Source organism: Apteryx mantelli, unplaced genomic scaffold (assembly GCF_036417845.1).
Source record: "Apteryx mantelli isolate bAptMan1 unplaced genomic scaffold, bAptMan1.hap1 HAP1_SCAFFOLD_105, whole genome shotgun sequence".
Classification (NCBI taxonomy): domain Eukaryota; kingdom Metazoa; phylum Chordata; class Aves; order Apterygiformes; family Apterygidae; genus Apteryx; species Apteryx mantelli.
The window spans coordinates 1-139,201 of NW_027118463.1; the positions used below are offsets into that span (position 1 = coordinate 1).

The 139,201-nt window shown below is 51.6% G+C and overlaps 2 protein-coding genes and 23 non-coding genes across 25 annotated transcripts; 19 read left to right on the forward strand and 6 right to left on the reverse strand.

Annotated features, from left to right (window-relative positions):
• The first annotated feature begins 1,593 nt into the window (after positions 1-1,593).
• Positions 1,594-1,665, forward strand: TRNAG-UCC (transfer RNA glycine (anticodon UCC)). Its single transcript has one exon. It is a non-coding gene; the product is annotated as a tRNA-Gly (tRNA).
• Positions 1,666-7,147: 5,482 nt separating this feature from the next.
• TRNAG-UCC (transfer RNA glycine (anticodon UCC)) lies at positions 7,148-7,219 on the forward strand. Its single transcript has one exon. It is a non-coding gene; the product is annotated as a tRNA-Gly (tRNA).
• A 5,471-nt stretch (positions 7,220-12,690) lies between these two features.
• TRNAG-UCC (transfer RNA glycine (anticodon UCC)) lies at positions 12,691-12,762 on the forward strand. Its single transcript has one exon. It is a non-coding gene; the product is annotated as a tRNA-Gly (tRNA).
• Positions 12,763-18,242: 5,480 nt separating this feature from the next.
• TRNAG-UCC (transfer RNA glycine (anticodon UCC)) lies at positions 18,243-18,314 on the forward strand. The gene has a single exon. It is a non-coding gene; the product is annotated as a tRNA-Gly (tRNA).
• Positions 18,315-23,828: 5,514 nt separating this feature from the next.
• On the forward strand, positions 23,829-23,900 carry TRNAG-UCC (transfer RNA glycine (anticodon UCC)). The gene has a single exon. It is a non-coding gene; the product is annotated as a tRNA-Gly (tRNA).
• Positions 23,901-29,386: 5,486 nt separating this feature from the next.
• TRNAG-UCC (transfer RNA glycine (anticodon UCC)) lies at positions 29,387-29,458 on the forward strand. Its single transcript has one exon. It is a non-coding gene; the product is annotated as a tRNA-Gly (tRNA).
• A 12,881-nt stretch (positions 29,459-42,339) lies between these two features.
• TRNAC-GCA (transfer RNA cysteine (anticodon GCA)) lies at positions 42,340-42,411 on the forward strand. Its single transcript has one exon. It is a non-coding gene; the product is annotated as a tRNA-Cys (tRNA).
• A 608-nt stretch (positions 42,412-43,019) lies between these two features.
• Positions 43,020-43,101, reverse strand: TRNAS-AGA (transfer RNA serine (anticodon AGA)). The gene has a single exon. It is a non-coding gene; the product is annotated as a tRNA-Ser (tRNA).
• Positions 43,102-44,855: 1,754 nt separating this feature from the next.
• On the forward strand, positions 44,856-44,927 carry TRNAQ-CUG (transfer RNA glutamine (anticodon CUG)). Its single transcript has one exon. It is a non-coding gene; the product is annotated as a tRNA-Gln (tRNA).
• A 6,070-nt stretch (positions 44,928-50,997) lies between these two features.
• TRNAC-GCA (transfer RNA cysteine (anticodon GCA)) lies at positions 50,998-51,069 on the forward strand. Its single transcript has one exon. It is a non-coding gene; the product is annotated as a tRNA-Cys (tRNA).
• Positions 51,070-51,677: 608 nt separating this feature from the next.
• TRNAS-AGA (transfer RNA serine (anticodon AGA)) lies at positions 51,678-51,759 on the reverse strand. Its single transcript has one exon. It is a non-coding gene; the product is annotated as a tRNA-Ser (tRNA).
• A 1,752-nt stretch (positions 51,760-53,511) lies between these two features.
• TRNAQ-CUG (transfer RNA glutamine (anticodon CUG)) lies at positions 53,512-53,583 on the forward strand. The gene has a single exon. It is a non-coding gene; the product is annotated as a tRNA-Gln (tRNA).
• A 6,070-nt stretch (positions 53,584-59,653) lies between these two features.
• Positions 59,654-59,725, forward strand: TRNAC-GCA (transfer RNA cysteine (anticodon GCA)). Its single transcript has one exon. It is a non-coding gene; the product is annotated as a tRNA-Cys (tRNA).
• Positions 59,726-60,333: 608 nt separating this feature from the next.
• TRNAS-AGA (transfer RNA serine (anticodon AGA)) lies at positions 60,334-60,415 on the reverse strand. The gene has a single exon. It is a non-coding gene; the product is annotated as a tRNA-Ser (tRNA).
• Positions 60,416-62,169: 1,754 nt separating this feature from the next.
• Positions 62,170-62,241, forward strand: TRNAQ-CUG (transfer RNA glutamine (anticodon CUG)). The gene has a single exon. It is a non-coding gene; the product is annotated as a tRNA-Gln (tRNA).
• Positions 62,242-68,311: 6,070 nt separating this feature from the next.
• TRNAC-GCA (transfer RNA cysteine (anticodon GCA)) lies at positions 68,312-68,383 on the forward strand. Its single transcript has one exon. It is a non-coding gene; the product is annotated as a tRNA-Cys (tRNA).
• Positions 68,384-68,990: 607 nt separating this feature from the next.
• TRNAS-AGA (transfer RNA serine (anticodon AGA)) lies at positions 68,991-69,072 on the reverse strand. Its single transcript has one exon. It is a non-coding gene; the product is annotated as a tRNA-Ser (tRNA).
• Positions 69,073-70,828: 1,756 nt separating this feature from the next.
• TRNAQ-CUG (transfer RNA glutamine (anticodon CUG)) lies at positions 70,829-70,900 on the forward strand. Its single transcript has one exon. It is a non-coding gene; the product is annotated as a tRNA-Gln (tRNA).
• Positions 70,901-76,979: 6,079 nt separating this feature from the next.
• TRNAC-GCA (transfer RNA cysteine (anticodon GCA)) lies at positions 76,980-77,051 on the forward strand. Its single transcript has one exon. It is a non-coding gene; the product is annotated as a tRNA-Cys (tRNA).
• A 608-nt stretch (positions 77,052-77,659) lies between these two features.
• On the reverse strand, positions 77,660-77,741 carry TRNAS-AGA (transfer RNA serine (anticodon AGA)). The gene has a single exon. It is a non-coding gene; the product is annotated as a tRNA-Ser (tRNA).
• A 1,749-nt stretch (positions 77,742-79,490) lies between these two features.
• TRNAQ-CUG (transfer RNA glutamine (anticodon CUG)) lies at positions 79,491-79,562 on the forward strand. The gene has a single exon. It is a non-coding gene; the product is annotated as a tRNA-Gln (tRNA).
• Positions 79,563-85,633: 6,071 nt separating this feature from the next.
• On the forward strand, positions 85,634-85,705 carry TRNAC-GCA (transfer RNA cysteine (anticodon GCA)). The gene has a single exon. It is a non-coding gene; the product is annotated as a tRNA-Cys (tRNA).
• A 608-nt stretch (positions 85,706-86,313) lies between these two features.
• On the reverse strand, positions 86,314-86,395 carry TRNAS-AGA (transfer RNA serine (anticodon AGA)). Its single transcript has one exon. It is a non-coding gene; the product is annotated as a tRNA-Ser (tRNA).
• Positions 86,396-89,650: 3,255 nt separating this feature from the next.
• LOC106487763 (olfactory receptor 10C1-like) lies at positions 89,651-90,610 on the forward strand. The gene has a single exon (XM_013946562.2). It carries the CDS (start codon positions 89,651-89,653, stop codon positions 90,608-90,610), a length of 960 nt encoding a protein of 319 aa, XP_013802016.2.
• A 21,273-nt stretch (positions 90,611-111,883) lies between these two features.
• Positions 111,884-112,822, forward strand: LOC106487764 (olfactory receptor 11L1-like). Its single transcript, XM_013946563.2, has one exon. It carries the CDS (start codon positions 111,884-111,886, stop codon positions 112,820-112,822), a length of 939 nt encoding a protein of 312 aa, XP_013802017.2.
• Positions 112,823-139,201: the final 26,379 nt, after the last annotated feature.

A 139,201-nucleotide genomic window follows, 5' to 3' on the forward strand; every position in this document is an offset into this window, starting at 1 on the left:
TGTCCCAAAATGCAGGGGTGGTTTGGGCTGTATTGAGAGAAGCCCCACGGGGCAAGAGGACAGAGGCTGAAGTGATACTCCAGGGACAACTCCAGGCCTGGCACTGGCTATCTTTGTTCCCCAGTGTGCCCCTCCACCTGGCCTGCACTGGAAATAGTGCCCGTGGGAGGGGGGGTATCCCCACAGAGGGTTTTCCTTTGGCTGTCACTCTGCAGAAGGAGTCTGGCACACTGTGACGCCCACACCAGGGCTGGGGTGGGATAGGAGGGAAGGCGGAGGAGGCACCTTGACCCACTCCACGACTCCAACCCGGGGTGGAGCAGAGCACGAAGGCAGTGCCTGAGATCAGGGTCTTGCCTCTACGCAAACAGTCCCCGGGAAGATGGGAATCCACCAGCACCTCCAGCAGAGCTGAGCATGTCATGCTGCAACCATGGAGCCTCTTGGCCTCATCTCTGTGCCCACTGGTTCCCTCAGGGCCTATCTGACCCTCTCTGAGTGTTCGGGACTGTCCTGGGAGTCTGAAAGGGGAGGAAGATGCAGCAGAGGGGAAAATAAGAGTAAGTGGTATTTGGAAAAGGGCCTCCCCTCTCCTCCCCTCCCCCCTCCCCTCCCCTCCCCCTCCCTCCCCTCCCCCTCCCCTCCCTCTCCTCTCCTCTCCTCTCCTCTCCTCTCCTCTCTCCCTCCCCTCCCCTCCCCTCCCCCTCCCCTCCCCCTCCCCTCCCCTCCCCCTCCCCTCCCCTCCTCCATCCCTTCTGCTGCTGCTGCAATAACTTGCAGATTTTTTCCGCATACGGGCCTCCCTTCTCATCACAGACATGTGCATATCTCAGCCTGTGGCTCTGTTGGAAAACATGCCTCCCAGGGAAATTCATCCTCCCTGTAGGTGTTCATCTCTCTCTTGGGAAAGCAAGCCTGTATGTGTGGGAAGGGAGAAAGGGGGTTGGAAAGGAAGAAAGGGCGTTCCCAAGAACTCCAGTGATCTAGGCGGACTAGATAGGAGGCACTGCCTGAGGTCCAGCCCTGAGGAGGAAGCGAAGCTGGGGAAGTCCTGGAGCTCCAGCTGCCTCCCCAGGGTGAGGAGCCATTTCTCCCTACTTTCCTCCAAGGGGGCTGGGGGCTCTAAGCACTGAGGCTGGGACCTTGCACTGTGAAGGAGAAGCGCCCGCATGCAGGGTTTGAGAGGCCCTGAGAGGCATAACCCCAGAGTTTTGGCTGCAGCTCCCCAGCACCTGCTCGTCAGGGTGGCATCTGGGATATGCTGACACCAGAGGATGGTTTGATCTCTCCCTCTGGTATCTCCATGGCTGGAGGGGAGGAAGGGAAGGGAGCTGTGTGGAGGCATCCGGTGATGGCAGAGCGCACATGTGTCAGGTCCTGAAGGAGAAAGAGAAAGCAGAGAACCCAAGAGCAGGAGCTGAAGGAGAAAGATCGCAAGGAACCCACGGCTCCCCCTGGTGTTGAGGGTTTTTGAGAGGGTGAGGAAGAGCCTGGAGAGACTGCAAGAGGGGAGAGTGTGTGTGCAGGGGCCGGAAGGTAGAAGCAGAGCCAGCCTGAGAACTGGGGGGAGCAGGAGGAAGGGTTGGGTGGCCTGCGTTGGTGGTATAGTGGTGAGCATAGCTGCCTTCCAAGCAGTTGACCCGGGTTCGATTCCCGGCCAACGCACGCACGCGTGCTTTTCTTCTTCCAGGCGCCTGCAGAGGCACTTCCATCTCTTCTATATGAAGTTTCCACTAAAAAGCAGCCCAGCTTTCACCAACAAGTTCATGTTCCATGCAGAAGCCACTCCCCTTGCTGCTGCCTCGCAGCATGCACGGGCAGGATGGGGCACCCACAGAGCCCAGGAGAGGAGAGACAGGCCCGGCTTCAGCAACCCCTGCCTTGGGGAAAGCAAGCACAGACCAGCCTGCTTGGCAGGCAGCTGTGCTCCTCACTGTGAAAGAAATGCTCTCAGACACCATGCCTCAGCCCTGCTCTTCCCAGCACACACACACATCCCTGCGCGCAACCTCTGGCAACCCTTGACACCTCCCACCCCAAATATCTCTGCCTGCTCTGGACTCCAACAGTGCAAAGACCCCAGCCCTGCTGGGGGGTCCTGCATGCACAAACCCACTCTCGGACTCTTCATCCTTGGGATCCATGGTTCACAGAATCACAGCATGGTTGAGGCTGGAAGGGACCTCTGGAGAGCATCTAGTCCAATCCCCCCTGATCAAGCACAATCACCTCGAGCACGTGCCAGGACTCATTCCAGACAGCTTTTAACTACCTCCAAGGAAGGAGACGCCACAACCTCTCTGGGCAACCTGTTCCAGTGCTCTGTCACCCTCACAGGAAAAAACTTTTTTCCTTAGCTTCGGATGGAACTTCCTGTGTTTCAGTTTGTGCCCATTGCCCCTCCCTTCAGATATTTATACGCATTGATAAGATGCCCCCTCAGCCTTCCGAGAGCCCTCCGCTGGACTCGCTCCAGGAGCTCCTCCCGGTTTTGTATCCCCAGCAAACTTGCTGAGGGTGCACTCTTGGTCACTGACATCCAGGTCACTGACAGACAAGTTGAACAAATACTGGACGCAGTACTGACCCCTGGGGAACACCACTACCTACACCTACAGGCCTCCAAATAGACTTTGCACGCTGAGCACAACCCTCTGAGCTCGGCCATTCAGCTTGTTCCCAGTCCACCTCACGGGCTGCTCATGTCTCCACGCTTCCTGAGCTTGCTATGAGGACGTTATGGGAGACAGCGTCAAAAGCCTTGCTGAAGTCAAGGTAGACAACATCCACTGCTCTCCCCTCATCTACCCAGCTAGTCATCCCATCACAGAAGGCTATCAGATTGGTTAAGCTTGATTTCCCCTTGGCGAAGCCATGCTGAACACTCCCGATCACCTTCTTTTCCTCCTCATGCTTGGAGATGGCCTCCAGGATGAGCTGCTCCATCACCTTTCCGGGGATGGAGGTGAGGCTGGCTGGCCTGTAGTTTCCTGGGTCCTCCTTCTTGCCCTTTTTGAAGACTGGGGGTGACATTGGCTTTCTTCCAGCCTTCAGGCACCTCTCCTGTTCTCCACGACCTTTCAAAGATGATGGAGAGTGGCCTAGCAATAACATCCGCCAGCTTCCTCCTCAGCACTCGTGGGTGCATCCCATCGGGGCCCATGGATCTGTGGGTGTCAGGTTTGCTTAAATGATCTCTAACCCGATCCTCCTCGACCAAGGGAAAGCCTTCCTTTCTCCAGACTTTCTCTCTTGCCTCCAGGGTCTGGGGTTCCTGAGGGCTGGCCTGAGCAGTAAAGACTGAAGCAAAGAAGGCATTCAGTAACTCTGCCTTCTCTGCATCCTTCGTCACCAGGGCACCCACCCCATTCAGCAAAAGGGCCCACATTTTCCCTAGTCTTCCTCTTGCTACTGAGGTATTTGAAGAAGCCCTTCTTGTTGTCCTTGACATCTCTTGCCAGATTTAATTCCAAACGGGCCTCAGCCTTCCTCGTCGCATCCCTGCATACTCTGACAACATTCCTATAAGTCCTCCCAAGTGGCCTGTCCCCCTTTCCACTTTCTGTATATTTCCTTCTTCTGGTTGAGTTTTGCCAGGAGCTCCTTGCTCATCCATGCAGCTCTCCTACCTCCTTTGCTTGACTTCCTACTCACAGGGATGCACCGATCTTGAGCTTGGAGGAAGTGATGTTTGAATACTAACCAGCTCTCTTGAACGCCCCTTCCTTCTGGGGCCCTATCCCATGGGATTCCTCCAAGTAGGTCCCTGAAGAGGCCAAAGTTTGCTCTCCTCAAGTCCAGGGTTGCGATCCTACTTATTGCCCTGCCTCCTCCTCGCAGGATCCTCAACTCCACCGTCTCACGGTCACTGCAGCCAAGGCTGCCCCCAACCTTCACATCTTCAACCAGTCCTTCTTTGTTTGTTAGTACGAGGTCCAGCAGCACACCTCTCCTCGTTGGCTCCTCCACCACCCGTGTCAAGAAGTTGTCACCAATGCTCTGCAGGAACCTCCTGGACTGTTTGAGCCTAGCTGTGTTGTCTTTCCAGCAGATATCAGGGTGGTTGAAGTCCCCCATGAGAACCAGGGCCTGTGGTCGTGAGGCTACTTCCAGTTGTCTGTAGAAGGCCTCATTGACTTCCTCTTCCTGATCAGCTGGCCTGTAGTAAACACCCACAACAGTGTCACCCGTGCTAGCCTGCCCTTTAATCCTTACCCATAAGCTCTCCACTCGCTCTTCATCCACCCCTAGGCAGAGCTCGATACGTTCCAGTTGCTCTCTCACATAAAGAGCAACTCCACCACCCCGCTTTCCTGGCCCTGTCTTTCCTAAAAAGCATGTAGCCGTCCATCGCTCTATGGACTTGCGCACACCAGTGCAGCTGGCATGGGTGTTTTCCCAGAGCCTCTGGCTGGCTGTCAAATGCGTGTTGTCGTTGCTGGAAGAAGGCCATAGGGAAGAGGCTCCCTGTTACCCAAGGAAGATTCACCTTTCTCTGTCTTTACTGTTTGTTTGGGTTTTGTTTTGTTTTGTTTTGTTTTGTTTTGTTTTGCTAGCACTAGCTGCAGCGTAGCGACATAGGTAAAGTCTAAGAGCAAAAGCAAAGAGCGAGCTGGGTGTAGCTTAACCACAGGCCTTGTTTGCTTCCCTGAATTCTCTCACTTGTTTCAACTTTTACAAACTCTTTGTACAAACATTTCCCTCCCACAGGGGTTAGGGAGCAGCTGCTCTGATGGCTGGGAAGCGCAGGTGAGCCTGTCCCCCAGCTGACTTAAAGGGGGCTTCCTGCATGGTGTGGTCCCTGCTGGGCTGGGCATCCCATTTCCTCACGCTTTCCTGCTCCAAAGGCTCTCCCTTGTCCCAGCAGGGGAATAGAGGGGGTTCCTGTGCCACAACAGGCGAAAGAGCTCCTGGAGAGTCACGCTGCATGGGGAGACCCCGATGTGCTGCTCCCCCTGCCGCATGCCACGGCCCCGTAGGTGGGTGCAGGAACCCCTCTCAGCCAGCTGGACCATTCCAGAAGGCTCACTCAGCCCCAGAGGGATGCATTTCATGCCAACGCCATGGAATCCAGCATTTGATGGACTGCTGGTTCCTCATGAACCCCACTGAGGTCCTCCACAGACCACATGAGCCAGGGACTCTGCAGAGGGCAAAGGCTGGCCCCAGAGGGCCCCTGCCCAGGCCACAGGAGAGCCAGGGTGCTTGGAGGAATCTTCTTGGAAAGAACACTCTTCTGAGCCTAATCACTGGTGTCACATCCCATCCTCCTCCTTGTCTTGGATTCCAGCACCTTCTCCTCGTATTACACTGCAGCCAATCAGTTCTTGGCCTTTCCTCACCCTAGGCATCAGGGCAGGCTGCTGGTCAGGATGTGGACAGTCCGGCAAGGTCTTCCTCTCGATTGCAGTCCCAAAAGGATGACACCCCTCAGTGTGCTCTAGCCATCCACCTTTCAGTTCATAGCCAAATGTGTCCTCCTTTGGGATGGCACAGAGGCCTGCCCAGCCGCTCTGGGGATCTGTGCCAGCATCCTAGTTCTTGAACATCTGAGGAAATGGAAATGTCCCTGATCCCACTGCCTGTCCCAAAATGCAGGGGTGGTTTGGGCTGTATTGAGAGAAGCCCCACGGGGCAAGAGGACAGAGGCTGAAGTGATACTCCAGGGACAACTCCAGGCCTGGCACTGGCTATCTTTGTTCCCCAGTGTGCCCCTCCACCTGGCCTGCACTGGAAATAGTGCCCGTGGGAGGGGGGGTATCCCCACAGAGGGTTTTTCCTTTGGCTGTCACTCTGCAGAAGGAGTCTGGCACACTGTGACGCCCACACCAGGGCTGGGGTGGGATAGGAGGGAAGGCGGAGGAGGCACCTTGACCCACTCCACGACTCCAACCCGGGGTGGAGCAGAGCACGAAGGCAGTGCCTGAGATCAGGGTCTTGCCTCTACGCAAACAGTCCCCGGGAAGATGGGAATCCACCAGCACCTCCAGCAGAGCTGAGCATGTCATGCTGCAACCATGGAGCCTCTTGGCCTCATCTCTGTGCCCACTGGTTCCCTCAGGGCCTATCTGACCCTCTCTGAGTGTTCGGGACTGTCCTGGGAGTCTGAAAGGGGAGGAAGATGCAGCAGAGGGGAAAATAAGAGTAAGTGGTATTTGGAAAAGGGCCTCCCCTCTCCTCCCCTCCCCTCCCCTCCCCTCCCCTCCCCTCCCCTCCCCTCCTCTCCTCTCCTCTCCTCTCCTCTCCTCTCCTCTCCTCTCCCCTCCCCTCCCCTCCCCTCCCCTCCCCTCCCCTCCCCTCCCCTCCTCCATCCCTTCTGCTGCTGCTGCAATAACTTGCAGATTTTTTCCGCATACGGGCCTCCCTTCTCATCACAGACATGTGCATATCTCAGCCTGTGGCTCTGTTGGAAAACATGCCTCCCAGGGAAATTCATCCCTCCCTGTAGGTGTTCATCTCTCTCTTGGGAAAGCAAGCCTGTATGTGTGGGAAGGGAGAAAGGGGGTTGGAAAGGAGAAAGGGCGTTCCCAAGAACTCCAGTGATCTAGGCGGACTAGATAGGAGGCACTGCCTGAGGTCCAGCCCTGAGGAGGAAGCGAAGCTGGGGAAGTCCTGGAGCTCCAGCTGCCTCCCCAGGGTGAGGAGCCATTTCTCCCTACTTTCCTCCAAGGGCTGGGGGCTCTAAGCACTGAGGCTGGGACCTGCACTGTGAAGGAGAAGCGCCCGCATGCAGGGTTTGAGAGGCCCTGAGAGGCATAACCCCAGAGTTTTGGCTGCAGCTCCCAGCACCTGCTCGTCAGGGTGGCATCTGGGATATGCTGACACCAGAGGATGGTTTGACTCTCCCTCTGGTATCTCCATGGCTGGAGGGGAGGAAGGGAAGGGAGCTGTGTGGAGGCATCCGGTGATGGCAGAGCGCACATGTGTCAGGTCCTGAAGGAGAAAGAGAAAGCAGAGAACCCAAGAGCAGGAGCTGAAGGAGAAAGATCGCAAGGAACCCACGGCTCCCCTGGTGTTGAGGGTTTTGAGAGGGTGAGGAAGAGCCTGGAGAGACTGCAAGAGGGGAGAGTGTGTGTGCAGGGGCCGGAAGGTAGAAGCAGAGCCAGCCTGAGAACTGGGGGGAGCAGGAGGAAGGGTTGGGTGGCCTGCGTTGGTGGTATAGTGGTGAGCATAGCTGCCTTCCAAGCAGTTGACCCGGGTTCGATTCCCGGCCAACGCACGCACGCGTGCTTTTCTTCTTCCAGGCGCCTGCAGAGGCACTTCCATCTCTTCTATATGAAGTTTCCACTAAAAAGCAGCCCAGCTTTCACCAACAAGTTCATGTTCCATGCACAAGCCACTCCCCTTGCTGCTGCCTCGCAGCATGCACGGGCAGGATGGGGCACCCCACAGAGCCCAGGAGAGGAGAGACAGGCCCGGCTTCAGCAACCCCTGCCTTGGGGAAAGCAAGCACAGACCAGCCTGCTTGGCAGGCAGCTGTGCTCCTCACTGTGAAAGAAATGCTCTCAGACACCATGCCTCAGCCCTGCTCTTCCCAGCACACACACACATCCCTGCGCGCAACCTCTGGCAACCCTTGACACCTCCCACCCCAAATATCTCTGCCTGCTCTGGACTCCAACAGTGCAAAGACCCCAGCCCTGCTGGGGGGTCCTGCATGCACAAACCCACTCTCGGACTCTTCATCCTTGGGATCCATGGTTCACAGAATCACAGCATGGTTGAGGCTGGAAGGGACCTCTGGAGAGCATCTAGTCCAATCCCCCTGATCAAGCACAATCACCTCGAGCACGTGCCCAGGACTCATTCCAGACAGCTTTTAACTACCTCCAAGGAAGGAGACGCCACAACCTCTCTGGGCAACCTGTTCCAGTGCTCTGTCACCCTCACAGGAAAAAACTTTTTTCCTTAGCTTCGGATGGAACTTCCTGTGTTTCAGTTTGTGCCCATTGCCCCTCCCTTCAGATATTTATACGCATTGATAAGATGCCCCCTCAGCCTTCCGAGAGCCCTCCGCTGGACTCGCTCCAGGAGCTCCTCCCGGTTTTGTATCCCCAGCAAACTTGCTGAGGGTGCACTCTTGGTCACTGACATCCAGGTCACTGACAGACAAGTTGAACAAATACTGGACGCAGTACTGACCCCTGGGGAACACCACTACCTACACCTACAGGCCTCCAAATAGACTTTGCAACCGCTGAGCACAACCCTCTGAGCTCGGCCATTCAGCTTGTTCCCAGTCCACCTCACGGGCTGCTCATGTCTCCCACGCTTCCTGAGCTTGCCTATGAGGACGTTATGGGAGACAGCGTCAAAAGCCTTGCTGAAGTCAAGGTAGACAACATCCACTGCTCTCCCCTCATCTACCCAGCTAGTCATCCCATCACAGAAGGCTATCAGATTGGTTAAGCTTGATTTCCCCTTGGCGAAGCCATGCTGAACACTCCCGATCACCTTCTTTTCCTCCTCATGCTTGGAGATGGCCTCCAGGATGAGCTGCTCCATCACCTTTCCGGGGATGGAGGTGAGGCTGGCTGGCCTGTAGTTTCCTGGGTCCTCCTTCTTGCCCTTTTTGAAGACTGGGGTGACATTGGCTTTCTTCCAGCCTTCAGGCACCTCTCCTGTTCTCCACGACCTTTCAAAGATGATGGAGAGTGGCCTAGCAATAACATCCGCCAGCTTCCTCAGCACTCGTGGGTGCATCCCATCGGGGCCCATGGATCTGTGGGTGTCAGGTTTGCTTAAATGATCTCTAACCCGATCCTCCTCGACCAAGGGAAAGCCTTCCTTTCTCCAGACTTTCTCTCTTGCCTCCAGGGTCTGGGGTTCCTGAGGGCTGGCCTGAGCAGTAAAGACTGAAGCAAAGAAGGCATTCAGTAACTCTGCCTTCTCTGCATCCTTCGTCACCAGGGCACCCACCCCATTCAGCAAAGGGCCCACATTTTCCCTAGTCTTCCTCTTGCTACTGAGGTATTTGAAGAAGCCCTTCTTGTTGTCCTTGACATCTCTTGCCAGATTTAATTCCAAACGGGCCTCAGCCTTCCTCGTCGCATCCCTGCATACTCTGACAACATTCCTATAAGTCCTCCCAAGTGGCCTGTCCCCCTTTCCACTTTCTGTATATTTCCTTCTTCTGGTTGAGTTTTGCCAGGAGCTCCTTGCTCATCCATGCAGCTCTCCTACCTCCTTTGCTTGACTTCCTACTCACAGGGATGCACCGATCTTGAGCTTGGAGGAAGTGATGTTTGAATACTAACCAGCTCTCTTGAACGCCCCTTCCTTCTGGGGCCCTATCCCATGGGATTCCTCCAAGTAGGTCCCTGAAGAGGCCAAAGTTTGCTCTCCTCAAGTCCAGGGTTGCGATCCTACTTATTGCCCTGCCTCCTCCTCGCAGGATCCTCAACTCCACCGTCTCACGGTCACTGCAGCCAAGGCTGCCCCCAACCTTCACATCTTCAACCAGTCCTTCTTTGTTTGTTAGTACGAGGTCCAGCAGCACACCTCTCCTCGTTGGCTCCTCCACCACCCGTGTCAAGAAGTTGTCACCAATGCTCTGCAGGAACCTCCTGGACTGTTTGAGCCTAGCTGTGTTGTCTTTCCAGCAGATATCAGGGTGGTTGAAGTCCCCCATGAGAACCAGGGCCTGTGGTCGTGAGGCTACTTCCAGTTGTCTGTAGAAGGCCTCATTGACTTCCTCTTCCTGATCAGCTGGCCTGTAGTAAACACCCACAACAGTGTCACCCGTGCTAGCCTGCCCTTTAATCCTTACCCATAAGCTCTCCACTCGCTCTTCATCCACCCCTAGGCAGAGCTCGATACGTTCCAGTTGCTCTCTCACATAAAGAGCAACTCCACCACCCCGCTTTCCTGGCCCTGTCTTTCCTAAAAAGCATGTAGCCGTCCATCGCTCTATGGACTTGCGCACACCAGTGCAGCTGGCATGGGTGTTTTCCCAGAGCCTCTGGCTGGCTGTCAAATGCGTGTTGTCGTTGCTGGAAGAAGGCCATAGGGAAGAGGCTCCCTGTTACCCAAGGAAGATTCACCTTTCTCTGTCTTTACTGTTTGTTTGGGTTTTGTTTTGTTTTGTTTTGTTTTGTTTTGTTTTGCTAGCACTAGCTGCAGCGTAGCGACATAGGTAAAGTCTAAGAGCAAAAGCAAAGAGCGAGCTGGGTGTAGCTTAACCACAGGCCTTGTTTGCTTCCCTGAATTCTCTCACTTGTTTCAACTTTTACAAACTCTTTGTACAAACATTTCCCTCCCACAGGGGTTAGGGAGCAGCTGCTCTGATGGCTGGGAAGCGCAGGTGAGCCTGTCCCCCAGCTGACTTAAAGGGGGCTTCCTGCATGGTGTGGTCCCTGCTGGGCTGGGCATCCCATTTCCTCACGCTTTCCTGCTCCAAAGGCTCTCCCTTGTCCCAGCAGGGGAATAGAGGGGGTTCCTGTGCCACAACAGGCGAAAGAGCTCCTGGAGAGTCACGCTGCATGGGGAGACCCCGATGTGCTGCTCCCCCTGCCGCATGCCACGGCCCCGTAGGTGGGTGCAGGAACCCCTCTCAGCCAGCTGGACCATTCCAGAAGGCTCACTCAGCCCCAGAGGGATGCATTTCATGCCAACGCCATGGAATCCAGCATTTGATGGACTGCTGGTTCCTCATGAACCCCACTGAGGTCCTCCACAGACCACATGAGCCAGGGACTCTGCAGAGGGCAAAGGCTGGCCCCAGAGGGCCCCTGCCCAGGCCACAGGAGAGCCAGGGTGCTTGGAGGAATCTTCTTGGAAAGAACACTCTTCTGAGCCTAATCACTGGTGTCACATCCCATCCTCCTCCTTGTCTTGGATTCCAGCACCTTCTCCTCGTATTACACTGCAGCCAATCAGTTCTTGGCCTTTCCTCACCCTAGGCATCAGGGCAGGCTGCTGGTCAGGATGTGGACAGTCCGGCAAGGTCTTCCTCTCGATTGCAGTCCCAAAAGGATGACACCCCTCAGTGTGCTCTAGCCATCCACCTTTCAGTTCATAGCCAAATGTGTCCTCCTTTGGGATGGCACAGAGGCCTGCCCAGCCGCTCTGGGGATCTGTGCCAGCATCCTAGTTCTTGAACATCTGAGGAAATGGAAATGTCCCTGATCCCACTGCCTGTCCCAAAATGCAGGGGTGGTTTGGGCTGTATTGAGAGAAGCCCCACGGGGCAAGAGGACAGAGGCTGAAGTGATACTCCAGGGACAACTCCAGGCCTGGCACTGGCTATCTTTGTTCCCCAGTGTGCCCCTCCACCTGGCCTGCACTGGAAATAGTGCCCGTGGGAGGGGGGGTATCCCCACAGAGGGTTTTCCTTTGGCTGTCACTCTGCAGAAGGAGTCTGGCACACTGTGACGCCCACACCAGGGCTGGGGTGGGATAGGAGGGAAGGCGGAGGAGGCACCTTGACCCACTCCACGACTCCAACCCGGGGTGGAGCAGAGCACGAAGGCAGTGCCTGAGATCAGGGTCTTGCCTCTACGCAAACAGTCCCCGGGAAGATGGGAACCCACCAGCACCTCCAGCAGAGCTGAGCATGTCATGCTGCAACCATGGAGCCTCTTGGCCTCATCTCTGTGCCCACTGGTTCCCTCAGGGCCTATCTGACCCTCTCTGAGTGTTCGGGACTGTCCTGGGAGTCTGAAAGGGGAGGAAGATGCAGCAGAGGGGAAAATAAGAGTAAGTGGTATTTGGAAAAGGGCCTCCCCTCCCCTCCCCTCCCCTCCCCTCCCCTCCCCTCCCCTCCTCTCCTCTCCTCTCCTCTCCTCTCCTCTCCTCTCCTCTCCTCTCCTCTCCCCTCCCCTCCCCTCCCCTCCCCTCCCCTCCCCTCCTCCATCCCTTCTGCTGCTGCTGCAATAACTTGCAGATTTTTTCCGCATACGGGCCTCCCTTCTCATCACAGACATGTGCATATCTCAGCCTGTGGCTCTGTTGGAAAACATGCCTCCCAGGGAAATTCATCCCTCCCTGTAGGTGTTCATCTCTCTCTTGGGAAAGCAAGCCTGTATGTGTGGGAAGGGAGAAAGGGGGTTGGAAAGGAGAAAGGGCGTTCCCAAGAACTCCAGTGATCTAGGCGGACTAGATAGGAGGCACTGCCTGAGGTCCAGCCCTGAGGAGGAAGCGAAGCTGGGGAAGTCCTGGAGCTCCAGCTGCCTCCCCAGGGTGAGGAGCCATTTCTCCCTACTTTCCTCCAAGGGCTGGGGGCTCTAAGCACTGAGGCTGGGACCTGCACTGTGAAGGAGAAGCGCCCGCATGCAGGGTTTGAGAGGCCCTGAGAGGCATAACCCCAGAGTTTTGGCTGCAGCTCCCAGCACCTGCTCGTCAGGGTGGCATCTGGGATATGCTGACACCAGAGGATGGTTTGACTCTCCCTCTGGTATCTCCATGGCTGGAGGGGAGGAAGGGAAGGGAGCTGTGTGGAGGCATCCGGTGATGGCAGAGCGCACATGTGTCAGGTCCTGAAGGAGAAAGAGAAAGCAGAGAACCCAAGAGCAGGAGCTGAAGGAGAAAGATCGCAAGGAACCCACGGCTCCCCTGGTGTTGAGGGTTTTGAGAGGGTGAGGAAGAGCCTGGAGAGACTGCAAGAGGGGAGAGTGTGTGTGCAGGGGCCGGAAGGTAGAAGCAGAGCCAGCCTGAGAACTGGGGGGAGCAGGAGGAAGGGTTGGGTGGCCTGCGTTGGTGGTATAGTGGTGAGCATAGCTGCCTTCCAAGCAGTTGACCCGGGTTCGATTCCCGGCCAACGCACGCACGCGTGCTTTTCTTCTTCCAGGCGCCTGCAGAGGCACTTCCATCTCTTCTATATGAAGTTTCCACTAAAAAGCAGCCCAGCTTTCACCAACAAGTTCATGTTCCATGCAGAAGCCACTCCCCTTGCTGCTGCCTCGCAGCATGCACGGGCAGGATGGGGCACCCCACAGAGCCCAGGAGAGGAGAGACAGGCCCGGCTTCAGCAACCCCTGCCTTGGGGAAAGCAAGCACAGACCAGCCTGCTTGGCAGGCAGCTGTGCTCCTCACTGTGAAAGAAATGCTCTCAGACACCATGCCTCAGCCCTGCTCTTCCCAGCACACACACACATCCCTGCGCGCAACCTCTGGCAACCCTTGACACCTCCCACCCCAAATATCTCTGCCTGCTCTGGACTCCAACAGTGCAAAGACCCCAGCCCTGCTGGGGGGTCCTGCATGCACAAACCCACTCTCGGACTCTTCATCCTTGGGATCCATGGTTCACAGAATCACAGCATGGTTGAGGCTGGAAGGGACCTCTGGAGAGCATCTAGTCCAATCCCCCTGATCAAGCACAATCACCTCGAGCACGTGCCCAGGACTCATTCCAGACAGCTTTTAACTACCTCCAAGGAAGGAGACGCCACAACCTCTCTGGGCAACCTGTTCCAGTGCTCTGTCACCCTCACAGGAAAAAACTTTTTTCCTTAGCTTCGGATGGAACTTCCTGTGTTTCAGTTTGTGCCCATTGCCCCTCCCTTCAGATATTTATACGCATTGATAAGATGCCCCCTCAGCCTTCCGAGAGCCCTCCGCTGGACTCGCTCCAGGAGCTCCTCCCGGTTTTGTATCCCCAGCAAACTTGCTGAGGGTGCACTCTTGGTCACTGACATCCAGGTCACTGACAGACAAGTTGAACAAATACTGGACGCAGTACTGACCCCTGGGGAACACCACTACCTACACCTACAGGCCTCCAAATAGACTTTGCACCGCTGAGCACAACCCTCTGAGCTCGGCCATTCAGCTTGTTCCCAGTCCACCTCACGGGCTGCTCATGTCTCCCACGCTTCCTGAGCTTGCCTATGAGGACGTTATGGGAGACAGCGTCAAAAGCCTTGCTGAAGTCAAGGTAGACAACATCCACTGCTCTCCCCTCATCTACCCAGCTAGTCATCCCATCACAGAAGGCTATCAGATTGGTTAAGCTTGATTTCCCCTTGGCGAAGCCATGCTGAACACTCCCGATCACCTTCTTTTCCTCCTCATGCTTGGAGATGGCCTCCAGGATGAGCTGCTCCATCACCTTTCCGGGGATGGAGGTGAGGCTGGCTGGCCTGTAGTTTCCTGGGTCCTCCTTCTTGCCCTTTTTGAAGACTGGGGTGACATTGGCTTTCTTCCAGCCTTCAGGCACCTCTCCTGTTCTCCACGACCTTTCAAAGATGATGGAGAGTGGCCTAGCAATAACATCCGCCAGCTTCCTCAGCACTCGTGGGTGCATCCCATCGGGGCCCATGGATCTGTGGGTGTCAGGTTTGCTTAAATGATCTCTAACCCGATCCTCCTCGACCAAGGGAAAGCCTTCCTTTCTCCAGACTTTCTCTCTTGCCTCCAGGGTCTGGGGTTCCTGAGGGCTGGCCTGAGCAGTAAAGACTGAAGCAAAGAAGGCATTCAGTAACTCTGCCTTCTCTGCATCCTTCGTCACCAGGGCACCCACCCCATTCAGCAAAGGGCCCACATTTTCCCTAGTCTTCCTCTTGCTACTGAGGTATTTGAAGAAGCCCTTCTTGTTGTCCTTGACATCTCTTGCCAGATTTAATTCCAAACGGGCCTCAGCCTTCCTCGTCGCATCCCTGCATACTCTGACAACATTCCTATAAGTCCTCCCAAGTGGCCTGTCCCCCTTTCCACTTTCTGTATATTTCCTTCTTCTGGTTGAGTTTTGCCAGGAGCTCCTTGCTCATCCATGCAGCTCTCCTACCTCCTTTGCTTGACTTCCTACTCACAGGGATGCACCGATCTTGAGCTTGGAGGAAGTGATGTTTGAATACTAACCAGCTCTCTTGAACGCCCCTTCCTTCTGGGGCCCTATCCCATGGGATTCCTCCAAGTAGGTCCCTGAAGAGGCCAAAGTTTGCTCTCCTCAAGTCCAGGGTTGCGATCCTACTTATTGCCCTGCCTCCTCCTCGCAGGATCCTCAACTCCACCGTCTCACGGTCACTGCAGCCAAGGCTGCCCCCAACCTTCACATCTTCAACCAGTCCTTCTTTGTTTGTTAGTACGAGGTCCAGCAGCACACCTCTCCTCGTTGGCTCCTCCACCACCCGTGTCAAGAAGTTGTCACCAATGCTCTGCAGGAACCTCCTGGACTGTTTGAGCCTAGCTGTGTTGTCTTTCCAGCAGATATCAGGGTGGTTGAAGTCCCCCATGAGAACCAGGGCCTGTGGTCGTGAGGCTACTTCCAGTTGTCTGTAGAAGGCCTCATTGACTTCCTCTTCCTGATCAGCTGGCCTGTAGTAAACACCCACAACAGTGTCACCCGTGCTAGCCTGCCCTTTAATCCTTACCCATAAGCTCTCCACTCGCTCTTCATCCACCCCTAGGCAGAGCTCGATACGTTCCAGTTGCTCTCTCACATAAAGAGCAACTCCACCACCCCGCTTTCCTGGCCCTGTCTTTCCTAAAAAGCATGTAGCCGTCCATCGCTCTATGGACTTGCGCACACCAGTGCAGCTGGCATGGGTGTTTTCCCAGAGCCTCTGGCTGGCTGTCAAATGCGTGTTGTCGTTGCTGGAAGAAGGCCATAGGGAAGAGGCTCCCTGTTACCCAAGGAAGATTCACCTTTCTCTGTCTTTACTGTTTGTTTGGGTTTTGTTTTGTTTTGTTTTGTTTTGTTTTGTTTTGCTAGCACTAGCTGCAGCGTAGCGACATAGGTAAAGTCTAAGAGCAAAAGCAAAGAGCGAGCTGGGTGTAGCTTAACCACAGGCCTTGTTTGCTTCCCTGAATTCTCTCACTTGTTTCAACTTTTACAAACTCTTTGTACAAACATTTCCCTCCCACAGGGGTTAGGGAGCAGCTGCTCTGATGGCTGGGAAGCGCAGGTGAGCCTGTCCCCCAGCTGACTTAAAGGGGGCTTCCTGCATGGTGTGGTCCCTGCTGGGCTGGGCATCCCATTTCCTCACGCTTTCCTGCTCCAAAGGCTCTCCCTTGTCCCAGCAGGGGAATAGAGGGGGTTCCTGTGCCACAACAGGCGAAAGAGCTCCTGGAGAGTCACGCTGCATGGGGAGACCCCGATGTGCTGCTCCCCCTGCCGCATGCCACGGCCCCGTAGGTGGGTGCAGGAACCCCTCTCAGCCAGCTGGACCATTCCAGAAGGCTCACTCAGCCCCAGAGGGATGCATTTCATGCCAACGCCATGGAATCCAGCATTTGATGGACTGCTGGTTCCTCATGAACCCCACTGAGGTCCTCCACAGACCACATGAGCCAGGGACTCTGCAGAGGGCAAAGGCTGGCCCCAGAGGGCCCCTGCCCAGGCCACAGGAGAGCCAGGGTGCTTGGAGGAATCTTCTTGGAAAGAACACTCTTCTGAGCCTAATCACTGGTGTCACATCCCATCCTCCTCCTTGTCTTGGATTCCAGCACCTTCTCCTCGTATTACACTGCAGCCAATCAGTTCTTGGCCTTTCCTCACCCTAGGCATCAGGGCAGGCTGCTGGTCAGGATGTGGACAGTCCGGCAAGGTCTTCCTCTCGATTGCAGTCCCAAAAGGATGACACCCCTCAGTGTGCTCTAGCCATCCACCTTTCAGTTCATAGCCAAATGTGTCCTCCTTTGGGATGGCACAGAGGCCTGCCCAGCCGCTCTGGGGATCTGTGCCAGCATCCTAGTTCTTGAACATCTGAGGAAATGGAAATGTCCCTGATCCCACTGCCTGTCCCAAAATGCAGGGGTGGTTTGGGCTGTATTGAGAGAAGCCCCACGGGGCAAGAGGACAGAGGCTGAAGTGATACTCCAGGGACAACTCCAGGCCTGGCACTGGCTATCTTTGTTCCCCAGTGTGCCCCTCCACCTGGCCTGCACTGGAAATAGTGCCCGTGGGAGGGGGGGTATCCCCACAGAGGGTTTTCCTTTGGCTGTCACTCTGCAGAAGGAGTCTGGCACACTGTGACGCCCACACCAGGGCTGGGGTGGGATAGGAGGGAAGGCGGAGGAGGCACCTTGACCCACTCCACGACTCCAACCCGGGGTGGAGCAGAGCACGAAGGCAGTGCCTGAGATCAGGGTCTTGCCTCTACGCAAACAGTCCCCGGGAAGATGGGAATCCACCAGCACCTCCAGCAGAGCTGAGCATGTCATGCTGCAACCATGGAGCCTCTTGGCCTCATCTCTGTGCCCACTGGTTCCCTCAGGGCCTATCTGACCCTCTCTGAGTGTTCGGGACTGTCCTGGGAGTCTGAAAGGGGAGGAAGATGCAGCAGAGGGGAAAATAAGAGTAAGTGGTATTTGGAAAAGGGCCTCCCCTCTCCTCCCCTCCCCTCCCCTCCCCTCCCCTCCCCTCCCCTCCTCTCCTCTCCTCTCCTCTCCTCTCCTCTCCTCTCCTCTCCCCTCCCCTCCCCTCCCCTCCCCTCCCCTCCCCTCCCCTCCCCTCCCCTCCTCCATCCCTTCTGCTGCTGCTGCAATAACTTGCAGATTTTTTCCGCATACGGGCCTCCCTTCTCATCACAGACATGTGCATATCTCAGCCTGTGGCTCTGTTGGAAAACATGCCTCCCAGGGAAATTCATCCCTCCCTGTAGGTGTTCATCTCTCTCTTGGGAAAGCAAGCCTGTATGTGTGGGAAGGGAGAAAGGGGGTTGGAAAGGAGAAAGGGCGTTCCCAAGAACTCCAGTGATCTAGGCGGACTAGATAGGAGGCACTGCCTGAGGTCCAGCCCTGAGGAGGAAGCGAAGCTGGGGAAGTCCTGGAGCTCCAGCTGCCTCCCCAGGGTGAGGAGCCATTTCTCCCTACTTTCCTCCAAGGGCTGGGGGCTCTAAGCACTGAGGCTGGGACCTGCACTGTGAAGGAGAAGCGCCCGCATGCAGGGTTTGAGAGGCCCTGAGAGGCATAACCCCAGAGTTTTGGCTGCAGCTCCCAGCACCTGCTCGTCAGGGTGGCATCTGGGATATGCTGACACCAGAGGATGGTTTGACTCTCCCTCTGGTATCTCCATGGCTGGAGGGGAGGAAGGGAAGGGAGCTGTGTGGAGGCATCCGGTGATGGCAGAGCGCACATGTGTCAGGTCCTGAAGGAGAAAGAGAAAGCAGAGAACCCAAGAGCAGGAGCTGAAGGAGAAAGATCGCAAGGAACCCACGGCTCCCCTGGTGTTGAGGGTTTTGAGAGGGTGAGGAAGAGCCTGGAGAGACTGCAAGAGGGGAGAGTGTGTGTGCAGGGGCCGGAAGGTAGAAGCAGAGCCAGCCTGAGAACTGGGGGGAGCAGGAGGAAGGGTTGGGTGGCCTGCGTTGGTGGTATAGTGGTGAGCATAGCTGCCTTCCAAGCAGTTGACCCGGGTTCGATTCCCGGCCAACGCACGCACGCGTGCTTTTCTTCTTCCAGGCGCCTGCAGAGGCACTTCCATCTCTTCTATATGAAGTTTCCACTAAAAAGCAGCCCAGCTTTCACCAACAAGTTCATGTTCCATGCAGAAGCCACTCCCCTTGCTGCTGCCTCGCAGCATGCACGGGCAGGATGGGGCACCCCACAGAGCCCAGGAGAGGAGAGACAGGCCCGGCTTCAGCAACCCCTGCCTTGGGGAAAGCAAGCACAGACCAGCCTGCTTGGCAGGCAGCTGTGCTCCTCACTGTGAAAGAAATGCTCTCAGACACCATGCCTCAGCCCTGCTCTTCCCAGCACACACACACATCCCTGCGCGCAACCTCTGGCAACCCTTGACACCTCCCACCCCAAATATCTCTGCCTGCTCTGGACTCCAACAGTGCAAAGACCCCAGCCCTGCTGGGGGGTCCTGCATGCACAAACCCACTCTCGGACTCTTCATCCTTGGGATCCATGGTTCACAGAATCACAGCATGGTTGAGGCTGGAAGGGACCTCTGGAGAGCATCTAGTCCAATCCCCCTGATCAAGCACAATCACCTCGAGCACGTGCCCAGGACTCATTCCAGACAGCTTTTAACTACCTCCAAGGAAGGAGACGCCACAACCTCTCTGGGCAACCTGTTCCAGTGCTCTGTCACCCTCACAGGAAAAAACTTTTTTCCTTAGCTTCGGATGGAACTTCCTGTGTTTCAGTTTGTGCCCATTGCCCCTCCCTTCAGATATTTATACGCATTGATAAGATGCCCCCTCAGCCTTCCGAGAGCCCTCCGCTGGACTCGCTCCAGGAGCTCCTCCCGGTTTTGTATCCCCAGCAAACTTGCTGAGGGTGCACTCTTGGTCACTGACATCCAGGTCACTGACAGACAAGTTGAACAAATACTGGACGCAGTACTGACCCCTGGGGAACACCACTACCTACACCTACAGGCCTCCAAATAGACTTTGCACCGCTGAGCACAACCCTCTGAGCTCGGCCATTCAGCTTGTTCCCAGTCCACCTCACGGGCTGCTCATGTCTCCCACGCTTCCTGAGCTTGCCTATGAGGACGTTATGGGAGACAGCGTCAAAAGCCTTGCTGAAGTCAAGGTAGACAACATCCACTGCTCTCCCCTCATCTACCCAGCTAGTCATCCCATCACAGAAGGCTATCAGATTGGTTAAGCTTGATTTCCCCTTGGCGAAGCCATGCTGAACACTCCCGATCACCTTCTTTTCCTCCTCATGCTTGGAGATGGCCTCCAGGATGAGCTGCTCCATCACCTTTCCGGGGATGGAGGTGAGGCTGGCTGGCCTGTAGTTTCCTGGGTCCTCCTTCTTGCCCTTTTTGAAGACTGGGGTGACATTGGCTTTCTTCCAGCCTTCAGGCACCTCTCCTGTTCTCCACGACCTTTCAAAGATGATGGAGAGTGGCCTAGCAATAACATCCGCCAGCTTCCTCAGCACTCGTGGGTGCATCCCATCGGGGCCCATGGATCTGTGGGTGTCAGGTTTGCTTAAATGATCTCTAACCCGATCCTCCTCGACCAAGGGAAAGCCTTCCTTTCTCCAGACTTTCTCTCTTGCCTCCAGGGTCTGGGGTTCCTGAGGGCTGGCCTGAGCAGTAAAGACTGAAGCAAAGAAGGCATTCAGTAACTCTGCCTTCTCTGCATCCTTCGTCACCAGGGCACCCACCCCATTCAGCAAAGGGCCCACATTTTCCCTAGTCTTCCTCTTGCTACTGAGGTATTTGAAGAAGCCCTTCTTGTTGTCCTTGACATCTCTTGCCAGATTTAATTCCAAACGGGCCTCAGCCTTCCTCGTCGCATCCCTGCATACTCTGACAACATTCCTATAAGTCCTCCCAAGTGGCCTGTCCCCCTTTCCACTTTCTGTATATTTCCTTCTTCTGGTTGAGTTTTGCCAGGAGCTCCTTGCTCATCCATGCAGCTCTCCTACCTCCTTTGCTTGACTTCCTACTCACAGGGATGCACCGATCTTGAGCTTGGAGGAAGTGATGTTTGAATACTAACCAGCTCTCTTGAACGCCCCTTCCTTCTGGGGCCCTATCCCATGGGATTCCTCCAAGTAGGTCCCTGAAGAGGCCAAAGTTTGCTCTCCTCAAGTCCAGGGTTGCGATCCTACTTATTGCCCTGCCTCCTCCTCGCAGGATCCTCAACTCCACCGTCTCACGGTCACTGCAGCCAAGGCTGCCCCCAACCTTCACATCTTCAACCAGTCCTTCTTTGTTTGTTAGTACGAGGTCCAGCAGCACACCTCTCCTCGTTGGCTCCTCCACCACCCGTGTCAAGAAGTTGTCACCAATGCTCTGCAGGAACCTCCTGGACTGTTTGAGCCTAGCTGTGTTGTCTTTCCAGCAGATATCAGGGTGGTTGAAGTCCCCCATGAGAACCAGGGCCTGTGGTCGTGAGGCTACTTCCAGTTGTCTGTAGAAGGCCTCATTGACTTCCTCTTCCTGATCAGCTGGCCTGTAGTAAACACCCACAACAGTGTCACCCGTGCTAGCCTGCCCTTTAATCCTTACCCATAAGCTCTCCACTCGCTCTTCATCCACCCCTAGGCAGAGCTCGATACGTTCCAGTTGCTCTCTCACATAAAGAGCAACTCCACCACCCCGCTTTCCTGGCCCTGTCTTTCCTAAAAAGCATGTAGCCGTCCATCGCTCTATGGACTTGCGCACACCAGTGCAGCTGGCATGGGTGTTTTCCCAGAGCCTCTGGCTGGCTGTCAAATGCGTGTTGTCGTTGCTGGAAGAAGGCCATAGGGAAGAGGCTCCCTGTTACCCAAGGAAGATTCACCTTTCTCTGTCTTTACTGTTTGTTTGGGTTTTGTTTTGTTTTGTTTTGTTTTGTTTTGTTTTGCTAGCACTAGCTGCAGCGTAGCGACATAGGTAAAGTCTAAGAGCAAAAGCAAAGAGCGAGCTGGGTGTAGCTTAACCACAGGCCTTGTTTGCTTCCCTGAATTCTCTCACTTGTTTCAACTTTTACAAACTCTTTGTACAAACATTTCCCTCCCACAGGGGTTAGGGAGCAGCTGCTCTGATGGCTGGGAAGCGCAGGTGAGCCTGTCCCCCAGCTGACTTAAAGGGGGCTTCCTGCATGGTGTGGTCCCTGCTGGGCTGGGCATCCCATTTCCTCACGCTTTCCTGCTCCAAAGGCTCTCCCTTGTCCCAGCAGGGGAATAGAGGGGGTTCCTGTGCCACAACAGGCGAAAGAGCTCCTGGAGAGTCACGCTGCATGGGGAGACCCCGATGTGCTGCTCCCCCTGCCGCATGCCACGGCCCCGTAGGTGGGTGCAGGAACCCCTCTCAGCCAGCTGGACCATTCCAGAAGGCTCACTCAGCCCCAGAGGGATGCATTTCATGCCAACGCCATGGAATCCAGCATTTGATGGACTGCTGGTTCCTCATGAACCCCACTGAGGTCCTCCACAGACCACATGAGCCAGGGACTCTGCAGAGGGCAAAGGCTGGCCCCAGAGGGCCCCTGCCCAGGCCACAGGAGAGCCAGGGTGCTTGGAGGAATCTTCTTGGAAAGAACACTCTTCTGAGCCTAATCACTGGTGTCACATCCCATCCTCCTCCTTGTCTTGGATTCCAGCACCTTCTCCTCGTATTACACTGCAGCCAATCAGTTCTTGGCCTTTCCTCACCCTAGGCATCAGGGCAGGCTGCTGGTCAGGATGTGGACAGTCCGGCAAGGTCTTCCTCTCGATTGCAGTCCCAAAAGGATGACACCCCTCAGTGTGCTCTAGCCATCCACCTTTCAGTTCATAGCCAAATGTGTCCTCCTTTGGGATGGCACAGAGGCCTGCCCAGCCGCTCTGGGGATCTGTGCCAGCATCCTAGTTCTTGAACATCTGAGGAAATGGAAATGTCCCTGATCCCACTGCCTGTCCCAAAATGCAGGGGTGGTTTGGGCTGTATTGAGAGAAGCCCCACGGGGCAAGAGGACAGAGGCTGAAGTGATACTCCAGGGACAACTCCAGGCCTGGCACTGGCTATCTTTGTTCCCCAGTGTGCCCCTCCACCTGGCCTGCACTGGAAATAGTGCCCGTGGGAGGGGGGGTATCCCCACAGAGGGTTTTCCTTTGGCTGTCACTCTGCAGAAGGAGTCTGGCACACTGTGACGCCCACACCAGGGCTGGGGTGGGATAGGAGGGAAGGCGGAGGAGGCACCTTGACCCACTCCACGACTCCAACCCGGGGTGGAGCAGAGCACGAAGGCAGTGCCTGAGATCAGGGTCTTGCCTCTACGCAAACAGTCCCCGGGAAGATGGGAATCCACCAGCACCTCCAGCAGAGCTGAGCATGTCATGCTGCAACCATGGAGCCTCTTGGCCTCATCTCTGTGCCCACTGGTTCCCTCAGGGCCTATCTGACCCTCTCTGAGTGTTCGGGACTGTCCTGGGAGTCTGAAAGGGGAGGAAGATGCAGCAGAGGGGAAAATAAGAGTAAGTGGTATTTGGAAAAGGGCCTCCCCTCTCCTCCCCTCCCCTCCCCTCTCCTCCCTCCCCTCCCCTCCCCTCCCCTCCCCTCCCCTCCCCTCCCCTCCTCTCCTCTCCTCTCCTCTCCTCTCCTCTCCTCTCCCCTCCCCTCCCCTCCCCTCCCCTCCCCTCCCCTCCCCTCCCCTCCCCTCCCCTCCCCTCCTCCATCCCTTCTGCTGCTGCTGCAATAACTTGCAGATTTTTTCCGCATACGGGCCTCCCTTCTCATCACAGACATGTGCATATCTCAGCCTGTGGCTCTGTTGGAAAACATGCCTCCCAGGGAAATTCATCCCTCCCTGTAGGTGTTCATCTCTCTCTTGGGAAAGCAAGCCTGTATGTGTGGGAAGGGAGAAAGGGGGTTGGAAAGGAGAAAGGGCGTTCCCAAGAACTCCAGTGATCTAGGCGGACTAGATAGGAGGCACTGCCTGAGGTCCAGCCCTGAGGAGGAAGCGAAGCTGGGGAAGTCCTGGAGCTCCAGCTGCCTCCCCAGGGTGAGGAGCCATTTCTCCCTACTTTCCTCCAAGGGCTGGGGGCTCTAAGCACTGAGGCTGGGACCTGCACTGTGAAGGAGAAGCGCCCGCATGCAGGGTTTGAGAGGCCCTGAGAGGCATAACCCCAGAGTTTTGGCTGCAGCTCCCAGCACCTGCTCGTCAGGGTGGCATCTGGGATATGCTGACACCAGAGGATGGTTTGACTCTCCCTCTGGTATCTCCATGGCTGGAGGGGAGGAAGGGAAGGGAGCTGTGTGGAGGCATCCGGTGATGGCAGAGCGCACATGTGTCAGGTCCTGAAGGAGAAAGAGAAAGCAGAGAACCCAAGAGCAGGAGCTGAAGGAGAAAGATCGCAAGGAACCCACGGCTCCCCTGGTGTTGAGGGTTTTGAGAGGGTGAGGAAGAGCCTGGAGAGACTGCAAGAGGGGAGAGTGTGTGTGCAGGGGCCGGAAGGTAGAAGCAGAGCCAGCCTGAGAACTGGGGGGAGCAGGAGGAAGGGTTGGGTGGCCTGCGTTGGTGGTATAGTGGTGAGCATAGCTGCCTTCCAAGCAGTTGACCCGGGTTCGATTCCCGGCCAACGCACGCACGCGTGCTTTTCTTCTTCCAGGCGCCTGCAGAGGCACTTCCATCTCTTCTATATGAAGTTTCCACTAAAAAGCAGCCCAGCTTTCACCAACAAGTTCATGTTCCATGCAGAAGCCACTCCCCTTGCTGCTGCCTCGCAGCATGCACGGGCAGGATGGGGCACCCCACAGAGCCCAGGAGAGGAGAGACAGGCCCGGCTTCAGCAACCCCTGCCTTGGGGAAAGCAAGCACAGACCAGCCTGCTTGGCAGGCAGCTGTGCTCCTCACTGTGAAAGAAATGCTCTCAGACACCATGCCTCAGCCCTGCTCTTCCCAGCACACACACACATCCCTGCGCGCAACCTCTGGCAACCCTTGACACCTCCCACCCCAAATATCTCTGCCTGCTCTGGACTCCAACAGTGGAAAGACCCCAGCCCTGCTGGGGGGTCCTGCATGCACAAACCCACTCTCGGACTCTTCATCCTTGGGATCCATGGTTCACAGAATCACAGCATGGTTGAGGCTGGAAGGGACCTCTGGAGAGCATCTAGTCCAATCCCCCTGATCAAGCACAATCACCTCGAGCACGTGCCCAGGACTCATTCCAGACAGCTTTTAACTACCTCCAAGGAAGGAGACGCCACAACCTCTCTGGGCAACCTGTTCCAGTGCTCTGTCACCCTCACAGGAAAAAACTTTTTTCCTTAGCTTCGGATGGAACTTCCTGTGTTTCAGTTTGTGCCCATTGCCCCTCCCTTCAGATATTTATACGCATTGATAAGATGCCCCCTCAGCCTTCCGAGAGCCCTCCGCTGGACTCGCTCCAGGAGCTCCTCCCGGTTTTGTATCCCCAGCAAACTTGCTGAGGGTGCACTCTTGGTCACTGACATCCAGGTCACTGACAGACAAGTTGAACAAATACTGGACGCAGTACTGACCCCTGGGGAACACCACTACCTACACCTACAGGCCTCCAAATAGACTTTGCACCGCTGAGCACAACCCTCTGAGCTCGGCCATTCAGCTTGTTCCCAGTCCACCTCACGGGCTGCTCATGTCTCCCACGCTTCCTGAGCTTGCCTATGAGGACGTTATGGGAGACAGCGTCAAAAGCCTTGCTGAAGTCAAGGTAGACAACATCCACTGCTCTCCCCTCATCTACCCAGCTAGTCATCCCATCACAGAAGGCTATCAGATTGGTTAAGCTTGATTTCCCCTTGGCGAAGCCATGCTGAACACTCCCGATCACCTTCTTTTCCTCCTCATGCTTGGAGATGGCCTCCAGGATGAGCTGCTCCATCACCTTTCCGGGGATGGAGGTGAGGCTGGCTGGCCTGTAGTTTCCTGGGTCCTCCTTCTTGCCCTTTTTGAAGACTGGGGTGACATTGGCTTTCTTCCAGCCTTCAGGCACCTCTCCTGTTCTCCACGACCTTTCAAAGATGATGGAGAGTGGCCTAGCAATAACATCCGCCAGCTTCCTCAGCACTCGTGGGTGCATCCCATCGGGGCCCATGGATCTGTGGGTGTCAGGTTTGCTTAAATGATCTCTAACCCGATCCTCCTCGACCAAGGGAAAGCCTTCCTTTCTCCAGACTTTCTCTCTTGCCTCCAGGGTCTGGGGTTCCTGAGGGCTGGCCTGAGCAGTAAAGACTGAAGCAAAGAAGGCATTCAGTAACTCTGCCTTCTCTGCATCCTTCGTCACCAGGGCACCCACCCCATTCAGCAAAGGGCCCACATTTTCCCTAGTCTTCCTCTTGCTACTGAGGTATTTGAAGAAGCCCTTCTTGTTGTCCTTGACATCTCTTGCCAGATTTAATTCCAAACGGGCCTCAGCCTTCCTCGTCGCATCCCTGCATACTCTGACAACATTCCTATAAGTCCTCCCAAGTGGCCTGTCCCCCTTTCCACTTTCTGTATATTTCCTTCTTCTGGTTGAGTTTTGCCAGGAGCTCCTTGCTCATCCATGCAGCTCTCCTACCTCCTTTGCTTGACTTCCTACTCACAGGGATGCACCGATCTTGAGCTTGGAGGAAGTGATGTTTGAATACTAACCAGCTCTCTTGAACGCCCCTTCCTTCTGGGGCCCTATCCCATGGGATTCCTCCAAGTAGGTCCCTGAAGAGGCCAAAGTTTGCTCTCCTCAAGTCCAGGGTTGCGATCCTACTTATTGCCCTGCCTCCTCCTCGCAGGATCCTCAACTCCACCGTCTCACGGTCACTGCAGCCAAGGCTGCCCCCAACCTTCACATCTTCAACCAGTCCTTCTTTGTTTGTTAGTACGAGGTCCAGCAGCACACCTCTCCTCGTTGGCTCCTCCACCACCCGTGTCAAGAAGTTGTCACCAATGCTCTGCAGGAACCTCCTGGACTGTTTGAGCCTAGCTGTGTTGTCTTTCCAGCAGATATCAGGGTGGTTGAAGTCCCCCATGAGAACCAGGGCCTGTGGTCGTGAGGCTACTTCCAGTTGTCTGTAGAAGGCCTCATTGACTTCCTCTTCCTGATCAGCTGGCCTGTAGTAAACACCCACAACAGTGTCACCCGTGCTAGCCTGCCCTTTAATCCTTACCCATAAGCTCTCCACTCGCTCTTCATCCACCCCTAGGCAGAGCTCGATACGTTCCAGTTGCTCTCTCACATAAAGAGCAACTCCACCACCCCGCTTTCCTGGCCCTGTCTTTCCTAAAAAGCATGTAGCCGTCCATCGCTCTATGGACTTGCGCACACCAGTGCAGCTGGCATGGGTGTTTTCCCAGAGCCTCTGGCTGGCTGTCAAATGCGTGTTGTCGTTGCTGGAAGAAGGCCATAGGGAAGAGGCTCCCTGTTACCCAAGGAAGATTCACCTTTCTCTGTCTTTACTGTTTGTTTGGGTTTTGTTTTGTTTTGTTTTGCTAGCACTAGCTGCAGCGTAGCGACATAGGTAAAGTCTAAGAGCAAAAGCAAAGAGCGAGCTGGGTGTAGCTTAACCACAGGCCTTGTTTGCTTCCCTGAATTCTCTCACTTGTTTCAACTTTTACAAACTCTTTGTACAAACATTTCCCTCCCACAGGGGTTAGGGAGCAGCTGCTCTGATGGCTGGGAAGCGCAGGTGAGCCTGTCCCCCAGCTGACTTAAAGGGGGCTTCCTGCATGGTGTGGTCCCTGCTGGGCTGGGCATCCCATTTCCTCACGCTTTCCTGCTCCAAAGGCTCTCCCTTGTCCCAGCAGGGGAATAGAGGGGGTTCCTGTGCCACAACAGGCGAAAGAGCTCCTGGAGAGTCACGCTGCATGGGGAGACCCCGATGTGCTGCTCCCCCTGCCGCATGCCACGGCCCCGTAGGTGGGTGCAGGAACCCCTCTCAGCCAGCTGGACCATTCCAGAAGGCTCACTCAGCCCCAGAGGGATGCATTTCATGCCAACGCCATGGAATCCAGCATTTGATGGACTGCTGGTTCCTCATGAACCCCACTGAGGTCCTCCACAGACCACATGAGCCAGGGACTCTGCAGAGGGCAAAGGCTGGCCCCAGAGGGCCCCTGCCCAGGCCACAGGAGAGCCAGGGTGCTTGGAGGAATCTTCTTGGAAAGAACACTCTTCTGAGCCTAATCACTGGTGTCACATCCCATCCTCCTCCTTGTCTTGGATTCCAGCACCTTCTCCTCGTATTACACTGCAGCCAATCAGTTCTTGGCCTTTCCTCACCCTAGGCATCAGGGCAGGCTGCTGGTCAGGATGTGGACAGTCCGGCAAGGTCTTCCTCTCGATTGCAGTCCCAAAAGGATGACACCCCTCAGTGTGCTCTAGCCATCCACCTTTCAGTTCATAGCCAAATGTGTCCTCCTTTGGGATGGCACAGAGGCCTGCCCAGCCGCTCTGGGGATCTGTGCCAGCATCCTAGTTCTTGAACATCTGAGGAAATGGAAATGTCCCTGATCCCACTGCCTGTCCCAAAATGCAGGGGTGGTTTGGGCTGTATTGAGAGAAGCCCCACGGGGCAAGAGGACAGAGGCTGAAGTGATACTCCAGGGACAACTCCAGGCCTGGCACTGGCTATCTTTGTTCCCCAGTGTGCCCCTCCACCTGGCCTGCACTGGAAATAGTGCCCGTGGGAGGGGGGGTATCCCCACAGAGGGTTTTCCTTTGGCTGTCACTCTGCAGAAGGAGTCTGGCACACTGTGACGCCCACACCAGGGCTGGGGTGGGATAGGAGGGAAGGCGGAGGAGGCACCTTGACCCACTCCACGACTCCAACCCGGGGTGGAGCAGAGCACGAAGGCAGTGCCTGAGATCAGGGTCTTGCCTCTACGCAAACAGTCCCCGGGAAGATGGGAATCCACCAGCACCTCCAGCAGAGCTGAGCATGTCATGCTGCAACCATGGAGCCTCTTGGCCTCATCTCTGTGCCCACTGGTTCCCTCAGGGCCTATCTGACCCTCTCTGAGTGTTCGGGACTGTCCTGGGAGTCTGAAAGGGGAGGAAGATGCAGCAGAGGGGAAAATAAGAGTAAGTGGTATTTGGAAAAGGGCCTCCCCTCTCCTCCCCTCCCCTCCCCCTCCCCTCCCCTCCCCTCCCCTCCTCTCCTCTCCTCTCCTCTCCTCTCCTCTCCTCTCCTCTCCTCTCCCCTCCCCTCCCCTCCCCTCCCCTCCCCTCCCCTCCCCTCCCCTCCCCTCCCCTCCCCTCCCCTCCTCCATCCCTTCTGCTGCTGCTGCAATAACTTGCAGATTTTTTCCGCATACGGGCCTCCCTTCTCATCACAGACATGTGCATATCTCAGCCTGTGGCTCTGTTGGAAAACATGCCTCCCAGGGAAATTCATCCCTCCCTGTAGGTGTTCATCTCTCTCTTGGGAAAGCAAGCCTGTATGTGTGGGAAGGGAGAAAGGGGGTTGGAAAGGAGAAAGGGCGTTCCCAAGAACTCCAGTGATCTAGGCGGACTAGATAGGAGGCACTGCCTGAGGTCCAGCCCTGAGGAGGAAGCGAAGCTGGGGAAGTCCTGGAGCTCCAGCTGCCTCCCCAGGGTGAGGAGCCATTTCTCCCTACTTTCCTCCAAGGGCTGGGGGCTCTAAGCACTGAGGCTGGGACCTGCACTGTGAAGGAGAAGCGCCCGCATGCAGGGTTTGAGAGGCCCTGAGAGGCATAACCCCAGAGTTTTGGCTGCAGCTCCCAGCACCTGCTCGTCAGGGTGGCATCTGGGATATGCTGACACCAGAGGATGGTTTGACTCTCCCTCTGGTATCTCCATGGCTGGAGGGGAGGAAGGGAAGGGAGCTGTGTGGAGGCATCCGGTGATGGCAGAGCGCACATGTGTCAGGTCCTGAAGGAGAAAGAGAAAGCAGAGAACCCAAGAGCAGGAGCTGAAGGAGAAAGATCGCAAGGAACCCACGGCTCCCCTGGTGTTGAGGGTTTTGAGAGGGTGAGGAAGAGCCTGGAGAGACTGCAAGAGGGGAGAGTGTGTGTGCAGGGGCCGGAAGGTAGAAGCAGAGCCAGCCTGAGAACTGGGGGGAGCAGGAGGAAGGGTTGGGTGGCCTGCGTTGGTGGTATAGTGGTGAGCATAGCTGCCTTCCAAGCAGTTGACCCGGGTTCGATTCCCGGCCAACGCACGCACGCGTGCTTTTCTTCTTCCAGGCGCCTGCAGAGGCACTTCCATCTCTTCTATATGAAGTTTCCACTAAAAAGCAGCCCAGCTTTCACCAACAAGTTCATGTTCCATGCAGAAGCCACTCCCCTTGCTGCTGCCTCGCAGCATGCACGGGCAGGATGGGGCACCCCACAGAGCCCAGGAGAGGAGAGACAGGCCCGGCTTCAGCAACCCCTGCCTTGGGGAAAGCAAGCACAGACCAGCCTGCTTGGCAGGCAGCTGTGCTCCTCACTGTGAAAGAAATGCTCTCAGACACCATGCCTCAGCCCTGCTCTTCCCAGCACACACACACATCCCTGCGCGCAACCTCTGGCAACCCTTGACACCTCCCACCCCAAATATCTCTGCCTGCTCTGGACTCCAACAGTGCAAAGACCCCAGCCCTGCTGGGGGGTCCTGCATGCACAAACCCACTCTCGGACTCTTCATCCTTGGGATCCATGGTTCACAGAATCACAGCATGGTTGAGGCTGGAAGGGACCTCTGGAGAGCATCTAGTCCAATCCCCCTGATCAAGCACAATCACCTCGAGCACGTGCCCAGGACTCATTCCAGACAGCTTTTAACTACCTCCGAGGAAGGAGACGCCACAACCTCTCTGGGCAACCTGTTCCAGTGCTCTGTCACCCTCACAGGAAAAAACTTTTTTCCTTAGCTTCGGATGGAACTTCCTGTGTTTCAGTTTGTGCCCATTGCCCCTCCCTTCAGATATTTATACGCATTGATAAGATGCCCCCTCAGCCTTCCGAGAGCCCTCCGCTGGACTCGCTCCAGGAGCTCCTCCCGGTTTTGTATCCCCAGCAAACTTGCTGAGGGTGCACTCTTGGTCACTGACATCCAGGTCACTGACAGACAAGTTGAACAAATACTGGACGCAGTACTGACCCCTGGGGAACACCACTACCTACACCTACAGGCCTCCAAATAGACTTTGCACCGCTGAGCACAACCCTCTGAGCTCGGCCATTCAGCTTGTTCCCAGTCCACCTCACGGGCTGCTCATGTCTCCCACGCTTCCTGAGCTTGCCTATGAGGACGTTATGGGAGACAGCGTCAAAAGCCTTGCTGAAGTCAAGGTAGACAACATCCACTGCTCTCCCCTCATCTACCCAGCTAGTCATCCCATCACAGAAGGCTATCAGATTGGTTAAGCTTGATTTCCCCTTGGCGAAGCCATGCTGAACACTCCCGATCACCTTCTTTTCCTCCTCATGCTTGGAGATGGCCTCCAGGATGAGCTGCTCCATCACCTTTCCGGGGATGGAGGTGAGGCTGGCTGGCCTGTAGTTTCCTGGGTCCTCCTTCTTGCCCTTTTTGAAGACTGGGGTGACATTGGCTTTCTTCCAGCCTTCAGGCACCTCTCCTGTTCTCCACGACCTTTCAAAGATGATGGAGAGTGGCCTAGCAATAACATCCGCCAGCTTCCTCAGCACTCGTGGGTGCATCCCATCGGGGCCCATGGATCTGTGGGTGTCAGGTTTGCTTAAATGATCTCTAACCCGATCCTCCTCGACCAAGGGAAAGCCTTCCTTTCTCCAGACTTTCTCTCTTGCCTCCAGGGTCTGGGGTTCCTGAGGGCTGGCCTGAGCAGTAAAGACTGAAGCAAAGAAGGCATTCAGTAACTCTGCCTTCTCTGCATCCTTCGTCACCAGGGCACCCACCCCATTCAGCAAAGGGCCCACATTTTCCCTAGTCTTCCTCTTGCTACTGAGGTATTTGAAGAAGCCCTTCTTGTTGTCCTTGACATCTCTTGCCAGATTTAATTCCAAACGGGCCTCAGCCTTCCTCGTCGCATCCCTGCATACTCTGACAACATTCCTATAAGTCCTCCCAAGTGGCCTGTCCCCCTTTCCACTTTCTGTATATTTCCTTCTTCTGGTTGAGTTTTGCCAGGAGCTCCTTGCTCATCCACGTAGATCTCCTTCCCCCTTTTCCACTTTCTACTGCAAAGGGGCCTCCTGGACTGGCCCATTTGGAGATAGGCATGGTAAATCCTCACACTTAGTGAACTAAATGCCTGGAGAGGGTAGTGTGCTGTGCCCTGGCAGGGCTGGGGCCAAGACAATCTGAAGCTTTTTCCTGTGCACTTGTATCTGTGGGAGGTGGAATTAGGTGTCCCACAGGTCAGGAATGCCAGAGGACCCTGGGGCTGGGAAGTTCCTCAGGAAGATCCACAAAGAGTCCAGACTGCCTGGCCCTTCAGGGATAGAAATCTTCACTCAGGACCTGTGGGGTCCCTTCCCACAGCTCCCCAGGAGCAGAGTGGTGCCTCTCATCTTTGGAGAAGAAGGTCTGCACAAGGGCAGCTCTGAGTTCCTAAGAGGAGCTGGTCCTTTCTTGCCCTGCAGGTCTCCTGGGTGGTGGTGGTGAGGTTGATCAGCTGCCACTTCACAAGGCACCTTGGCCAGGGGTCACCACACAAATCCCATCACCACATCTGCCTCAAGGCTTACCAGTGCCCCCATCATGGTAGAGTGCCAGCTAGAAGAGAAAAATGCACACACACAGGTATTTGCCCTTTGAGATGTCTTCCAAAGGGTTACAAACAAATCTCATGATTTCCAAACCTCTCTGGTCTCTCATGACAATATCAGCGCTGATACCCTGCTCATAGCAAGGCTGAGCTACCCAGGCTGCTGGCTGCTACCACAGGAGTTATCCATGAAGAGCTCAGAAAATGGAGCTGTGACCGCAAGGTGGGCAAGAGAGGGTCGGATACCAGCAGACAGAGACACTCAAAGTTCATGAAGGGGTTAAAGAGAATAGATTTAAGAAAGGACTTACACTCCAAGCTGCACAGGGAGCCCTGGGAACTGCACAGAGGGGGTTGCCAATGGGAAGCTGCTGGAGGTACAGGTCGGACGCATGGGTCAGACACCCAGGGACTCGTCTTCTTGTATCCTGAGGGTCCCTTAAATCTACTAGAAGTATTTCCTTATCTCAGCTGTGCTAACCTTGAGAAACTACTGTCCAGGAAGCAGTTAGACATTGTTGACAAAATGGAATATGTATGCCTGGCCTTGATGGGAATTTGGTCCGTGTGTAGTTTCACATGCTGGGCCTACCACCACATACTCTGTCAATCACATACTCCTCACCAGATCTTCCGCAGGTGTTCTCACTACAGGATCTAACTATCTCTGATCTGGCAGGAAGCCAAAGCAAGTGTCCACAGTATCTTTGGAGCACTCAGCACTCTGCAGCATGCATAAGCAGCATGCTCAGCCAAGTGCCGACAGTACCAAGTTGAAGGACATTGCCAGAACGGCTGCTCTCCAGAGGAAAAGCCAGAAACATGGTACATGGAGAGATTTAGTGCAGCTAACTGATAAGTATGTGAGGCTGGAGCAGAAGTGGCCAGAGAGAGCAACCTGGCACACCTTTGCTTCGGAAACTGCCCGTGTCATGTGTGAGAGAGACAGAGTATGGAAAATACCCATCTGTGGTCTCTGACAACCTTCCTGAGAAGAACACACATCACACACCAGCAAGGGAACACCTCCTCAGCGACCAAGCACTGCTCACAAGCTGAATGAGACTGTGCATGGCAGCACCCTCTTGCAAGTCCTGGGCACCAGGGCACTGCAGTACAGGAACTGCAGCCAGCACCCAGGCTGACCCACAGGTCTCCCTGTGAGAGCTGTCTTTGCAGTGTCTTCATAAGAGATGCCACTCCTTTAGGTCTCTAAACCTACATACAGCCTCCAGTCACCAGTCCTGAGACCTGCCTCCCTGGATTGTCTTGCCAGGGAGGTTTGAGGTTAGTACTTTCACATTACACCACCGCTCAAAGTAAACTTAGGGTTCATAATCAGACACGGAAAATGTTGCCTGTCACTTAGACTTGTACCAGCCACCTCACTAGCACCATATGCCTGGCCAGATTTTGACCTGATTTCTATGAATGTAAACTCAGATGATTTCAGAAAAGGGGGAAGGAAGTGGCTGGTGCACTGCATAACCTGCTATGACCTGGCATTCAGGTAAGTCCTTGGAATCCTAGCTGGAGTCCTCTAGGGTCTGGGGATTTCCACCTCCTCTGAGGGGAGAGCCCGACACATTTTTCCAGTGGAGATGTGGCCCCTGTCCAGTGGACCAAAGTTGAGGGACAGTCGACTAGCTTGCTTAGCTGCCTTGGAAGCAGAAGCGGCCTCCCAACCAGAGATGGAAAACCACCATGGGGTGGTATGGGGGAGAGAAGTGGAAGGGGAGAGGATGAGAGTGGGGCAGCAGGAAAAGTCACTCACCAAAGGACTGCAGTCTACAAAGGGCACTCCATTCAGTAGGCTTGTGTGGAAGTAAAATGGTTAGCACCTGTGGAAGTAAAACAGTTAATGCCTCATAGGCCTTTGCAGGCCTATCCAGCAAAAGAGCATCTGCAATAACCTTGCTGAAGTCTGTGTTCCCAGCTATCGAAGGACTGCATTGTCTGTAAAAAATTGTACTGTTTTGTTGGAGCCTCCTCTCCTGAAGTGATTCACTCCTTTTCTCTGTTTATCCACACACTTGTAGTCCTGTGAAGGACAAGTCATACAATCCAAAGGTATATTAACTCTGTAAGGGACTCATTAGGGTGGAGTTCATATCAGCAGAGGCTGTCACTTTGCTGCTCTGTGCCCCCTCCCCCCCCCCGCCCACAGCTATAGTAATAAACTGCTTCTGCTCTGACCTGAACCTAAACTGTATTCTGGTTGTTCCGCAACATTTGTGAAAGGGCATATCTCACTGTGAAGAAGCAAAGCACAGTGTGTTTTTCAGGAGGAGAATGGAAAGGCTTGAAAACCCAGGGGTTTAGCAGGGATGTCACTGAGGTCAAGATTTAAAACAGCCATTCAAGGCCATCTCCTAGACCAGCCTAGAGATGCTGCTGAGCAAAGGCAAGAGGTGAAGCCACACAGATTTTTATGCCAGGTGTATCTTTCACAAGGACTGTGACATCTCAAGCAGGAAAACGTTGCTGCAACAAGCTGGAGTCTCAAGGAACATGTCCCAGGGACATCGTGAAGTCAATGTGACCCTCCAAGCCTACTGCAAATGAGAAAATGCCCTCCAACCTCAAAGAGCTATGGGACATTTCCTAGAATGAGGCTTCCTCTTTCCAGCCATTGGTACTACTTACAGCTGCCTTCACAAGGGCTGACCTTGGCAGGTAACAAAGACATTTCTTCTGATTTCTTTCCAAACCAGGGGCTGGTTCATGCAGTCTCTTTCAGTCACACGGCAGATAGGGTTTTCCCCAAACACACCTTGAAGTCCTAAATGTGGAACCTGACTTGAAAACCAGGGGAAGCCAGAGGAATGAGTACAGCTGAAGCTGAGTGTTTCCTCCAGTGGTCACCAGTGACCTTTACATCAGAGACTGTAATGTCATAACTGGGCAGCCAGGCACAAACATCGGGCTGGGCAACACAGGCAGGCCCCCTTGCAGACCAACAGGCAACAGGCTCACCTTTGCTCTAGTAGATGGGGTGACCTGAGGAACTGGTCTAGAGCAGTTTCCTAAAAGAGCACAGACATCTGCTTTGCTGTCTCACCCAAGGCTGGAGTTTGTCATTTCTGCTGAATTTCATGAACTCTGTGCACCTGCAGCCCAGCCATCAGCTCTCCAGGGTGTTCCTTTGCTTTTGTCTAGTCAGGTTCTTTCAGCATCAAAGCTTTTAATTACTGCTAAGGGACATATGCCTCCAGTCACACTCTTGCAGTGCCCACATCCCAACCTCCATGCGTGTACTGCCCCCCAGGCCCCTCCCCTCTCGTGTGCCCCATGCCTCCCCACAATGCCCTTCAATGTCCCCTGACTATGGCTGGCTGGCCAGCCATTCTTTGCCTCAAGATCAAGCCAAATCACTTTGGGGCTGCAACTGCAGGGCCACATGCTGCATGAGCCTGTGGTAGGGCCTCCAGCTCTCTCTCAAAGGAGGTGGAAATTGTCCCAGCAGTTTCAGTGCTATCAGAAGGAGGCTGCTAGGGAGGCACTGAGAGAGTGAACAGAGTCTTTGCTCCCTCTGGAAACCAGACTTACTAGAGAGATGAGGAAGTTTCAGTTTTAAAATTGCTACAGAAGCCACTGACCTTCCCTTCTGAGTGAGACTGTGCATGGCAGCACCCTCTGCTTTCATAAACTTGTGAGGCTGGGGAAGAAAAGAAAAGGTTAACTCCCTTTCTTTTCCAAACCAGATTTTACCTTCAAACGCCTTGTCTTCTATGGCATACCCAAATTTAAATGTGCTTTCATGAAAGGAAAAGACTGATGGAGTCCCAGTGGGCTACCGTTTCCATCCCAAGTGAACTAACTCCCTTCAGTTGAGGAAACAGAGACAACAACATAATTTTTAACATTAGCATGCCAACAGACACCTTACTGGAAGCATTTGTTGACAGAAAATGCCCTCAGGAAACATCTGAACCTGCTGCTGAATATCGTGAAGTTCAGGGAGGCAGGTTCCAGCTCCAAACCAGCAAAGAACCTGAGGCTGGAGATGGCTATGCTGGCCTCCGCCACTTAGAGAAGGAAGGATTGCTTTTTGTGGCCATTCTGCTGGTGGAGGCAGCCCATGCTTATGCCATGTCGCAGTTCACACAGCTCTCCCCTGGCAATGCTGGCCAAAGTTCTCCTTGCAGTGTCTGGACTGGAGAGGAGGGACTGGCCTGAAAAAGTCCCCTGGCCTTCCAACTCCAGGTTGAATTGCTAAGAGACTTTCCTCTGGACATTTTGTGAGGGGTAGGCTGCAGGGACTGTTTCGGCAGCCGGCTGGGGTGTGTAGGTTGCGATGGGGACTTAGCCCCCAGGAACAACTCTCAGGATTAAAGAGGAAAGCCACTGGTCATAGTGGTAAATGCAAGCTGAAGTAAGAAGGCTGAGAGGCCAAACTTTGCCTACGGCTTTTGTGTAGTGCTCATCACCAAGGCAGAGGCTAAAGAGCACTGACCATACTAGAAGGCAGCAGCAAAAGCCAGCATTTTCACTGCCAAAGACAGGAGGTACTTCTTTTCATTTGTTACCCTATTTCCCAGTTGTGCTGACCTAATTCCTGTTACCATATGAGATGCCATCAGGCGAGAAGCAATAGCAGGGGGAGTATGCACTTGTGTGTGTGTGTGGAGTAGGGGAGGCCAGCTCTCAAAAGAGAAAGCAAGCAGGCGTTCCATGGGCCAGCTTTTGGATGTGAAGGGCAGCTGGCATCTGCTCCAGATCCAGCACAAGCCTCCCCTATGTCCCTCTTTCTCAGCCCCCTAAGGGAGAACACAGTCAGGGCAGAACTCTCCCATTGACACCAGTGCTACTACCCAACTCAGTTTCAGTTTTCATCTCCAAAGTATCAAAAGACTTTAAAAATGATCTGCCAAATCTTAGCCCCCACCTCTACCCTCTGCAAATGCTCTCAGTCTCATGGAAGCATCCTTTCTGCTGCAGACTGTTGGGTTACATGAGAAAAGGCTCTTCACAAACACAAAGGAGCCCAAAGGAGCAAGGGCAGGTGGGAGGACCCGAGTAATACCCTGACACAGCTCCTCCCAGGCCCATTACAGGGGAGCAATCAGTTCATGAAGCATGTCACTCACTGTGTGATCACAAGTGAATATCAAGCAGGACTAGCTGATGAGCAGATGAAGTGACTTGGGTGCCAGGTATATGTGTGTCTCTAAGGGTAAAGCACCTGGAGGAGCTGGTACCAGAGGGACCTGGGGGTCCCAGCAAATTGCTGAAGAAACTATAAGGTCTTGAGGTCAACTGAGAGACCCGCTGTTACCAAAAGGCCCAGACAAGAAAGAGTCTCAAAAGGGGGGGGGGGGGAATGAGGGAACTGTTACCAGCTCGGACAAGAAGGAGTCTCAACAGGAGCCTCAGACAAACATACCCAAGGACACAGGTGAAGCTGGGACTGATACATCCTGAGAAAGTACAGATAAACCAGCAGAAGCCAGTTGGAGCCAAGATTAGGACCAAGACAGCTTTTCTCAAACAAGGAAGCAGGCCAAGTTGAGACCATGTATGGAAAAGCAGAGCAAAGTTCATGGCAAGACGCTGAGTGACACCTCTTCTGACACCACTAGGGACCACCAGAGACCCCCACAGAAGACCCCCCAGAGACTCAGACCGCATGAGTAATGATTATGTAAATGTAGTAATTAGTTCTAGGAAATAGAATGAATATGTATAATTCCTGGAAATTTAATGCATATGCATATGATAGAGCAATATAAACTTTAGATGATACGACACACGATGTGCACATTGGGTGGAGCTATCCCCCATGTACCCGGTGCTGTAATAAAGAGAATGCCTGCTTCTTAATGCTACATTGGTGTTAAGGATTTTTTCTCACAATTTCGGTGACACCGCTGATGTGTTTGTGTGTGTATTTGTGTGTCTCTGTGCAGGAGAATACTGGGGACAAGAGGATGCACGGGTCAGCGCTAGGGAGACTTGTGTGTCTAAGCTCAGCTACTGTGGGATCCACAGCATGTGGCTGTGGGTGTTCATGGTGGTGTGTGTTTGGGCAGGGAGAGGGGTGTGTGTGTGTGTGTGTGGGGGTGGGTGGGTGGGTGGGTGGGTGGGCGTGTGCACCAGCAACAAGAGTGGTGCCTTGGCTCCAGTCTCCAGGTGCCAGCAACTGGTAAGAGTGAGGATGCAAGACCAGCTACTGGGGAGACAGAGTGTCTAAGCTCAGCTGCTGGTGGGATCCACATTGCAAATATGTATATATTTCCCATGAACAGACCTTCATCCTGACCAGCCAGATAGGGGAACACTGTGAGGTCATCTCTGCTGTTTGTGTCTGTGTACATGCCTGAGTGTGCAGGTCTGTGCTGGTCTGTGGCCCAGCCATGTGCCCATGCATCCACACACTGCCTATAGGAGGGATCCTCTCTCACACGGAGAAGCAAGCACGCATTGTACAAACACCCACTAGGAAAGGCCATTGGTAATGGTAGCCCCTGCTGTGCATACAGATGTGGTGCAAAGGAGACAACCTTGCCTAAGAAAAAAAAAAGGCTTATTGTACTTCATCACCTTCTCCAGATCCTTTTCCCCTGGACAGCAGAGCTGACAGCAGCGTCACTGTCCAAATTCTCCTCTATGCTGATAGCTCCCACAAGGAAAGAGGAAAACACTGAACTGCCTATATTGCCCCGAGAGTCCATATTCAGCAAAGCCCTTCCCTGACACCTGACACACTCCTGAGCCCAGAGTCAACCCATCCTCAAGGGATACCCCACATCCAGGCCTTTTGGAGTCGCTAGCTGAGTGGGTGTTTTTGAGGGAAGAAGGGGCTGAGGTATGGGTATGATGAAGAGGTGGGGAAGGATACTTTCAGCTAAGACTGGAACCCTGGACAGCCTAGGGGTGTTTTCCCTGGGCTTCACGCATCCCAGCAATTGGCACATGGCCATTTTCAATAAAAAGCCACAAGCCAGAAGTCTTTACCTTACCCAAAGAAGACTTACCTTTTCTTGTCTGTACTTTCCTTTGTTTGTTTGTTTTTTGTTTTTGCTACCTTCAAAAGAGTAACATGGGTGAAATCTAATAGCAAAAGCAAAGAGCCAGGTCATTGAAATTTAACCACAGGACCTGTTTCCTTCCCTGAATTTTCTGTCTTGTTTCAACATTTACAACCTCTTTGCAATAAATAGTGTGATCTGCTGTTTAGCCACACATTGTGCTTAGCTGAAACAAATATGACTAATGTCCAGGCAATGACCATGAGTACACACACCAAAGGTGCAGCACAAGAAGAACTGGGGACCATGTCTGTGGGCCATGGGATGGCACCAAGCTGTCAAGGGCCCTGCCCATTCCTGTGCTGCAGTACTCTGCAGCTCCTGACTCCTCCTCCCTCATAGGAAGCCCTGCCCTTTCTGCTCCCTGACAGAATGGAGGCTGACACCACACAGGGCCCCGTGAGTGACAGATGTGCCTCTTATCCATCCCCAGAGCAGAGCCTGTCATCACTAACTCTACTGGAGGTGGAGGCTGTGGTTGCCTGTCTCTCCAGGGAATGGTGGTGGGGGGGAGGAGGCTGCTTCTGCTGAAGGAGGTCTTCGTGTCCACATCTGGCAAAGAAACTAGAGGAGGCTGGAAATGGAAATGGCTTGTGCCTGTTTCAAGCACCAGTGGACAGACTGGTCGCACCAGATTGCCAAAACAAACATTGCTGCGCTCAAGATGGCAGAGGATGCACTTGGCCATTTGGTTAGAGACGATCCGCTGGAGGCGCAGATTCTTCTGCACAGGCACGCCTGCAACTGAGCACAGAGCTCCCCCTTCTGCTTGAAAGAACCCTCGTCTTCCCAACTGCCCACAACCACACCCTTCAAAAGGGAAAGAGGTAAAGTCCTTAAACATTTCCATTCACGTGCCAAGCTGAGGCAGCCCGCGTATCAAAGCTGAGTAGCCACCATGACAGCAATCCAGCCCATAGGAAGAGGGGGAGCGGACAGTGGCTTAGCTCATTCCCCAAGGAAAGTTGGGGAACATTCCCAATATTTGCAGCTGAAGACACTGCTGGCGCTAGTCAGGCCACACCAGAGCCTGTTTCTGCTGCCCTAGGGCCCCGGCGATGACTGCGGGTTCAGGACGAGGAAGAGCAGGGCAGAGAGCAAGGCAGGTCCCTCCAAGGGAGAAAGGGCAGGCGGTCACTCCTGAGTGTCTCCATGGGCACGTCCTTAGAGGACGTGACGGGGGCTTCATGCTTCGTCAGACCGGGGGTCTGGCCTCTGCCTGGGAAGTGCAGAACCGAGGCGTGGGAGGGCGACCAAAGAGATTCCTGCGCCCTTCCCTGAAAGGGACCCCCACCCAAATCGACCTGTTCTCCTCGGCAAGTTCATCTCGGGGGCCAAAAGCCTGGATGGCCCGCTTTTTAGGAGTGGCTCGGAGCAGCGAGCCAAAAGCTCACAGATGGTCTTCCTGGGCCATGGATGGAGTGGCCCATTCAAGGCATTTTAATTACAAAGGGGCTTTGGATCAGCCTCGCGGAGCACCTGGGAGCCCTCGTAATGTGGAAGCGTGGGGAAAACCCTCGAACTCCAAGGAAATGTGAGTCGGCCTGCCGTTGACTTCAGTGGAGATGGTGTCCTGGCCTCAGGCGTGCCAGCGATACCAGAGCTTTTGGCCTCGCTCCTCCACAGCTGCCGCTTTCCGGAGGGACATTTCCTGAAACAGCTGGTGCCACTATGCAATCTCATGCTCCTGCCTTTAAAGCCATTGCCTTTCAGCTGCTCGTCCAGGGCCCGTGTGACTCAGCGCAGCCCAAACTATTTCAGGTTGGAAGGGATCTCTGGAGATTCTCTGGGCCAATGTCCCGTTCCAACCAGGCCAAACTTCTCAGCGACATCGGCAGGCTCAGGGCCTTGTCCGGCCAGCTTCTGAACACCGCAATGAAGGGAGATGCCACTCTCCTGTGCTCAGCCTCTTCCAGGGCTGCGCCGAGCTCCCCGCGACTTGTTTTTCCCAAGAGACAGCTGGCATCTCCCTTGTTGCACCTTGCAACTGTGCCCCTTGCTGTTTTCCTGTGCAGCTCTGAGGAGAGCTTGGCTCTGCCTTTTCCATAACCCGCTGTAGCTGGTGGGAGACAGCAGTTTGATCCCCTCCTCCCCACCATGCCTTCACCCCTCCGGGCTCCACAAACGCAATGCCAGTCCCAACACAGGTCAAGCTTTGCCTTTCCTACCACCATTGTGGTACGCCTGGGCAATGAGGCTCTACCTGTGCTTTCTCGCCTGTCGCTGTTTTCACCTCCCGTGCCCTTCCTGTCCGCTGTGGAGCTCCCTCCGGAGTTCCCTGTTAAGTCAAGCCCGACACGTGGAATGTCTGCTCATTTCCCTGAGTAGCGGGATGGACTGTGCTCCTGCTTGGGGGAGGTGGTCCTTAAAGACCTGCCAGCTCTCTCCGGCTCCTTGGCCTGTCAGAGCTGCTTCCCATGAGATCCCGCCTACCAGCTCCCTGAACGCACTGACGTCTGCTCGCCTGAAGCCCAAGCTCCATACTCTCTTACTTGCCTTCCTCTCTCCCCTCAGGCTCTTGAATTTCACAATTGCATGGTCACGCCAGCCAAAACTGCCACTGTCGCTGGGCAAGCCTTCCTTGTTCATGAGGACCAGGTGCAGCCTCAGCTCTCTTTGGCCCGTGCAGGGGGTGTGCTAAGAAGTTATCCCTGGCTGCCTCGGCAAGCCCCCAGGTTTACCTGAGTCCCAACGTGTCGCCCTCGTGGCAGAGGCTGGGGACCTGGAAGCCCCCATGAGGAAAGGGAGTCTGTGAGCTGGAAACCACCTTGGGCTGCTAGAGAACAAGCTGTCCGCTTCTCATCATGAGTGGGTTGTCTGTACCAAAGTCCCACCACAGGGTGCCTTCCCTCTGCACTGAGGGGCAGGGGGACATGGGCTCGCAGGGCAGAAACGCAGGAGGGTCAGAGGCCTCGAGCCAGCGATGGCTGGAAGATCAGGGCCCAGCCCGCATCAGCCACAGGGGCCCCCGTGCCGGGCAGGAATATGGCAAAACTGCAGCAAAGCCAGGAACCGTGGAGCCTGTTTGGGGATTGTGGGACGGGGCCTGGCTGCGAAGGGCCCTGCCCCTGCCTGGGCTGCGCTCGCCAGTGGCTCCCGGCAGGGAAGCCGTGGCTTCCGTGCAGGCTGAGGTAGGTGGTAGAGCCTGTTGCTGAGGGCAGGAAAAAGAGGGCCAGTGTGCGGGCTGGCTGTTTGTGTCTGTGGCTGCTGGCTTCATGTCCCATGCACACACCAGGGTGGGGAGCAGCCAGGAAGAGGAGGCAAAAAGCAAAAGCAAGAGGGAGAAGGCTGGGCATGCAGCTGTGACCATGGGGAGTCCAGTGGCAGCATGCATGCTGTGGGGGTGTAGCTCAGTGGGAGAGCATTTGACTGCAGATCAAGAGGTCCCTGGTTCAACTCCAGGTGCCCCCTCCACTGCTGCTTTTCTTCTTGGAGCTTCTCCTTTGCCTTGGACTGCTTCCCCATCCCTCAGTGGGAGGGCTGCAGGGGCCAGCCCAGCATGGGCCTGTCGCAGCTTCTCTGTCTCCGGGCTCTCTTCTCTCCTCATGACACCCTTGGGGGTTCCCCTTTCCTTAAGATGCGCACCTCCCAGCGAGGCCAAGAGCAGCCCTTCCTCCTTCCCAGGGGCTGTGCTACCACTGCTCTGCTGGGAGCTGGAGGGCACCAGCTGAGAGAAACCCACCGGGAAACCTCCCCGCCCTTGTCTAGCACACAGGTCAGGGTCTGTGACACTGTGTCCTGCTTCCACCTCTTCCCATAAAGAGGAGCAGACCGGCTAAATCCGCCCTTCGTCTTCTCATCCTTAAGCACCTGGCAAAGAAGTGCCGTGCCTGAAAGGACTGTGGGAAGTTGCGGGGGGGAAGCCAGCAGAGCCCTAGAGGGAGGGTGGGTGTTTTGCTGTGTGACGGGACTTGACGTGCAGCTGTGCAGCTGTGCAGCGTGCAGCATGCAGCTGTGCGTACGTGCAGGGCTGGGCTGGAGCCTGGTCTTTCCAGGCAGCCCAAAAGGGGATGGTGCCCCGTAGTTGGCAGGATTCGAACCTGCGCGGGGAAACCCCAATGGATTTCTAGTCCATCGCCTTCACCACTCGGCCACAACTACCTGCCACAAAGGCCTCTGCAGCAGTGAGCACGTGCCCCGTGCTGCGACGTCTGGCTCCCTGGGAGTTTCAGGGCCAGGCTGCGCTGGCGGATGTCCTTTCCGCTCTTTGGACACGGCGCAGCTGGGCACCAGAGGCACCTGCAGCCAGGGTCTGAGAGGCCTTGAGGGGCATACTGCCAGGGCTATGGCTGCAGCTCCTGGTGCCTGGTCCTCAGGCTGGCCTCTGGCATATGCCGATGCTGGAGGATGGCTTCACTCTCCCTCTGGCGTCTCCATGGCGCGAGGGGAGAAAAGGAAAGGAGCAGTGTGAGGCATCCAGTGATGCTGGAGTGGAAATGTGTCAGGTCTACAAGAGGAATGAGAAAGCAGAGACGCCAAGGTTGCCTCTTTCTGGGAGGCCAGGAGCTTGGCTAGGACTGCAACCGAGTGTAAGGGTCTGGGGCCAGACACCAGAGAGCCCCACGAAGGGGTGTTTGCGGAGCACCGCGTCTTAGAAACAGGACTGGGCTATTTGGGCAGTGCCTGTGAAGGCACTGTTCTCCTGTCTCTGTTGCTCTGTGTGTGGCCAGCCGTGTTTGTGCCCTGTGTGTGTGTGTGTGTGTGTGTGTGTGTGTGTGCGCGCGTGTGTGAGGCTGCTGAAGGTCTCGCTCAGCCTCGCCACTGGCTGGACTTGGGGCCAGGGGAAAACAGCAGCCTGGCACCTCGCAGCCCAGGAGGGGAGGACTCGCCTGGGTCCTACCGTCCTCTGGCTCCGGCATGCCGTAACTTCTCTCATCGCAAAAAGAGTCCGGTGGGCTGTGAGTGCGTGCAGGATGGTGGATGCAGAAGGCCTGTCTGCGGAGGGGTGCTCCTCCATGGAAGCTGCCCTGATGACTCATGGCTCAGAGGAGGCAGGTGACAACCACTCAGCGAACAGCGCTAACAAGAGCATCTTGGAGAAACAGCAGTTGATTCAGGTGTATCGGATGGACAAGGCTGTTGCACTGTGTTAAGAGCGGGGGGTGGGGTGGGGGGAGTACTGGCTTTTATCACAGCATTTTCTCAGGGGTCCTGAGAGGAATGTAACTGAGGGATACAACATGGCTTGGACACCCCCTCTGCCGCCCCCCCCCCCTCCCCCAGATGCCCTGGATCCGGCACTTGGGGCCAGCAGCGTTGCAAAAGCTGGGGCCTGTGCAGGATTTACGTGCCAAGGCTACAGCTGGGAGACCAGTGCTTAATGCCTGGTGAGGAGAGGCTCCACACTGGGCTCCTCACTGCTACTGGGATGCTTCTGGGGAGAGCAGAGGACTCACTTACTGTAAGGTCAGGAGGAAGGAGAAGAGAGGGAAAACAGCTGTGGTCTAAGCACTGGGGAGGAGGTGGACTTCTAGCAGGAAAAGTCTCTTCAGTGGCCTCTGTGTGGAGATGCAGAGAAGCCTGATGCTCCCTGGGGATGCATCAGAAGCAGGTCTGAGCCCAAGCGCAGCGTTTGTCTCAGCACCAGACCTCCCGTCTGCTTCCACTGCCCCCCGAGGCATAGCCCTGCAGAAGGAAGCCCCCCGGAATGCTACCTCCTTTGCAAGAAGCATGACGAGCTCCTGCAGAGGGCTCAGCTGCTCTCCTGAAGAGCCCTCTGACTGCATGGTGCCCCGTGGCCCTGGAGAAGGGCCGCACTTGGGCATTGCTGGGGAGATGGAGAAAGCCTCCGTCTCAGCCAGGACCACATGGCTCCATCCTGCTAGTGACTGGGCAGCAAGAAAAGGTGCCCAGGAGGTCCCATGGTGTAATGGTGAGCACTCTGGACTCTGAATCCAGCGATCTGAGTTCAAGTCTCAGTGGGACCTGAGGCTTCTGCCTCACTGAGGGCTTTCCTCTGCTGTTTTGCACATTTTACACCCTTGCATTGCCCTTGGGTAGATTGCTTTATGCACTCCAGCCCTCCTTCCTTCCCTGCCCTCCCGGCTCTGTTCTTTCACCATTTCCTGATCACAGGAGCCCACTCCGTCCTGGCACTGGCACTGCCAGCGGTGTCCCTTCTCCCGCCTTTTCCCCATCACCCCTCTGTAGCTGTTATGGGCACTGGCTCCTGGCACCGTCTCTCCTCTCTTGTCCCTGACAGCTGGGTCTGGCAGAGGGAGCTGGCGGGGGGGGGGGGGGGGGTCACGGGATCACAGAATAGCTGAGGTGGGAAGGAACCTCTGGAGATCATCTAGTCCAACCCCCTGCTCAAAGCAGGGTCAAGAAGAGGAGTCTGTTCAGGGCCTTGTGCAGTCGAGTTTTGAAAATCTCCACGGATGGAGGCTCCACAGCCTCTCTGGGCAAGCTGTTCCCATGTTTGACACCTTCCCCCCGCCCCCGCACAGTCGGTAAAACAGTTTTGGTTTTTGTTTTTTCTCTGTGTGTTTAAGTGGAATGGCACGTACTTCAACTTGTGCCCATTGCCTCTTGCCCTGTCACTGGGCACCACCGAGAAGCGTCTGGCTCTCTCTTCTTTACTCCCTCTTCCCCCACTTCCTCCACCGCCTCAGGTATTTATACACATTGATAAGATTCCCCCCTTAGCCTTCTCTTCCCCAGGCTAAACAATCCCAGCTCTGTTAGCCTCTCCCGGTATGACAGACGGTGCAAGCCCTCAACCTCCTCTGTGGCCTTTTGCTGTGCTCACTCCACTATGGCCGTGTCTCTCTTGTACCGGGAAGCCCAGAACGGGACACAGCACTCCAAGTGCGGTCTCACCAGTGCTGAGTAGAGGGGAAGGCTCACACCTCCCTCAGCCTGCTGGCAACGCTCTTCCTAATGCAGCCCAGGATGCTGCCGGCCTTCTCTGCTGCAAGGGCGCGTTGCTGCCTCAGGTACGCACCGAAGGCCTTCCGGGACACAACATCTCTCCTCTGAAATAAATGCCCATGAGCTACCAAGCTCCTGGGGAGCTGACAGAGCCCCTAACTGCTGGAACCGGAAACACGATGCCTCACGATGGCACCAGTGGAGTCCTTGCAAGGGCACCTGACGTGCAGACGCGCAGGGCTCCTGCAGAGGAAGGAAGGGCATTTTGAAGGGCACTTTTCACTTGCTGCCGGGTGCAGCCTGGACCAAGAGAGAAGGCAGAGACAACAGCGCTGAGTCAGCAGAAGAGCTGCACCTGCTGCAAAGATGGTGCAACTCGAGCAGCAGTCTCTGCTGGGAGATCTTGGTGGTACAGCTTTGAGGAGAGTAATGCATGAACTGGGGGACTAAGCGGTGACACCGAATGTGGCTTGGTGTTTGTCCGCATGCTTGTACGCACGAGGCCTTGGTTTACGCCTGAGCAGCCCCGGTGCTTTTTGCCTCCAGGGCCTGTAAGCAACCACCTGTGTTAGCAAAAAGAAACAAGGCCCGGAGTATCTGATTCCCAAAGGAATGCCAGGGCTCCAGCTGAGGTTCGGGCTCAGACGGGCAACTGGTCCCTGCCTGTTACTGAAGGCGCCCTCCACAGCTCGGCTGAGCACGCATGCCCGCTTTTTGCTGCCATGTCATTAATGCTCACCACTAATGACACATTTTTGCCTGCCTGCTCTTCTTGGCACAAACCTCACTCTCAGGAGATGCCAGGTTGGACAGGATACTGAAGTTCAGAAGGAGCACAAGGACTCATCAAATCTGTCTTCCCCACCTCATTCCCTGTTGCATCTGCCGACTGCTGGAAATGCCTATTGCCACCCTCCCTGGCACACTCCCTCGTGCCCTCTGCCCCTCCACTCCCCACACCTCCCAATCCTGCCCCTCCTCAGCAGTACAGCAACCAGTGGGAAGAAGGTTCACGGGCAAATGGCCACAGGGTTCCAACTTCCTGTCCTTCTCTGGGACAGCAGGCAGCCTGGTGGGACATCTGATGCACAATTCCTAACAACACTGCTTCTGTCTCCCACCAGGGGATAATTAGGGCAGGCAGTGAGAAGCCGCTGCTTCCTGAACATGCATCCAAGAGCTGCTGAGTACCTGGGCACAAGAAATGAAGACCCCTGAAGTCAGCTCTTGCGAGCGTCCAGAGGAGGGACTCAAGGCTGACCCTGAGAGGCATCAGGGTGCCACGACCACCCGCTTACAGAGTGACGCTCCTTTTCTCTGAAGCCCACCAAGGCAGAAACCTCACCTTTGCTTGTGGCCTTGACCGTCCTGGTTTTCTGTCTTGCTGTGCCCGTCGGCGTAGTTTTGGTGCTCTGGTATCCGTTTGGGGAGCTCCACCCAAATCTGGCAGTGCCCCAGGCTTACAGGTGGACTTGCTGCGGTGGGAGAAAGGAGGGTTTTTTTTCCCTCCTCAGCTCCCGGCACAGAGAGGTAAGCTCAGGACAGAAGGGAATGCTTTTCCGTGCAGAGCGGGTGGCTAACGGAGGCTGGGGGTGGGGGTGGGGAAGAAACAGCACCACAAGTCTCCAGCTGTGCTGCACAACGTCTTGAATGAGAAGGAAGGAAAAAAGGCAGTGAAACAGCACAGAGACGAGGACACAGGGTTTCCAGGGTTCAGTCGAGACACAGAGAATTGCCCATTTCCCCAGGACAAGCACCATGCAAAGTGCTTGCCTTTTCCCGTTCCCCCTCTACCTTGTGGCAATCACATCCCCACAACAGCAATTCCTAACCCAAGACCGTCCTCCCGTCAGCAGGAGACTCAGCAAAGCGGACCAGCACGAGCTCTTCCTTGAGGAGCTCAGAGTAAAGCAGAGCCAGAGGCAGCACGGCGAGGCCTGGCTCCGTGAGGTGGAGCTGGGAACTCAGTGCGCTCTGGGCTCCAACTCTTTGAAGACCCACAAGATCAGCCTTTCTTTTCTTTCCTCATCTTTCTCCGTGGCAGGTTTTGCTGCCCTCCACATCCGTTTCTGGCTGCATGTCCACAAGGGGCCTGCGGCTGGTTTTCTTAAAATGCACACACAGCAAGCACTGCGTCTCACCTTAAGGCTGGATTTGAGGGACTGGTAGCAAAGATTTGCTTAACCCACCGCTTATTGCCCCCGGTCCTGGTGCAGTTCCGGGTGAAGCAGCAGGGGTGAAAACTGATTAAATTATCACAGCAGAAAAAGAATCACCTCTTAAAAGCACACTGTGCGTGTACAAGCTCCCATGCCCCCCGCCGCGCCCTCTGAGCAACACAGCACAGGAATGCCGACCCGCTTTTGGAATACGACCCATTTTGGTGGGTTTCAAGCACCAGTGGACAGACTGGTCGCACCAGATTGCCAAAACAAACATTGCTGCGCTCAAGATGGCAGAGGATGCACTTGGCCATTTGGTTAGAGACGATCCGCTGGAGGCGCAGATTCTTCTGCACAGGCACGCCTGCAACTGAGCACAGAGCTCCCCCTTCTGCTTGAAAGAACCCTCGTCTTCCCAACTGCCCACAACCACACCCTTCAAAAGGGAAAGAGGTAAAGTCCTTAAACATTTCCATTCACGTGCCAAGCTGAGGCAGCCCGCGTATCAAAGCTGAGTAGCCACCATGACAGCAATCCAGCCCATAGGAAGAGGGGGAGCGGACAGTGGCTTAGCTCATTCCCCAAGGAAAGTTGGGGAACATTCCCAATATTTGCAGCTGAAGACACTGCTGGCGCTAGTCAGGCCACACCAGAGCCTGTTTCTGCTGCCCTAGGGCCCCGGCGATGACTGCGGGTTCAGGACGAGGAAGAGCAGGGCAGAGAGCAAGGCAGGTCCCTCCAAGGGAGAAAGGGCAGGCGGTCACTCCTGAGTGTCTCCATGGGCACGTCCTTAGAGGACGTGACGGGGGCTTCATGCTTCGTCAGACCGGGGGTCTGGCCTCTGCCTGGGAAGTGCAGAACCGAGGCGTGGGAGGGCGACCAAAGAGATTCCTGCGCCCTTCCCTGAAAGGGACCCCCACCCAAATCGACCTGTTCTCCTCGGCAAGTTCATCTCGGGGGCCAAAAGCCTGGATGGCCCGCTTTTTAGGAGTGGCTCGGAGCAGCGAGCCAAAAGCTCACAGATGGTCTTCCTGGGCCATGGATGGAGTGGCCCATTCAAGGCATTTTAATTACAAAGGGGCTTTGGATCAGCCTCGCGGAGCACCTGGGAGCCCTCGTAATGTGGAAGCGTGGGGAAAACCCTCGAACTCCAAGGAAATGTGAGTCGGCCTGCCGTTGACTTCAGTGGAGATGGTGTCCTGGCCTCAGGCGTGCCAGCGATACCAGAGCTTTTGGCCTCGCTCCTCCACAGCTGCCGCTTTCCGGAGGGACATTTCCTGAAACAGCTGGTGCCACTATGCAATCTCATGCTCCTGCCTTTAAAGCCATTGCCTTTCAGCTGCTCGTCCAGGGCCCGTGTGACTCAGCGCAGCCCAAACTATTTCAGGTTGGAAGGGATCTCTGGAGATTCTCTGGGCCAATGTCCCGTTCCAACCAGGCCAAACTTCTCAGCGACATCGGCAGGCTCAGGGCCTTGTCCGGCCAGCTTCTGAACACCGCAATGAAGGGAGATGCCACTCTCCTGTGCTCAGCCTCTTCCAGGGCTGCGCCGAGCTCCCCGCGACTTGTTTTTCCCAAGAGACAGCTGGCATCTCCCTTGTTGCACCTTGCAACTGTGCCCCTTGCTGTTTTCCTGTGCAGCTCTGAGGAGAGCTTGGCTCTGCCTTTTCCATAACCCGCTGTAGCTGGTGGGAGACAGCAGTTTGATCCCCTCCTCCCCACCATGCCTTCACCCCTCCGGGCTCCACAAACGCAATGCCAGTCCCAACACAGGTCAAGCTTTGCCTTTCCTACCACCATTGTGGTACGCCTGGGCAATGAGGCTCTACCTGTGCTTTCTCGCCTGTCGCTGTTTTCACCTCCCGTGCCCTTCCTGTCCGCTGTGGAGCTCCCTCCGGAGTTCCCTGTTAAGTCAAGCCCGACACGTGGAATGTCTGCTCATTTCCCTGAGTAGCGGGATGGACTGTGCTCCTGCTTGGGGGAGGTGGTCCTTAAAGACCTGCCAGCTCTCTCCGGCTCCTTGGCCTGTCAGAGCTGCTTCCCATGAGATCCCGCCTACCAGCTCCCTGAACGCACTGACGTCTGCTCGCCTGAAGCCCAAGCTCCATACTCTCTTACTTGCCTTCCTCTCTCCCCTCAGGCTCTTGAATTTCACAATTGCATGGTCACGCCAGCCAAAACTGCCACTGTCGCTGGGCAAGCCTTCCTTGTTCATGAGGACCAGGTGCAGCCTCAGCTCTCTTTGGCCCGTGCAGGGGGTGTGCTAAGAAGTTATCCCTGGCTGCCTCGGCAAGCCCCCAGGTTTACCTGAGTCCCAACGTGTCGCCCTCGTGGCAGAGGCTGGGGACCTGGAAGCCCCCATGAGGAAAGGGAGTCTGTGAGCTGGAAACCACCTTGGGCTGCTAGAGAACAAGCTGTCCGCTTCTCATCATGAGTGGGTTGTCTGTACCAAAGTCCCACCACAGGGTGCCTTCCCTCTGCACTGAGGGGCAGGGGGACATGGGCTCGCAGGGCAGAAACGCAGGAGGGTCAGAGGCCTCGAGCCAGCGATGGCTGGAAGATCAGGGCCCAGCCCGCATCAGCCACAGGGGCCCCCGTGCCGGGCAGGAATATGGCAAAACTGCAGCAAAGCCAGGAACCGTGGAGCCTGTTTGGGGATTGTGGGACGGGGCCTGGCTGCGAAGGGCCCTGCCCCTGCCTGGGCTGCGCTCGCCAGTGGCTCCCGGCAGGGAAGCCGTGGCTTCCGTGCAGGCTGAGGTAGGTGGTAGAGCCTGTTGCTGAGGGCAGGAAAAAGAGGGCCAGTGTGCGGGCTGGCTGTTTGTGTCTGTGGCTGCTGGCTTCATGTCCCATGCACACACCAGGGTGGGGAGCAGCCAGGAAGAGGAGGCAAAAAGCAAAAGCAAGAGGGAGAAGGCTGGGCATGCAGCTGTGACCATGGGGAGTCCAGTGGCAGCATGCATGCTGTGGGGGTGTAGCTCAGTGGGAGAGCATTTGACTGCAGATCAAGAGGTCCCTGGTTCAACTCCAGGTGCCCCCTCCACTGCTGCTTTTCTTCTTGGAGCTTCTCCTTTGCCTTGGACTGCTTCCCCATCCCTCAGTGGGAGGGCTGCAGGGGCCAGCCCAGCATGGGCCTGTCGCAGCTTCTCTGTCTCCGGGCTCTCTTCTCTCCTCATGACACCCTTGGGGGTTCCCCTTTCCTTAAGATGCGCACCTCCCAGCGAGGCCAAGAGCAGCCCTTCCTCCTTCCCAGGGGCTGTGCTACCACTGCTCTGCTGGGAGCTGGAGGGCACCAGCTGAGAGAAACCCACCGGGAAACCTCCCCGCCCTTGTCTAGCACACAGGTCAGGGTCTGTGACACTGTGTCCTGCTTCCACCTCTTCCCATAAAGAGGAGCAGACCGGCTAAATCCGCCCTTCGTCTTCTCATCCTTAAGCACCTGGCAAAGAAGTGCCGTGCCTGAAAGGACTGTGGGAAGTTGCGGGGGGGAAGCCAGCAGAGCCCTAGAGGGAGGGTGGGTGTTTTGCTGTGTGACGGGACTTGACGTGCAGCTGTGCAGCTGTGCAGCGTGCAGCATGCAGCTGTGCGTACGTGCAGGGCTGGGCTGGAGCCTGGTCTTTCCAGGCAGCCCAAAAGGGGATGGTGCCCCGTAGTTGGCAGGATTCGAACCTGCGCGGGGAAACCCCAATGGATTTCTAGTCCATCGCCTTCACCACTCGGCCACAACTACCTGCCACAAAGGCCTCTGCAGCAGTGAGCACGTGCCCCGTGCTGCGATGTCTGGCTCCCTGGGAGTTTCAGGGCCAGGCTGCGCTGGCGGATGTCCTTTCCGCTCTTTGGACACGGCGCAGCTGGGCACCAGAGGCACCTGCAGCCAGGGTCTGAGAGGCCTTGAGGGGCATACTGCCAGGGCTATGGCTGCAGCTCCTGGTGCCTGGTCCTCAGGCTGGCCTCTGGCATATGCCGATGCTGGAGGATGGCTTCACTCTCCCTCTGGCGTCTCCATGGCGCGAGGGGAGAAAAGGAAAGGAGCAGTGTGAGGCATCCAGTGATGCTGGAGTGGAAATGTGTCAGGTCTACAAGAGGAATGAGAAAGCAGAGACGCCAAGGTTGCCTCTTTCTGGGAGGCCAGGAGCTTGGCTAGGACTGCAACCGAGTGTAAGGGTCTGGGGCCAGACACCAGAGAGCCCCACGAAGGGGTGTTTGCGGAGCACCGCGTCTTAGAAACAGGACTGGGCTATTTGGGCAGTGCCTGTGAAGGCACTGTTCTCCTGTCTCTGTTGCTCTGTGTGTGGCCAGCCGTGTTTGTGCCCTGTGTGTGTGTGTGTGTGTGTGTGTGTGTGTGCGCGCGTGTGTGAGGCTGCTGAAGGTCTCGCTCAGCCTCGCCACTGGCTGGACTTGGGGCCAGGGGAAAACAGCAGCCTGGCACCTCGCAGCCCAGGAGGGGAGGACTCGCCTGGGTCCTACCGTCCTCTGGCTCCGGCATGCCGTAACTTCTCTCATCGCAAAAAGAGTCCGGTGGGCTGTGAGTGCGTGCAGGATGGTGGATGCAGAAGGCCTGTCTGCGGAGGGGTGCTCCTCCATGGAAGCTGCCCTGATGACTCATGGCTCAGAGGAGGCAGGTGACAACCACTCAGCGAACAGCGCTAACAAGAGCATCTTGGAGAAACAGCAGTTGATTCAGGTGTATCGGATGGACAAGGCTGTTGCACTGTGTTAAGAGCGGGGGGTGGGGTGGGGGGAGTACTGGCTTTTATCACAGCATTTTCTCAGGGGTCCTGAGAGGAATGTAACTGAGGGATACAACATGGCTTGGACACCCCCTCTGCCGCCCCCCCCCCCTCCCCCAGATGCCCTGGATCCGGCACTTGGGGCCAGCAGCGTTGCAAAAGCTGGGGCCTGTGCAGGATTTACGTGCCAAGGCTACAGCTGGGAGACCAGTGCTTAATGCCTGGTGAGGAGAGGCTCCACACTGGGCTCCTCACTGCTACTGGGATGCTTCTGGGGAGAGCAGAGGACTCACTTACTGTAAGGTCAGGAGGAAGGAGAAGAGAGGGAAAACAGCTGTGGTCTAAGCACTGGGGAGGAGGTGGACTTCTAGCAGGAAAAGTCTCTTCAGTGGCCTCTGTGTGGAGATGCAGAGAAGCCTGATGCTCCCTGGGGATGCATCAGAAGCAGGTCTGAGCCCAAGCGCAGCGTTTGTCTCAGCACCAGACCTCCCGTCTGCTTCCACTGCCCCCCGAGGCATAGCCCTGCAGAAGGAAGCCCCCCGGAATGCTACCTCCTTTGCAAGAAGCATGACGAGCTCCTGCAGAGGGCTCAGCTGCTCTCCTGAAGAGCCCTCTGACTGCATGGTGCCCCGTGGCCCTGGAGAAGGGCCGCACTTGGGCATTGCTGGGGAGATGGAGAAAGCCTCCGTCTCAGCCAGGACCACATGGCTCCATCCTGCTAGTGACTGGGCAGCAAGAAAAGGTGCCCAGGAGGTCCCATGGTGTAATGGTGAGCACTCTGGACTCTGAATCCAGCGATCTGAGTTCAAGTCTCAGTGGGACCTGAGGCTTCTGCCTCACTGAGGGCTTTCCTCTGCTGTTTTGCACATTTTACACCCTTGCATTGCCCTTGGGTAGATTGCTTTATGCACTCCAGCCCTCCTTCCTTCCCTGCCCTCCCGGCTCTGTTCTTTCACCATTTCCTGATCACAGGAGCCCACTCCGTCCTGGCACTGGCACTGCCAGCGGTGTCCCTTCTCCCGCCTTTTCCCCATCACCCCTCTGTAGCTGTTATGGGCACTGGCTCCTGGCACCGTCTCTCCTCTCTTGTCCCTGACAGCTGGGTCTGGCAGAGGGAGCTGGCGGGGGGGGGGGGGGGGGTCACGGGATCACAGAATAGCTGAGGTGGGAAGGAACCTCTGGAGATCATCTAGTCCAACCCCCTGCTCAAAGCAGGGTCAAGAAGAGGAGTCTGTTCAGGGCCTTGTGCAGTCGAGTTTTGAAAATCTCCACGGATGGAGGCTCCACAGCCTCTCTGGGCAAGCTGTTCCCATGTTTGACACCTTCCCCCCGCCCCCGCACAGTCGGTAAAACAGTTTTGGTTTTTGTTTTTTCTCTGTGTGTTTAAGTGGAATGGCACGTACTTCAACTTGTGCCCATTGCCTCTTGCCCTGTCACTGGGCACCACCGAGAAGCGTCTGGCTCTCTCTTCTTTACTCCCTCTTCCCCCACTTCCTCCACCGCCTCAGGTATTTATACACATTGATAAGATTCCCCCCTTAGCCTTCTCTTCCCCAGGCTAAACAATCCCAGCTCTGTTAGCCTCTCCCGGTATGACAGACGGTGCAAGCCCTCAACCTCCTCTGTGGCCTTTTGCTGTGCTCACTCCACTATGGCCGTGTCTCTCTTGTACCGGGAAGCCCAGAACGGGACACAGCACTCCAAGTGCGGTCTCACCAGTGCTGAGTAGAGGGGAAGGCTCACACCTCCCTCAGCCTGCTGGCAACGCTCTTCCTAATGCAGCCCAGGATGCTGCCGGCCTTCTCTGCTGCAAGGGCGCGTTGCTGCCTCAGGTACGCACCGAAGGCCTTCCGGGACACAACATCTCTCCTCTGAAATAAATGCCCATGAGCTACCAAGCTCCTGGGGAGCTGACAGAGCCCCTAACTGCTGGAACCGGAAACACGATGCCTCACGATGGCACCAGTGGAGTCCTTGCAAGGGCACCTGACGTGCAGACGCGCAGGGCTCCTGCAGAGGAAGGAAGGGCATTTTGAAGGGCACTTTTCACTTGCTGCCGGGTGCAGCCTGGACCAAGAGAGAAGGCAGAGACAACAGCGCTGAGTCAGCAGAAGAGCTGCACCTGCTGCAAAGATGGTGCAACTCGAGCAGCAGTCTCTGCTGGGAGATCTTGGTGGTACAGCTTTGAGGAGAGTAATGCATGAACTGGGGGACTAAGCGGTGACACCGAATGTGGCTTGGTGTTTGTCCGCATGCTTGTACGCACGAGGCCTTGGTTTACGCCTGAGCAGCCCCGGTGCTTTTTGCCTCCAGGGCCTGTAAGCAACCACCTGTGTTAGCAAAAAGAAACAAGGCCCGGAGTATCTGATTCCCAAAGGAATGCCAGGGCTCCAGCTGAGGTTCGGGCTCAGACGGGCAACTGGTCCCTGCCTGTTACTGAAGGCGCCCTCCACAGCTCGGCTGAGCACGCATGCCCGCTTTTTGCTGCCATGTCATTAATGCTCACCACTAATGACACATTTTTGCCTGCCTGCTCTTCTTGGCACAAACCTCACTCTCAGGAGATGCCAGGTTGGACAGGATACTGAAGTTCAGAAGGAGCACAAGGACTCATCAAATCTGTCTTCCCCACCTCATTCCCTGTTGCATCTGCCGACTGCTGGAAATGCCTATTGCCACCCTCCCTGGCACACTCCCTCGTGCCCTCTGCCCCTCCACTCCCCACACCTCCCAATCCTGCCCCTCCTCAGCAGTACAGCAACCAGTGGGAAGAAGGTTCACGGGCAAATGGCCACAGGGTTCCAACTTCCTGTCCTTCTCTGGGACAGCAGGCAGCCTGGTGGGACATCTGATGCACAATTCCTAACAACACTGCTTCTGTCTCCCACCAGGGGATAATTAGGGCAGGCAGTGAGAAGCCGCTGCTTCCTGAACATGCATCCAAGAGCTGCTGAGTACCTGGGCACAAGAAATGAAGACCCCTGAAGTCAGCTCTTGCGAGCGTCCAGAGGAGGGACTCAAGGCTGACCCTGAGAGGCATCAGGGTGCCACGACCACCCGCTTACAGAGTGACGCTCCTTTTCTCTGAAGCCCACCAAGGCAGAAACCTCACCTTTGCTTGTGGCCTTGACCGTCCTGGTTTTCTGTCTTGCTGTGCCCGTCGGCGTAGTTTTGGTGCTCTGGTATCCGTTTGGGGAGCTCCACCCAAATCTGGCAGTGCCCCAGGCTTACAGGTGGACTTGCTGCGGTGGGAGAAAGGAGGGTTTTTTTTCCCTCCTCAGCTCCCGGCACAGAGAGGTAAGCTCAGGACAGAAGGGAATGCTTTTCCGTGCAGAGCGGGTGGCTAACGGAGGCTGGGGGTGGGGGTGGGGAAGAAACAGCACCACAAGTCTCCAGCTGTGCTGCACAACGTCTTGAATGAGAAGGAAGGAAAAAAGGCAGTGAAACAGCACAGAGACGAGGACACAGGGTTTCCAGGGTTCAGTCGAGACACAGAGAATTGCCCATTTCCCCAGGACAAGCACCATGCAAAGTGCTTGCCTTTTCCCGTTCCCCCTCTACCTTGTGGCAATCACATCCCCACAACAGCAATTCCTAACCCAAGACCGTCCTCCCGTCAGCAGGAGACTCAGCAAAGCGGACCAGCACGAGCTCTTCCTTGAGGAGCTCAGAGTAAAGCAGAGCCAGAGGCAGCACGGCGAGGCCTGGCTCCGTGAGGTGGAGCTGGGAACTCAGTGCGCTCTGGGCTCCAACTCTTTGAAGACCCACAAGATCAGCCTTTCTTTTCTTTCCTCATCTTTCTCCGTGGCAGGTTTTGCTGCCCTCCACATCCGTTTCTGGCTGCATGTCCACAAGGGGCCTGCGGCTGGTTTTCTTAAAATGCACACACAGCAAGCACTGCGTCTCACCTTAAGGCTGGATTTGAGGGACTGGTAGCAAAGATTTGCTTAACCCACCGCTTATTGCCCCCGGTCCTGGTGCAGTTCCGGGTGAAGCAGCAGGGGTGAAAACTGATTAAATTATCACAGCAGAAAAAGAATCACCTCTTAAAAGCACACTGTGCGTGTACAAGCTCCCATGCCCCCCGCCGCGCCCTCTGAGCAACACAGCACAGGAATGCCGACCCGCTTTTGGAATACGACCCATTTTGGTGGGTTTCAAGCACCAGTGGACAGACTGGTCGCACCAGATTGCCAAAACAAACATTGCTGCGCTCAAGATGGCAGAGGATGCACTTGGCCATTTGGTTAGAGACGATCCGCTGGAGGCGCAGATTCTTCTGCACAGGCACGCCTGCAACTGAGCACAGAGCTCCCCCTTCTGCTTGAAAGAACCCTCGTCTTCCCAACTGCCCACAACCACACCCTTCAAAAGGGAAAGAGGTAAAGTCCTTAAACATTTCCATTCACGTGCCAAGCTGAGGCAGCCCGCGTATCAAAGCTGAGTAGCCACCATGACAGCAATCCAGCCCATAGGAAGAGGGGGAGCGGACAGTGGCTTAGCTCATTCCCCAAGGAAAGTTGGGGAACATTCCCAATATTTGCAGCTGAAGACACTGCTGGCGCTAGTCAGGCCACACCAGAGCCTGTTTCTGCTGCCCTAGGGCCCCGGCGATGACTGCGGGTTCAGGACGAGGAAGAGCAGGGCAGAGAGCAAGGCAGGTCCCTCCAAGGGAGAAAGGGCAGGCGGTCACTCCTGAGTGTCTCCATGGGCACGTCCTTAGAGGACGTGACGGGGGCTTCATGCTTCGTCAGACCGGGGGTCTGGCCTCTGCCTGGGAAGTGCAGAACCGAGGCGTGGGAGGGCGACCAAAGAGATTCCTGCGCCCTTCCCTGAAAGGGACCCCCACCCAAATCGACCTGTTCTCCTCGGCAAGTTCATCTCGGGGGCCAAAAGCCTGGATGGCCCGCTTTTTAGGAGTGGCTCGGAGCAGCGAGCCAAAAGCTCACAGATGGTCTTCCTGGGCCATGGATGGAGTGGCCCATTCAAGGCATTTTAATTACAAAGGGGCTTTGGATCAGCCTCGCGGAGCACCTGGGAGCCCTCGTAATGTGGAAGCGTGGGGAAAACCCTCGAACTCCAAGGAAATGTGAGTCGGCCTGCCGTTGACTTCAGTGGAGATGGTGTCCTGGCCTCAGGCGTGCCAGCGATACCAGAGCTTTTGGCCTCGCTCCTCCACAGCTGCCGCTTTCCGGAGGGACATTTCCTGAAACAGCTGGTGCCACTATGCAATCTCATGCTCCTGCCTTTAAAGCCATTGCCTTTCAGCTGCTCGTCCAGGGCCCGTGTGACTCAGCGCAGCCCAAACTATTTCAGGTTGGAAGGGATCTCTGGAGATTCTCTGGGCCAATGTCCCGTTCCAACCAGGCCAAACTTCTCAGCGACATCGGCAGGCTCAGGGCCTTGTCCGGCCAGCTTCTGAACACCGCAATGAAGGGAGATGCCACTCTCCTGTGCTCAGCCTCTTCCAGGGCTGCGCCGAGCTCCCCGCGACTTGTTTTTCCCAAGAGACAGCTGGCATCTCCCTTGTTGCACCTTGCAACTGTGCCCCTTGCTGTTTTCCTGTGCAGCTCTGAGGAGAGCTTGGCTCTGCCTTTTCCATAACCCGCTGTAGCTGGTGGGAGACAGCAGTTTGATCCCCTCCTCCCCACCATGCCTTCACCCCTCCGGGCTCCACAAACGCAATGCCAGTCCCAACACAGGTCAAGCTTTGCCTTTCCTACCACCATTGTGGTACGCCTGGGCAATGAGGCTCTACCTGTGCTTTCTCGCCTGTCGCTGTTTTCACCTCCCGTGCCCTTCCTGTCCGCTGTGGAGCTCCCTCCGGAGTTCCCTGTTAAGTCAAGCCCGACACGTGGAATGTCTGCTCATTTCCCTGAGTAGCGGGATGGACTGTGCTCCTGCTTGGGGGAGGTGGTCCTTAAAGACCTGCCAGCTCTCTCCGGCTCCTTGGCCTGTCAGAGCTGCTTCCCATGAGATCCCGCCTACCAGCTCCCTGAACGCACTGACGTCTGCTCGCCTGAAGCCCAAGCTCCATACTCTCTTACTTGCCTTCCTCTCTCCCCTCAGGCTCTTGAATTTCACAATTGCATGGTCACGCCAGCCAAAACTGCCACTGTCGCTGGGCAAGCCTTCCTTGTTCATGAGGACCAGGTGCAGCCTCAGCTCTCTTTGGCCCGTGCAGGGGGTGTGCTAAGAAGTTATCCCTGGCTGCCTCGGCAAGCCCCCAGGTTTACCTGAGTCCCAACGTGTCGCCCTCGTGGCAGAGGCTGGGGACCTGGAAGCCCCCATGAGGAAAGGGAGTCTGTGAGCTGGAAACCACCTTGGGCTGCTAGAGAACAAGCTGTCCGCTTCTCATCATGAGTGGGTTGTCTGTACCAAAGTCCCACCACAGGGTGCCTTCCCTCTGCACTGAGGGGCAGGGGGACATGGGCTCGCAGGGCAGAAACGCAGGAGGGTCAGAGGCCTCGAGCCAGCGATGGCTGGAAGATCAGGGCCCAGCCCGCATCAGCCACAGGGGCCCCCGTGCCGGGCAGGAATATGGCAAAACTGCAGCAAAGCCAGGAACCGTGGAGCCTGTTTGGGGATTGTGGGACGGGGCCTGGCTGCGAAGGGCCCTGCCCCTGCCTGGGCTGCGCTCGCCAGTGGCTCCCGGCAGGGAAGCCGTGGCTTCCGTGCAGGCTGAGGTAGGTGGTAGAGCCTGTTGCTGAGGGCAGGAAAAAGAGGGCCAGTGTGCGGGCTGGCTGTTTGTGTCTGTGGCTGCTGGCTTCATGTCCCATGCACACACCAGGGTGGGGAGCAGCCAGGAAGAGGAGGCAAAAAGCAAAAGCAAGAGGGAGAAGGCTGGGCATGCAGCTGTGACCATGGGGAGTCCAGTGGCAGCATGCATGCTGTGGGGGTGTAGCTCAGTGGGAGAGCATTTGACTGCAGATCAAGAGGTCCCTGGTTCAACTCCAGGTGCCCCCTCCACTGCTGCTTTTCTTCTTGGAGCTTCTCCTTTGCCTTGGACTGCTTCCCCATCCCTCAGTGGGAGGGCTGCAGGGGCCAGCCCAGCATGGGCCTGTCGCAGCTTCTCTGTCTCCGGGCTCTCTTCTCTCCTCATGACACCCTTGGGGGTTCCCCTTTCCTTAAGATGCGCACCTCCCAGCGAGGCCAAGAGCAGCCCTTCCTCCTTCCCAGGGGCTGTGCTACCACTGCTCTGCTGGGAGCTGGAGGGCACCAGCTGAGAGAAACCCACCGGGAAACCTCCCCGCCCTTGTCTAGCACACAGGTCAGGGTCTGTGACACTGTGTCCTGCTTCCACCTCTTCCCATAAAGAGGAGCAGACCGGCTAAATCCGCCCTTCGTCTTCTCATCCTTAAGCACCTGGCAAAGAAGTGCCGTGCCTGAAAGGACTGTGGGAAGTTGCGGGGGGGAAGCCAGCAGAGCCCTAGAGGGAGGGTGGGTGTTTTGCTGTGTGACGGGACTTGACGTGCAGCTGTGCAGCTGTGCAGCGTGCAGCATGCAGCTGTGCGTACGTGCAGGGCTGGGCTGGAGCCTGGTCTTTCCAGGCAGCCCAAAAGGGGATGGTGCCCCGTAGTTGGCAGGATTCGAACCTGCGCGGGGAAACCCCAATGGATTTCTAGTCCATCGCCTTCACCACTCGGCCACAACTACCTGCCACAAAGGCCTCTGCAGCAGTGAGCACGTGCCCCGTGCTGCGACGTCTGGCTCCCTGGGAGTTTCAGGGCCAGGCTGCGCTGGCGGATGTCCTTTCCGCTCTTTGGACACGGCGCAGCTGGGCACCAGAGGCACCTGCAGCCAGGGTCTGAGAGGCCTTGAGGGGCATACTGCCAGGGCTATGGCTGCAGCTCCTGGTGCCTGGTCCTCAGGCTGGCCTCTGGCATATGCCGATGCTGGAGGATGGCTTCACTCTCCCTCTGGCGTCTCCATGGCGCGAGGGGAGAAAAGGAAAGGAGCAGTGTGAGGCATCCAGTGATGCTGGAGTGGAAATGTGTCAGGTCTACAAGAGGAATGAGAAAGCAGAGACGCCAAGGTTGCCTCTTTCTGGGAGGCCAGGAGCTTGGCTAGGACTGCAACCGAGTGTAAGGGTCTGGGGCCAGACACCAGAGAGCCCCACGAAGGGGTGTTTGCGGAGCACCGCGTCTTAGAAACAGGACTGGGCTATTTGGGCAGTGCCTGTGAAGGCACTGTTCTCCTGTCTCTGTTGCTCTGTGTGTGGCCAGCCGTGTTTGTGCCCTGTGTGTGTGTGTGTGTGTGTGTGTGTGTGTGTGCGCGCGTGTGTGAGGCTGCTGAAGGTCTCGCTCAGCCTCGCCACTGGCTGGACTTGGGGCCAGGGGAAAACAGCAGCCTGGCACCTCGCAGCCCAGGAGGGGAGGACTCGCCTGGGTCCTACCGTCCTCTGGCTCCGGCATGCCGTAACTTCTCTCATCGCAAAAAGAGTCCGGTGGGCTGTGAGTGCGTGCAGGATGGTGGATGCAGAAGGCCTGTCTGCGGAGGGGTGCTCCTCCATGGAAGCTGCCCTGATGACTCATGGCTCAGAGGAGGCAGGTGACAACCACTCAGCGAACAGCGCTAACAAGAGCATCTTGGAGAAACAGCAGTTGATTCAGGTGTATCGGATGGACAAGGCTGTTGCACTGTGTTAAGAGCGGGGGGTGGGGTGGGGGGAGTACTGGCTTTTATCACAGCATTTTCTCAGGGGTCCTGAGAGGAATGTAACTGAGGGATACAACATGGCTTGGACACCCCCTCTGCCGCCCCCCCCCCCTCCCCCAGATGCCCTGGATCCGGCACTTGGGGCCAGCAGCGTTGCAAAAGCTGGGGCCTGTGCAGGATTTACGTGCCAAGGCTACAGCTGGGAGACCAGTGCTTAATGCCTGGTGAGGAGAGGCTCCACACTGGGCTCCTCACTGCTACTGGGATGCTTCTGGGGAGAGCAGAGGACTCACTTACTGTAAGGTCAGGAGGAAGGAGAAGAGAGGGAAAACAGCTGTGGTCTAAGCACTGGGGAGGAGGTGGACTTCTAGCAGGAAAAGTCTCTTCAGTGGCCTCTGTGTGGAGATGCAGAGAAGCCTGATGCTCCCTGGGGATGCATCAGAAGCAGGTCTGAGCCCAAGCGCAGCGTTTGTCTCAGCACCAGACCTCCCGTCTGCTTCCACTGCCCCCCGAGGCATAGCCCTGCAGAAGGAAGCCCCCCGGAATGCTACCTCCTTTGCAAGAAGCATGACGAGCTCCTGCAGAGGGCTCAGCTGCTCTCCTGAAGAGCCCTCTGACTGCATGGTGCCCCGTGGCCCTGGAGAAGGGCCGCACTTGGGCATTGCTGGGGAGATGGAGAAAGCCTCCGTCTCAGCCAGGACCACATGGCTCCATCCTGCTAGTGACTGGGCAGCAAGAAAAGGTGCCCAGGAGGTCCCATGGTGTAATGGTGAGCACTCTGGACTCTGAATCCAGCGATCTGAGTTCAAGTCTCAGTGGGACCTGAGGCTTCTGCCTCAGTGAGGGCTTTCCTCTGCTGTTTTGCACATTTTACACCCTTGCATTGCCCTTGGGTAGATTGCTTTATGCACTCCAGCCCTCCTTCCTTCCCTGCCCTCCCGGCTCTGTTCTTTCACCATTTCCTGATCACAGGAGCCCACTCCGTCCTGGCACTGGCACTGCCAGCGGTGTCCCTTCTCCCGCCTTTTCCCCATCACCCCTCTGTAGCTGTTATGGGCACTGGCTCCTGGCACCGTCTCTCCTCTCTTGTCCCTGACAGCTGGGTCTGGCAGAGGGAGCTGGCGGGGGGGGGGGGGGGGGGTCACGGGATCACAGAATAGCTGAGGTGGGAAGGAACCTCTGGAGATCATCTAGTCCAACCCCCTGCTCAAAGCAGGGTCAAGAAGAGGAGTCTGTTCAGGGCCTTGTGCAGTCGAGTTTTGAAAATCTCCACGGATGGAGGCTCCACAGCCTCTCTGGGCAAGCTGTTCCCATGTTTGACACCTTCCCCCCGCCCCCGCACAGTCGGTAAAACAGTTTTGGTTTTTGTTTTTTCTCTGTGTGTTTAAGTGGAATGGCACGTACTTCAACTTGTGCCCATTGCCTCTTGCCCTGTCACTGGGCACCACCGAGAAGCGTCTGGCTCTCTCTTCTTTACTCCCTCTTCCCCCACTTCCTCCACCGCCTCAGGTATTTATACACATTGATAAGATTCCCCCCTTAGCCTTCTCTTCCCCAGGCTAAACAATCCCAGCTCTGTTAGCCTCTCCCGGTATGACAGACGGTGCAAGCCCTCAACCTCCTCTGTGGCCTTTTGCTGTGCTCACTCCACTATGGCCGTGTCTCTCTTGTACCGGGAAGCCCAGAACGGGACACAGCACTCCAAGTGCGGTCTCACCAGTGCTGAGTAGAGGGGAAGGCTCACACCTCCCTCAGCCTGCTGGCAACGCTCTTCCTAATGCAGCCCAGGATGCTGCCGGCCTTCTCTGCTGCAAGGGCGCGTTGCTGCCTCAGGTACGCACCGAAGGCCTTCCGGGACACAACATCTCTCCTCTGAAATAAATGCCCATGAGCTACCAAGCTCCTGGGGAGCTGACAGAGCCCCTAACTGCTGGAACCGGAAACACGATGCCTCACGATGGCACCAGTGGAGTCCTTGCAAGGGCACCTGACGTGCAGACGCGCAGGGCTCCTGCAGAGGAAGGAAGGGCATTTTGAAGGGCACTTTTCACTTGCTGCCGGGTGCAGCCTGGACCAAGAGAGAAGGCAGAGACAACAGCGCTGAGTCAGCAGAAGAGCTGCACCTGCTGCAAAGATGGTGCAACTCGAGCAGCAGTCTCTGCTGGGAGATCTTGGTGGTACAGCTTTGAGGAGAGTAATGCATGAACTGGGGGACTAAGCGGTGACACCGAATGTGGCTTGGTGTTTGTCCGCATGCTTGTACGCACGAGGCCTTGGTTTACGCCTGAGCAGCCCCGGTGCTTTTTGCCTCCAGGGCCTGTAAGCAACCACCTGTGTTAGCAAAAAGAAACAAGGCCCGGAGTATCTGATTCCCAAAGGAATGCCAGGGCTCCAGCTGAGGTTCGGGCTCAGACGGGCAACTGGTCCCTGCCTGTTACTGAAGGCGCCCTCCACAGCTCGGCTGAGCACGCATGCCCGCTTTTTGCTGCCATGTCATTAATGCTCACCACTAATGACACATTTTTGCCTGCCTGCTCTTCTTGGCACAAACCTCACTCTCAGGAGATGCCAGGTTGGACAGGATACTGAAGTTCAGAAGGAGCACAAGGACTCATCAAATCTGTCTTCCCCACCTCATTCCCTGTTGCATCTGCCGACTGCTGGAAATGCCTATTGCCACCCTCCCTGGCACACTCCCTCGTGCCCTCTGCCCCTCCACTCCCCACACCTCCCAATCCTGCCCCTCCTCAGCAGTACAGCAACCAGTGGGAAGAAGGTTCACGGGCAAATGGCCACAGGGTTCCAACTTCCTGTCCTTCTCTGGGACAGCAGGCAGCCTGGTGGGACATCTGATGCACAATTCCTAACAACACTGCTTCTGTCTCCCACCAGGGATAATTAGGGCAGGCAGTGAGAAGCCGCTGCTTCCTGAACATGCATCCAAGAGCTGCTGAGTACCTGGGCACAAGAAATGAAGACCCCTGAAGTCAGCTCTTGCGAGCGTCCAGAGGAGGGACTCAAGGCTGACCCTGAGAGGCATCAGGGTGCCACGACCACCCGCTTACAGAGTGACGCTCCTTTTCTCTGAAGCCCACCAAGGCAGAAACCTCACCTTTGCTTGTGGCCTTGACCGTCCTGGTTTTCTGTCTTGCTGTGCCCGTCGGCGTAGTTTTGGTGCTCTGGTATCCGTTTGGGGAGCTCCACCCAAATCTGGCAGTGCCCCAGGCTTACAGGTGGACTTGCTGCGGTGGGAGAAAGGAGGGTTTTTTTTCCCTCCTCAGCTCCCGGCACAGAGAGGTAAGCTCAGGACAGAAGGGAATGCTTTTCCGTGCAGAGCGGGTGGCTAACGGAGGCTGGGGGTGGGGGTGGGGAAGAAACAGCACCACAAGTCTCCAGCTGTGCTGCACAACGTCTTGAATGAGAAGGAAGGAAAAAAGGCAGTGAAACAGCACAGAGACGAGGACACAGGGTTTCCAGGGTTCAGTCGAGACACAGAGAATTGCCCATTTCCCCAGGACAAGCACCATGCAAAGTGCTTGCCTTTTCCCGTTCCCCCTCTACCTTGTGGCAATCACATCCCCACAACAGCAATTCCTAACCCAAGACCGTCCTCCCGTCAGCAGGAGACTCAGCAAAGCGGACCAGCACGAGCTCTTCCTTGAGGAGCTCAGAGTAAAGCAGAGCCAGAGGCAGCACGGCGAGGCCTGGCTCCGTGAGGTGGAGCTGGGAACTCAGTGCGCTCTGGGCTCCAACTCTTTGAAGACCCACAAGATCAGCCTTTCTTTTCTTTCCTCATCTTTCTCCGTGGCAGGTTTTGCTGCCCTCCACATCCGTTTCTGGCTGCATGTCCACAAGGGGCCTGCGGCTGGTTTTCTTAAAATGCACACACAGCAAGCACTGCGTCTCACCTTAAGGCTGGATTTGAGGGACTGGTAGCAAAGATTTGCTTAACCCACCGCTTATTGCCCCCGGTCCTGGTGCAGTTCCGGGTGAAGCAGCAGGGGTGAAAACTGATTAAATTATCACAGCAGAAAAAGAATCACCTCTTAAAAGCACACTGTGCGTGTACAAGCTCCCATGCCCCCCGCCGCGCCCTCTGAGCAACACAGCACAGGAATGCCGACCCGCTTTTGGAATACGACCCATTTTGGTGGGTTTCAAGCACCAGTGGACAGACTGGTCGCACCAGATTGCCAAAACAAACATTGCTGCGCTCAAGATGGCAGAGGATGCACTTGGCCATTTGGTTAGAGACGATCCGCTGGAGGCGCAGATTCTTCTGCACAGGCACGCCTGCAACTGAGCACAGAGCTCCCCCTTCTGCTTGAAAGAACCCTCGTCTTCCCAACTGCCCACAACCACACCCTTCAAAAGGGAAAGAGGTAAAGTCCTTAAACATTTCCATTCACGTGCCAAGCTGAGGCAGCCCGCGTATCAAAGCTGAGTAGCCACCATGACAGCAATCCAGCCCATAGGAAGAGGGGGAGCGGACAGTGGCTTAGCTCATTCCCCAAGGAAAGTTGGGGAACATTCCCAATATTTGCAGCTGAAGACACTGCTGGCGCTAGTCAGGCCACACCAGAGCCTGTTTCTGCTGCCCTAGGGCCCCGGCGATGACTGCGGGTTCAGGACGAGGAAGAGCAGGGCAGAGAGCAAGGCAGGTCCCTCCAAGGGAGAAAGGGCAGGCGGTCACTCCTGAGTGTCTCCATGGGCACGTCCTTAGAGGACGTGACGGGGGCTTCATGCTTCGTCAGACCGGGGGTCTGGCCTCTGCCTGGGAAGTGCAGAACCGAGGCGTGGGAGGGCGACCAAAGAGATTCCTGCGCCCTTCCCTGAAAGGGACCCCCACCCAAATCGACCTGTTCTCCTCGGCAAGTTCATCTCGGGGGCCAAAAGCCTGGATGGCCCGCTTTTTAGGAGTGGCTCGGAGCAGCGAGCCAAAAGCTCACAGATGGTCTTCCTGGGCCATGGATGGAGTGGCCCATTCAAGGCATTTTAATTACAAAGGGGCTTTGGATCAGCCTCGCGGAGCACCTGGGAGCCCTCGTAATGTGGAAGCGTGGGGAAAACCCTCGAACTCCAAGGAAATGTGAGTCGGCCTGCCGTTGACTTCAGTGGAGATGGTGTCCTGGCCTCAGGCGTGCCAGCGATACCAGAGCTTTTGGCCTCGCTCCTCCACAGCTGCCGCTTTCCGGAGGGACATTTCCTGAAACAGCTGGTGCCACTATGCAATCTCATGCTCCTGCCTTTAAAGCCATTGCCTTTCAGCTGCTCGTCCAGGGCCCGTGTGACTCAGCGCAGCCCAAACTATTTCAGGTTGGAAGGGATCTCTGGAGATTCTCTGGGCCAATGTCCCGTTCCAACCAGGCCAAACTTCTCAGCGACATCGGCAGGCTCAGGGCCTTGTCCGGCCAGCTTCTGAACACCGCAATGAAGGGAGATGCCACTCTCCTGTGCTCAGCCTCTTCCAGGGCTGCGCCGAGCTCCCCGCGACTTGTTTTTCCCAAGAGACAGCTGGCATCTCCCTTGTTGCACCTTGCAACTGTGCCCCTTGCTGTTTTCCTGTGCAGCTCTGAGGAGAGCTTGGCTCTGCCTTTTCCATAACCCGCTGTAGCTGGTGGGAGACAGCAGTTTGATCCCCTCCTCCCCACCATGCCTTCACCCCTCCGGGCTCCACAAACGCAATGCCAGTCCCAACACAGGTCAAGCTTTGCCTTTCCTACCACCATTGTGGTACGCCTGGGCAATGAGGCTCTACCTGTGCTTTCTCGCCTGTCGCTGTTTTCACCTCCCGTGCCCTTCCTGTCCGCTGTGGAGCTCCCTCCGGAGTTCCCTGTTAAGTCAAGCCCGACACGTGGAATGTCTGCTCATTTCCCTGAGTAGCGGGATGGACTGTGCTCCTGCTTGGGGGAGGTGGTCCTTAAAGACCTGCCAGCTCTCTCCGGCTCCTTGGCCTGTCAGAGCTGCTTCCCATGAGATCCCGCCTACCAGCTCCCTGAACGCACTGACGTCTGCTCGCCTGAAGCCCAAGCTCCATACTCTCTTACTTGCCTTCCTCTCTCCCCTCAGGCTCTTGAATTTCACAATTGCATGGTCACGCCAGCCAAAACTGCCACTGTCGCTGGGCAAGCCTTCCTTGTTCATGAGGACCAGGTGCAGCCTCAGCTCTCTTTGGCCCGTGCAGGGGGTGTGCTAAGAAGTTATCCCTGGCTGCCTCGGCAAGCCCCCAGGTTTACCTGAGTCCCAACGTGTCGCCCTCGTGGCAGAGGCTGGGGACCTGGAAGCCCCCATGAGGAAAGGGAGTCTGTGAGCTGGAAACCACCTTGGGCTGCTAGAGAACAAGCTGTCCGCTTCTCATCATGAGTGGGTTGTCTGTACCAAAGTCCCACCACAGGGTGCCTTCCCTCTGCACTGAGGGGCAGGGGGACATGGGCTCGCAGGGCAGAAACGCAGGAGGGTCAGAGGCCTCGAGCCAGCGATGGCTGGAAGATCAGGGCCCAGCCCGCATCAGCCACAGGGGCCCCCGTGCCGGGCAGGAATATGGCAAAACTGCAGCAAAGCCAGGAACCGTGGAGCCTGTTTGGGGATTGTGGGACGGGGCCTGGCTGCGAAGGGCCCTGCCCCTGCCTGGGCTGCGCTCGCCAGTGGCTCCCGGCAGGGAAGCCGTGGCTTCCGTGCAGGCTGAGGTAGGTGGTAGAGCCTGTTGCTGAGGGCAGGAAAAAGAGGGCCAGTGTGCGGGCTGGCTGTTTGTGTCTGTGGCTGCTGGCTTCATGTCCCATGCACACACCAGGGTGGGGAGCAGCCAGGAAGAGGAGGCAAAAAGCAAAAGCAAGAGGGAGAAGGCTGGGCATGCAGCTGTGACCATGGGGAGTCCAGTGGCAGCATGCATGCTGTGGGGGTGTAGCTCAGTGGGAGAGCATTTGACTGCAGATCAAGAGGTCCCTGGTTCAACTCCAGGTGCCCCCTCCACTGCTGCTTTTCTTCTTGGAGCTTCTCCTTTGCCTTGGACTGCTTCCCCATCCCTCAGTGGGAGGGCTGCAGGGGCCAGCCCAGCATGGGCCTGTCGCAGCTTCTCTGTCTCCGGGCTCTCTTCTCTCCTCATGACACCCTTGGGGGTTCCCCTTTCCTTAAGATGCGCACCTCCCAGCGAGGCCAAGAGCAGCCCTTCCTCCTTCCCAGGGCTGTGCTACCACTGCTCTGCTGGGAGCTGGAGGGCACCAGCTGAGAGAAACCCACCGGGAAACCTCCCCGCCCTTGTCTAGCACACAGGTCAGGGTCTGTGACACTGTGTCCTGCTTCCACCTCTTCCCATAAAGAGGAGCAGACCGGCTAAATCCGCCCTTCGTCTTCTCATCCTTAAGCACCTGGCAAAGAAGTGCCGTGCCTGAAAGGACTGTGGGAAGTTGCGGGGGGGAAGCCAGCAGAGCCCTAGAGGGAGGGTGGGTGTTTTGCTGTGTGACGGGACTTGACGTGCAGCTGTGCAGCTGTGCAGCGTGCAGCATGCAGCTGTGCGTACGTGCAGGGCTGGGCTGGAGCCTGGTCTTTCCAGGCAGCCCAAAAGGGGATGGTGCCCCGTAGTTGGCAGGATTCGAACCTGCGCGGGGAAACCCCAATGGATTTCTAGTCCATCGCCTTCACCACTCGGCCACAACTACCTGCCACAAAGGCCTCTGCAGCAGTGAGCACGTGCCCCGTGCTGCGACGTCTGGCTCCCTGGGAGTTTCAGGGCCAGGCTGCGCTGGCGGATGTCCTTTCCGCTCTTTGGACACGGCGCAGCTGGGCACCAGAGGCACCTGCAGCCAGGGTCTGAGAGGCCTTGAGGGGCATACTGCCAGGGCTATGGCTGCAGCTCCTGGTGCCTGGTCCTCAGGCTGGCCTCTGGCATATGCCGATGCTGGAGGATGGCTTCACTCTCCCTCTGGCGTCTCCATGGCGCGAGGGGAGAAAAGGAAAGGAGCAGTGTGAGGCATCCAGTGATGCTGGAGTGGAAATGTGTCAGGTCTACAAGAGGAATGAGAAAGCAGAGACGCCAAGGTTGCCTCTTTCTGGGAGGCCAGGAGCTTGGCTAGGACTGCAACCGAGTGTAAGGGTCTGGGGCCAGACACCAGAGAGCCCCACGAAGGGGTGTTTGCGGAGCACCGCGTCTTAGAAACAGGACTGGGCTATTTGGGCAGTGCCTGTGAAGGCACTGTTCTCCTGTCTCTGTTGCTCTGTGTGTGGCCAGCCGTGTTTGTGCCCTGTGTGTGTGTGTGTGTGTGTGTGTGTGTGTGTGTGTGCGCGCGTGTGTGAGGCTGCTGAAGGTCTCGCTCAGCCTCGCCACTGGCTGGACTTGGGGCCAGGGGAAAACAGCAGCCTGGCACCTCGCAGCCCAGGAGGGGAGGACTCGCCTGGGTCCTACCGTCCTCTGGCTCCGGCATGCCGTAACTTCTCTCATCGCAAAAAGAGTCCGGTGGGCTGTGAGTGCGTGCAGGATGGTGGATGCAGAAGGCCTGTCTGCGGAGGGGTGCTCCTCCATGGAAGCTGCCCTGATGACTCATGGCTCAGAGGAGGCAGGTGACAACCACTCAGCGAACAGCGCTAACAAGAGCATCTTGGAGAAACAGCAGTTGATTCAGGTGTATCGGATGGACAAGGCTGTTGCACTGTGTTAAGAGCGGGGGGTGGGGTGGGGGGAGTACTGGCTTTTATCACAGCATTTTCTCAGGGGTCCTGAGAGGAATGTAACTGAGGGATACAACATGGCTTGGACACCCCCTCTGCCGCCCCCCCCCCTCCCCCAGATGCCCTGGATCCGGCACTTGGGGCCAGCAGCGTTGCAAAAGCTGGGGCCTGTGCAGGATTTACGTGCCAAGGCTACAGCTGGGAGACCAGTGCTTAATGCCTGGTGAGGAGAGGCTCCACACTGGGCTCCTCACTGCTACTGGGATGCTTCTGGGGAGAGCAGAGGACTCACTTACTGTAAGGTCAGGAGGAAGGAGAAGAGAGGGAAAACAGCTGTGGTCTAAGCACTGGGAGGAGGTGGACTTCTAGCAGGAAAAGTCTCTTCAGTGGCCTCTGTGTGGAGATGCAGAGAAGCCTGATGCTCCCTGGGGATGCATCAGAAGCAGGTCTGAGCCCAAGCGCAGCGTTTGTCTCAGCACCAGACCTCCCGTCTGCTTCCACTGCCCCCCGAGGCATAGCCCTGCAGAAGGAAGCCCCCCGGAATGCTACCTCCTTTGCAAGAAGCATGACGAGCTCCTGCAGAGGGCTCAGCTGCTCTCCTGAAGAGCCCTCTGACTGCATGGTGCCCCGTGGCCCTGGAGAAGGGCCGCACTTGGGCATTGCTGGGGAGATGGAGAAAGCCTCCGTCTCAGCCAGGACCACATGGCTCCATCCTGCTAGTGACTGGGCAGCAAGAAAAGGTGCCCAGGAGGTCCCATGGTGTAATGGTGAGCACTCTGGACTCTGAATCCAGCGATCTGAGTTCAAGTCTCAGTGGGACCTGAGGCTTCTGCCTCACTGAGGGCTTTCCTCTGCTGTTTTGCACATTTTACACCCTTGCATTGCCCTTGGGTAGATTGCTTTATGCACTCCAGCCCTCCTTCCTTCCCTGCCCTCCCGGCTACTCTGTTCTTTCACCATTTCCTGATCACAGGAGCCCACTCCGTCCTGGCACTGGCACTGCCAGCGGTGTCCCTTCTCCCGCCTTTTCCCCATCACCCCTCTGTAGCTGTTATGGGCACTGGCTCCTGGCACCGTCTCTCCTCTCTTGTCCCTGACAGCTGGGTCTGGCAGAGGGAGCTGGCGGGGGGGGGGGGGGGGGGGGGGGTCACGGGATCACAGAATAGCTGAGGTGGGAAGGAACCTCTGGAGATCATCTAGTCCAACCCCCTGCTCAAAGCAGGGTCAAGAAGAGGAGTCTGTTCAGGGCCTTGTGCAGTCGAGTTTTGAAAATCTCCACGGATGGAGGCTCCACAGCCTCTCTGGGCAAGCTGTTCCCATGTTTGACACCTTCCCCCCGCCCCCGCACAGTCGGTAAAACAGTTTTGGTTTTTGTTTTTTCTCTGTGTGTTTAAGTGGAATGGCACGTACTTCAACTTGTGCCCATTGCCTCTTGCCCTGTCACTGGGCACCACCGAGAAGCGTCTGGCTCTCTCTTCTTTACTCCCTCTTCCCCCACTTCCTCCACCGCCTCAGGTATTTATACACATTGATAAGATTCCCCCCTTAGCCTTCTCTTCCCCAGGCTAAACAATCCCAGCTCTGTTAGCCTCTCCCGGTATGACAGACGGTGCAAGCCCTCAACCTCCTCTGTGGCCTTTTGCTGTGCTCACTCCACTATGGCCGTGTCTCTCTTGTACCGGGAAGCCCAGAACGGGACACAGCACTCCAAGTGCGGTCTCACCAGTGCTGAGTAGAGGGGAAGGCTCACACCTCCCTCAGCCTGCTGGCAACGCTCTTCCTAATGCAGCCCAGGATGCTGCCGGCCTTCTCTGCTGCAAGGGCGCGTTGCTGCCTCAGGTACGCACCGAAGGCCTTCCGGGACACAACATCTCTCCTCTGAAATAAATGCCCATGAGCTACCAAGCTCCTGGGGAGCTGACAGAGCCCCTAACTGCTGGAACCGGAAACACGATGCCTCACGATGGCACCAGTGGAGTCCTTGCAAGGGCACCTGACGTGCAGACGCGCAGGGCTCCTGCAGAGGAAGGAAGGGCATTTTGAAGGGCACTTTTCACTTGCTGCCGGGTGCAGCCTGGACCAAGAGAGAAGGCAGAGACAACAGCGCTGAGTCAGCAGAAGAGCTGCACCTGCTGCAAAGATGGTGCAACTCGAGCAGCAGTCTCTGCTGGGAGATCTTGGTGGTACAGCTTTGAGGAGAGTAATGCATGAACTGGGGGACTAAGCGGTGACACCGAATGTGGCTTGGTGTTTGTCCGCATGCTTGTACGCACGAGGCCTTGGTTTACGCCTGAGCAGCCCCGGTGCTTTTTGCCTCCAGGGCCTGTAAGCAACCACCTGTGTTAGCAAAAAGAAACAAGGCCCGGAGTATCTGATTCCCAAAGGAATGCCAGGGCTCCAGCTGAGGTTCGGGCTCAGACGGGCAACTGGTCCCTGCCTGTTACTGAAGGCGCCCTCCACAGCTCGGCTGAGCACGCATGCCCGCTTTTTGCTGCCATGTCATTAATGCTCACCACTAATGACACATTTTTGCCTGCCTGCTCTTCTTGGCACAAACCTCACTCTCAGGAGATGCCAGGTTGGACAGGATACTGAAGTTCAGAAGGAGCACAAGGACTCATCAAATCTGTCTTCCCCACCTCATTCCCTGTTGCATCTGCCGACTGCTGGAAATGCCTATTGCCACCCTCCCTGGCACACTCCCTCGTGCCCTCTGCCCCTCCACTCCCCACACCTCCCAATCCTGCCCCTCCTCAGCAGTACAGCAACCAGTGGGAAGAAGGTTCACGGGCAAATGGCCACAGGGTTCCAACTTCCTGTCCTTCTCTGGGACAGCAGGCAGCCTGGTGGGACATCTGATGCACAATTCCTAACAACACTGCTTCTGTCTCCCACCAGGGGATAATTAGGGCAGGCAGTGAGAAGCCGCTGCTTCCTGAACATGCATCCAAGAGCTGCTGAGTACCTGGGCACAAGAAATGAAGACCCCTGAAGTCAGCTCTTGCGAGCGTCCAGAGGAGGGACTCAAGGCTGACCCTGAGAGGCATCAGGGTGCCACGACCACCCGCTTACAGAGTGACGCTCCTTTTCTCTGAAGCCCACCAAGGCAGAAACCTCACCTTTGCTTGTGGCCTTGACCGTCCTGGTTTTCTGTCTTGCTGTGCCCGTCGGCGTAGTTTTGGTGCTCTGGTATCCGTTTGGGGAGCTCCACCCAAATCTGGCAGTGCCCCAGGCTTACAGGTGGACTTGCTGCGGTGGGAGAAAGGAGGGTTTTTTTTCCCTCCTCAGCTCCCGGCACAGAGAGGTAAGCTCAGGACAGAAGGGAATGCTTTTCCGTGCAGAGCGGGTGGCTAACGGAGGCTGGGGGTGGGGGTGGGGAAGAAACAGCACCACAAGTCTCCAGCTGTGCTGCACAACGTCTTGAATGAGAAGGAAGGAAAAAAGGCAGTGAAACAGCACAGAGACGAGGACACAGGGTTTCCAGGGTTCAGTCGAGACACAGAGAATTGCCCATTTCCCCAGGACAAGCACCATGCAAAGTGCTTGCCTTTTCCCGTTCCCCCTCTACCTTGTGGCAATCACATCCCCACAACAGCAATTCCTAACCCAAGACCGTCCTCCCGTCAGCAGGAGACTCAGCAAAGCGGACCAGCACGAGCTCTTCCTTGAGGAGCTCAGAGTAAAGCAGAGCCAGAGGCAGCACGGCGAGGCCTGGCTCCGTGAGGTGGAGCTGGGAACTCAGTGCGCTCTGGGCTCCAACTCTTTGAAGACCCACAAGATCAGCCTTTCTTTTCTTTCCTCATCTTTCTCCGTGGCAGGTTTTGCTGCCCTCCACATCCGTTTCTGGCTGCATGTCCACAAGGGGCCTGCGGCTGGTTTTCTTAAAATGCACACACAGCAAGCACTGCGTCTCACCTTAAGGCTGGATTTGAGGGACTGGTAGCAAAGATTTGCTTAACCCACCGCTTATTGCCCCCGGTCCTGGTGCAGTTCCGGGTGAAGCAGCAGGGGTGAAAACTGATTAAATTATCACAGCAGAAAAAGAATCACCTCTTAAAAGCACACTGTGCGTGTACAAGCTCCCATGCCCCCCGCCGCGCCCTCTGAGCAACACAGCACAGGAATGCCGACCCGCTTTTGGAATACGACCCATTTTGGTGGGTTTCAAGCACCAGTGGACAGACTGGTCGCACCAGATTGCCAAAACAAACATTGCTGCGCTCAAGATGGCAGAGGATGCACTTGGCCATTTGGTTAGAGACGATCCGCTGGAGGCGCAGATTCTTCTGCACAGGCACGCCTGCAACTGAGCACAGAGCTCCCCCTTCTGCTTGAAAGAACCCTCGTCTTCCCAACTGCCCACAACCACACCCTTCAAAAGGGAAAGAGGTAAAGTCCTTAAACATTTCCATTCACGTGCCAAGCTGAGGCAGCCCGCGTATCAAAGCTGAGTAGCCACCATGACAGCAATCCAGCCCATAGGAAGAGGGGGAGCGGACAGTGGCTTAGCTCATTCCCCAAGGAAAGTTGGGGAACATTCCCAATATTTGCAGCTGAAGACACTGCTGGCGCTAGTCAGGCCACACCAGAGCCTGTTTCTGCTGCCCTAGGGCCCCGGCGATGACTGCGGGTTCAGGACGAGGAAGAGCAGGGCAGAGAGCAAGGCAGGTCCCTCCAAGGGAGAAAGGGCAGGCGGTCACTCCTGAGTGTCTCCATGGGCACGTCCTTAGAGGACGTGACGGGGGCTTCATGCTTCGTCAGACCGGGGGTCTGGCCTCTGCCTGGGAAGTGCAGAACCGAGGCGTGGGAGGGCGACCAAAGAGATTCCTGCGCCCTTCCCTGAAAGGGACCCCCACCCAAATCGACCTGTTCTCCTCGGCAAGTTCATCTCGGGGGCCAAAAGCCTGGATGGCCCGCTTTTTAGGAGTGGCTCGGAGCAGCGAGCCAAAAGCTCACAGATGGTCTTCCTGGGCCATGGATGGAGTGGCCCATTCAAGGCATTTTAATTACAAAGGGGCTTTGGATCAGCCTCGCGGAGCACCTGGGAGCCCTCGTAATGTGGAAGCGTGGGGAAAACCCTCGAACTCCAAGGAAATGTGAGTCGGCCTGCCGTTGACTTCAGTGGAGATGGTGTCCTGGCCTCAGGCGTGCCAGCGATACCAGAGCTTTTGGCCTCGCTCCTCCACAGCTGCCGCTTTCCGGAGGGACATTTCCTGAAACAGCTGGTGCCACTATGCAATCTCATGCTCCTGCCTTTAAAGCCATTGCCTTTCAGCTGCTCGTCCAGGGCCCGTGTGACTCAGCGCAGCCCAAACTATTTCAGGTTGGAAGGGATCTCTGGAGATTCTCTGGGCCAATGTCCCGTTCCAACCAGGCCAAACTTCTCAGCGACATCGGCAGGCTCAGGGCCTTGTCCGGCCAGCTTCTGAACACCGCAATGAAGGGAGATGCCACTCTCCTGTGCTCAGCCTCTTCCAGGGCTGCGCCGAGCTCCCCGCGACTTGTTTTTCCCAAGAGACAGCTGGCATCTCCCTTGTTGCACCTTGCAACTGTGCCCCTTGCTGTTTTCCTGTGCAGCTCTGAGGAGAGCTTGGCTCTGCCTTTTCCATAACCCGCTGTAGCTGGTGGGAGACAGCAGTTTGATCCCCTCCTCCCCACCATGCCTTCACCCCTCCGGGCTCCACAAACGCAATGCCAGTCCCAACACAGGTCAAGCTTTGCCTTTCCTACCACCATTGTGGTACGCCTGGGCAATGAGGCTCTACCTGTGCTTTCTCGCCTGTCGCTGTTTTCACCTCCCGTGCCCTTCCTGTCCGCTGTGGAGCTCCCTCCGGAGTTCCCTGTTAAGTCAAGCCCGACACGTGGAATGTCTGCTCATTTCCCTGAGTAGCGGGATGGACTGTGCTCCTGCTTGGGGGAGGTGGTCCTTAAAGACCTGCCAGCTCTCTCCGGCTCCTTGGCCTGTCAGAGCTGCTTCCCATGAGATCCCGCCTACCAGCTCCCTGAACGCACTGACGTCTGCTCGCCTGAAGCCCAAGCTCCATACTCTCTTACTTGCCTTCCTCTCTCCCCTCAGGCTCTTGAATTTCACAATTGCATGGTCACGCCAGCCAAAACTGCCACTGTCGCTGGGCAAGCCTTCCTTGTTCATGAGGACCAGGTGCAGCCTCAGCTCTCTTTGGCCCGTGCAGGGGGTGTGCTAAGAAGTTATCCCTGGCTGCCTCGGCAAGCCCCCAGGTTTACCTGAGTCCCAACGTGTCGCCCTCGTGGCAGAGGCTGGGGACCTGGAAGCCCCCATGAGGAAAGGGAGTCTGTGAGCTGGAAACCACCTTGGGCTGCTAGAGAACAAGCTGTCCGCTTCTCATCATGAGTGGGTTGTCTGTACCAAAGTCCCACCACAGGGTGCCTTCCCTCTGCACTGAGGGGCAGGGGGACATGGGCTCGCAGGGCAGAAACGCAGGAGGGTCAGAGGCCTCGAGCCAGCGATGGCTGGAAGATCAGGGCCCAGCCCGCATCAGCCACAGGGGCCCCCGTGCCGGGCAGGAATATGGCAAAACTGCAGCAAAGCCAGGAACCGTGGAGCCTGTTTGGGGATTGTGGGACGGGGCCTGGCTGCGAAGGGCCCTGCCCCTGCCTGGGCTGCGCTCGCCAGTGGCTCCCGGCAGGGAAGCCGTGGCTTCCGTGCAGGCTGAGGTAGGTGGTAGAGCCTGTTGCTGAGGGCAGGAAAAAGAGGGCCAGTGTGCGGGCTGGCTGTTTGTGTCTGTGGCTGCTGGCTTCATGTCCCATGCACACACCAGGGTGGGGAGCAGCCAGGAAGAGGAGGCAAAAAGCAAAAGCAAGAGGGAGAAGGCTGGGCATGCAGCTGTGACCATGGGGAGTCCAGTGGCAGCATGCATGCTGTGGGGGTGTAGCTCAGTGGGAGAGCATTTGACTGCAGATCAAGAGGTCCCTGGTTCAACTCCAGGTGCCCCCTCCACTGCTGCTTTTCTTCTTGGAGCTTCTCCTTTGCCTTGGACTGCTTCCCCATCCCTCAGTGGGAGGGCTGCAGGGGCCAGCCCAGCATGGGCCTGTCGCAGCTTCTCTGTCTCCGGGCTCTCTTCTCTCCTCATGACACCCTTGGGGGTTCCCCTTTCCTTAAGATGCGCACCTCCCAGCGAGGCCAAGAGCAGCCCTTCCTCCTTCCCAGGGGCTGTGCTACCACTGCTCTGCTGGGAGCTGGAGGGCACCAGCTGAGAGAAACCCACCGGGAAACCTCCCCGCCCTTGTCTAGCACACAGGTCAGGGTCTGTGACACTGTGTCCTGCTTCCACCTCTTCCCATAAAGAGGAGCAGACCGGCTAAATCCGCCCTTCGTCTTCTCATCCTTAAGCACCTGGCAAAGAAGTGCCGTGCCTGAAAGGACTGTGGGAAGTTGCGGGGGGGAAGCCAGCAGAGCCCTAGAGGGAGGGTGGGTGTTTTGCTGTGTGACGGGACTTGACGTGCAGCTGTGCAGCTGTGCAGCGTGCAGCATGCAGCTGTGCGTACGTGCAGGGCTGGGCTGGAGCCTGGTCTTTCCAGGCAGCCCAAAAGGGGATGGTGCCCCGTAGTTGGCAGGATTCGAACCTGCGCGGGGAAACCCCAATGGATTTCTAGTCCATCGCCTTCACCACTCGGCCACAACTACCTGCCACAAAGGCCTCTGCAGCAGTGAGCACGTGCCCCGTGCTGCGACGTCTGGCTCCCTGGGAGTTTCAGGGCCAGGCTGCGCTGGCGGATGTCCTTTCCGCTCTTTGGACACGGCGCAGCTGGGCACCAGAGGCACCTGCAGCCAGGGTCTGAGAGGCCTTGAGGGGCATACTGCCAGGGCTATGGCTGCAGCTCCTGGTGCCTGGTCCTCAGGCTGGCCTCTGGCATATGCCGATGCTGGAGGATGGCTTCACTCTCCCTCTGGCGTCTCCATGGCGCGAGGGGAGAAAAGGAAAGGAGCAGTGTGAGGCATCCAGTGATGCTGGAGTGGAAATGTGTCAGGTCTACAAGAGGAATGAGAAAGCAGAGACGCCAAGGTTGCCTCTTTCTGGGAGGCCAGGAGCTTGGCTAGGACTGCAACCGAGTGTAAGGGTCTGGGGCCAGACACCAGAGAGCCCCACGAAGGGGTGTTTGCGGAGCACCGCGTCTTAGAAACAGGACTGGGCTATTTGGGCAGTGCCTGTGAAGGCACTGTTCTCCTGTCTCTGTTGCTCTGTGTGTGGCCAGCCGTGTTTGTGCCCTGTGTGTGTGTGTGTGTGTGTGTGTGTGCGCGCGTGTGTGAGGCTGCTGAAGGTCTCGCTCAGCCTCGCCACTGGCTGGACTTGGGGCCAGGGGAAAACAGCAGCCTGGCACCTCGCAGCCCAGGAGGGGAGGACTCGCCTGGGTCCTACCGTCCTCTGGCTCCGGCATGCCGTAACTTCTCTCATCGCAAAAAGAGTCCGGTGGGCTGTGAGTGCGTGCAGGATGGTGGATGCAGAAGGCCTGTCTGCGGAGGGGTGCTCCTCCATGGAAGCTGCCCTGATGACTCATGGCTCAGAGGAGGCAGGTGACAACCACTCAGCGAACAGCGCTAACAAGAGCATCTTGGAGAAACAGCAGTTGATTCAGGTGTATCGGATGGACAAGGCTGTTGCACTGTGTTAAGAGCGGGGGGTGGGGTGGGGGGAGTACTGGCTTTTATCACAGCATTTTCTCAGGGGTCCTGAGAGGAATGTAACTGAGGGATACAACATGGCTTGGACACCCCCTCTGCCGCCCCCCCCCCCCTCCCCCAGATGCCCTGGATCCGGCACTTGGGGCCAGCAGCGTTGCAAAAGCTGGGGCCTGTGCAGGATTTACGTGCCAAGGCTACAGCTGGGAGACCAGTGCTTAATGCCTGGTGAGGAGAGGCTCCACACTGGGCTCCTCACTGCTACTGGGATGCTTCTGGGGAGAGCAGAGGACTCACTTACTGTAAGGTCAGGAGGAAGGAGAAGAGAGGGAAAACAGCTGTGGTCTAAGCACTGGGGAGGAGGTGGACTTCTAGCAGGAAAAGTCTCTTCAGTGGCCTCTGTGTGGAGATGCAGAGAAGCCTGATGCTCCCTGGGGATGCATCAGAAGCAGGTCTGAGCCCAAGCGCAGCGTTTGTCTCAGCACCAGACCTCCCGTCTGCTTCCACTGCCCCCCGAGGCATAGCCCTGCAGAAGGAAGCCCCCCGGAATGCTACCTCCTTTGCAAGAAGCATGACGAGCTCCTGCAGAGGGCTCAGCTGCTCTCCTGAAGAGCCCTCTGACTGCATGGTGCCCCGTGGCCCTGGAGAAGGGCCGCACTTGGGCATTGCTGGGGAGATGGAGAAAGCCTCCGTCTCAGCCAGGACCACATGGCTCCATCCTGCTAGTGACTGGGCAGCAAGAAAAGGTGCCCAGGAGGTCCCATGGTGTAATGGTGAGCACTCTGGACTCTGAATCCAGCGATCTGAGTTCAAGTCTCAGTGGGACCTGAGGCTTCTGCCTCAGTGAGGGCTTTCCTCTGCTGTTTTGCACATTTTACACCCTTGCATTGCCCTTGGGTAGATTGCTTTATGCACTCCAGCCCTCCTTCCTTCCCTGCCCTCCCGGCTCTGTTCTTTCACCATTTCCTGATCACAGGAGCCCACTCCGTCCTGGCACTGGCACGGCCAGCGGTGTCCCTTCTCCCGCCTTTTCCCCATCACCCCTCTGTAGCTGTTATGGGCACTGGCTCCTGGCACCGTCTCTCCTCTCTTGTCCCTGACAGCTGGGTCTGGCAGAGGGAGCTGGCGGGGGGGGGGGGGGGGGGTCACGGGATCACAGAATAGCTGAGGTGGGAAGGAACCTCTGGAGATCATCTAGTCCAACCCCCTGCTCAAAGCAGGGTCAAGAAGAGGAGTCTGTTCAGGGCCTTGTGCAGTCGAGTTTTGAAAATCTCCACGGATGGAGGCTCCACAGCCTCTCTGGGCAAGCTGTTCCCATGTTTGACACCTTCCCCCCGCCCCCGCACAGTCGGTAAAACAGTTTTGGTTTTTGTTTTTTCTCTGTGTGTTTAAGTGGAATGGCACGTACTTCAACTTGTGCCCATTGCCTCTTGCCCTGTCACTGGGCACCACCGAGAAGCGTCTGGCTCTCTCTTCTTTACTCCCTCTTCCCCCACTTCCTCCACCGCCTCAGGTATTTATACACATTGATAAGATTCCCCCCTTAGCCTTCTCTTCCCCAGGCTAAACAATCCCAGCTCTGTTAGCCTCTCCCGGTATGACAGACGGTGCAAGCCCTCAACCTCCTCTGTGGCCTTTTGCTGTGCTCACTCCACTATGGCCGTGTCTCTCTTGTACCGGGAAGCCCAGAACGGGACACAGCACTCCAAGTGCGGTCTCACCAGTGCTGAGTAGAGGGGAAGGCTCACACCTCCCTCAGCCTGCTGGCAACGCTCTTCCTAATGCAGCCCAGGATGCTGCCGGCCTTCTCTGCTGCAAGGGCGCGTTGCTGCCTCAGGTACGCACCGAAGGCCTTCCGGGACACAACATCTCTCCTCTGAAATAAATGCCCATGAGCTACCAAGCTCCTGGGGAGCTGACAGAGCCCCTAACTGCTGGAACCGGAAACACGATGCCTCACGATGGCACCAGTGGAGTCCTTGCAAGGGCACCTGACGTGCAGACGCGCAGGGCTCCTGCAGAGGAAGGAAGGGCATTTTGAAGGGCACTTTTCACTTGCTGCCGGGTGCAGCCTGGACCAAGAGAGAAGGCAGAGACAACAGCGCTGAGTCAGCAGAAGAGCTGCACCTGCTGCAAAGATGGTGCAACTCGAGCAGCAGTCTCTGCTGGGAGATCTTGGTGGTACAGCTTTGAGGAGAGTAATGCATGAACTGGGGGACTAAGCGGTGACACCGAATGTGGCTTGGTGTTTGTCCGCATGCTTGTACGCACGAGGCCTTGGTTTACGCCTGAGCAGCCCCGGTGCTTTTTGCCTCCAGGGCCTGTAAGCAACCACCTGTGTTAGCAAAAAGAAACAAGGCCCGGAGTATCTGATTCCCAAAGGAATGCCAGGGCTCCAGCTGAGGTTCGGGCTCAGACGGGCAACTGGTCCCTGCCTGTTACTGAAGGCGCCCTCCACAGCTCGGCTGAGCACGCATGCCCGCTTTTTGCTGCCATGTCATTAATGCTCACCACTAATGACACATTTTTGCCTGCCTGCTCTTCTTGGCACAAACCTCACTCTCAGGAGATGCCAGGTTGGACAGGATACTGAAGTTCAGAAGGAGCACAAGGACTCATCAAATCTGTCTTCCCCACCTCATTCCCTGTTGCATCTGCCGACTGCTGGAAATGCCTATTGCCACCCTCCCTGGCACACTCCCTCGTGCCCTCTGCCCCTCCACTCCCCACACCTCCCAATCCTGCCCCCCCTCAGCAGTACAGCAACCAGTGGGAAGAAGGTTCACGGGCAAATGGCCACAGGGTTCCAACTTCCTGTCCTTCTCTGGGACAGCAGGCAGCCTGGTGGGACATCTGATGCACAATTCCTAACAACACTGCTTCTGTCTCCCACCAGGGGATAATTAGGGCAGGCAGTGAGAAGCCGCTGCTTCCTGAACATGCATCCAAGAGCTGCTGAGTACCTGGGCACAAGAAATGAAGACCCCTGAAGTCAGCTCTTGCGAGCGTCCAGAGGAGGGACTCAAGGCTGACCCTGAGAGGCATCAGGGTGCCACGACCACCCGCTTACAGAGTGACGCTCCTTTTCTCTGAAGCCCACCAAGGCAGAAACCTCACCTTTGCTTGTGGCCTTGACCGTCCTGGTTTTCTGTCTTGCTGTGCCCGTCGGCGTAGTTTTGGTGCTCTGGTATCCGTTTGGGGAGCTCCACCCAAATCTGGCAGTGCCCCAGGCTTACAGGTGGACTTGCTGCGGTGGGAGAAAGGAGGGTTTTTTTTCCCTCCTCAGCTCCCGGCACAGAGAGGTAAGCTCAGGACAGAAGGGAATGCTTTTCCGTGCAGAGCGGGTGGCTAACGGAGGCTGGGGGTGGGGGTGGGGAAGAAACAGCACCACAAGTCTCCAGCTGTGCTGCACAACGTCTTGAAAGAGAAGGAAGGAAAAAAGGCAGTGAAACAGCACAGAGACGAGGACACAGGGTTTCCAGGGTTCAGTCGAGACACAGAGAATTGCCCATTTCCCCAGGACAAGCACCATGCAAAGTGCTTGCCTTTTCCCGTTCCCCCTCTACCTTGTGGCAATCACATCCCCACAACAGCAATTCCTAACCCAAGACCGTCCTCCCGTCAGCAGGAGACTCAGCAAAGCGGACCAGCACGAGCTCTTCCTTGAGGAGCTCAGAGTAAAGCAGAGCCAGAGGCAGCACGGCGAGGCCTGGCTCCGTGAGGTGGAGCTGGGAACTCAGTGCGCTCTGGGCTCCAACTCTTTGAAGACCCACAAGATCAGCCTTTCTTTTCTTTCCTCATCTTTCTCCGTGGCAGGTTTTGCTGCCCTCCACATCCGTTTCTGGCTGCATGTCCACAAGGGGCCTGCGGCTGGTTTTCTTAAAATGCACACACAGCAAGCACTGCGTCTCACCTTAAGGCTGGATTTGAGGGACTGGTAGCAAAGATTTGCTTAACCCACCGCTTATTGCCCCCGGTCCTGGTGCAGTTCCGGGTGAAGCAGCAGGGGTGAAAACTGATTAAATTATCACAGCAGAAAAAGAATCACCTCTTAAAAGCACACTGTGCGTGTACAAGCTCCCATGCCCCCCGCCGCGCCCTCTGAGCAACACAGCACAGGAATGCCGACCCGCTTTTGGAATACGACCCATTTTGGTGGGTTTCAAGCACCAGTGGACAGACTGGTCGCACCAGATTGCCAAAACAAACATTGCTGCGCTCAAGATGGCAGAGGATGCACTTGGCCATTTGGTTAGAGACGATCCGCTGGAGGCGCAGATTCTTCTGCACAGGCACGCCTGCAACTGAGCACAGAGCTCCCCCTTCTGCTTGAAAGAACCCTCGTCTTCCCAACTGCCCACAACCACACCCTTCAAAAGGGAAAGAGGTAAAGTCCTTAAACATTTCCATTCACGTGCCAAGCTGAGGCAGCCCGCGTATCAAAGCTGAGTAGCCACCATGACAGCAATCCAGCCCATAGGAAGAGGGGGAGCGGACAGTGGCTTAGCTCATTCCCCAAGGAAAGTTGGGGAACATTCCCAATATTTGCAGCTGAAGACACTGCTGGCGCTAGTCAGGCCACACCAGAGCCTGTTTCTGCTGCCCTAGGGCCCCGGCGATGACTGCGGGTTCAGGACGAGGAAGAGCAGGGCAGAGAGCAAGGCAGGTCCCTCCAAGGGAGAAAGGGCAGGCGGTCACTCCTGAGTGTCTCCATGGGCACGTCCTTAGAGGACGTGACGGGGGCTTCATGCTTCGTCAGACCGGGGGTCTGGCCTCTGCCTGGGAAGTGCAGAACCGAGGCGTGGGAGGGCGACCAAAGAGATTCCTGCGCCCTTCCCTGAAAGGGACCCCCACCCAAATCGACCTGTTCTCCTCGGCAAGTTCATCTCGGGGGCCAAAAGCCTGGATGGCCCGCTTTTTAGGAGTGGCTCGGAGCAGCGAGCCAAAAGCTCACAGATGGTCTTCCTGGGCCATGGATGGAGTGGCCCATTCAAGGCATTTTAATTACAAAGGGGCTTTGGATCAGCCTCGCGGAGCACCTGGGAGCCCTCGTAATGTGGAAGCGTGGGGAAAACCCTCGAACTCCAAGGAAATGTGAGTCGGCCTGCCGTTGACTTCAGTGGAGATGGTGTCCTGGCCTCAGGCGTGCCAGCGATACCAGAGCTTTTGGCCTCGCTCCTCCACAGCTGCCGCTTTCCGGAGGGACATTTCCTGAAACAGCTGGTGCCACTATGCAATCTCATGCTCCTGCCTTTAAAGCCATTGCCTTTCAGCTGCTCGTCCAGGGCCCGTGTGACTCAGCGCAGCCCAAACTATTTCAGGTTGGAAGGGATCTCTGGAGATTCTCTGGGCCAATGTCCCGTTCCAACCAGGCCAAACTTCTCAGCGACATCGGCAGGCTCAGGGCCTTGTCCGGCCAGCTTCTGAACACCGCAATGAAGGGAGATGCCACTCTCCTGTGCTCAGCCTCTTCCAGGGCTGCGCCGAGCTCCCCGCGACTTGTTTTTCCCAAGAGACAGCTGGCATCTCCCTTGTTGCACCTTGCAACTGTGCCCCTTGCTGTTTTCCTGTGCAGCTCTGAGGAGAGCTTGGCTCTGCCTTTTCCATAACCCGCTGTAGCTGGTGGGAGACAGCAGTTTGATCCCCTCCTCCCCACCATGCCTTCACCCCTCCGGGCTCCACAAACGCAATGCCAGTCCCAACACAGGTCAAGCTTTGCCTTTCCTACCACCATTGTGGTACGCCTGGGCAATGAGGCTCTACCTGTGCTTTCTCGCCTGTCGCTGTTTTCACCTCCCGTGCCCTTCCTGTCCGCTGTGGAGCTCCCTCCGGAGTTCCCTGTTAAGTCAAGCCCGACACGTGGAATGTCTGCTCGTTTCCCTGAGTAGCGGGATGGACTGTGCTCCTGCTTGGGGGAGGTGGTCCTTAAAGACCTGCCAGCTCTCTCCGGCTCCTTGGCCTGTCAGAGCTGCTTCCCATGAGATCCCGCCTACCAGCTCCCTGAACGCACTGACGTCTGCTCGCCTGAAGCCCAAGCTCCATACTCTCTTACTTGCCTTCCTCTCTCCCCTCAGGCTCTTGAATTTCACAATTGCATGGTCACGCCAGCCAAAACTGCCACTGTCGCTGGGCAAGCCTTCCTTGTTCATGAGGACCAGGTGCAGCCTCAGCTCTCTTTGGCCCGTGCAGGGGGTGTGCTAAGAAGTTATCCCTGGCTGCCTCGGCAAGCCCCCAGGTTTACCTGAGTCCCAACGTGTCGCCCTCGTGGCAGAGGCTGGGGACCTGGAAGCCCCCATGAGGAAAGGGAGTCTGTGAGCTGGAAACCACCTTGGGCTGCTAGAGAACAAGCTGTCCGCTTCTCATCATGAGTGGGTTGTCTGTACCAAAGTCCCACCACAGGGTGCCTTCCCTCTGCACTGAGGGGCAGGGGGACATGGGCTCGCAGGGCAGAAACGCAGGAGGGTCAGAGGCCTCGAGCCAGCGATGGCTGGAAGATCAGGGCCCAGCCCGCATCAGCCACAGGGGCCCCCGTGCCGGGCAGGAATATGGCAAAACTGCAGCAAAGCCAGGAACCGTGGAGCCTGTTTGGGGATTGTGGGACGGGGCCTGGCTGCGAAGGGCCCTGCCCCTGCCTGGGCTGCGCTCGCCAGTGGCTCCCGGCAGGGAAGCCGTGGCTTCCGTGCAGGCTGAGGTAGGTGGTAGAGCCTGTTGCTGAGGGCAGGAAAAAGAGGGCCAGTGTGCGGGCTGGCTGTTTGTGTCTGTGGCTGCTGGCTTCATGTCCCATGCACACACCAGGGTGGGGAGCAGCCAGGAAGAGGAGGCAAAAAGCAAAAGCAAGAGGGAGAAGGCTGGGCATGCAGCTGTGACCATGGGGAGTCCAGTGGCAGCATGCATGCTGTGGGGGTGTAGCTCAGTGGGAGAGCATTTGACTGCAGATCAAGAGGTCCCTGGTTCAACTCCAGGTGCCCCCTCCACTGCTGCTTTTCTTCTTGGAGCTTCTCCTTTGCCTTGGACTGCTTCCCCATCCCTCAGTGGGAGGGCTGCAGGGGCCAGCCCAGCATGGGCCTGTCGCAGCTTCTCTGTCTCCGGGCTCTCTTCTCTCCTCATGACACCCTTGGGGGTTCCCCTTTCCTTAAGATGCGCACCTCCCAGCGAGGCCAAGAGCAGCCCTTCCTCCTTCCCAGGGGCTGTGCTACCACTGCTCTGCTGGGAGCTGGAGGGCACCAGCTGAGAGAAACCCACCGGGAAACCTCCCCGCCCTTGTCTAGCACACAGGTCAGGGTCTGTGACACTGTGTCCTGCTTCCACCTCTTCCCATAAAGAGGAGCAGACCGGCTAAATCCGCCCTTCGTCTTCTCATCCTTAAGCACCTGGCAAAGAAGTGCCGTGCCTGAAAGGACTGTGGGAAGTTGCGGGGGGGAAGCCAGCAGAGCCCTAGAGGGAGGGTGGGTGTTTTGCTGTGTGACGGGACTTGACGTGCAGCTGTGCAGCTGTGCAGCGTGCAGCATGCAGCTGTGCGTACGTGCAGGGCTGGGCTGGAGCCTGGTCTTTCCAGGCAGCCCAAAAGGGGATGGTGCCCCGTAGTTGGCAGGATTCGAACCTGCGCGGGGAAACCCCAATGGATTTCTAGTCCATCGCCTTCACCACTCGGCCACAACTACCTGCCACAAAGGCCTCTGCAGCAGTGAGCACGTGCCCCGTGCTGCGACGTCTGGCTCCCTGGGAGTTTCAGGGCCAGGCTGCGCTGGCGGATGTCCTTTCCGCTCTTTGGACACGGCGCAGCTGGGCACCAGAGGCACCTGCAGCCAGGGTCTGAGAGGCCTTGAGGGGCATACTGCCAGGGCTATGGCTGCAGCTCCTGGTGCCTGGTCCTCAGGCTGGCCTCTGGCATATGCCAATGCTGGAGGATGGCTTCACTCTCCCTCTGGCGTCTCCATGGCGCGAGGGGAGAAAAGGAAAGGAGCAGTGTGTTTGGGGGGGGATTCTTTCCCTCCTAAGATACTTGTCTGAAACCAGTCATGGAAATCCTACTACACAGGTCTGTGATTCCACTCACCTGATTATGATGTGGCCTTAGGGTGAAGTGAGTTCTACTGTAAAAGTTCCTATTTCTTTCCTGTGACTACAGTGAAAGTAACAGTGCCCAGCTAAGGTGGAGCCAGGCATCTACAGAACTTCTGAAGACAGTGAGTTGAAGCTCTCCACTGTCCAGGGGTAAGTTTTCAAGGGCATATGTGTTCCTCCAAACTTCATCCAAGGACAGTAGAGAGGCACTGGGTCTCCCAAAGGGTGCTTACTCCAAATAAAGAGCTAAATCTGCTCCTCCAGGAGATACGGACCAGCAAAGAGTCCATGCAGTCCCAGCTGAGACGCCACGGAAAATCTTTTAAAAGGGCAGGAACACCTTCCTGCCACAGAACACTTGCTCAGGACCTTAAACTCAGTTTGTGAGGGAGCAGAGAGGAATTCCACCCTGGAAAGACTTCTACATTTCCCCCAGACTATTAGATCACAGTGTGCATGACACTGCTCAGGCAAGTTAGGAGCTCTGCACTTCAGCTCTCCTTTCCCCCTTGGTCTAAATGAGCAGGTGGCTAGGCAAGTCTATCACAAGCTAGTGCTTCCTTCAGGGCTCAGTGGTCAAGGCCAGAGCTTTGCAAAGATGGAAGAATCTCATGAGCATGGTTGCTTCCCACCTTGTTACCTATGCCTAAGTTTGGATCACAAAGCTAAGTTTGGACCTCAGAATTAATTCCTACAGTAAGAGAATGTGAACTGGCACCTCTAGAGTGTGTTTCACTAGCCTGTTTTAAACAAGTCTTTAGGATGTGAAGAATCACATCTTCAAATGTCTATTGCTTGCCATTCAGTTTAGAAAGAGCCTAAAGAGCTAGTTTGAATATAGGCAATGGTTTTTTAAGTGGTTCAAATCAGTGCCTTACTTTCAAGTAGTGTGAGTATCTCCAAATTATTAAATTTTTTTTAGAATTATCCTTTTCTTTCACTGAAATACAATTCATACACATTTATGTGCACGCAAATGTGTCTGTGTGCATTAGTGTCTGTACTCATATCCTTACGAAAATCAGTGAATAAAACAAATGTGAAAAGAGTTTGATTCTCAGAAAATAATATTCTACCTTCAAAAAATGAAGCTGAAATTAATGAAAATGTACAAGCTGACATTTTGTGTTTTCATTTTTATACAGTAACTTATATATATAAACACTAAAATCTGTAGAGTGAACTACAAAGTTTTAAATAGAAAGTTTTATACTGTTAATAAGTTGAGGGGGGTGATCCTTCCCCTCACCTCAGCCTTGGTGAGGCCAAATGTGTACAGTTCTGGGCTTCCCAATACAAGAGAGATAGGGAGCTCCTGCAGCGAGTCCAGTGAAGGGCTACTAAGATGATTAAGGGCATCTCCTGGAGCATCTCTCTTATGAGGAAAGGCTGAGAGGGCTGGGATCGTTCAGCCTGGAGAAGGGAAGACTGAGGGGGGATCTTATCAATATGTATAAATATCTGAAGGGATGCTGTGAAGAAGACGAAGCCAGACTCTTTTCAGTGGTGCCCAGTGACAGGACAAGAGTCAACAGGCACAAACTGAAACACTGGCAGTTCCCTCAGAACATAAGGAGAAACTTCTTTACTGCGAGGGTGACTGAGCACTGGAAGAGGTTGCCCAGAGAGGTGGTGGAATCTCCACCTTTGGAGATATTCAAAGGCTGTCTGGACAGGGTCCTGGGCAACATGCTCAAGGTGACCCTGCTTGAGCAGAGGGGTTAGACCAGATGATCTCTAAAGGACCCTTCCAACCTCAAACACTCTGTGATTCTGTGAGTAGCTGGAATTCAGTACTTTCAACAGCCAAAGGATGGAAAGCCAATTTATGTGATGAAATTGGATACAAATCTCAGTTTAACTCCCTTTGCTGCTTGATCACCCGTCTCTCGGGAGAGGTCTCTGTGTTGGCCTCTTCTATGATTTCAAATTAGAGAGCACCTGCAATGCAACAAGGACCAGGTCTCTTGGGCTGCTAAAGAAATATCAAATATTTCATCCCCCCCCCCCGAATCTGTAGACAGAGCACAGAGACGAGCAGACTGCAGAGGTAGGTAAGAAATTTCTTGGCTTTATATTTTTGACTATATTTTTTATATCCTATATACATCTTGACTATATCTTGACTATATTTTTCCCCATTTTGACTGAATTACCCCTAAAAATTTGAGTTCAGCTTAGTCTGATCAGTTTCTTTTTTTTCTTGAACTCAAATATCACCATCTTTAAATTTACAGCTTAGCACAGTAATTTACAATTCAGCATCACTGACTATGAACCAAAGCTAATGTCAAAGTTTCCTTCAGAAAGCATTATTAGAGTCTCTTTAATCTCAGTTCAATATAATCAATTTCAGCCATGTCTGAGAACTTGTGATATGCATCAGAGCAGTGAAGTCCCTTAAGGAGAAGCCCTTCTGTGTGCGAGTTAATATCAAATAGATAGGAGGATACACAAACAAACATATGGGCTGCTGGACAGATTGGGTGGGTTTTAGCTCCATTGTTTATCAAGACATCTCAGATGTCAGCACCTGAAACAGACATCTCAAGAATGACTGAGATGCCTAAGCACAGCTGCATAGTACTAATTTAGATACCACAGACTATCCAGCATATCCATGCAAGGCTCACACATATGACACAAGACCTACAGGAATCACTTGTCCTCTTTGCATGGCAGCTAGAGGCCAGGGTGCGTACTGTCAGTCATCTAAAATGCAGCAGATGCCTTGCTCTAGGCACCAGAATTGGCTGCCAGAAGTGTGTGTAGGTGACTTACCCACAGACAGCTATTTGGCTTAAGAAATGCACCATACTGTTTCATTGGTACTGTGTCTTTATTGTTCCAGGATGAAATCCTCTGAAGAAGGAATGGCTGGAAATAAAACTTCTGTGATCGTGTTTGTTATCCTGGGTTTTTCTCATCGCCCAGATATGAAAGTCTTTTTCTTCATCCTGTTTCTATGTATTTACATCATCACAGTGTTGGGAAACCTGATTATTCTCCTTGTCACTAACATGGACCCTGCCCTCCACACCCCCATGTACTTCTTTCTCAGAAACCTGTCATTTCTGGAGATCTGTTACACCTCTGTCACCCTGCCCAGGGTGATGGTCAACCTTCTCTCCAGTGATACATCCATCTCTTTTGCAGGTTGTGCTGCACAGATGTATTTCTTTCTGTTGTTTGGGGCAACTGAGTGCTGCCTCTTAGCTGCTATGGCATATGACCGCTACAGAGCTATATGCAACCCTCTGCATTACATGGATATCATGAATAAGAAGGTATGCATGCAACTGGCTGCGTCCTCATGGATATGTGGCAACCTTGTGGCCCTTGGGCACACTACCTTTATCTTCTCTTTGCCCTTTTGTGGCTCCAATGTGATCAACCATTTCTTCTGTGAGATCCAGCCAGTGCTGATGCTGGTGTGTGGGAACACTTACTGGAACGAGCTCCAGATAATTCTCGCTGCTGCCTTTGTCATCCTGATGCCTTTCCTGCTCATCTTGGTGTCTTATGGCCTCATCATTTCCTCCATCCTCAAAATCAGGTCTGCCAAAGGAAGGTACAAAGCATTCTCCACTTGCTCCTCACATCTCACTGTAGTGACAATATTCTATGGGACAGCTGTGTTCATCTATATACGTCCCAAATCCAGCTATTATCTGGATGTGGACAAGGTGCTCTCTCTGTTCTATTCTGTAGTGACCCCCATATTGAACCCTATTATCTACAGCCTTAGGAATAGGGAGGTAAAAGGGGCACTCTCTAAAATGAGAACGAAGCTATTCCACCCCAACTCTTAGGTCAGTTCCTTTCAGCTGAACAACCATCCACAAACATCTCACTTCAAAAGAGGCGCTGGCACATTGCCAGAGGGGTATAGGAAAGATCAGTGATCAAGATTTAAGAGAGGAAGGAGTTCATCTCACCTACATTCAAAAAAGCAAGCCTCTAAAGAAAGGCATATGATAGCATTTGACATACCTGGCCACTAGCTGCCATTTCAAAATATGTGAATCGCAATTTGGTCCTAAGTTACTGCTGCCAGTCCCATGTGGACAACTTGAATATAATGGGATGTCTCATGTGATACCAGGCATATACATTTAGGCATGTGAATTACTCCCTTGACGTCTATAAGATGAGCTAATATGACTGGCTCGATTCTGTTGCTAGTACCTAAGGATCTGTTGCTACCTGAAATCCCCTGGGATATTTCAGCCATCAGCATGGACTTGGAGATATGATACCGGACATACAAAAGACCTTCTCCCTTCTGCAGCAGTGGCTGGGGATTGGGCAGGGTGCCAGGGGACATCAATAGCATGGACACCTGCTACTCAGTACATGGGATGGGCCACAGTCAGTGGAGACTATGGAACGATACATGTGACCCAGTGCATGCCTTTACTTTATAAGAGGATGAATCACTCTCTGGACTCCAGTGACTCACTGTTGAGATGCTCTCAAATAGGCACCCAGTGTCATTTGAAATGCCCTAGGGTACTGGAACTGAACTCCTGGTTATAATTTAGAAGGTCATGGAAATCCCATAGTGTCAACTATGGGATATCATAGATGTCCTTGTTATCTCTGGCAGACCAATGAGGAAATCCTGGACATCCTTGGGAATCTCAAATGGCAATAAACACACATGTTCAAGTGAAGGAATCAAGCCCTAAATCTCCGCTGACTGTAATGGGAGCTTAAACATCCAGCTTACGTGGGGACACCTAGAAAAATGTGTTTGAAAAAGGAATCCAATTCCACCTATGCATCACAGAGACTTGCATCCAGATGAAATGAACGTCACCAAAAGTCAGGGAGATTAAACCCACCTTCAGTCTGTCCTCTGATGTTTCAAGACAAGATTTCATACCAACAAATTACACCCAATAAATCTCACTTTCAGGTGATAGCTCCTCTATCAACATAGTTCTTTTTCAAAATCGATGTGCGACATAACCATAGAGGGCATTGACCTTTACTGAAAAATGCTCCTAACTTTGTAGAGAGATAGTTACCATGTCTTGCATTTCCATTACATTTTAAGACTACTCCAAGTGACAAAGCAGTGGAAAGAGCAAATAAAACATTTTCTCCCTGTTTTATACAGTTAACTAGTTTTTATTAGAAATGTGAACAGAATTGTTTCAGAGTTCATAAACAATTATAAAGGAAAGCATTTGAATTATGCTTTATTTACATTTGCAGTGTGTTCTTCTGTCTCATAATAATAATCTTGATTATTTATAGTTGTTTAAATTGTCTGAATTTTGATTTTCCAAATCACTTTCTCAAATTACTACCAGAAAAAAGTGTGAGAAATGAAAGCTTATTGGCCAACGTTCTGGTTTTTGTAGCCAATGTGCATCTCATAGAAAATATCAAAATCCTTGAATATTGTCTGATATTTCAACATTATTTTCTCTCTATGTTTTTGCCATAACTATTTGAGGAACATTTCAGATTTCTGAGATAAAAGATACTTATTAGATGATCTTTCATCAATCTTATTAAAAGTATAATAGGGGGAGGGACCTCTATCTGGACCTCTAGTATAATAGGGACCTCTAAAGATCCCTTCCAACTTTAACCATTCTGTGATTCTGTGATCTACATTGTAGACATGTGCGTGTGAGCTATTCATTTACACTCTGTAGTCTGCAGAACAAGATATAGGAAGTCCTGAGAGATTATTCATTTGTCCTTTTTCAGACCTCTGGATTAAAAGTAAAACCAACTGCATAGTTAAAATGCCCTTCTCTGCCCTCTGAATAGAGGGAGAACTTAAGGAATTACCTCACATGTGACTGTCATCAATACTGAACACTATGCTTGGCTCTGAGGAGAAAGAGGAAGAGCAAAAGAGGAAAACAGTCCATTCCAGACTAGTTTAGGAAGCTGGATTAATAAAGAGAGAGTGATGGATAAGGAGTTGGCATCACATGGCTGTCACAGAAATAGAAAGACAAACAGGTAATAAATATACCTGTGGGATGCATAGCTTGAGAGACACAGAGAACAGGAACATGCCTAATCAGGTAAGAAAGTCTCCAATTGCTGCAGCTGGGTTACTCTCATTTACATGCTGGTGAGAGAGAGTGAAATTATCATCTCTGAGTACGGCAGGCCATGCCTGGTTTCCAACAGAGGGATTGAGAGAAAACACCCTATCACATTCTGTTTATTTTAAATGTGGACGAGATTTTGTAACTATCAAGTCAATATCAGCCTGATTCACCCTTTGCAGATTAATTCACAGTGGTAACTTATATTATCCTAGAACAATTTTCCAGCTATGAATGAAAGATTCTTTCTCCGAATGTGAAATCTCGCAAGGTCATGTGATAATCTGAAAAGCAGGTTTCACCATAGCTGTCTGTCTGCTTTACACCACATTACACAAACACATTTAGTGTTTTAACCCTGAAGGTGAAATTTGTCTCTTCTGCTGGCAATATTTACAAAATAGATGTCTAATGATAACCTGGACACTCATGGCTTCTTCTTTGATTAGGCATACACCTCTAAGGTGTGATTCAACTCATGCTAATATAGCCATCAGGTGAATCACACTTATGAAGTTTTTCTTTCTCACTTTTGACTACTGAAGGGCTATCTTAGATGTAGAAGTCTATCTTGTAAATGCCTAAAGCTAGGACATAAGAGCAGCAGTCTTAAACTCTGGTATTTTAACACTAAATAGTATTTTAACACAGTAGTATTTTAACACTAATAGTATCTGTTGTTTACAGTGGAAAACAATCCACAAATCTGCATCAAATGCAGCAGAGTGTAGATTAGCACAGCTGCAACATTCACATCAGAATCCAGTCTCACGGAGTTACTTTGTGTTTCATTTATTTTCAGAACCTGAGACAGTTATGTACTAAGTGGTGCACAGAATTTCATATGTACACACACACACACACACACACACACACACACACACACACATATATGCATGCCATTATTCCTCGCAATGAGGATGGGATTCTTCTCAGACATCTTTGGGCCTATAACAGTTGGCCTCAAAGTCTAACCTAACTTTCAAACCCATTTCCTGGTCAATCGAGAGGGAGGTGGGCACCTCTGAGGGAAGTTTTATCCCATTTTTTAAAGGATCTTGATATGAGATAACTGGCAATAATCTGGACATACCCATTTCCCTCTATTTTCAGCACGAAGGCTGAATCTTGGACTAAAAAACGATGGCCACATTGTTGATTTTACAGACAGAGCCTTTTGGCCTACTTAAAATAATGCATTGTTGGCAATTCTTACCTTGAATCAGTCTGTATCAGACAATTTATGGAGTTTTGTATTTTAAGTGTCTTTCAGTGACATGAAGATAAATTTTTGGAAGAACCGCCAAAGACAGTCTAGCTTACAGAATGTGTGTCAAGCAGTGGTTCCACTGAAATCATGGTGTAGCCAGCAAAACTGAAAGAATGAGCAACAAAAGTAGCCAAGTGTTAAAAAATGCTTTCCTTTCTTTTCACATGGATTTTGCCCTTACCTCTGAAAGGAATAGACTCTAGAAAACACACTGTTTTACTGAGAGAAATACATGCATTCTCCTGAGGGGCCAGTGACATCTGGTCCCTTATGATCAATTACTAAAATCAGTAATCTGTTGAGATAAACAGTATACTTTGATAAATCATGTGCATAGCAGTTCTCTCTGAAGTTGCCCAGCAGGAGAATGAGGGTGCAGGACAGTAGCAAAGAGCAGAAAATGTTGATCAGACACTTAGCTCTGCAGAACTTATAAAGGTGACCTTATTACAAACTCCTTGTTTTTCTCCTTTTGGCAAGAGAGGCACAATCCAGTGTTCAGAAAACTCATCAAAAACTCAGAATAAAAGTGTTATGAATAGTTTTATACTACCCTGTCATCTCATAGTTCAGGCATGCATCCCAGCCCAGATATGAAGATTGTCAACTTTGGCTACACATTTGCATTTTCTCTTGCCCTCAGCTAGCCTGAACAAGCCTGTTCTCCAGGAATGAAAGCTTAGGCTTGGCCTGGGATTCACTCATACTCAAGCTCTCTCGCAATAGCCAGTGTGAACACATCTGCCTCAAGGCAGTTTGCTTTCAGGACTGAAGCACAGGCTCAGGCATGGACAAAAACAATGGTGCAGACACAGTTTTTTGTTCTGTCCCTGAAAGTGGTCTTCATCTGATTTAAAGCAGACATGTCCAGTGCAGCTGAACTCATTACACTAGGCTCGCTGGATAGGCAACAGAGACCAAGCCAAACACCAAGTCACGGAATCATGGAATCACAGAGTAACTTTTGCATTTCATGCCTTTGCATTGCTGTTCAGTAGATTTTTTTAATGTGCTCAAAGTAACCTTCCTACACTGCCTCCCACTCTGTTCTTTTGCCATTACCGATCACAAGAGCACATCCAGCCTGGGACTGACATCAGTATCCCTTCCCCTGCCCTCTCCCCATCACCCCTCCATGGCTTTTAATAGCACTGGTTCCCTGAACCTTCCCTCCTTCCTTGGCCATTATGTCTGGCTCAGGGCAGAAGAAAGCAGTGGTGAGTTACAGAACATGGACACCAAGTGGTCTGGGACTGATCTACATGTCCTGCTGCTGGATTTTCCTTCTGCAACAGCTCATGGAGCACCTCTCCACTCCCACTGAGCCCTGCTCTGCACAAGGGTGTCCTGGCAGCCATAGCACCAGTGGAGCCTCAGGTCTCTCCTACTGTCCGAAAGTCTATCCCTTGGACAGGTATGCAAACCCAGGCCCCAAGGGTTTGCATATACCCTGGGCAGTTCAGACCCAGTCTTTCTTGATGCCTCAGCACAAGCCAGGCTTACAGCTGAGTCAACACTGCTGCAGCAGCAAGCCTAGCACAGCCCTGGTATACAGCCTGTCAAGAAAGGTGTTATGCACATGAAACAAACTCTTCTGCCACTCTGGCAACTCTATCCAGCCCTCCTGCCTTGTATTCCTCTCTCCTTCCCTTCCCCCTGTGCCAACACAGCTCTAGAAAAGAACTTTGGAGTTTCCCCTTCGCTCTCTTTTCCTTGTCTGGGGAGGGGAGCAGGAGCTGTCTCTGCTTTGGGGCCTCAGCCACCAGGTTAATGTCAGGAAAGTCTTCAGTCTGTCCCTTAGTCTCATCTCCTGCCATGGCTTCTGGCTCTGACTGGGGTTATTCACTTTTGGGACCTACAGTCCATCCAGGGAGTCTTAAAGCAAAGGCTAACAATCCCTCACCACTGCTAGGACTGCAGGAAGACAGATGGACTGCTGGCTAGGACCTGACCTGAGGTTTAGCTAAGTGAATAGGACATGGAAAACTGCTAGACATGACACGAGATATTGCCAGACACAACAGATACCAATGTGAGCAGTGACAAAATTTACAGATAGCAGCATGAGGGATGGCTAAGGTTCAAAGGTGGTGAAGGGGAGTTACTTCACAGATAACTGAAGAGGAGTGTTTGGGACATTTTGGGGAGTAGAGTCTTTGAAGACCAGTAGGGCCTAGGTAACCATATCAACAATTCCATATAAGGCCAAGATTACCTAGAGAATAGTATGAGAAATAGTGAAGTCGGAAAAAACTAAGTCTAACCTAGTACCAATGGGGAAAAAGTAATCGAGATGGATTGTTTATTTAGGAGGATTCTGGGATGGAGAAAGGGAGGGTCAAGGACAGAGAAAAGAATGATCAAGAAATGGCTGTAAAGCTGTTGCTTTGTTAAGGATGACTGGTGAAAAGGCAGGTAGGCATGGTGCTTTCCCTGGCTAAGAGGGGAACACTGTGATGGGGCAAATGAATCATCCTGATATGACTGTGTTGGTGTTTGTTCTATGGCTGATGGCAATAACATATTCCCTTGACTTCCTAACAGCCATGAGGACAGAGGTTTGATCTGTGCACCTGTAAAATGAAGTCACAAAAGGACACTGAGAGGTATAGCAGAGATCACAGAAACCAGATCCCCTTTCAGCCTCCGTGGGAGCAGGAGCCAGCAGGTAGGAATGGTAGGTTCCCATTCTGACAGCACCTTTCCTAGCTGAAGGAGGGTTGTTAAACACATGCACACTCTGAGGGGACAGCTATGGATGGGACAGTGGGGAAAAGGCCAGCCACAGGGGCTCTCCAGCACCCTGTACATTCTTGGGGCACCTGTTGCTCTCTGCACAGAAATATCTCATTGGCCCCTTCCCTGCCCCACAGCTGGAACAGGCAGGGACTCCTCCTCTGTCCCTTGCCCTGCATCTATGCATTTTATTTTGCAGTGCCTGACTCTATAGAAAGTGCAAATGACTGTTCTTCTCAGAGTGGGGGGGGGGGGCAGGGGGATCACAGCACAGTCTCTCCCATCCCTGGGACCAATGTCTCCTTTGGATACAGGAGAGGCAGAAGTCCCACCAACCTCAGGGCCAGTTCAGGAAGCTGATCTGACCTCAGGCTGGAGGCCTAAGAAAACACACTCCCCTTGCCCCTTCTCCACAAGCTGTGACATGCAGGGAACTGTGAGCTTTTCAGTGGGGCCAGGAGGCTCTGGGGACAGGCTGTAGAGCACAGCACCCAGCTTCAGAAGAATTTCCAGGAGCCTTAAGGTCTCCACCTCCAGTCAGGGAACGAAAAGAGTCACAATTATTTGTAGCATTAGTGCAGGCACCTTCATCTGAATGTAGTCATAAAATCATAAAATGAAAGAATAGAATAATTTAGGTTAGTAGAGACCTCTGAAAATCTCTAGTCCAGTTTATTGCTCAAAGCAGGGACAACTAGATCAGGTTGCTTGTGGCCTTGCCCAGTTGAGTTTCATATAACTCCAAGGACGTAGATCTCATAGCTTTTCTGAGTCCCTGTTCCATTGTTTGACAGCCCTCATGGAGAAAATTTTTTTCTTAATATTTAAGTGGAATTTCCCATGTTGCAACTTGCATCCACAGACCTTTGTGCTGTGCCTGTGCACCTCTGACAACAGTCCAGCTCTGTCTTCTATACACCTTCCCATCAAGTAGTAGAGAAAAAAAAAAGTTCTACTGGGAATTAAACCTAGATCATGGCAGTGAAAGCGCCAGATCTCAGCCACTAGACTATAACCATCCTAAACTTGTACAGCAGCTCTAGGGGAAGGGACAGCAGCAGAAAGACACAGCTGGATAAAACATGGTGTTCTAGACACCCCAGTCAGAAACAGTTCATGTCAAGTTTACATGATTCTTACCAAGACATGTAAACTCAGGTGCAGGATGCTGTCCTGTGATTGGACTAGGCACACCTGTAATCTTCAAACAGCATCAGGTGCGCACAAATGCGGACTAGCTCTTTTTTTCCAAAATGGACCTCATCCTTGTGTTAGAGGGGTCCACTCTTGTCCATCCCCTGAGGGCTCATTGTCCTAAAAACCCAGGACAAATCTGTTCAGGATGCTGAGGATTTCAGTTTTCCTCAGGAGCCCACGGTGTGGGAAGAGCCACAGACTCTTGCACCAGCCACAGCACCTTGCATGAGCGCCAAGATGAGTCTCAGTGAAAGAGTCCTGGATGTGCCTCAGGTTGTCTGCGCAGGGGTGACAGATGGGACACCAATGTGTGGGACCATCTATATCTCAAGGTGCTGCTGAAAGCCGAGCTGGACACATTTTCTCTGGACAAAAGCACCTCAAGATTCCTACTCCAAACCAGTGTCTACTGCATACAGCCCCAATCTGGGGAGCACTGTTGTGGTAAAGAGCACACAGCACCTGTGGCCTCTTCTGCCCACTGAATCTGAAGGGCTAGGGCATTTGGAAGGCCTTACCATTACTGCTGGGACCTCCTGGCTCGCTGCCTGAACTGGTACCACTGGGGATACTCTCCCAGCTTCCCAGGCCACTTTGAGCTACACACTGGGATGTCTCTCTCCACTGAAAGAATTATATGGACCCCCAGCAGTCAGAGTGCCTGGGAACTGCCTCTGCCTGGCCTGTCCGTGGACAAAGACAGATACCATCTCCCATGGTGAGGAGTTATAGCAAAGCTAAAAGAGAAAGGAGAGCTGTATTTAGAGTGGCAGAAGGGGTGCTGAGACCAGGCATGTACCGTGGGGTTTGACCATAGTTTCTGGGTCAAGGAAGGTGGGGAGTGTGTGTGTGTTTAGAGTCGTGGGCTGCAGGCCACAACTTACAGTTTCTGGCACTTAGACCCTCACTTGCATCTGGATGCAAGGCCATCTTACAAAGCAAGCAGTGACTTCCCATGCTCTTCATTACCAGACTTGTACTGTACTGTTTATACAGTTGAATTGCTTCTCTGAATCATATTCTTACAGTGAAAAAAAAGTGAAATGGGGAAGTTACTGTGAAGGAAAGGTATACCCTAGGCTACCTGCAAGTAACTCTGCTACTGTGTGTAAAGATATGTGGAATGTGAAACCATGTGCTTTTTTAAGATTATCAGATCAAGGACCTGTTCAGTTCAAAGAGAATAACAATCAACGGAAAAAGCAATAAACAAAACACACAGAAATATAAACCTGACAAGAAAGTGATAATGGAGGCAATAAGAAAGACCAAAACTCTTCAGTTGCAGGTTGATGGTCCATTACAAAACCACAGGCATAACCTTGGAGAGGGTCAGCCTGGACTGATAAGAAGGGGTAAACAAGATTTACAGGGGTATTATGTTTGTCTGAGGGGGACCTGCGGGACTATGCAGAACCTATTAAGGAATATTTAAGGGAAGGGTCAAAAGTGAGGAAGAGGGGGGAATCTGGGAGGAACAAGGCAGGTAAATGGAGAGGAGGAAGGATAAAAGGGGCCAGTTAAGTGTAAGCAGCTGCTAGTCAGTACACTTGTCTTCCTGAGTCCTGAGCCTCATAACCACAGTCTGTTCTATCTTCTCATTAAATCATTTCTTAACTATTTTTCTGCATAATTTCACTCTCTATCCTATGTGTGAGCGCTGCAAGTTCTAAGTGATAGTAACTGGAGAGTCCAAGTGAGTAAATCAAGTGCCAGCAACTGGCGTCAGACTGTGGGTCACAGGGCCTCTGTGTCTGTGGTGCTAGACTCTGGAGTAAGTGAGGGTCTAAGTGCCAGAAACTGGAGGGACCATGGGTCATAAGGCTCGTGTATCTGGGGTGCCAGCAACTGGGGGGACAACCGTGTTTATATTTTCCCCTAACCCGATGTGTATTAGTGTGTGTGTGTGTGTGTAGTTCACTAGCAAATTTCAAGCTGCACTTAACCAGTGAGTAGGAGGAAAACCTGCATCTGGAAAGACTCAAAGTCTGAGCCAGAGGTAAGGAAGCCCAGGGTCCCGACATGGATATTAGGCAGGCTGAGAACCCACACTGATATTTGAAGAATCTGTGAGTGTGGAGTGCTTGTGAGATGAGTGTGTGACTGCATGCATCTGTTTGCTAGTGAACATCAAGCTGAACTATCCAGTCAGGAGGAGACCCACATCGTGGGCAAGATGGCCCACTATCCGGGGGCCAGGATATTAGATGAGCTGAGGGCCCATGCTAATATTCAAGGGATCTGTGAATGTGAATGTGCTTATGAATCTCAAGAGTGAGAATTTGTGTGTTTTCACTAGTGAACTTCAGTCCCAGTCAGCTAGAGAGGAGGATTGGGACTAGGGTATCTATACTTATGTTTCATGTGAGTTCTGGTAGTGTTATACAGGCATGTTGTTAAAGGAAGTGCACTGTCTGTGGAAGTTTCTGTAGATGGTCATGTTAGTTTGTGTGTGTGTGTGTGTGTGTGTGTGTGTGTGTGTGTGTCTCTGAGATACCAGTTTGCTGCTGGCTGAACCTGCAATTGGGAAAAGAACAACTGCATCCTTCAGACTGGGATGAATAGACCTCAAGGGTCTCAGGGTGCACCAGACTGGGCTTCAGGTGCCAGGAAGGAGGAATCCATGGGTCCCAGAGTCTGCCAGTGTTGTCAGTCTCATGACAACCCTTAACACTGTGACTTCTTTTCCAGAACTGGACTGCAGATGTGTTGATGGTCAATTGGGTCACACACAATTCATTTGCAGTTATATCCCACTGCCTACAGAGGGAATTTACCCTGTGGCTGAACATGTCTCCATGATATCCACTGTGTTCTCAGGGAGTCCATGAAATAGGGGCAGTATGTACTGAAGTTATGGGGAACAGAAAAAAATAGCAGTGTTAGTTTCTGTCAGTTAAGAATCATTTCTCTTCAACAACATTTCCATTCTTTTTGGTCTGACAATAAAAGTGTGGGTGGGTTGAGACTGTTCTTACATCTGCAAGAAATATCTGCTGCATGCAAAGGGGTAGCAGGTACTCAGTTTCTGAAAATCATCATGGCTCCACTATGTCTGTGGGGCAAGAAAATTTGCATTAGGTAAGAATCAGACCCCCAAGAGGTTATTCCTCGTGCCTGGTCATTCCCATATGGTCTCATTTCAGTGTTAGACTTTAATACCCATGTAGTTTAAAGGATCTTTGAGAAAGCCACGCACATGTCCTGTGTCCATGAACAAGTATGGTCTCCATGGTCCAAGTTCCTCCTCAGAAAAACTTCATTCACTTCACTTCCGTTATACCAGAGGAGGCCACTGACTTTTGGTAATTCTCTAAGCAAACTCTTTTAATTTGAAATTTTGCTTGATGGTGATTAGAAAAGTGTGTTAATAATGTCCAGGTCAACTCATTAGAATTAGCACTACTATTGAGTAACAGAGGTCTGTTTTCAAGAGATGAAGCTACAATAACAGATTGCTAACATTATGGTAACAAGAGTCCATTTGGACACCAAATCAGAGCTTTTTATGTGTGTAGGTACTACGGCCATTGACCTCTTAGATATCTCAGAAAGCAAGAGAAACAGCCCTTGGTCCTAAGAGACTGGTCCCAGTTAGAAAGATGTCTGGAAGAAGTCACTATATATGATGCAATGCGGCTAAGGAAAAGGCCAGCTACGGCAGATGTGGACAGGGCAAGAGAGGTGCACAGCCAGAGCCCTAGGGGATGTGGAATGAATTGCTTGGTATCAGACTAGCTCCCAGAGCAAAAGAAGCCACAGGAAGGCTCCTACCACAGTCCCTGGAGGTCTAGCCAGTGCCAAAGAAGGAGCTGGTGACCAAATGTAAGTGATTGCTTTGCATCTTCAAGATGGAACTAAGTTCTCTAAACCTAAGCATCTGGAGTGTTTTTAGCCATCTGCATGGTAATGAGCAGATACACAGCTGAAATCTACTCTTTACTCCACTAGACTCTGAAAGGGGAACTTGGACACTAGAAAACAGGTAGGCACTATGTATGGATACCTACATGTCAGTGTCTTGACTGACAGGTTGAATCCTCCCCATAATACTGGGTGATATGAAAAACAGCCCATACTGTCAACTTTCCATTTGCAGAAAATTTGTTCCATATCACTCACCTACAAGGCAAACGTGTAGAAGTAACACTTTCTCACCCACAGATTGACCAGCAGTCTACAAAAAAGATAGGGATACTGAGTCCATGACCAATATCTGAGCAGTGTACATAAAATTAAAAGATCACTCCTCATCATCCAAAGTAATGCCTCTAAGCCAGTTATTCATATAATTTAGTGCATTTAACTTACTCTCCATTACATCAATAAGTAAACATAGGCATAGATAAAATTACACTAGTGTGGAGATTTGTATTTCATGATGGAGTTGTTTAGACATGCCACTAGTCTGATCAAGTCCCCAGAATAAGTGCAGTCATTCAAGGGGAGGTACACTTAAATAAGGAGTACAAAGGAGAGGAAAAAATAGCATGGTACTTTGTAACAGAGAAATGTAGGTCTCACCATGGGAAAGGAAAGAAAGGAGGGAAGCTGTCAGCGAGGCTTTTGGATTTTTTCCTACAAAGAAAATATGCGGTGAAGGCCCTGACTATTCACACAGATGGCCTAAGTGGGACCCCCTCTTGCCTCAGCTCAGGTGTCTACACTGGAGCACTTTATCTGAGGTCCTCTTAAAGTAGGGACATTGCATGACATATATTCAAGATGTCTGCTGTAGGATGAAATGAACAGCACCATAGCCTATACTGAGCAGATCTCTGTGGCCCAGAATGTAGACTAGTCCTATTGGAGATACTGTACAGAATGGAGACATCCACATGGACTGGCAGAATGACACAGGAGTTATGGGAGATCTGTACCTCCTGGAAGCTGGAAGTCAGGTAGGATAACTTAGGGTATCTAAAATGCCATTGGACGTCTGTGTATAGACACCTGACTCACACTACAATGACTACATATACCATTCTTTGGTAGATTTTCTTTTAGACAAGTAAGTAGAAATAAGTGAAATACATGAAGATATGGGAGTGCTCTGGCAAGGTGAATCCCTGAGCCATGGGATGGGAAAGGCTGTCCCAGGTCCTGCAGTACACTTGCCCTGCACTTGACAGGGTGCAGGGCAGGACAAGGGTTGCCATCCTGCATAAGCTGAATTGCTGGGGACTGCTGAAAGGGGAAGAAAACAATGTTTCTGTCTTGTCTTGATCCAGGGACCTTCGACTACTCTCCTGCTCCTATTGTCCTGTGAAAAGACTTTGATCCCAATTTCCCCACCCCCAGACACACTACAGGTGGCTGATGATGTGCCTCCCACCCCATCATCCTCTGCCTTATTCCAGGGGCTTTGCTGATCCTGCCCAGACCTGCACACTTCCCTATTGGAGCACACTTTCAGGCCTGATCAGATGGCAGCTGCCTGCAGAAGGAGCCCCCTGGACACGGGGTGACTCTCACCTCCCAGAGGAATAAGGAGCACATCCTCTTTCCTGTCTGGATTCCCAGATAGCCCACATGGGCAGTCAGGAGTGGGAGCAGACAGGCCCACAAGAGCAGTGTGGGCATGAGCTACACAGAGGTCTGAGCCCTCGCTCACATCCTCCCTCATGTTGAGTTAGGTGGACTGTAGGACCTCCAAAATTCCTCCTCTCCCAGGCCACTCAATCTGAGGCTTCTGCTTTTCTCTGTTCCCAGGTCCAGCCAGTGGCGAGGCTGAGAGCAAATTCCACAAATGAGTGCACACACACACACACATACACATGCACACACACACACAAACATACACAAACACATACACATGCATGCAGAACACAGACACTCACACCCTCAGGGGTGTCCCCACTCCAGTGTGCATGGCTGATGGACTGCAGTCCCTCAGGGATGTCCCTGCCCTGGTGTGGGTCACCAACAGAGTACAATTGGTGAGAAATGGCTGGAGGTTGGGTGCACAAAAATTATATTTTGGTTCACAATGGTAAAGTTTTAGTGTGCAATGTATTTTCTCACTGTTGTTCAAATCATTTTCAGAGATGACTGGGCCTGGTTTCAACTGGTACATGATAGTTCATGGCATCCTTCCACATTGGTCACCACAGCAGCCCCTTGCTACTTAAAGCTTAAAACTTCTGCCCCTTACTGACCACAAACAGCTTAACACATAAAAGGAGCAGAGGCTGCCTGAGGGCTCATGTCTGTGGAGACAGAGGCATGAGAGTGGAGCAGGGCAGGGAGAACCTGTTTCTCTGCTGGGGCAGGTGGCTGCCCCAAGCAGCAGATACTGTGTCAGTCCTTCTCATCAGCACCCTTATTTGAGGGTCATGAGAGAGAAACCATGGAGCCCCATGGATGAAGAGACAGGCAGCACAACGGAGAGACCCTGCTTAGAGAAAGCAGAGATAGGCTTCCTGGGAGGGAGGAAAAGGGCAGGGCAGAAGCTGTTTTCTACGCTTCTCCCCCAGGGTTATAAGGACACCACCCTCTGTCTCTGCTTCTCTGCTCACATCAGCCTTGGGGGTGATTCTCTGACAGGATTGCCTATCCAGGATATGAAAGCCATGGCTGAACTTCGGTGTTTCAAATCTCCATGGACCGGAACTGCTGGAGAGCTGATAAACATGGAACAGACTCTGAGAATGTATTATGGAAAGACCCATGCTCTGAATTAGGGTGTGAGGGTCCTGCAGGCATGCATGCGCATGTAGACTGAAAGAGAGGGTATATGTATGTCCACTGCTGAACTCCTGTTTTGACCAGCTGGAGAGGAAGAACAGGATTAGGCCGTTTCTGCACAGACCTGCTGTGAGAGGAAAGTGATGAAAGATAGGGAAAGTGCATTCGCTCTCTAGGGGCCAGAAGCAACTCTTCTCCTTGCTGACTCCAACTTCACCACGTGCCTACAGACATGGGCTTTTCTCTGCCCAGGTTATAGCACCTAGAAGAAAAGGGCTTTGCTAAAGGTCTCTTTCCTGGAAATAGTGTCACTGCTCAAAGAGTTCTTTTGAAGCAGAAGTTCCTTAGCATTCATTTCATTGTTCAGAAATTAGAGAGTGAGTTACATATTGCTAGAGATCATCTGGAGGGTCTTTTTGTGTAAGAGCTTACATGGTGGGACAATGCTACTGTGAAAGATTTTTCTGTGCTGGATGCATTAAGACATGGGCAGTGGGAAATGTCTTCCTCATTTGACCAACAGCAAACTGGTTTCCTGTGGTTACATATACCAGGGGGTTTTCTCTGATGAGTCAGGTAATGGGCATCATCCCTTTCCAGAAGTCCATACGTCTTATAAGCCTTAAAATCTCAATTGAATGAGACATAATCCCACTTCTTTCTGTTTCCGGTCATGTCCTCTCCCTAATTCCCTTGCAGTTTCTCCAGAGCTTATGAGACCCCATGGTGAATCATTTTAGGGAGCTAAACCAAGAGAAACCAGCTCCCCACATAAATTAATGGATCCCAGGCAGTATCATTCCTTAAATCAGCTCCCTGTCAGGCAAGTGTCAGAGGCAGTCTGAAGGACAGGCTGGGCTGGGACACAGGGGTGCATGGCAACCCCTTTCAGAAGAAGCTACTTGGGGAGCTCAGCTATAGTATGGATCCATGGTCTTATGCTGGGGTTTCACTTTAATAGCAGGAATAGCACTTTAATAGCACCATTTCAGGAGTCACTACTGATAAAAAGTCTTGTTGAGCCAAGCTTGCTAGTAACGTGTCTGTATGTGTTGGGAGGGCATTGGATGCTGACCATGCCCTTTTATGGTATAAAGGGGTGGATCTGCCCACAGGCTCTGTTTGCCCCTCAGACTGTACAGGGAGGGAATGCCCATGCAGAAAAAGCCTGAGCCAGCCATGGGGCTGACCACAGCATCTGATCTAGGCTTCCACCGCACCTATCAGAAGGCCACTGCCTACCCAGAACATCCAGGGGGCTGGGGCATTTCTGAGGCGGGAAAATGTGGTGCTGAGAGGCCCCACATGGGCACCTCTGTGGTACCAAAGGGGAGGGCATTTTGCTGCCCCCCCAAAGACTGGTGGTCTGAGCATATCCAGGACACCATCCTGCTGGCAGTGGGGCTGAGGAGATGACACTTCCTGTCCTATCTTGTTCTACCCAGCTTGCCATCTGCCTGGCAGAGGGAATTAGGGTGGACTAAAGGCCTTGGCAGCTGGACACTGGTACCAGGACATGTCAGGAAGTGACTTCAGGATCTCCTCAGAAGCATCAAGATCCTATTTCTCCATCCTCCTCAAGGAGAGATTTACAAGGTTTGCCAGCAGAAACTATCTTGGATGGAAAACTACTGTACAGGGACAGCTCCTCTGTGTCCAGTGCCCACCCAAAGGGATCCTGTATGCCCTGCCTCCCACCTCTGTCATTCTGGGGTCTGATTCCCCCAAAGTACCCAAAGAAAAGGATATTTCCTTTGCATGGAGCCTGACTCAGCAAGGGGCTTCACATGAACCATGAGGCCAGAGCAGCTCAGGCTAGCAGGGTGGAGAAAACAGCTGGGATATGTCCAGCTGGTGGAGAGGAGGTGACCAGAATGAGGCTTCCCCTAGCTGAGAAAAGAAGGTCATCTGGATCAAGCGGGTGTCAGAGAGAGTCTTTAAACTTATGTTTCCCCTGCCAGAAGGGCAGTGCAGCGTCAGAGAAGCCACCATCCATGCCTGGCCTGCAGAAGGAGCTTCTGCACTGAAATCATGCAAATTCCACTCTCAACAAACTTATAATAAATAATTGTAAAACACTGCAACAATGACTGCCTGGCTGGATGGCAATGTCTTTGAGAATTAAAGTGACCCTGAAGACCTTCTTCAGTGTCTCTTGGATGTCAAAGCTCCTCAGACTGTAGATTAGTGGATTGACCAGGTGAGTCACAACTGTGTAGAAGACAGAGAATATTTTGTTTAGAAGTGTCAATGTGTTAGTCTTTGGTAGCATGTAAACAGTATTTAGAGTCCTTAGAAAATTGTCAACTCCAAGAGGCCAAGTTTCCCAGGAAGTACCACATTATGGTGTAAAGGTGCTCATCTGTTCCCACTAGGGTAACAGAAAGGATTTTCCCAACAACAGTCAATAAAAAGATCCCCTCGAACTGCAGGAGGAGAGGAAGATGCAGTTTGAGAAGGTAGGCAAATCCCAGGACTGTGAATTCTGGTACAGATGTTTCCTTTTCCCAACCTGAATCTGTCAACATTTTTGGAGGGAAAAGTGCAATATGAATTAACCACTTTTTATCATACAACCTAACAGAAAGCATAACAGAAGCATAATAGAAATGTTGAACTTCAGCTTTGATTGTGCTAAGTTACAGAGGGATATTACATATCGACTCAAGTTGCAGTATCTGACACCTTTTCTTCTTCCTTTCCTCTAAATGTAACAGAAAGCACAAGAAGAGAGAGTGATATAGAACAAATATGGAAGCAGAGAGACCAGTTGACATGATACCTGGAGAAAGTGAAATAAGTATCTCCCCTCCAACCTCAGCTCTAATACCTGACACACATCCTTTAACTAATGCAGACAGGATCTCTGGACATTTTCAGAGGCATTCACCTCTCTTGATTGTCCACAGAAAGAGCTTTAGTACGTCTATAAGGAGGGGTAGTTCCCTAGACTACTATGTATTAGGTGCAAGTTAGAGAGTAAACTGAGTGGACTGAAAACCAGCCCTAACCTTCAGTGGCCTAAAGCGTGAAGAAATGAAGCGGGATTACAGTACACAAGGAAACACAATCTTGCAAAAATCCTTACAATTTCCTATCACCTGTCCACCAATTTGTCTAGAGTCTGAATATTCTTAAGGTGTTCCAGCCCACCCTTAGCTCCGTTGCAAAATGGCTCTATACAGGAGGTGAAAGCCAGGCCAGGCTACAAAAGAGTAATCTAGAAATATTTGCCAGGCACATAGGGATGGTGTCAGGAAAGACAAAGCTCAGCTGGAGTTGAGAATTGCAAGCGATATGAAGGGCAACAATAAAAGCTTCTACCTATTGTATTATTAGTAAAAGGCTGAACAAGGGAACCGTGGAAAAACTGCTGAATGGGGTGGGTGATTTAGTGACAGTGAGGACAGATGAGACTGTGGTACTTGATGCCTTCTCTGCCTCAATCTTCACCAACAAGGTCTCTTGTGCATCTGTGATTAATGAAAAGGTTCAAGGAAGAACGCTACGGGCAGTGAGGAAGGATCAAGTCAGGGACTGCCAGAGAGAACTTTGCCCATACGCATTCACAGGACCTGAGGGTCTCTGTCTGATAGTGACGTGAAAATTGCCCAAAGTCCTTGCAAGGCTGCTATCTATCAGCTTGGAAAGGTCATAGGTGTCAGAAGAAGTATCCAAGGACTGGAGGAAGGCAAGTGTCACATCCATCTTCAAAAATGGCTAAAAGGAAAACCAAGGGAGCTGAAGGCCTGTCAGCCTCACATTGGTCCTGGGAAAGTCATGGAATGAGTCTTCTTGGATCCCATTTTTTGCACAAATGGAGAAGGCATAGACTGGAACCTGTCAATATGGATATAGCTAGGGTTTAATCATGGCTCACCAAGCTGATCGTCTTCAGTGATAGCATTCCAGGATTTGCAGACAATGTGAGAACATTGGATTTCATTTACCTTAATTGTAAGAAGGCTTTCACATGATATTCTTGTACCTGAGTTGGGAGATTATAGTCTGCATGGTGACTACCAGAAGGTAATAAACAGGTTGGATAGCCAGGCTCAGAGGGTACTGGCTGATAATTCATACTCTATCTGGAGGCTAGTGACAAGTGGAATGCTGCAAGGGAGTTCCTGGGACCTGTCCTGCTTAATTTCTTTATCAATGACCTAGAAGGGGCAACAGTGTTCATGTTTTTCAAGGTTGCAGGTGACACCAAACTGTACCTGTACATCCACTCAGGAGCAGGACTGCCATCTAAAGAGACCTAGACAGGTTGAAGGAATGGGCCAGCAGCAACCTTCTGAAATTGAACAAGAGTCAATGTAAAGTCCTTCACCTGTAACAATGTTGGTTTTGAGTGGGTGAGGAGAGGGGGACCTCTGTGGGGAAGGATCTTGGTAAACAACAAGCTGAACATAAACCAGCTGTGTCCCCTGTCAGAAAAGAAGAGCAACAGCATCTGGGCTGCATTAACAGGAGCATAGCTAATAGATAGAGGGAAGAGATTATGCTCCTCTATTCATCACTTGTTAGACCACATCTAGATACTGCTTCCGGTTTTGCTGCTCTGCCCCCCAGTAAAGGCAAGAAAGACATCAACAAACTGGAATGAGTTCAATGGAGGGCCACTGGATGGGTCGGAGGACTGGAGCACTTGCCCTGTGAGGACAGGTTGAGGAAGCTCGACTGGATCAGACTGGAGAAGAAAAGGCTGTGGGAGACCTCCTAGCAGCCTTCCAATGATGAGGAGGTATCAAGAAGACGGAGTTAGACTCCTTAGACTAGTGCATGGTGGGAGGACAAGGGACAATGGACATAAACTGAAACAAGAGAGGTTTGAACTGGGTAGGCTATATATACTCTTTTTTCCCATGACAACAGTCAAGCATTGGAACAGGTTGTCCAGAGAGATTGTGTACGTTCCACCCTTGGAGAGTTTCAGCACTCAACAGCATAAAGCCCTGAGCAATCTGGTCTGCTCTCATAGCTGACCTTGCTTTGAGCAAGGGTTTGGACTAGAGACCTTCTGAGAGCCCTTCCGAGAGCCCTTCCAATGCAAATTATCCTATGATCCAATACAATTCTATGATCTGTATATACATGTGTCTGTAATCTTGCTTACTTTTGTGGCTGGAACAAGTTTTTGTAAAACCATTTGCAAGTTAAAGTAGCAATTATCAACTTAGACCTAATAGGAAAGTCCACAGTTTTCAGTGCTACAAGTTACACGTCTAAATATTTTGTGTTATTAAATCTATTTGGAAGTGGGAAAAAAAATCAGAAAATTTCCCTTCAAGTTTTCTTCATCAATAAGTTTTCTTTTGAAAAAAAATTTTTTTGAAGACTAGGAAAGGTATGCTTTGACATTTTATTTCTTCTAGACTGTTTTTGACTGAAAAGAAAAGAATCCTAAATAGGAACTAAGGAACAGTCAGTTTTCTCTCTTTTTTCTGACTTTTCTATTTTATTCCTGTAAAATTTGTGATGAAATCAGAAATTATGAAAATGAGCCTTGAAAGCCCATCAGTGGTGAACAAGCAGCTACAGATTTTCTTTGCCTTGACAGCTTTCCCAAAGTGCCACTCAGAAGTGGAGGGAAGATACAGCCTAGGTGAAAGCGAGATGTGCTGTGAAAATGTCCCAGACTGAAAATTTTAATGCATTTCTGTGTGCTTTAAAAATTTATTTATCTTCAAAATAGAATATGACTTTCAAATTATTTGAGCTGCTACAATGAGCTTGTTCCCAAAAGGACAGCTGGGTTAGCCAAAAGAGCTATAATATTTCTGGTGAATTCTGGTTGCAGTTTCTCCAGAGGACTGCTTCTCTTACTAGCAGGCTCTTGCCTGCAGACATATCAGTCCACTGTGGCTGGAGTGCCCCACAGAGTGTCTCTATCAGTGGGATTACTTACCAGAGATGATCAGCACAGGTTGAAATCTATGCTTTGTACAGTTCAGCCTTAGTCTGTGTCTGTCATGAAAGTGAAGACTGACCAGGAAGAAGTTGGGTCTAAATGGGGTTCTATCCAGTATGATGTTATACTTCATGTAGGGTATTGGTAATGAGTCAAACTACAGAATAAAGGATGATTAAATTAATTGGGTAACTGTTTTTCAGATGCTGTCATTAACTGTTCCTCATCATGAAACAAGTAAGTTATCAGTGTATTCAGTCTTAGAGGAGGGCTTGAATACAGACTGAAACCTCAGCACTACCTGATGTGTTCACAGTTTGGAAAACACCACTGTAGAAATCGTACTTTTTTTTACAACTGTTGTCACATATTATTATATGTACTGGTTCATATGTAAATAAGTAGATGACACCACCACATACGTCAGCCTCATTACAGGTATGAGAAATTGACATTATTCTTATGAACTACATTGCTCTGAATCAGTTTGAAGTAATAGATTCTTCACAATGGTTTTCATCCTTGAGGTGGAAATTATATCTTTAGTCACAGTATCTAGAAAGAAATTATAAGATCGGTGGTGGATTTGTGCGTAAGTTTGTACTCCTCCATGACAGAGTATTCTGAGAGTGTCCTTAGGTTCTTTTGTGTATGAGTATGTTTGAGAACATGCATATGGATATTTCTTCTTTTTTTTTTTTTAATTCATGATTGCATTAATGAGTGGAATTTTCAATGCAATAATTGGTGTTGATTGTGTATTAGAGTTTTTATGTTTCTTTCAATGAAGAGTGCTCCTTTGGGGTGTGTATCTGAGTATATGTGTTATACATGCACAAGTTTATTTATGTATGCCTTTTAAATATTGATTAGTTAAGTGATATCTTTGTAAATTTATATACTTTCTCACATGTCTTGTGTGTGAGTGTGAAGAGAAGCTGTGTACTAGATTATTTGAAATTCATTCTATATTTCTCTATATGAAGTTCACATGTTAAAACTTACACTTCAGGAGGGAGATAAAGCACAAAGATGGAAGGGAGGGAGAAAAGAATGTCAAATTAGTAGTGACTTTGATAATGCTGTTCCCAAAGGTATACCTGAGAATCATAGTCTTTATAGATAGTGCTTTTATCACTTAGTTAACATATTCAAATGATGATTATTTCATTAGCAGACAAATCCTAGATCTTTCCAAGAAATGGCAAATGTCACAGCAGTACTGGAATTCAGGCTGCTGGGTTTCAGTAGCAACCCACACTGCCGGATCCTGCTATTCACATTGTTTGTGGTTATTTATATCCTTACCATCATGGGAAACATCATTATTATTTCAGTGGTGACACTGGAGCCACAACTTCATTCACCCATGTACAAATTTCTCAAGAACCTCTCTTTCCTAGAGATCTGTTACACCACCACAATTGTACCCAAGATGCTGGCCAATCTAGTGGCAGAGAGGAAGATCATCTCTTTCTCAGGGTGCATGGCACAGCTTTACTACTTCGTTTTCCTGGGAGCCACTGAGTGCTACCTCTTGGCTGTAATGGCATATGATCGATACCTTGCAGTCTGTGACCCCCTGCAGTATATTACATCCATGACTGCTGAGTTTTATACCCGTCTGGCTGTTGGCTCCTGGGTCACTGGTGTTTTCACTGGCTTTCTGCCATGTCTGATGATCTCCAGATTGCATTTCTGCAGTTACAACCTCATCGATCACTTCTTCTGTGATATCCCTCCACTATTGAAGCTCTCCTGCTCAGACACCACTGTCACAGAAGTTGTCATCTTCGTCCTCTCTCTCCTGGTCCTTTCCAGTTGCTTTCTGTTGACTCTTGTGTCATACCTATTCATAATTCTCAGCATTCTAAAGATCCCCTCTGCTTCTGGAAGAAGAAAGACCTTCTCTACCTGCAGCTCACACCTCATGGTAGTGGCCGTATACTATGGTACGATGATTTCCATGTATGTCCGTCCCACCTCCAGCCTCCCCTCACAGCTCAACAAGGGTGTGTCTGTGCTCTACACAGTGATCACACCCCTTCTGAACCCAGTCATCTACAGCTTGAGGAACAAGGCATTCAAGGATGCCTTGGGAAAAATAGTCACTAGACATCATCGTCTTCATGCTTTGTAAACTGGGGAGACTGCAGGATTGACTCTTGTTGATATTCAGTCTCTTTGGTGAATTCTGACTATAGGACAGAATTCTGACTGCAGGCTTATTACAATGAGCATGAGTTACAGTAACAGTTCTTGCTGTTTTATATAAAAACACTAATTTAAGTCAGTTATTTCTATAAACTGAAATGACTGTTGACATACGCCACATGCTTCACTTTCTCCTTTTACTTCTCTTTTTCCTCCCTCCTTGTCTCTTTGCCCAGAACTTCATTTAGTTTTTATTGCTATTATAATTACTAGCTGAATTGCAATCTTTTTTTTTTTTTGGTAGACAGGAACAAATACACATAAACATTCAATGATGAATATTTGTTAATTATATTAATATTTTAAATTTACATATTATTTCTGTGTTTCCTTGCTTATAGATGCTGGCTCATTTTTCTCTTGGTTTGCCTGGTCAGTTATGGTGAATCCACTGATTCAGAATAAATAATGTGATTCTGGGTTTTTTTGTACTTTCTTTCAGGCAAGTGAAACAAATTTCTTCACATAAAGTATAGAAAACGTATCTTTTTGATGAGGAAAATGTAGCTGAGAAACACATTTTTATGATTACTTTACAATAATTTAACATTAGGAGAAGTTAATATGATATAGCTGAAGTCCTTTTTCTTTGTTTAAGGGAACATTTCAGGTGCTTAGACATCAATGTATACTGTTATATTAGTTGACATAGAGTGTCAAGGACAGCTGCAGGAGATTGCAAGATATGATATAGAAACCATGGGAGACCTTCATCCTTCTGGAGCAGTTACCTTATTCTAGTTCATACTGAACACCCCATAGACCCAAAAATGACATTAGACCCCTATGTTTAGGCATCTGAAACCCTCCCTGCAGTTCTACTGACTGCAGTGAAAGCTGAGATACCTATCCCACATGTAGACAAGTACATAAGAACTCTCACATTTAGAAGTTATAGAATCATCGAAACTGTTAGCACTTTGTGATAGGGGTTGCAAAGAGTCCAAACAATCTGAAAGAAACACAGCTACCATGGTGCTGGTAAAGACAGACACTAGGACAAGCGCTCCATTGAGTCCTTACTATTGTCTGCATCCGGAACAACAGCATTGTCTGCACCCAAACCTTCTCATTGACCCTGTCTGGAGCCCAAGGTACATAGAAGCAGAGGTCAGAACTGCCCCAGAGCCTGAATAGCAAGACTATCACCATAAGTGATTTTTTTGATAAGTCTGACTATTCTACAGTTTAACTAGACCAAGATTAATTGCTGTCATTCATCCTGAAGTATTGTATTTTGTTTGTCTTTTATAAACTAATCTTTCTTTTTTAATAAATAAATTTGATCCACAGTTTGAGGAAAAGTCATTGTTTGAAAATTAAAAATGTACAAATCCCTTTAAAAATCAAATGTTTCTTGTAACTTTCAATCCATTCAGTTTTTGCCTAAATTCATCTACACTTGGCAAATACTTCCCATGCTATTGCAACTATATTTTTCATTTTTGAAAGGAAATGATTTTGTGTATAGGATGCATGTTTGCATTCCTAATATTTTAGCTAGGGGAATATCCAGTACACTTCTGCCTAATTTCCCACTTACATAATAATCCATTCAGCTGTCTGTTTGCCTGTCTACCTATCAGTCATTTTCTCTAACACTGATATTTGTCCTACCTAATATTGGTCTTTTGAATTCTTGGACAAACACTAACAGAGGCCACTGTCATTATCTCCTGTCTCTAATCATCTTTCTGCCCATCTTATTATATCCATATCTATCAGTCTGTGTACCTTCTGATAATATGCCCATTTCTAGCAATGTGGCCAGGGGCTGTTGTGTTGGTACATTTTACAATCATGTGAAAGTGTTTGAAAAAACATCTTCAAAACATTATAAAATCTTACCCATTTTTGAATTATTTTATACATGCTATGAGTTTTGGTAACTACAAAGATTCGGTAACTACTACATCCTGACTGTGTGTGCAGTTAATTTTACAGGAAAAACTCAAGAGGGTATTGAAGCTGCCACAAGATTTGCAACGTAGTTTTATTTCTGCTGTGGAAAAAGATTGAGAGAAGGAAGAGTTTACAGGAGACACCTCAGTCCTTGGCAATTAATGAGAGAAATAGCCAGAGACAGTCTACAAGATGTTTGACCCCAAAGATAATGTTCTTTTTTGTTTGACAGTGTCAGCTCTGATGGAAAATTTGTATTTATCAATTTATTTGAAGCATGTTAATTTAACTTCACTGGTTTTAAAAATGAGAAACAAAAGAAACCCTGTTACATCATATGTTCATTAAAGTTGCCAAGTCCAGCAAAACTCCTCCTAAAAGACAATTTTTCCTGCTAGCCACTTGATGACTGTATGGCAAATTAGAGGTAACAGTAAGCTTATTATAGTTTGCTCACTCAACGAGACTTTGAGGAAAAGTCACACAGTGTGAAGGGAATACACAAGAGTAAACTTTTCTGGAGTTTTAATGAGGCTGTTGAGGTGGAGCTGTTACAGGAAATCTAATTGGCCCTCGTGGGGGGCTGATTAGACCAGAAAATCAGAGGCATGAGGAAGCGGACAGGAAAACAAAGGAAGTAACAGACTTTCTTATCAAGCAGTTCCTTTGATGCCTCTGTTAAATAAAAGGATCGGGTAATAATCCCCAGTCCATCTGAGGGTGATGCTTTCAGCCCTCACCTGCCTGAGGTTTCTCTCTGCTTGGTGTGATATGTGGAGCACACAGAGGGGCTGCTGTAACACAGCACCTCTGCGCATCCAGGCTCCTGGGAGGGAGCAGAGGCAGCACAAGAAAGGCATCTGAACAGACACCTCTTCCTGTTCTCCAGGTTGCCGTGGCGGAAATCAGCCAAGGGGCTGTGAACAGGACAGACCTCCCTATTGTGGTGCAGCCTCCGATACCCCCACAACATCTCCTGTGACTCTTATTACATCTCCGATGCACACAAGCACACAAGTTCATATCAGTCTGGCCCACACATCACCTGGGGGCTACCCTCCTCCCCCAGCCTCCCCAGGCTCAAGGACTATCGCTCAGACCTGAAACATAGCCCTTGCTACCTCAGTTTCCTTGATACCCCTCAAGCCTAGCCTGCAGACCCTCAGCAGTCTGGCCACATATAGATTGTAGCCAGCTTCTCCACACAGAGCTATGCCAGACCCAGACTTATTCCCCACCCCACCAGACCCCACTGTTTGAGTGGTGCCTCTCAGTCAAAAATCGCAGGCAGCAGTACTTAATACTTGCCCTTACTATCCCTGAGCTTCCCCCCCAACCCCCCAACACCATTCTCCTACATTTCCAGAAATGGATGAGTGATCTTCAGACATGAAGAGCATCTTCTCCCGGGTGATGTGGTATTCCTCAATTACAGCTCACAGGCGCAAGTTATCCCAGCCCTGTTGTCTAGCTCCATCCAACGGGTGGAAGAGGAGAAAGAAGAGGAAAATAAACTTTTTTTCCCAGGGCAGGCTGGTATAACCTGAGATCTCAGTTACAAAGTCTTTATGTAGCATCTCAGATTCAGGGAAGAAGCTGAAATGATCTGGTGTTCCTTTTTTCTTCTCTGAAGCTGATAAAGAATGTCTCCCAAACCTCCCACCTATCTCCACCTGCTGATCACCTTTTTTGTACATTTCTTTTGAGACCTACCACTGAAACCTTGGTTGTCTAATTTGACATGTCTCCTCATGGAAATATTTCACTGTTCTCAAGGCATGATAAATAGCACAGTTGTAGAATGCATTAACTACGAGTTCAATTAACTGGATTAGGTTGAGTGAGAAAGTTAAGAAAACAAGAAAACTGTTAAACTTCAGGATATCTTTCTGTTACCATTGATGTGGACATCTTACTGTAGGAGAGCAGGTATCCCTTGTTTCCATTCGCCTTCCTCACATCTATATCTCTGACAAAGGTTTATATCCAATGCTATATGAGCAGAACTGTTCATATTCTTATAGAGTTTAGACCAGAAGGTTAATAGATATCAGAGTTTTGGATCTGATCTCTTGTCTTTAATGGGCCATATTAATCAGGCAGTGACCCCATGAAAACCCTAGCACTTCCTCTCTCTTCCTCTCAGGATGTAGACCTCCAAAAGGTATCCGTTCCAGAAGCATTAATGACAGATGAACACCCATCCTTGATGGAAGGGTGTATTTTACATTTAAATTAAATAGGCTTTAGCTTTCAGTCATTGTTTCCTAGCCTGCTTTTCTTCAGGATATTGAGAAGTCTGTAATAATATTATCTTCTTGTGGACTTTCTTATATTGTCTTTTTGTTGTTTCACAGAATCACAGAAACACAGAATGGTTGAGGTTGGAAGGGTCCTTTAGAGATCATCTAGTCCAATCCCCCTGCTCAGGCAGGATCACCTAGAGCGGGCTGCCCAGGACCCTGTCCGGACAGCTTTTGAATATCTCCAAAGGTGGAGATTCCACCACCTCTCTGGGCAACCTTTTCCAGTGCTCAGTCACCCTCACAGTAAAGAAGATTTTCCTCATGTTCAGACGGAACTTCCTGTGTTTCAGTTTGTGCCTGTTGCCTCTCATCCTATCGCTGGGCACCACTCTAACGAGTCTGGCCCCATCCTCTTGACACCCTCCCTTCAGACGCTTATACACATTGATAAGCTCCCCCTCCCCTCAGTCTTCTCTTCTCCAGGCTGAAGAGGCTCATGTCTCTCAATCTTTCCTCATATGAGAGATGCCCCAGTCCCTTAAGCATCTTAGTAGCCCTCCGCTGGACTTGCTCCAGGAGCTCCCTATCTCTCTTGTATTGGGGTGCCCAGAACTGGACACAGTACTCCAGATGCGGCCTCACCAGGGCTGAGGAGAGGGGGAGGATCACCTCCCTCAACCTGCTGGCAACACTTTTGCTCATGCAGCCCAGGATACCATTGGCCTTCTTGGCCACAGGGGCACATTGCTGGCTCATGGTCAACTTGGTGTCCACCAGGACCCCCAGATCCTTCTCCGCAGAGCTGCTTTCCAGCAGGTCTGCCCCCAGCCTGTACTGGTGCGTGGGGTCATTCCTCCCAAGGTGCAAGACTCTGCACTTGCCTTTGTTGAACTTCGTGAGGTTCCTCTCCGCCCAGCTCTCCAGCCTGTCCAGGTCTCTCTGAATGGCTGCACAGCCCTCTGAGGTACCAGCCGCTCCCCCCAGTTTCGTATCCTCAGCAAACTTGCTGAGGGTGCGCTCTGTCCCTTCATCCAGGTCATAGGAATGAGTTGAACAGGATTGGACCCAGTACTGACCCCTGGGGAACACCACTAGCTACAGGCCTCCAACTAGACTCTGCACCACCAATCACAACCCTCTGAACTCTGCCATTCAGCCGGTTCTCAGTCCACCTCACTGTCTGCTCATCTAGCCCATACTTCCTGAGCTTGCCTACGAGGATGTTATGGGAGACAGTGTTGAAAGCCTTACTGAAGTCACAGTAGACAACATCCACTGCTCTCCCCTCATCTACCCAGTCAGTCATCTCACCACAGAAGGCTATCAGGTTGGCTAAGCATGATTTTCCCTTGGTCAATCCATGCTGACTACTCCTGATCATCTTCTTGTTCTTCCTGCGCCTGGAAATGGTATCCAGGATGAGCTGTTCCATCACCTTCCCAGGGACCGAGGTGAGGCTGGCTGGCCTGTAGTTCCCTAGGTCCTCCCTCTTGACCTTTTTGAAGATTGGAGTGACATTTGCTTTCTTCCAGTCCTCACATACCTCCTTGGATCGCCATGGCCTTTTGGAGATGATTGACACTTCAATGACATTAGCCAGCTCCCTCAGATGAAAGGGAGGGTAGACAGAGCGCTTATTCTGACATAACTCTGCTTTGACTGAATTTTTTATGCAACCAATGTACAGAAAAATACACTGTCCCAAATTAATTTTAAAGAAAAATCTCAAAAGTAGGATGGCCAGCCTCCAAACATCAAGAACAGTAAATGGAAAGTGATTAAATTTTCAGCTAAAAAAAAAGAAGAATATAAAGTTAGAGTTATTCTTCTCCACAAGAAGAAAATAAACATTTTGATAAGGATATGCAAAGAAAAAAAGACAGGTATATCAATAAAAGCCAGATGCTGAATATAAGAAAAGACAAAGTAGAAAAGCTGAAAATGATAAAAGAAGAAAAACCCTGCTATCTTCTGCTAAAAATAATGAAAAATATTTTTAAAAGCATACTCACTCAGACAAGATAAATTAATCCCTCTTGGCTCCCTTCAGTGGTGATTCTCAACCATGATTTAGTCAGTATTCTCAATGTAATTAAAGCACAGTTCATCTCATCCTAAAGTAGACATCCGAAATCAGTTGGATTAATTGGGCTTGAAAATATTTGGTTCTATCCATTTTCTAGAAAAGGAGCCTAGAAAAACAACTAAGATTTAGATATGTGTTCTGGATATTTCCCAACTCAAGTGAGACAAATCCCATGCATGAACCCCATCCACGGATTATACCTGAGGTGCTATGGATGCAAAACTTTGATAGTTCCTGTTTTCAAAAGGTACAGCTTTTTAGAGATTTAAACATCTGTAGATATAGAGCTCCTGGAGCGAATCCAGTGGAGGGCTACTAAGATGCTTAAGGGACTGGGGCATCTTCTTTACTGTGAGGGTGACTGAGCACTGGAAGAGGTTGCCCAGAGAGGTGGTGGAATCTCCACCTTTGCAGATATTCAAAAGCTGTCCAGACAGTGTCCTGGGCAACCTGCTCTAGGTGACCCTTGTTGAGCAGACGGAGTTGGACCAGATTAATCTTTCGAGGTCCCTTCCAAACCCAGAGATTCTGCAGTTCTGTGATTCTTGAAACTCATGGCTAGTCCTAAGGCAGAGCCATATGAACAACACACAGTTAATGAGATAATGAGACTTCTTAAATCTGTCTGGATACACTGCGCTGCAGATCTTCTTGTTCCTCATGGTCCTCCTTTTTTTTTTTTTTTTCTTCTCTCATATACTTCATCATCATCACTGGAACATCCTTATCATCATTGTCACTGTTCACCCATCTCAGCACAAACCATGTTTTTTCTTTCTCAGGGTTCTTTTCTTCATGAGTATTTGCACCATCTGAGTCGCTGTACCCACAAGACTGGTGAACTACCTTTTAGAGGACAAGAGCCACCTCTGCTTAATGATTTTCCCAGCAGCTGGTGAACGCTACCTTCCTGTGACCATAGGCAACCCACTGAGATACACGATCACAAAGAAAAGGTTTTCCTTTCTCTAGCTGTGGTTTAGTAATAATGTGCCTGTGATGCATATAGTTTAGGTGTTCTCCCCACCCTTCTGGGGACCCAACAAGATTGACTAGTTCTTCTGTTATATCTCCCCTCTTATTATGCTGTCTTGTACTGACAAATCTTTGTATGAAATGCAGCCAATGACAACCACAGCATTGGTCGTATTCACTCCATTTTATCTCATCTTGATGTCCTACATCTGTATCATCTCCACCATCCTGAAGAAACCCTCTGCAGAGGGAAGACCTAAGAATTTCTCCACAAGTTCTTATCTCATTGTAGTGATGCTGCAGTATGAAAGTAACGGTCTGATTTACTTAAGACGCAAATCCAGTTATACTCAAGACACACAAACTGCTGGTTTTAAGATACAAAGCTGTAACTCCCTTTTTAAATTGCATTATTTAACAGCTTTAGAAACAGCAAGATGAAAGGGACTGTAAGCACAACAGGAGGGGAGGCATGGACATCGCCATGGTGTATGGAGATAATTTATTGTTTTGCAAGCAGGTAAAACCTCAGCAGAGGAACAATAATGTTGATAACCAGAGATGTGCCGGTTCTTTCTTGATCTTGGTAGGAAAGAATGCCCACTCAAATCTTTAACTATACCACAATGTTTAATCAGAATATTCAAAGACAGGAATGGAATAAAAGATTAGCAATTAAATCTTACATCCTTTCTGATGCTGAGTGCCCTGAGATGACACATCTTGGATGAACTTCTCAATAAGGACATGGCACATTGTGCACATCCCATATGTGGTGACGTTCAAGCATAATGGTTATGTTTACATGCACATTAGATATCCAGTGAGGCCCTGACAGCATGAAAGGCCCCAACCATCTAGCAGACCCATGCACTTGCTGCCCCAGAGGCATAGTGGTTACTGGCACACAAAATCCTTGATGAAGCCCTGACAGACCCCGACCTGCTAGTAGACCCATGTGCTTTCTGCTTGAAGGCGTAAGGGTTACTGGCATATTGGATCTCCAGTGAGGCACCCACCAGCTTGGGAGACCTTGGCCAGCAAGTTGATCCACTGTCCACTGCCCTGAAGGATAATGGTTATCATCAGCATTACAATGCAGCACACTGACACATACACTCATACATTCTCCTGATGGGGGACCCTCTCTCAATAGGATTAGAGCTTTAACCCTATTTGATTATTTCACACATCCACTCACTCTCTCACATTAGACATTGCTTTAGACTCTTTCCTGTTTTTTGCCAGGAAGCTTCAGCAATGATGTGCAATTCTCCCTGGGCATAATCTTGCACAGACATTTTATTATGAGACTGCCCAGGGGGGCACTTTGCTTTGTACATAATTAATGGTCCCATGTTCTGGGATTCCAACCTTTGCCTTGTATCTGCTGCTTACAAACCACACGCTGCCTACCCTGCCCCTTGACAACACAACCAGCAGCATGCTCCTTCACCAGTTTTTCCTGTTGCTGGGATGCCCGCACAAGTTCTTGCCGTATCTTATTATTCTTTTGTAAGTCTTCTGTCCGGTCAAAACATTCTCACACTCATTTCAAGCAAGGTAGTAACAACCAACTACAATGCAAAGTCTTCTGAGTTTTTCCTTTTCCTACACCTTATTTTTGGAAACAAGTTAATATTTCAGCTGGGGTGAGACATCCGGATAACTCCTTCTCATTTTCCCAACTCACAGGGCAGGTCACCCAGTCCAAACATTGTACAACTGGCCCCCAGGCCTGCCTGTAGTGCCAGCCCAGCATCCATTCAGGCTGTTCTGCATTGCTATCCTTTTCCAAAAAGGCATTTTTTTAATTGAGATCCTGCCAACTTTGCCAAAAGTTTGCACTGGGAAGGTGGCAGTTCTTCCCAAGATCCGGAAAGAATGAGCACCTCCCAAGTGCACAACAACCTGGAAGAAGTACCTGAGTGTATGAAAAGGAGTACTGAGCTTTATCGGGAGAACAGCAAGGACATTTGACAAAAGAGTAAGCAAGTAGGTGATTGGAAACTATAGGAAGAGATGTATTTATAGCTCAGCAATATTTCAAAACTCCACCAGGATGTATGTATTGAAAATGAGTATAAGTATCACTAAAAACATCTCTTCAGAACTATCATCTATAAAGACACAAAGTATGTGGAAATATAAATAGACTAAAAGCTATTGGTTTTAGACTTGATCATACACAGCTGCCATTTGAAGGGGTTCGTGTGGTGTAATGTACACCGGAGTTAGTCACCATAAGTTTTCTTCGTAAATCCTGGAGGTCTATTCGATATAGCAAACTCCCAAAACCTGATGCATCTTATTTGCAAACAGACATCTATACTTGGTTAGAAAAAAATGGATCTCTCAGCAGCCCACTTTTCCATACCGAGAATAAAGTGAACCTAGACTGACTTGCTCATATAATGTTATCTGAATTTAGGGTGAGACTAATCTAATTCTTGGTTTTGCTCAATTATTTATATTTACACAGTCTTTGGGATCTGCTCCAAGCAGCGTCTGTTTCTTGGCCAAGAAGAGCAGAGTGTTTGGAGTTCATACTCAAGTCACTTGCCCTATCTAACCACTTCTGTACTGCTTATCACTTGGAGTAATCCCTGCCTTAATACCATCCCAAAGTCTTTTGTGCCTGTGCACTCACAGGCCCCACTAGTAATCTGTGCATGCCATGAACAGTATTTGACTGCTTTGCATTTGTTATACGATTGTAGTGTTTCTCATTCTGGGCCTTAAAGTAGGATATTGTCCATATTTTCATTTTAAATGACATTTCTCAAGTCCCTCAGCACAAAATTGCTCTGCCATTTTCTTATGGGTGACTATGACCTTTCTCTCAGTCATGAATATTCTCCTGTCCAGATCTGATACTGAGGGTTTGTGCTCTGTGAAGAGATAGACGCAGTCACATCAGCTGAAAATGTGTCCTCCATCTTTGTTCTGCAACTGAGCAGCACTGACCTCACACAATCTCGGGACAGTGTTATTACCTACAGTTCAGTCTGGGACGTGTGTATGTCAGGGGGAGGCGTCCTTTTTTTTTTTTTTAACTTTCCTTTCTCTTGGAAATATTACTTTACTTCTTAGTATTTTCCTGAAAGTGTGACAGGTAATCTAATGACATATAATTTCTTACCACAATCACAGAAAGTGAGGCTTTAAAGGAAACACTGAGAGGTCGTCTACTCTAGCATCCCCAGTGCAACACAGAAATAATTGTATTACTCTACTTTCTAAGAGAGGTACATTAGTAGTTTTTTTTAAATCCTTAAAATTGATGACAATTTTTCAATGTAATTACAAAAAGTACTCCATTACTTCATTTTCTTTACTGTCAGGATGTTTTTCTTAGTATCTTACATCTGACTCCACTGATGGAATAAATCTGTTATTTTGTAATCGTTTCCACATGGGTGATGAAGCACATGATTTCTTTCCCCTGTTTAATAGGTTTTCTGTACACAATAACTGCTATTAAGCCCTGTGGTTTTGCTTTAGATTTTTCTAAACTACACATCCCCAACCCATTCAATCTTTCCTTTCGAATCATGCAACAAATATGTTGTTCTCTTCTAGGTTCTTTCTGTGATTGGCCTCTGTTTAAGCAGAAAATGATGATGAGTTATACAATGATTTCATATGACTTAAGGGCTATACTCCTGTCTACTTACGCTGATGATGTTTGTCACAGATGTGTAAATTTTTTGTCTTATGCAGAGCTTAAGATTTCTATCAGAACTGTTTCTTAATATATTCTTCTTCTTCTTGTATTTGTGCACTTGGTTGTTCCTAGCTACCCTTTTACAATTTTTGAATTACATATTCATTTAGTCAGAGCTATTATTATTATTTTTTCCTCCAGGCTGTGACAACAATTTTGAATCCTAAGCTGTGTCACAGAAGCCTTTGTGTCTTCTAAGCTGGAATGCTGTTGGTAGATGAAAATGTATATACTCTTTATTCCATTATGGCCATTATTGAAAATCTTGAATGCTAATACCCCTAGAAAAAAACCTGTAGATGCCCACGCTGTATAGACTTCCATTCATGTCATGAATGTTTATGGAAAGATGCATGATTTTAGTTAAGTAAGCTACTGGTTGCTGGTAAAAAAGAAGAAAAAATTGGATGGCATTTCACCCTCTCTTACTTCCCTAATAGCTTTACCCCATCTGAGTAAGTTCATCATCATGAAGAAAAACTGTAAACAAATTTTGTAGCATCAAATATATTTTATATTTTCATCTGCATGTAAGTCATATGGATAACATTTTCATAATTTGAAGTCAAGGAAAGAAAAATAAGTTATTTGCAGACTAGTTGCAGTGTACTCAGTTAAAAGACCATTTTCAAATTAGATTCCTTTACTGTTAGAAATCACAGCAGGTCAGCTTGTTTTCAAAAGCAAATTCTATTTCAAAAGCAGCCCTTGATCTTATGTTCAGTAAGAAACAAGGAGCAGAAGAATTATACAAATTATCCTGCATCCACCAGCCTCTGTGAAGTTACATTTCTCATTGTTAGTGGTAGAGTGAGAAGAGATTCTCAGGTAAATTCATTTGTAACACTCCTTGTTTATCGCTAGTGTTTCTCTCTCATAGGATGAAAGGTCTAGATGTACTGTAGAAACCAAAGGTATTTTTATTTCACTTTATAGTTTTTGCTGAGGGAAATTAGTCATAATCTTCACAGCAGGAATAAAAAGAAAAACTTCTGACTTACACCTTCTATCTTCTATCAACAACTTGCCATAAAAACAAAAAGTAATAATTCCAAAGAAACTACTTGGGATACTGCCTGACTTTACATAAACTTTATTGTTTTATTTATTTGAAAGATAGGCATAGAATAACATTGGATTACAAGGTATATTAACCATTCCACACACAAGCTGGGATCAATTTCACCTTAATTTGTAGTCTGAAGCTTCAGCAGTTTTTCAGGCTACCTATTTACAGAGAAATGCAGACAAATGATCATTTGTTGACGGTACTTTTTCTCAGCTAACTAAGAATGAGATGGATAAAATTAGAATAGAATTGTTCCCTGTCAACACAGGGCAACACAGGTCCCCAAAGTATCAGGGGGCATCTTGATGGCCAGGAATGACAGTAGAAACTAAGGTTTGTGGGGAGGTCCTTATGGCAATTAATGGAAGAACCCTCCCCCCAAACCACATCTCCCTTCTCTTGTCCCCAGATCTTGGTTTGCCCTACCTAAGAAACTTAGATGTGCCTCTCTCACCACAGGGTGGTGGAAAAGTCATGGGCCCAACTGGTCATGGACCTGCCACCCCCATCCTGCTAGGCCTGAACAGACTCTGTTAAGTACTAGTGGTATAGCCCGGATCTGGGATAGGCTGTGGAGGGCAGCAAGGGTTCTGGGAAAACCAAAATCAGATAGGGAGGACAGGACAGGAGAGGGGAAGTGAGAGAAGAGGAGGGGAGGGAAGGGGAGGGGAGAGAGATGTAAGAAACTAAATAATAACCTATTATCCTGTCTCCTGGAAAATGCTCATTATTTCCTGGCCCAAAACATTCACTCTTTTATACACAGGAGACACACATCCCAGCGGTAGCCAGAAAATACTTAGGCTCCAAAACTGAGAATAAGAATTTAGAGTTAGGAATATGAAAAGAGATGAGCAGCAAGGGAAGAACTATATAATTGACTCTTCTCCAGCTGATCACCAGCAACAAAGAGCAGCACTCTTTTTTTGCCCCTCGGGTAAGCTCTACTGCATGTTTTTTACATATGATATTTGACTTAAAGATGAAGAAACTGAAAGGGAGTATGAAGAAGAACAGAGATGCAGATTAGAGAAGAGAGAGACAACCTTCAGAATTTTTAATGCCCTATCTTTGGAAATATTGTCTTATACTTTCTGTCTAACAATTCTATTAATACAATACAGAATCAAGAAGAAAGACCTGTATGGTTTTAACTTGAATACCATGAATCCATCTCCCTTGTTATCTGTCTGCATACCTATCAATGCATCTATCTATCTATCTATCTATCTATCAGTTTTAATTTGTTCCTGATTTTTATGTTAGAGGTAGGTCAGTCCACTGTTATTTTGCTCTTCTCTATGGGTTTGTGAGTATATCTGTGTGCACATTAGTTTATTAGCATTTCATTATGGTATTTTCTACTAACTCACTCATTCAATACATTTCAGCACGTATTTCTGGGGACAGCGTACAAGAATTTCAAACAGATAATGACATCTTAAGAAAAGAAGCAACTTTTTTTCTTTGGTGAGTACATAATTTCCAAGCCAAATAACTCACTGAATGTGTGTTTTGCATACATCATGAGTTAGTAAGGATTTTTGGACAGCACAGAATCATGCCTGTGAATGTGTACAGAAAAAAGCTAGTGTAAACCAGCTTTGGCCCTGTACGCTTAACGAAACCTTTTTCCATTTAGCTCTGTAAAAGTTTTGAATGAAGATGCACAGCCTTGCTTGTGTTCCAGAGCATCTCAGCAGCACACAACTGCTACTGCTACCAGTGAAAAATGAGTTAATAAAAAACATGGATTATTTTCATTTTTGTGAGGCTTTTGTTTGTTGAAGTTGCTCTGGATAGTTTCTTTAGATTTAATAGACTGATTCTGCTTATCTTTTGTACAAAATACCAAAATCAAGCCCTTAAAATTCTAGTTAAAAGAAAACCTTCAGGAACTTTTGCTAAAATTTAAAAATATCTCTGTTCCAGTACACAAAACCCAGCTCAGTCTCGTCCCTCATTCTAGATCGAATGCTTTCCTTCCAGTACAGCATTTTAACCCCCATGTTAAATCCCATTATCTACAGCCTGAAAAATAAAGATGTGAAAACAGCTTTGGGTAGAATGTTAGGGAAAACTCAAGTTTCACAATTAGTGTAACCACTTCTAAGGTATATATTTCAAATAAATGCAATTTAAAATACGGAGTTATAAAAAAGAAACCTGTCCTATAGACACTGGTTGTGCAATTTGGCAAGTAAATTTTGTGCAATTCTGAAGCTTGTTTTTTCACTTCATGCTTTTATTCCTCTGTTGTCCTTACTGCATTACTACTGTTTTGCTATTGGGATCTTTCTGCAGTAAAGCCAGATGAAATCTGTGCTTAGATTAGTCCAGGAGCTGCTACATTAGGTTTGTTCTAGGTTTCACACTCTGAATCCCCCCTGCAGGTCTCCATATCCAGGAGACTTTTTATCTTCATGTGGCCCTTTTCTGTACAATGTTGTCACTTACCATTGCAAGATGAAAGCAGAAATGTGGAGGGCTGCTAGTGAGGAGGCAGGAAAGTATTTTATGTGTCTTGTGCAGAATAGGGGGGGAGTCCTGCAGGGAAGTAGGTACAAAGTGCAATGGTCACTCAAATTGTGGTGCAGTGTTCATGTGGCCAGTTTGCTCTAAGTGGCCAGCCATGAATAATGTGAATGTGAGCCATGGTGTAACAAATTCTGTAGGGAACAGGAATCACTCCTTGGTGTCGATTACAAAAACAAAATGTTGCATGAAACAAAGTGATATTTTGTCTTAGTATGGTATTTCCTCCTCTCAAGCAACATTTTGGAGGACCTTTGTATTCCAGGCATCTGGTTGAAGAGAGGGAGATAGAACTCTGGACTTTGCACAGGATCACATTTTTGAGTAAGGGGCTTGCCCTGTTTGCTGTGATCTTAGATATTTCTTCTAGGATGCAATAAATCTACTGAAAGATGCTTTTAATTTAATGAAAATAAAATGATTAGTTTAAGAGACCTGGAACAGGTTGCTTGAAGAGGTTTTGAAATCTTCTTTAGAAATATTCAAAACTCTACAAGACAAGGCTCTTACCAACCTGCACTAACTTTGAAATTGGTCCTGCTCTGAATTAGAGACTGTTAAGGGGTTGGACCACATGGCCTCCAGAGGTCTTCTTCCAACCTAAGTGAGTCTATGGTTCTATGATCCTGCATGGAAACGCTTTCAGAGTGTTGCTCATGTTCCTGTTCAGTGCCTGGTGTTCTTTATTAGTTATGAATAATGCTTGCCTGGGAACATATTTTGACTGTTAATTAGTTTTGGAAATAAAACACCTTGTCTTAGTTTAGTGTATGACTCTCGTGCACATTTTGACTGGAGTGTTTGTTGTTTGATGAGAAGTATTTTTACTATGTCAAGGTAACGAGAGTTACATCCCTAGCTTTAAGCATTGTTTAAGCACTGAAAACATTTAAAACAAATCAGAACTTTTCTTGCCTCTCTTTTCCTTTTCCTCCATCTCAGAAATACCTTCAGAAAGAAGTGGAAAACTATGCAAGTGACTCATTGAATACAATTTATTTGACCAAAATGTGTTAGCTCCCTTTACAGTTAGTTAGGATCAAATCAAAGTAGGTAAGGGCACAATCTGCCTTATTCTAAAGTAACTATCTAATAAAATCTTCATACATTCCTCTCACAAAAGGGAGCAAAAGATACATTTCAGTGAAAACTGATTATAACAGGAACATTTGAAATTCCTTTCTACTTTTCCATGATGACAGAAAACCAGAGGTGAACAAGTTCATCTTTCCCATCTTGACCAGTCTTCACTGACAACTACATGTCTTCTTCACACTCTTCATGCCACTATACCTTTCCAGCCTGCTGGGCAATGAAGTCATCATAGTTGTCAGGATATACAAACCCCAGCTTTGCATGCCTGGCTACTTTTCCTCTGTAGCTTTTCCTACCTGGATATATTCTGCTCCACAGTTACTGTGTCTGAGATGCTTGGTGACTTCCTCTCAAAGTATCAGAATTTCTTTTATACTGTCTGCCTGGTCCAACTTGTCTTCTTCCACTTTCTGGGAAATACTGCAATCATTACATGGCCATTTGTACTTATTTGCTCTGTATCTTAGTAAGCAGCCCATATGGCTTTCCACAGCTGGCAGCTAGCCACTTGGGCCATTGACTTCCTGCATGTCCTGAAGCTCACAGTAATGACCTTCTGGCTGCACCTCTGTGGCCCCAGCCACATCCACCACTTTTACAACATCAAGGCCTTGTTGAGACTACCCTGAAACAGCAACTAGATCAGTATGAACCTCCTCAATAGCATCACTGGGTCCTTTCATCTTCACACTTACTCCTACACCTACACACAGTGTCATCACATTTGCTCTGACCCTTCCTCTCCCATTCATATCCTGAAGAACAATGAGGTAAAATCTGCCATGAAGAAACTCATTGGCAAGAAAATGTGCCTTCAAAGGACTTGAATAAAGCTAAGGTAATCTCCTTTTCCATTGCAAAGAGAAACTAATGCCATGCCTTACAGGGAATAGGAACCTTGCCCAGTTGTTCCTGGAGGAATGGGATCTGTGTCTACAATGTAGATGTCTGAATATGAGTTCATCATATTTCTTCCCATGCTGTTTCAGTCCCAAATCCCTGAAGTAATATGAGGATTGTGTCAGAGCATACCAGTCACTGTACCCAAGATATGGTCTGGCTTAATTTCCAGACAGCAGGGCATCTCCTACATTGGCTGCTTGGTCCCTCTCCACTTCTACTTCCTGGGTAGCACAGAGGCCGTGCTGCTAGCTGCCATGGCCTACAATCTGTACCTGGCCATCTGCAGCCCTCTGTATTTTATGCTGATTAAGAGCCCATAGATCTACTTGTTGCTGGAAGGGGCTGTCTGGTTCTTTGGCATTGTTCATGCCCTGATACACTCACTCATGACCTCATAGCTGTAGTTCTGTGGCACCACTTCTTCTGTGACATCAAACCCCTGCTGAGTCTGGCCTGCAGCAGCACCCACCTTAATTTAAGCATCCTTAACCTTACCTCTGGGAACATTGTATTGGTGAGTACCATAATCACATTCCTTTCTTACTTGTACATCATCTCCTTCCTTCTTATGAAAGTCTAATCAAACAGAAGCAGAAGCAAAGCCTTCACCACTTGCAAATTTCACATCTCTGTGGTATCTTTTGTCTCCATGCCATTCCTCTGTATGCCTAGCTCCTCTGTAATGTCTCCTCAAAAAGACATGATTCCTGCCTTCACGTACAGTGTGGTCACTCCTGTCATAAACCCTAGGAACCCTGAGAAATGAGGAGCTGAAATGTACCCTGAAAAAAAGAATTAGTGGAAAACTTATCCATTTAAGATGATGAAGAAAATCATCTCTCAAACACCCAGTTATGATTCAATTATTTAAATCTTGCTAGACTGATTTAGTTGTTTCATGTGCCTAGGGCCCCCTCCTATCCCCCTTATTTTCTACCCTGAATGCTTATATGTGACAATTCTATGTATCTTGCTACAGTGCTTGGATTTAGTTCAGCTTTCAGTCTTCTGTGCAATAATTGCACCAACTTCTGTATGTATTTAAAGCCAAGCTACTGGTTTATATACAGAACAATAACACCATTTTTACATTCCTTGATGGATTATATTTTAGTTTTAATTCTGATGCAGGGTTCAGGGATGGTAGAAGGCCATTATTAATCCCGGTTAAATAAATAAATCTATACAGCTGAAGCATATGCAGAGTATTTAACTGACATTTAAATACTGTGGAAGTATATGAATTTTCCAATGGATGTGAGCAGGGACAGGCTTGCTAGAAATTTTAATTATGCTTCTCCAAGCCAAAACTCAAAATCTGTGTATATCTGGAGGAGGTTAGCATAACCTGAAGAGAAGTGAAAGCAGAAGGGGCAGTGTGGAGATGTCTGAGAGGCAACATAATGGGGGAAGCTCCTGCATTTTCCCTGTGAAAACTTGGAGCTCCTCTCAGAAGCCTGTTCACAAATGCAAATAGCATGGGAAACAAACAGGAAGAAAGAGAAGTCTGCACAGCTGCAGAGTTATGACCTCATTGGGATGAGTGACAGGAGAGCTTGTATGACTCAGTGCTGCAATGGAAGCATACAAACTCTTCAGGAAAGACAGGCTTGGAAGACAAGAAGGATTGCACTCTGTGCAGAGAAGTGTCTTGAATGCAGAGATCTTTGCCTTGGAATAGATGGTGAGCCAATCAAGAGCTTATGGAAAAGGACAAACCAACATGGTTGACCTTGCGGTACCTATGTTCAACAGATGACTTGATCAAGGAGAGGAAGTAGATGAAGTCTTCTTTACAGAGCTGGAAGAAGACTCATAGTTGTAGGCCCTAACATACTCATGGGGGATTTTAACCACCCTGATATCTGCTGGAAGAGCAATAGGGCTGAGCACAAGCAATGCAGGAGATTTCTGGAGTGTGTTGAAGATAATTTCTTGATACAGCTGACTGATGAGCTGACTACAGAATATGCTCTGTTAGACCTCACAAACAAGGAAGAACTTGTTAGGAATGTGAAGGTAGAGGGTAGCTTTTCATGCAGTGACTATGGTGGATTTTAAAATCCTGAGAGAAGTAAATAAGTTAAACAGCAGAATCATAACCCTGGACTGCAAGAGAAGAGATTTCTGCTTGTTCAGGGATATGCTTGGCTGGGAGACTGCTATCCTATGGGAGACTGCTTTGAAGGGCAAATGGGCCCAGGACAGCTGGTTGATCTTCAAGGACAACCTTCTCAGAGCACAAAGAAGGTATATCTGAGATGCAGATAGTCAGGCAGGTCCAACATGTTTGAAAAGGGAAGTTTGGGCCTATTGCTCAATGGGGAGGAGGACCTAGTGACAAGGGACAAGGAAAAGGCTGAGGTATTCAAACACCTTTTTTACCTCAGTTTTCTCTGCTCAGGTTTGCCACAGCTGTCTCTAGTCCCTGAACCCAGTACCAGAATTTGTGGAAGTGAAGCAGTATCCACAGTGGAGGAAGATATAGTTAGGGTGCACTCAAGCCAGTTGTATGTGCACAAGTCCATGGGACCAGATGGGAAGCATCGGAGGGTGTTGAGGGAGCTGGCCAAAGTCATTGCGAGACTGTCATCTTTGAAAGGTCATGACAACTGTAGGAGGTTCCCAGTGACTTGAAAAGGGAAAACATCACATCCATTTTCAAGAAAGAGAACCCTGGTAACTATATGCTAGTCAGGATAACTTCAGTCCCTGGGAAGGTTACAGAGCATATTCTTCTGGAAGGCATGTCTAGGACAGAAGGCATGGGAAGGACAGAAAATGACTGGAGACAGCCAGCATGGATTTGACAAAGGCAAATTGTGCTTGACAGACTTGATTGCCATGTATGATGAGACCACCATTTCTGTGGACAAGGGAACCTTGATTATCCAAACTTTAGCAATGTCTTTGCCTTGTCTCTGATGGCATCCCTATAGCCAAATTGGTGAGATATGGAATGGATAATTGGATGATAAACTGAGTGAAATTGTTTGGATCTGTAGTGAGAACACCTGCAGAAGATCTGGTGAGGAGTCAGGGGACTGGCAGAGTATGCGACAGCAGCCTCAGAGTGTGCTCTCTACATGCTGACCGAAACTCAACAAGGCCAGACATGCATATTCTGTTTTGTCAACAATGTCTAGCTGCTTTGCATCCAGTAGCTACCCAATGTTAGCACAGCCGGGACAAGGAAATAGTTCTAGTAGATAGAAGAAGCCCTTAGGATACGACAGAGTGAGCCCTATCTGAGCACCTGACCCATGCGTCTAGCAGCCTCCCATCAGCGATTCCTCCGCACGGTTCCCAGAGCTCCCTGTGCAGCTTGAAGCATAAGTCCTTTATTAAATCTATCCTGTTTAACCGCTCATGAACCTTGAGTGTCTCTCTATGCTGGCATCCTACCCTCCCCTTCCCACCTTGCGGTCATTGGGCTCAAAGAGTGGTGATTTGTGGTACAAAGTCTAACTAGTGTTAGAAAGGGTCCTGTGTGTCTTGGTAGACAACAGGCTGTCACTTGTGAGACCACATCTGGAGTACTGTGCCCAATTTTGGGCTGCCCAGTACAAGTAAGACTTTGATATATGGGAGCAAGTCCAGCAGAAGCCTCCCAGTCTGACACACATGCTATAGGAGGAGAGGCTGAGAAAGCTTTGTTTCTTCAGCCTGGAGAGGTGATGGCAAAAGATCTAGTTGCTGTCTTCATCTATCTAATAGGAGGGGGTATAGAGAAGATGAAGCCAGACTTTTTTGAAATTGTACAGTGAAAGAACAAGAGGCAAAAAGTTGGAACATGGGAAATTCTTGCAAGAGCCCTGAGAGCATGCTCTCCCCGCCCCAGCCTTCTCCTCCACCAGACGTTTGGCTGCCTGGGCCCAGGGGAAACTTAGCAAAAGTACAGCTGAGGTCTGCCCACTTCTATCTGGTGACCTTAGAGCGCTACCAGACACCTCTGCAGGGAGACCTCAGCAAGAGCTGACCACCCTCTGCATGGGAGCCACTTAAGGTGAGGCTCTAGTGCTTGGCCTCCACCTCAGCTACAGCACACACTGCATGGCAGTCATGCCTGCACCAGGCCATGGGCCCCACTGACCCAGCCCTGGACCCTGATCTACAGACTGACTTCCTGACCTGATCTTAGACTTGTCTCATCACCATGGACTTGTCTGGTGATCTGACCTCTCAGCTGAACCTAGCTGCCCTCCCCAGGCCTGCACTGCTCACTCCCTCAGGTACAGTGGGCCATGGCCTGGCTGGCTAGTCCCCTGCCCTGCCAGCTGTGTTATTGAACTCAGTTCCTGGCTCCCCATCCGTTATGGAGCACCTGGCCCTCACTGCTCCTTGACAGTTCCAATATAAAGTGTGGTTTTGGGGTTTTCTTTGCACCCTGAGGGTGGTCAAATGTGGAACTAAGAGTCAGGAGAGATTGTGGGATATCTGACTACACATACAAGGCTGAGCAGAGGCTTCTGTGGAAGCTCCCACTGCTGCTGTCAGTGCAGGCCCCTCTGTAGCACTGGCATTGTTAAAAAGCATGTGTGTGGTATTTTCCCAGCTGCTTAACTCCATGTACAAATGAAAAAGAAAGATGGTTTGGTGCCTTGTCCCAGCTGGAGTAACCAGCCTGTGCCTTGAAATGGATTTCCCTGCAGGAAAGGGGAAGAGCTGCTCAAGCCCATGAGCTATTCCACAGGCATTTGTATGGCCACTGTGGCAAACATAGCTCTGTCTGGATCACCTCTCCTTTCAGCTAAGAAGCTCAGGAGCAAGAAGTGCAAGCCAGGCCCTGGACAGGGGAACTGGGATCTCTGGGTACTGTAGGGGCCCTCCCTCAGGGACCCCCCAGTAAGGTAAGTGCTGCCCCAGGGCCAACACTGAACAGCCCAGGGACTGACTGAGACCCAGAGGGGAGAAATGACATTCCCCAGACATGGCTGCCAGCAGCATGCTGGATCTGGGAGACTACCCAGGTGTCCGGGCTCCCAATCAGCTCCTCCCGCACTCTATCCCATAGACTCCTGCCCTTCCCTTTCCCACTCAAACCTGAGAGGAAGGAGGGAGTTTTTGTGCACCAGCCCCTACACTACCCCGCTGCTCAGCCCTGCTGCCCCAGGGCTGTGGGCACGGCAGGCACAGGTGTGGGCTGGGCACTGTGCTTTGTAGGGAATGAGGGAGTGCATGCTGTGCTGTATTTGGGCACATGTGTGGAGCAGGGTGTGTGCAGTGTCAATGGTGTGGACAGGTCTCTTATCCCCATTCGTAGTCACAGTTATTAAAGGGATCTTTGGCCACACCATCCTGCATATTTCTGCAATATGCACATTTAACGGTAAGTTCTCTTGTTTCAGACCAACTGCAGGAGGTTTCTTGCAGACTAAGCCACTTGCATCAGCTCTGTGAGTTCTGAGTTGATTGAACCACATCCACGTGTCTAAAGATGAGCACTCAGAAAGTGTGAAATAAGAGAAGGGAAGAGAAGAGGAAAGAAGAATCAGAGCTTGTAAATGCAGCAACTTATGAAATTACTGTCAGTCTGTCTCATTTACTGACATAAATAAGTGCAATGTCAAATGAACATTAGCAGCATTATTGTGTTCAGGGTAGTCCAGGTAAACTGGGGCTACTGGCTAGATATACTGCAGAGGAAAATGTAACTTATCCTTTTACCCACCCTGAGATCTGCCTTGTGGTAAGTGTGTATCACTTCTGCAGCACCTTTGTTAAGGCAGGCTGAAAGAATACAAAAAGACAGAGTGCCCATACCCTCTATTAGAACGAATTTGGCTTTCAGGAACAAGGTGCTCTGAAAGACAGGAAATAAACTCTGCTGCTTTGTATGGCTTTTCACAGCCAATGGACAAGCTGCATCAATCTCCTAGCAAACATCAGCAAGTTGTACAGTCTGTTACAGCAAGTGTTTCCCGTAAATGCCTGGCCTGTTGCTTACTTGGGCTCTACTGACAGCAGATCTGCCCTTCTCAAGCAACTCTGTCCACAGCACAAGAAAGACAGGAACACAGCTCCCCTCACTTTGCTCAGTGTGCTTTCAATAGGACCAGCAAGAGAAGGACCAGAGTAACATTTTGCCTCTGGTCTCCTGTGGGATCTTGCAATGAAGTGCCAAATCCTTTCTTTCCTTCCACAAGGGGCATTAAACTCACCCACAGACAGCCTTGCTCAACAGGCCTCTTTCAAGGGACACTGAAACCCTGCAGGGCAGCTGCCAACAGAAAGCATCCACCATAACCCAATCGCCATAAAAGCTCCATTTCATTTACTAAGGGAAGGAGTTAATCACCACAACTTTCACACAGCATCTGCTCTAAAACTGACTGCTGACACTCTAATTTCTGAGGTCTGACAAGGCTTCCTCACCATAACTTGAGGACAATTCCCCTCAAAAGGCAATACAGTACCTGCTGACATTCTTCCCACCAAGATCAGACTCTTGCTGAGAAGCACATCCATCCTTCAGAGATGCCAACATGCAGTGCTCCCAGACAGCCACATGTGACTCTGCAGTGACTGACCAAACACATCGCAGGTTGCCTACACAGGGCAGAGAGAGCACAGGTGGCAAAATATAAGCAATTAAACCTTGTGTTTAGTAACTGCAGAGGATCAACTTCAGCTGCAGGAATCTGGTGCCACTAACAGACTAAAAAACACCATAAGCACAGGATGCTGCAAGAAGAGCCTCTTGAAAGGGATCTTAAACTCATGGCTATAACTTCTCTACCACTTTCTCTGAAGCTGTATGTTTGATATTTGTTGTCATGGTCTAAAATAAGTTTCTCTTAGAAAAGCCCTATCTGTTCTGGTTGAAAGTGGTCCAGAAAAGGTCAAATCTCCTTTTTCTTTTACTGAAAGAGCATAAGCTTGAAGAAATTTTTATGCTAATGTCATCTAGTATCAGCTGCCTTCTTATGCTAAGTACCTGCCTTCTTATGTGAGCTGTCCCCAGCGTTTTGGGGGTTTCCTCTGTGGGCTGCTGGCAGTGAGACATAACACTGCAATGCCCAGCAGATGCCACATTGATTTAGAAAATTTACTTTATCTATTTACTGCATGCCGTTGCCAATTATTCTGTGCCCACAACCTCCACACACGTGTTATCACAGAGGATCTATCCAGCCCATTCCCTATGCCCCCCCACCATTGGGGGCAAGGGGCAGCGGTGCTGGCAGCAAGGCTGATTTCCTTCAAAGAGCTCCAGAGGGTTATAGTAGGGCTGTGACCATGGGACAAAGTGATTTGTAAAAGAGGGGGAAACTGAACTGCAAGCTAGACTTCCCAGACTGCATCAGACTAGCTCAGTCTGGGTGGCTTGGTGGGTTTTTTTTGGATGCAGGAAACTGCCCAAGCAGTGGGTCTGAGAGCCGTTTTAATGTGTTTCTCTGAACTGCTGCTCCCACTGCAGCCCCCCAGGTGCTGCTCAGAGCTGCATTTTAGAGCTCCTAGGAAAAGTTTGGCCAGGTTGCTTGTGTCCTCACAAGGCGTCCTTCCCAATGTTCTCTTCAGTTCTGAAAACTGTATTTAAAAGTGTCTTTGAGAGAAACTGTCACCATGTATCACACAGTGCCCCTTTTTTTTTGCTCCATGACACTTGCTTTTGCCTGAGACTTGTGACCCTGTAAGCAGCCTGAAGGTTGTTTCCAAAACAACTCTGTAAGTTTGAGCTATTTAGCTTTTCAAGTGTCTTGAAAGCTGATCACTTGCCGTTATTATTTTCATACTCATAGATCAGGATGAAGAGTTGCTAAATTCCAGCTCTGCTGGTTTCACCAACTGAGATGCCCTTGCCTGAGTCCTTCCACGTGTCTAAAATTGTCAATCCATAAAATAAAGGAATTTTTATTCTTCTTGCTGGTTAGAGGATTAGCTAGATTGTTCTGCATTTGGGAAGGAAGTAGAATTCTAAGTCGAGGGAACACTTCTCACTCCAATTCAGACATAAGGCCCTGCTGTCTTCAGTTACATAATCTCTCCTCCCATGCAATCCTCCCCTTAGAAACTGTTGCCAATAATTACTTGCAGGCCTTTCTCCAGTTCCTAAGTTTCATAGGCTGGGTGCAAGTAATGCCTAGGCAGAAGTTAATCTTCTTTTGGGGTAGTAAAAAGTACCTATTGGTACTTAGCTGTACTGTGAGCATTGTGAAGATAGTGCTGGTGTGAGCAGTGCCATCAGTAATCTCTGATCTCCAGGGTCTGTGTGCTGTAGAAATGTCCTCCTGTCAAAACAGCAGGGATATTGTGAGATTTTCCTGCAATGTCTGACCTAGGTCTCCATCCTTCACATGTCACATTTAGGATTGCAACACATTAGAGGTCTTTGATTTTTCCAGTCCAAGTATACTTTCATTGGAGAATGGGTGCAAAGGTTCCTGGATGAGAAAAAAGGGTATGTTGCCCCCACTGAAAAAGGTATGAGCTACACGTACAGAAATGTCTCCTTTTCAGAGCAGATGAGGTAGAAGAGAGAGGTAAGAGATAGTCTGATCAGCCCTTGTGAGACCACTTTATCTCTGCTTCCTCAAGGCTGGAACTGAACAGGAACAGGGCTGTGAATGGATGTTCCAAGTCCAAGCCCATGTTCCAAACCCTTGGAGGAATAGACCAGAATTCAAGGGATGGACAACTGGCATTTCTGTGTTCTTGGGCCCTTGGGGTCTGCTGGCTGCTGCCAGGTCCTGTGCCCTCTGTGTTCCTCATTCACAGCTGCGTGTTGGCTGGCAACCCTGTGTGAGGCGTGGGGTCCCGTGTGTCACAGTGGCTGGGTCCCCTGTTGTGGGGATTGGCAGTGGCCCCAATGTCTTGCTGCTCCCCTGGGGAGTCCCACAAGGATGGAGGGATTGGGAGACCTTTGAGGTAAAGCCATGACTCTGCTCCCAGGGCCCACGCTGCCATCACAGTGTCCTTCTGGGGGACTTTGGGTGGGGACCAGTGAGGACTGTTCCCTGCTTGGAGCATCCTGGTGTGAGCCACAGATGCTCACAGTCTGCTGGTTTCTGTCCCCTGAGCTTCACACCTGCAGTTTCTGAAGTCCTTGATGCTTCCCTGAGTCTTTGAGATTGTACTGACTCTTTTTAGAAAGTCATCTTCTCACTCGTTAATGGCTTTCTGTTGAACCTCAATATTCATGGCATCTTCTCATCCAAACAGTAATCCATTCCAGTCCCTCAGAGAGATGGGTAGTTAATCAAAGCAGTCAGAGCCATTTTTCCACTTTGTGCCTGCCCAGAACCTTATAAACAGCTGAGACACCACGTCACAAGACACTTGGTTTCTTGGTGCGATGGGTGGTTCTGAGACACCTGTCCTTGGTCAGCTGTGGAGGTGGCAGCTCCAAAGATGCAGGTCCCTTGCGAATGTAATCTCAGAATAACAGATTTATTGAGCTTGCAATGTGGAGGGACAACTCCCTTCTTGATGCAGGGCCCAGCAGATGCGGTTGCTCCAGGCCTTGTCCAGTCAAGTTTTGCATAGCTCCAAGGATGGAGAGCCTAGAACTTCTCCACACCCTAGTGTCACAGTTTGGCCACCCTCATGATGAAAAAGGTTTGTTCTTAACATCTGATCATAATTTCCCATGCTCCAAGGTGTCTCTGTTTCCTCTCATGTTGTTACCTTACACTTCCGAGAAGAGTCTGTCTCTGTCTTCTCTATGCCCTCCATAAGGTAGCTGTGCACAGTGGGAAGATTCCCCCTTGGCCTTCTCTTGTGTAGGCTGAACAAATCCAGCTCTTATATCCAGCTCTCCTTATATG

What these genes read in the sequence shown, in the direction of transcription:
- LOC106487763 (XM_013946562.2), top strand. Translation starts at nt 89,651, where the DNA reads ATGAAATCCTCTGAAGAAGGAATGGCTGGAAATAAAACTTCTGTGATC.
- LOC106487764 (XM_013946563.2), top strand. Translation starts at nt 111,884, where the DNA reads ATGGCAAATGTCACAGCAGTACTGGAATTCAGGCTGCTGGGTTTCAGT.